Source organism: Moschus berezovskii, chromosome 1 (assembly GCF_049115385.1).
Source record: "Moschus berezovskii isolate FMDL1 chromosome 1, NW_MosBer_1.0, whole genome shotgun sequence".
In the NCBI taxonomy this organism is placed as follows: Eukaryota; Metazoa; Chordata; class Mammalia; order Artiodactyla; family Moschidae; genus Moschus; species Moschus berezovskii.
The window spans coordinates 140,941,266-141,085,444 of NC_142460.1; the positions used below are offsets into that span (position 1 = coordinate 140,941,266).

The 144,179-nt window shown below is 39.5% G+C and overlaps 3 protein-coding genes, 1 non-coding gene and 2 pseudogenes across 6 annotated transcripts; 1 reads left to right on the top strand and 5 right to left on the bottom strand.

Annotated features, from left to right (window-relative positions):
* Positions 1-1,818: 1,818 nt before the first annotated feature.
* SELENOT (selenoprotein T) lies at positions 1,819-31,327 on the bottom strand. Its single transcript, XM_055411835.2, has 6 exons — positions 31,059-31,327; positions 10,695-10,805; positions 9,670-9,796; positions 7,167-7,254; positions 4,911-5,064; positions 1,819-4,364 (listed from the first exon to the last, which is right to left on the bottom strand). Exons 1-5 carry the CDS (start codon positions 31,193-31,195, stop codon positions 4,940-4,942), a joined length of 588 nt encoding a protein of 195 aa, XP_055267810.2. The 5' UTR covers positions 31,196-31,327; the 3' UTR covers positions 1,819-4,364; positions 4,911-4,939.
* Positions 31,328-48,255: 16,928 nt separating this feature from the next.
* EIF2A (eukaryotic translation initiation factor 2A) lies at positions 48,256-89,755 on the bottom strand. Of its 3 annotated transcripts, none has more exons than XM_055411809.2 (14): positions 89,511-89,750; positions 77,302-77,371; positions 74,370-74,444; positions 71,734-71,852; positions 70,365-70,464; positions 70,038-70,120; positions 66,778-66,851; positions 66,490-66,634; positions 66,171-66,287; positions 62,731-63,302; positions 58,731-58,844; positions 54,276-54,404; positions 53,518-53,583; positions 48,256-49,121 (listed from the first exon to the last, which is right to left on the bottom strand). In XM_055411809.2, exons 1-14 carry the CDS (start codon positions 89,536-89,538, stop codon positions 49,056-49,058), a joined length of 1,758 nt encoding a protein of 585 aa, XP_055267784.1. In that variant the 5' UTR covers positions 89,539-89,750; the 3' UTR covers positions 48,256-49,055. The 3 variants fall into 3 exon arrangements, 2 of the variants coding, with proteins under 2 accessions (XP_055267784.1, XP_088695997.1); XR_016038259.1 differs by having other exon boundaries at positions 49,050-49,121; positions 54,175-54,404; positions 89,511-89,755; XM_088839871.1 differs by lacking the exon at positions 71,734-71,852 and having other exon boundaries at positions 89,511-89,751.
* On the bottom strand, positions 81,828-81,959 carry LOC129553759 (small nucleolar RNA SNORA42/SNORA80 family). Its single transcript, XR_008685514.1, has one exon. It is a non-coding gene; the product is annotated as a small nucleolar RNA SNORA42/SNORA80 family (small nucleolar RNA).
* Positions 89,756-89,988: 233 nt separating the features above from the next.
* Positions 89,989-93,825, top strand: SERP1 (stress associated endoplasmic reticulum protein 1). The gene is made up of 3 exons (XM_055420189.2): positions 89,989-90,326; positions 90,590-90,665; positions 91,841-93,825. Exons 1-3 carry the CDS (start codon positions 90,243-90,245, stop codon positions 91,879-91,881), a joined length of 201 nt encoding a protein of 66 aa, XP_055276164.2. The 5' UTR covers positions 89,989-90,242; the 3' UTR covers positions 91,882-93,825.
* A 3,467-nt stretch (positions 93,826-97,292) lies between these two features.
* LOC129546658 (surfeit locus protein 1-like) lies at positions 97,293-98,384 on the bottom strand (annotated as a pseudogene).
* A 17,132-nt stretch (positions 98,385-115,516) lies between these two features.
* Positions 115,517-116,389, bottom strand: LOC129546644 (homeobox protein NANOG pseudogene; annotated as a pseudogene).
* Between the last annotated feature and the right edge of the window lie 27,790 nt (positions 116,390-144,179).

Here is a 144,179-nt window from a genome sequence, read left to right on the forward strand (position 1 = left end):
GAAGGCAATGGCAAGCCACTCCAGCACTCTTGCCTAGAAAATCCCATGGATGGAGGAGCCTGGTAGGCTGCAGTCCGTGGGGTCGCTAAGGGTCGGACACGACTGAGCGACTTCACTTCCACTTTTCACTTTCACACATTGGAGAAGGAAATGGCAACCCACTCCAGTGTTCTTGCCTGGAGAATCCCAGGGACGGGGGAGCCTGGTGGGCTGCCGTCTGTGGGGTCACACACAGTCGGACATGACTGAAGTGACTTAGCAGCAGCAGCAGATTTAACATATCAGAATTATTAGAGTGGACATTAATTGAGAAACAGTATCCAAAGGATGTAACTCAAGTTTCAGCAAAGTGATTTGAGACTTTATCAACATTTTGTATTCCTTTCCCATTCTCCCCAGGCCCCCACAAAATCTCCCCAATTACGGTGGAGGCTCATAGAAAATGAGACCAACTTTACATTGGATTTTGCTATTACATGAAAGTTAATCTTTTCCTTTTGGGGGGCTTAAGTTTAGAGTGGGTTTCCCTAGTGATTTAAGAACTCTACTGTGGTTACTACAATAAAACTGAAAGTATACATTTTGCCTACTCAGAATGGTAAAAATTTAAATACTCTGCCTTGAGAAAATCTGGCAATTCAAATGTGTTATTTTATACTCAAAGATTTAACATTTCCTTTTAAAATATCCACCCCCAGAAGTTTTAATATATTAATCCAAAGGATAATAAATACACTGCATTGATAAAACAGATTAATTGGGACAATTAAACCCTCAATTTATTTTCTTTAAAACAATCTCATCTCATTCTGTTTCTTCTTTGAGGTTCTGTTTTACTGACTGTCTTGTTCTTAGTAAGTCATTCTACAAATGTGAAGTGAATGTAGAAAATCTTCTGTTCCACAAGCTACATTTGTCCTGAGCTCTTTGCATTCTGACCTTTGGTACCTCTGGTACTGTGCTCTTCAGTGTGGAACTCTAACTGACAGCATCAGCATTATCTGGAAGCTGGGCTAAAGTACAAATTACTGGAACCCCTCTCAGACCAAATGAATCAGAATCTCTAGGGATAGGATCCAGGAATTTGCCTTAATTATTCTCTCAAGTTTTAAAACCACTGCTGTTACACGTTTGCCTAGATATCATGTTGTTTCCTTTTATTTTGCTCATGCTTAACAAAGGCAACAAAAGACATTCTACAAGCCTTGACAGAGAATGGGTGATTTAACACTCTTCCCACTGTTCCTGAGACCAATTTCTACTTTTCTTCAGTTCAGATATGTGTCTGCTTCTATTCGTTTTTAAGCCTAGAGGAAAGGAGCCAGGGACTTCGAAGGAAAAGGCTCAGCTGGATTTAAGGAAAAACAACTTTGCTTTCTCTTCTGAGATTGTTAAAACGGTCTGTATCAGTCAAGACAGAAACCCTCATTTTATTTCTCTCCAGATTTGGGGATGTTAGCATGACTTTCACAGAGATTCTGGAAGTTAGGGGTGAAGGACAATAACCTAAACTGCTCCTCTTTGCTCCACCCCAGCACAGAACATACCATAGAGCTGTTGAAAAGTCACACTGAAGTACACACAACTGGACCATAAGGTTCAGGAAGCAGTTTAAGGTCCAAGAGTAGTTAAGACTGGAGTGCCAAACTGGGGGTGGGGGTGTTGGGTGGGGAACGGGGGCATGTTAGCACTGGTTGGGTTAGGAAGGCATTAGAAAACATTATTTGATAACAACTTTTACAACGTAAAATTTCCTAAATACAGTTATCAAATGTTCTAGCACAGATTCAGCTTCAGAAAGGAGGGATTCCTTTCACATCAGCTTAATAAAAGTTTATTTTCACAATGCTATAGAGGTAAGCCCCTGAACTTTACAATTCCTCATGTTTCTCTCAAAAAAGATTTTAAGTCTTAGTATTAAATATCAAATCATGCTTTAAGGTTCTGTAGGCTATTTTTAAAAATCAAAATTAATTAAAATTATGACAATGATAAAATGCCAACCAAAGTCCCAAACTAATAAAATTCAAAATAAGAATCATCATTAGGATCCTGTTATATTTTGATAATCATGTTTGATCAACTGCTATCATTAATCTCAGTGCCATGAGTTAATAATGCACATATATCCTGAAAGCCTATGTTTTTTGTACATTTTGTTGCTGAGGTATAAAGCCAGGTTTTACCAACATTTTTTTTATTTATATAATCTCTTCCACAACAGCAACTACGTAAACACCCCAATAACATTAACCAAACTGGTGTCGCATTCTATGGTCTTCTAATTAACACAGTACATAAACATTTATAAACTATACAGCCATAGCAATTTATAAGCAACTATGTAATAAATTTTGAAATGTTAGGAATATAATAAAGCCACATTCTAAATAACTTTCTCTTTTTTGTAATTTTTTATATTCACACATTCCACTAATTTCTTCACTACTCTATTAAATCTTAAATTTAAATATGGCCAAACATAAAATAATATTGAAATGGGTGTCAACAAAATAGTTGAGTTTTATCAGTGACCAAGTCACTTAAAGCTACGCTTCAAAAGACGAGTCATTCACCCAAGGCAAACATGGAAAAAGTTAGAATTAAATCTTAAATTCTTCATGGCTGGCCTGTCAGACACACAGGACTATCTAAGATTCGAGTTTGGAAGTTCTAAATGTCAAAAGGCTAACCATCACTAGTGGAATGTCTGATGCTGAAGAAAGACCCTACACACACTCAACAGTGTGTTCAACTTGTAAGAGGGAAAAAGTCTGGGGTGGTACAAATCAAGTTAACAGGGCTTTAAACCCTAGTCAAAGACAGCGAAATGTTATTACACCTGAGTAATAACCTCCAAGTAACCTCTAGCTTAAATTATATTGACTCTTGCCACAGTGTGATCTTAGGTTAACAGTTCTGCAGCCTTAATTAAAAGGATAAGGCATTTAATCAATTTTCTGTCATGAATTATTAGGCTAACTTCTGTTCAGCTAGGGACTACAGTGTGTTCTACCTTGAGGCTGTCACAATCATGATAACAACCAGACATGCATTTTAACAAATATTCACTGACAAATGAAGTATAATGCTGTGCAGAGTGTTTGGTGGACTCAATATTGAAACATCTCATAACTTTTCCATAAATCCCTTTTCTTCCACTAACAAAACTGGACCTACCACTTCTATTCCTACATGGAAGCTGAAGTATGTTATGACTGTTGCTATATGACTATTTTTCTACTTTATGGTCTTATTTCTGCTAAATTATAGTCTTTATCAATTTAAATTTAAAAAAAAACTACCTTTTTAGAACTCTGGAAAGACATTAAATTCACCAAATAAAAAACTTCAATTTTGTTCCTCAAATATAATAAAATTCTGATATATGATGTCAAACAAGTTAAATTATTAGAAAAGTGATCACCATGTACCTAACATTAATGTTGTGAAGAGGTTTAACTAAACTTTCTTTAGTGAAGCAAGTTTCAATTATCCTAAAAATGGTGAGTGACCTATTACTTGTGTGTGAATCTAAAGTGTGTCACCTAGGAAATTATTAGCGAGTCAAAGAACAAAAATTTAGGTAAACAACTATTAAATATAATGTTAATAGGTACGCTGGGCAATAAACTTGAACTTTTTATTTAACTTACATCTGTTTAGTTTTTTATTAAGTATAAAGGCCCAGTTAATCAACTCATTAAATTGGTCAAGGCAGAACACTTTAGCTACATAACAGGATTTAAAAAGCGGTTGGTCTTTTAGTAGTTCTCTGGTAATCACACACGCACACACACACACACATACACAATTGGTAGAGTACTCTGGATATAGGATTCCCCCCCCATAATCTTATATAATATGCTGTTCACAATCTGCAGTATTTTGAAAACTATATAAATTGGACACGACCAAATTAGAGATGTCTGATAAACTCTTATAAAGTATTTGGGAACTTCAGCTCTAGTCCCCAAAAGATCAATTTTAAACTATAAAAAAGGAAAATTCATATAAAATCACAACAGATTTAACAGAAATCTTTGAAAAAAAAAATTGTAACTCAATTTTCTACTTTTGAAACTATGACCAAGAAAAAAAAAGTACAAGGAGTATGTCTGCATTTTTTAAAACAATTAACTGAGTGGATCTGGGGAAGAAAAAAGCTATACAGTATTATTGCACTCCACGAATGTGCAGAATTCCAAAATGTGCCAGCACTGAAAAACTGTCTTGCATTGAGGTTCTCCAAGAGGTACAACGAGCCTGCCAAGAAAGCATCTGGTCTGTACTAACAGCTTGCTGTCTTCAGTACAGGCCTTCATAATGTCAGTCACGCTGCTCTTGCAAAAATCCCTTAATGTCTGAAAGATACAAAGAAAAAAAAAGGGCATTTTATTTTAAAAATTCACTCTTATAAAATTAACTTGCTGACCCGAAAAGAACTGAGAACACCTCTGCTAAACAAAATTAACTTTCACCCCTCCATGTTCATGCACATTTGCTTATAAATTTTCTATCATGAGCATGTGAAAAGAAATTGCATTGTTTTAAGAACTAGTTATTTGAAGGTAAAGAGAGGGTTTATATGTACAATAAAGGTATAGTACATGAATTCTAGTCATTAGGAGTTCGTAGTCAAAAAAATGCTATTACAGGCCCAATTATTAAGCCTTAAATATAAAACTAATAGCACAACCTTACTTTACGGTCCAAACTCTCTTGGACACTCATAAATTTTAATGAAAAAGACATTCATTTGTTAAATCTTAAGTTGGAAACTCAACTGACAATAAATGTAATATCTATTATTATATATGTATATCTAGTATACTAATATGTATGTAATATCTTACTGATTCATGAGAATTAACTGATACCCATAGTTACTGCATTTTAAAACTACTTACAAAAGAGTTTTCAGTGCTGATAGTTGGGGCTATGATCGATGGTGTGGGATTGAATCCATATGCACATTGAGCTTCATTTCATTGTCAAGAATTTGAACAAGCTGTTGCATGGATGGAAGGTGACCAGATTCCAACTTAGACCACACAGGTACATCTACAAAAATAAACGGTACCGCCCTCTCCAAATTAAAATGATTCTATAATAGACATTCATTCTACAAATATGTACTGTACTGTATGCACACAGTTGGAGACAGAATTAAGCTTTTTGCTTTTAATGGAGTTTACATTCTAGTAGAGGAAATATAAAAAAAACTATACAAATAGGTACAAAATCACCCTTGTACACTAAAAATTAAAACGAGAAGATGCTATGAGAGGGATATATGAGGCTGGGAAGGAACCTTTGTACTTAATATTATTAAAACAGAGATATTATCAAAATTGAGAGATATTATTATTAAACATAAAAGCTAAAATATAGAAGATTGGTACAAAGGAGGCTGGAGAGGTAAGCAGGGATTAACTCAGGGATCAAAAAACTATAAAGGATCAGAGAGCAAGCATGTTTAGTTCAAGAAGATATATATAGTCTGTCCCAGTTTCGTAAGATTCATTATAGCCCAAAAGCAGTAACAGGCAACAGATAAATGAATGGGCACGGCTGTGTTCCAATAAAACTTTATTTACAAAGCAGGAAGCAGAAGATATGGTACATAGGGCCATGGTTTGTCCATGCCTATGCTACATCATGCAGGGCCTTTTGTCCATGTTAAATGTTCTGGTCTTTATCTTGAGAACAAAATAAAGCCACTTAATAAGTTGAGGCAGTGAAGCAACAAGATGAAAGGTGCATTTAAAAATATCTTCTTTTAAATAACTCAACTGTTTGGAGCAGGTGTCAGCAAATTTTTCTGTATAAAGCCAGACAGTAAATATTTTAGACTTTACAAACCAAGAGGCAAAATCAAGGATATTATATAGGTACTTCTACAAATTTTTCGTTGATGAAACACAAAACTCTAGGTATGAGTACTGAAATTTGAATTTCATATAATTTCTATGTCACAAAATATTATTTTGATTGTTTTCCCATTAAAAAATGTAAAAAGCAATTCTCTAGTGGTACAGTGGTTAGGACTTAGCATTTTCACTGCAAGGGCCTGGGTTCAATCCCTGGTCGGGGAACTAAGACCCTGCAAAACCACATAGCGCAGCCAAAAAAAAACCCAACAAAATGTAAGCACCACCTAGCAACAATGGATGGACCTAGAAATTATCAAACTAAGTGAAGCGCGCCAGACAGAGAAAGACAAATATCACATGATATCACTTACATGTGGAATCTTAAAAAAAAAAAAAAGACACAAATGAGCTTATTCACAAAACAGAAAGACTCACAGACACGGAAAACAAACTCACGGCTACCAAAGAGGAAAGGGATTAGGGAGAAGGATAACTTAGGAGGCTGGGATTAACATATATATGTTGCCTCCCATAAAATAAATAAATAAGGACCTACTGCATAGCACAGGAAAATGTACTCAATATTAATAACCCAGAAGCGAAAAGAATCCAAAAAAGAATATATATATATATATGAATCACTGTGCTGTAAATTTGAAAACTAAATGCCATTGTAAATCAACTATACTTCAATTAAAAAAAACTTTTAACAAAAATAAATAAGTAAATAAATTTTAAAACTGTAAAAGCCATTGTTAGCTCATAGGCCAACCTCTGGTTCAGACACTATGTTAAAGGGTAACAAAATAATTGTGGCTTGGATTAGGGTGGTTAGCAATGAAGATAAACAGAAGCTGATCTTTGAAAATTGTAAAAAGTAGAATCGAGAAAAATTGGTAATCCATTCGATATGGAGAGTAAGTGATGTTATCCTAGGTTTATGACATGAGCAACTGGGTAGAAAGATAATGGTGCCATTAAATAAGAGAGAAACGCCAAGAAAGGAGCAAATGGAGTATAAAAGAACTGTAGGAAGCTGAGGTAATCAACCGATTGGGAGTAGGCAATGTTTAGTAGGATTCCTGGCTACATACAGAACATAGAAGAGAAGTCTAGAACTCTCCAGACTATATATTCAAGGGTCATCACACAGATGTTATTCTAAAGCCATGGGAGTAGCTGAGGACCATACAAGGATATAATTTAGCATATTATGAAAAATAGAAAAGCCTGATGCTTAGTATAAATCATTTAAAATTTATTACAAAATGCAAACTATTCAGAACCTACCATTCAAAGTTATCTCAAATGCACCTGTTGACATACACTGGTTTTCAATCATGTTGCTCAAGAAGAATACCATCATACATGCATAGACCTAAAAGAAAATACAATAAAATACAACAGGTTAAGTCAGTCTCAAATCAAAACAACATGACAAGTAATCTTTTAAATACAGACTCATTTTTATTTGGTAACTGTTCTTTTTAAATCTACCTGAAGATTATATACAAGTACTCCCTTTCCATATATTCAAATTATGTACACAGAAACCTGTAACACTAATTCGCAGCTCTATATATTCTGAAGAATTTATATATGTTATACTTAATACAAAGATAAAATTTCTGGGGACTTCCCTGGTGGTCTAGTTGTTAAGACTCCACACTCCCACTTCAGGGGGCATGCGTTTGATCCCTGGTTAGGGAACTAAGATTCCACATGTGGCCAAAAAATTGAGAAAAAAAAGATAAAACTTCTAAAAATCTCATAATAGCCTTAATAAGTTAAACAAAAGAATACCAGCTTAAGATGGACTCATTCTAGCATTTTTATGATCTAATGTATGAATTCCCAGGAGACTAGTGATGCAATCATCGGCAATTCCATGTATTCAATACAACCTGTCCATGTTCCAAACAAGTCATGTTAAGTTAAACTGGAAAAAAGTAGGTTAGAAAGCACTAGCATATTAAGTTACATTCATTCACTTTCTGAAGGCAAATCCATATCCTCCCAAGAAATTAAAAGCTCCTGCTGGATAGAAAGGTTTTAATTTAACAAAATCACCCAATCAAAAGTAGGATGTAGTAAGGATGTCAATTCACAGCAAGCTGCTTCAGAAAAATAAAATGCCTACAGCAGATGAGAAGGAGCTTTCCCCTAGTCCCACTTAAGCTAGGTGGGCTCTGATTTCATAGAAGTCATCCCGGCATTTAGGGACAAAGTTTGCTTTCATGAGAACAATACACAAGGAAGTGTCATGAAAGCTACAGCTTTCAGGCATCCTCTTCCACAGTAGATCAACAATGTTTTAAGTCTATACAGGTAAACTGCACTAAAGATAATGTGGAATCAACAGAATTAACAAATATAGCACAAAACATTGTCATAAGTACTCTTCAGTTCAGTTCAGTTCAGTCGCTCAGTCGTGTCCGACTCTCCGCGATCCCATGAATCACAGCACGCCAGGCCTCCCTGTCCATCACCAACTCCCGGAGTTCACTCAAACTCATGTCCATACAGTCAGTGATGCCATCCAGCCATCTCAATCTCGGTCGTCCCCTTCTCCTCCCGCCCCCAACCTTTCCCAGCATCAGAGTCTTTTCCAGTGAGTCAACTCGTCGCATGAGGTGGTCAAAGTATTGCAGTTTCAGCTTTAGCATCAGTCCTTCCAATGAACACCCAGGATCGATCTCCCTTAGAATGGACTGGTTGGATCTCCTTGCGGTACAAGGGACTCTCAAGAGTCTTCTCCAACACCACAGTTCAAAAGCATCAATTCTTCGGCTATCAGCTTTCTTCACAGTCCAACTCTCACATCCGTACATGACCACTGGAAAAACCATAGCCTTGACTAGACGGACCTTTGTTGGCAAAGTAATGTCTCTGCTTTTTAATATACTCTTAATCCTATGTAAATCAACATTTTGTTAGTAAGAGTAGATACACATCTCAATTAGAAGTAGCACCTGAGGATGTTTATGTTAAGAAGTCTCGCCTGCTACTGGAAATTAAGTGACTTCGTAAGAAAAAGAACAGCTTTGTTATGAGCTGGCTAAAGGTTGTCTCAGCATAGAACTAATGGATAACACAGAGGACTCAAAAAGACAGTAATTCTTAGAAGGAAATCTAAGCAATATCATTCAAGAAAGAAACAAAAATTAGTCCTATTTCTCATAGAAGAAAGGTAGACCCTGCAGAAAAAATGATTTTCAGTAAAACAGATGAGAGCTCTAGAAAACAGTACGCTGCAACAAGACCCTACAAAGAAAAAAATAGCACAAGATCCTTACGTATATTTACACTGATTTTTTCCAGTTAATTTGCTTTAGATTCCTCACGGACAGAAATGTCAAAGAACAAATAATAAAAACAGACAGTTGGATAAGAGTAAATTGGTGGAAATCTCATTTTTAATGTGAATAAACCTATTAATACTCATTAGTTCATATAAAAGGCCTACATTATGTATACATTGTTTTGCCCAAGTGATTTGGGCAAAGTTATACAATCAAAATCAGCTATGAAATTATTTTGTGCCCAGGTTCTACCAAAGTAACACTTCTCTTTCAAACAATAAAACATAAGACCTAATCGTTCTTAATATATAAATATGGAGACTAAGGCCAAAGGAAGCTAAGTGCTTTGCCAAGGAGGGGGCGGGTGGAAACTGGTTTAAGTTGAAACAGCACATGTAAATGGCAAAAAGTACTTAAAAAAAGAAAAACCCACTAGACTATTTCACTGACAACCTAAAACCTACAGATAGCAAACCTACTGTATTACATACCTTATTTTCTTGGCCCCACTGCCAGATGCTAGGAGCTTGCATGCCGAAGAAAGCAAAAGGATCCTTGCCAACAATTATTAAGCCTATTAATACTAGCTTGAAGACTGACAGGAAAGATGCTATGTGTCTATCAAAAGAAAAGAAATAAATTAATCAGAAGCTGCGATCTCTCATTTATTTCAAAATTTCATAACTCAAGTCTGTGTGTATAGACATTTTATAAACACTAAATCTAAAAATTGCTAAATATACCAGGAAAAAGTTACTAATTTTTTTCTCTTCAGTAAGTCCTCGCTGTTTATCCATTTTAAATATAGCAGTGTGAACCTGTCCATCCCAAACTCCCGTAACTAAATTTTACTGTGCAGCATAAAAGAGTACTGTGCAGTACTCTTGCCTAGAAAATCCCATGGATGGAGGAGCCTGGTAGGCTGCAGTCCGTGGGGTCGCTAAGGGTTGGACACAACTGAGCGACTTCACTTTCACTTTTCACTCTCATGCACTGGAGAAGGAAATGGCAACCCACTCCAGTGTTCTTGCCTGGAGAATCCCAGGGAAGGGGGAGCCTAGTGGGCTTCCGTCTATGGGGTCACACAGAGTCAGACACGACTGAAGTGACTTAGCAGAAGCAGCAGCATAAAAGAAAAATGTTTAAGATCTCGGAATCAATCAAAAATTAACTTATAAAATTACATATAGCACTGATCTCTAAAGGTACTATTATTTTAACAGGACACAACTTTGTACCATTGACTTGATTTATTGCCACAATAAAAGTTAAGAAAACAAATCTTTAGAAGGGTAGCCATCTCTGATATGATTTTCCTATTTTCCTTCTTACAGAAAAATTCTTTGGTATTTGGCTCAAATAAACTTGCTATTTACAAAACTGTTCTCTGTAAAGTATCACCAACTAAGAAATTTTAATAACCAAGGATAGTTAATTCAACCAATTCACAAAAGTTTATTGACAAATGAGAAAAAAATTCATTTAAAAACTCTTTAATAAGCCAACATTTACTTACCTATATATTGGTTGAGGGAGGTAATTCTCTCCTTCTATGCGGATGTCAGGGTACCGCTGGCTAATAACCCGCATGTACTCCTCAAACACCCGCCTGTAACCTCAGGAAACACTGCAGAAAAATAAAAGTGTTTTCATTAAGCGGTTTAGAATATGACTAGATTTATTTTGTAGTTATGGGACTTCCTTGGTGACTTAATAGTAAGAAGAAAAATCTGCCTGCCAGTGCAGGAGACACAGATTCGATCCCTGGGTCAGGAAGATCCCCTGGAGAAGGAAACAGCAATCCACTCCAATATTCTTGCCTGGAAAATCCCATGGACAGAGAAGCCTGGCAGACTACATTCCATGGAATCGCAAGAGTCAGAAATGACTTACTGACTAAACAACAACATTTTGTAGTTATACAAAACCTAAAAATTATTACCAAGATTAAAAATCTTTCTCAAAACAATCATATATTAGTAATGACTGATGTATAAATGGACTTTTCTCACAAATGAGTTATCTTACCTTCAAGTAAATCCTTCTATTAGAATATTAAATTTTATAGATGTGGGTTATTTTTTGAAGAAGCAAATGCCTATTTACAGAAGTCACCATATTCTCAACTTCCAAATACCGTTTTTCTGTTTTTTTTTTAATCAACAACTGTGTAAACAATGAAATGAAAACAACTCATTTATCTGAATTAGAGACATTCAAAATCTGGACATAGGGGACTTTCCTGATGGTCCAATGGTTAAGAATCCGCCTGCCAATACAGGGGACATGGGTCTGATCCTTAGTCCAGGAAGATTCCACGTACTACAGAGCAAATAAGTCCATGCACCGCAACTATGGAGCCCTCGCTCCAGAGCCCATGCCATGCAACAAGAGAAGCTACCACAATGAGGCCCACGAACTGCAATGAAAAGTAGTCCTCCCTTGCCATAACTAGAGAAAGCATGTGCACAGAAATGAAGACCCAGTGAAGCCAATAATAAAGAATTAAAAAAAAAAATCGGGGCACAGGAATCTTAAAAAAATACCAAGGCATTAGACATGACATATTGTTTCTTATTCCAACTCTACCTTTAACTGGGCAAACATGCCTGCTCAATCACAATAAAAGAAACTTTAAAATTTCTTAGATCCTTTCTGACTCTCTACAAATAAAAACAGACTGAGAAGATACTTTTCAGCAATGACAATAATCATGTCATTACTCCAGAAATTAAGTCAACAGCATCCAATCATCTCCATTAAAATCTCTGGATAACGTAACTGTGGATCTACATGTTGCTCCAGGAAGAACAGGAAGATATGCCACCAGAACACATATACAGGGGGAAAAAAGTGCATTGAAAACTTACTAGTAAGACACTGATTAAAGAAACTGAAGACACAAATAAATGAAAACGTTTCATGTCCATGGATCAGAATATTGTTAAAATGTCCATACTTTCCAAAGCAATTTATATATTTAATGCAATGCCTAACAAAACTGCAATGACACAGAAATAGAACAAACAATTCTAGTGTTTGTATAAAACCAGAAAAGACCCCAAGTAGCCAAAGAAATCTTTAGAAAGAAGAATAAAGCTGGAGGCACCTTGCTTCCTTACTTCAAACTACGTTACAAAGCTACAGTATGTATGGCAGGTATATAAAGGCACACAGATCAATGAGACAGAATCCAGAAATAAACCCACACATATATGCTCAAGTAATTTATAACACAGGAGCCAAGAATATACAATGGGAAAAGGATAGTCTCTTTAATAAATGGTGTTGGGAAAAGTGGACATGCAAAAAATGAAATGAGACCACTGTCTTAAATCATACACAAAAATCAACTCAAAACGGAAGCTGAACAGAAGATCTGAAACCATTAAACTCCTAAAAGAAAACACAGGTCTAATAAGCTCCTTGACATTGGTCCTCACAATGAATTTTTTGAACTTGACATCAAAAGCAAAAATAAGTAAGTGGAGCTACAACAAACTAAAAAGCTTCTGCACAGCAAAGAAAACCATCAACAAACAGAATGAAAGGGCATTCTACAGAATGGGACAGAATACTTTCATATATGACTTCCAATAAGGGGTTAATATCTAAAATATATAAGAAATTCATATAATTCAATAGCCAAAAAATCAATGATCTACTTCAAAAATGGGCAACAGGGGAATTCTCTAGTGGTCCAGTGGTTAGAACTCAGTGATTTCATTGTGGGAGACTGGGTTCAACCCCTGGTCCAGGAACTAAGATCCTGCAAGCTGCAGTGTGGCCAAAAAAGAAGAAAACATGGGCAAAGGAACCTGAATAGACATTTTTCCAAAAAAGACATAAATATGGCCCACAAACACTTGAAGAAATGCTCAAAATCATTAATCAACAGGGAAATGCAAATGAAAATCACAATGAGTTATCACTTCATACCTGTTAGGATGTCTATCATCAAAAACACAATATAAAGCAATTAAGGTACCACATGGTAGGAGGAAACAGGATCAGTAATTGACAGTAGGATGAAACCTGAGGTGCCAGCTTTGTCAATCATACAATCATCCAGGAAAAAAAAAATCAACTACCACCATCAGCAGCCCAAACTAACAGCATCAAATTTACATCTGACAGGGAGAATAAATCCAAATATTAGTAGATCTCAATGTAAGAAAACTCACTAAAAAAAAGAAAGAGAGAAAGTCACCACTCTTTCTTTACAAGTAATACTTCTACACTGAGAATGAAAATCTCACAAAAGATAAGTAAGAAGTTTTTGCAAAAGGAGACAAGTCTCTATTAATTAAACAAAAGAACTTAAGAATCTCCAGACACTTTATCCTTACTAATAAACATTTTCTTTATCCAACATTTTATTATTACTGTTGTTAGATTCATCAAGTATTGGTCTTCTTGCCACAACTGCTTTCTATATAAGAGAATCTTAATGTTGCTTTTGTTTTGAAGATAATACAAAAATAATGTAAAGCACTTATGGGCCTTTTTATACTGTGCATGGGGTTCAAACCAGTCAACGTGGGAATCAAACCAGACAATCCTAAAGGAAATCAACCCTGAGTATTCATTGGAAGGACTGACGCGAAAGCTGAAGCTCCAATACTTTGGCCACCTGATGCGAAGAGCCACCTCATTGGAACAGACCATGATGCTGGGAAAGATTGAAGGCAAAAGGCAAAGAGGTCAGCAGAAGATGAGATGGTTAGATAGCATCACCAGCTCAATGGACCTGAATTCAAGCAAACTCCAGGAGACAGTGAAGGACAGAGAAGCCTGATCACAAAGAATCAGACATGACTGAGGGACTGAACAGCAAGAACTTACACACCTAACTACCTTGAAACCAAGAAGTGCCACATGATTTCAATGCCTAAGTTTGCATCAGTATTTACAATGGAGTTGATGATCTAAAATGATAATATGTAAATTTTAATGCAGTATTTGAGAGCGGGAGACTTATTTGATTATTTGAGTTGAAATTTCCTTTTTTATAGACAAAGAGGAAAAAACTGAATCCCAGAGAGATCAAGTGACTTCAGATATGGTCTCCCTTAGTCAGGGCTGAGTCTGGAACACAGACTTTGTGATTTCAGATCCTAGGCCCTTTCCATTAAACCTCAACAAAACAGTTAGATGATGTCAGAGCTAACTTTCCCTTGTCCATAAATCTCTGCTACTTTAAGGCTACAATCATGTACCCATAAAGTAGCAGAGATCTCTTGAGGTTCTTCTGATGAAGACACAGATACTCCCTCTGGGAGAACTAAGCCTGTGGGCCCCAACAATCCTCGTGTTTGCTCTAGGAGTTCCAACCCTTCTTCAAGGGAAGCCCCAAGAAGCCCAGCTAGAGAGGAATGTCTAAGTACAGGTAACACACTGAGATTCCTCCCAGTCACCCAGTTTTCTGGCTACTGTGCTCAGAAACCTAAGTCTATCCTTGATTCTCCTGGTCCCAACTCCTCAGTTAAGTCTCAGATCTTTGTATCGAACTCCACACCATAATCTTGAATCAACCCATAATCTTGACATCTAAAAAGAACTTTAAATCCATAATTTTCTTCAAATTTCCAGTTATAAAATGAGTAAGTCATGGGGATGTATAATGTACAACATGGTGACTATAAACTAATAATACTGTATTTCATATATGAATGTAGCTGAGAGCAGCTCTTGAAATCAAGTTTTCATCAGGAAAAAAAAAACCAACAATGTAACTATGTGTATAATGACAGATGTTAACTGGACTTATTGGGTGATTATTTTGCAAATATCAAGTCACTAACTGTACACCTGAAACTAATTGTTATATCTTAAAACAAAACAAACAACTATACAATTATTTCTGAAAAATGAAGCAATTTACAAGACTGACAACATATTCTTAGACAAGTTTATTCATACATAAGTAAACATTTCTCCTATATTTGCCTTCAGATGTGTGAAGAAAAAACAAGTAACTTTTTTCCTATATAATGATTTCCCCAAAATGTTCAAATTGTTTTGAAATAGCAATCATTATTGCTGACAGATGTTTTCCAAAATAAAACAAGTCTAGTGTTTATCGAGGTATGAAAGATGTTAAATTAAAGGCACACATGGTAAAGAGTCAGTAATCATTTCACATCTACCACCACACCCAGCTCTTTCGACTTTTCCACTCTTTCTGGGTCAGTAAGAAAAACTATATAACTCATAGAATACCTTCAACGAAATAAGTATGTGAACATACTAAAAATATGTTGTAGCTGCTGGCTATTCCTTCTGCCCCTGAACCAAAGTCCTTAAGAAATAAGTTAAACCATGGGAATCTTAATTCATCCGCAGTGCAGGAAGCACAGGAGACATGGGTTCGATTCCTGGGTTGGGAAGATCCCCTGGAGAAGGAAATGACAACCCACTCCAGTATTCTTGCCTGGGAAATCCCATGGACAGAGGAGCCTGGCAGGCTACAATCCATGGGGTCGCAAAAGAGTCAGACACGACTTAGCAACTAAACATATAATCACTTTGCAAATCTCTTCCCTGTAATACAAAAATACCTTACAATAAGAAGCAACTTTTGCAATTGCTAAATTTAAAATATTTCACATAGTACTTTTCAAAGATTAATTTTCTAAAAGAAAGAACCTGCATACAAATTAGATGATCCTTCTGTAATGAATAGAAAGGAAATTTAGGAATGGCCATGCTGTTTCAAATACATTCTGTGCTTTTTTTCAGTCCATCATGTTTCAGTCTAATTTATCCCACTTTTCCTTTTCTATACCAACATCTGCCCGTAACTGTAGTCAAATGCCTGCTTACATCAAACCCCAACCCTCCTATTTCCTTACTAAAGGAAAACAGGGCAAAATCTCAGCTATTTATTGTTATGAAATAAAACCTTGTGAATTCTATTTCTTGCATCTCTTGAACTTACCACCCTCCCCCCTTTTATTTAGAATAATCTCCTCTCCAATCATCCAACTAGCCACACACAGGATCGGCTCCTGTTTATACAATAAAACTCAACTTTCTGCCAGTATCTGATGTTCCAGAAATGCAAACCTGTCACAGGAAGACTTGAGTGCCCTCTCTAAAAATGAAGAACCAGGATTTTAAAAAGTAACTATCAGGACTTCCCTAGTGGCTCAGTGGCTGAGAATCTGTGCTCCCAGGGGGCCTAGGTTTGACCCCTGCTCAGGGAACTAAATGCCAGTAACTAAGAGTTTACATGCAGCAATGAAGACTGAAGACCCGGCACAGCCAAATAAATAAAAAATGTTTTTTTAAAAGGTAACTCTCTCCAGACAGGTGAACATTTAATCAGAGCTGTTGTGGGTAGAGAGGGGTAATCTTTAAAAAGGACTAGGGAGAGGAGATAAATCAATCTTCAAAGAGAAAAAAATAAAATTTTTTACTGAGAAAAGTACAAGTATGAGCCAGGAAAAGAGTGAACAAAGTCCTCTCAGTTCAGTCTTATATTTAGGCCCATCCTGAGGCACAGTTGCATTCCTGCCTTTGGATTCTGTACTATTCTTTTAGTAATTTTAAATGGATTTCCAAATATGTTGTTTAAACCAGTTTAAACTGGGTTTTTCTCTACTTGCATTCTAAGAATTCCAAATAATATTTCCCCTGTGCTGAACCCAGAAAATCAGGAAGGTATTTGGTAAATACCATGTCTTCTAACTATCAACAGCACTGACCAGTCCAACAGTTCACTGATCATTGAAAACTGCATTTTTAGATGCAATCTTTATTTCTCCTTGTTCTGTTTAGTAGACAAACTAGTAATAGACATTTGTCTAGTGCATCCCTGGCTATGCTCTAAGTTCTTTAAGCAATGAAATCTGAACAAGGGGTTCTACAAACCATATAAGAAACAAGATATTTGGGGTGAATAGACAAACCTGACAAATGCTTTTTAAGAAAAACTACAAACAAGAATGCTTACACAGTGTTCACAGCAGCACTATTTATAATAGTAAAGACATGAAAGCAACCTAAATGTCCACTGAGAGATGAATGGATAAAGAAAATGTAGTACCTATATACAATGGAATATTACTCAACCAGGAAAAAGAATAAAACAATGCCATTTGCAGCAATATGAATGGACCTGGTAATTATCATACTAAGTGAAGTCAAGTCAGACAAAGGCAAATATATGATACCACTTATAGGTGGAATCTAAAAAAAGATGCGAATGAATTTATGCCAAAAACAAAAATAAGACTCACAGACATAGAAAACAAACCAATGGTTACCAAAGGCAAAAGGTAGGAGAGAGATAAATTAGGAATTTGAGATTAACAGATAAACACTACTATGTATAAAACATAAAACAACAAAGACTTACTGTATAGTACAGGGAACTATATTCATTATCCTGTAATACCTCTAATGGAAAAGAATCTAAAAAAATAATTGAACCACTATGCTGTACACCCAAAATACTATTAAATCAACTACACTATATTTCAATTAAAAAAAAAAATGAGTGCATATACACTCTGACTGAAGATCAAAATGGAGACAAGAATTTGCTCAGCATTTTTAAAAGCTGCAAAACTTTTAAACAGGTATGAGTTTACCAGGTTTAAGAATGGTATTATATGAAATCAAATGGTATCCCCTTCCAATTGCCTAACTCTCAGAACACTGCAGTGGCCACCATGGTAAAATCACCTAGGATTACAAAATACACCTAACAAAGCTTCTAAGATTCCAGGTTTCTTGAGTTTATTCCAAAGATCTGACAAACCTAAAATTCAATAAATGATCTGTTTTTGTTCTCTTTATTCTTTGTGTCTTATTCTTGAGGTCACTAGTTTCTAGTTTCCCTATACCTTTGGCATAACATTTCAGGTTTGCTGCAGACTATTCCATAAAGAACTAATAAATTGCATAAGTTCCTCAGCTCTTTGTGGGGAAGGGATTTTTATCTCTTTAATCTGGAAAGTATTTCTCATCAACAGATTTATAAGGTATGTAAGCCGCTCAGTAAAAGTGATTTGATGAAAGCATTCAATAAATGAAAACTCACCTGCATTTTGCAAGAATTTTTGTCTCAACTTAAAATATTTCACATAATGTCATGCTTTTATCCTTTTCAATACATTGTTTTAAATTGAGGTATAATTCACATGCCATAAAATTCAACCTCAGTGCATTTTTCTAAGTTGTCAGAATGATTAGAAAAAAACAACAACATTGTATTCTATGCTAATTCACTGGCCAAACTAGAGATGTCTCCAGGCTGCTTTACTGCTTTCCTGTTTCTCTTACGCTTTACCAGCATGTTGTAGACTGATTTCAGATATTAGAATAAACTCAATAAAAAGGCCAGGAATCTTAGAAAACCACAAACAGGAACCTTAGAAAGAAAACCACCAACAGGATAAGTAGTAGGGGTATCTCAGAAATGAGAGCAGCAGGAAGATGACTGACAATAACAACACAATGACTTTGGGAAGGTTAGCCCCACCAGTAAAGATGGCAGCCAGGTAAAAAAGGTTACGAGGATGGAGTACATTCAAAACTGATACTTTACACGTATCACATCCTACGCCTAAAAGCTACCAAACTGAAGTAGAGGTCAACCAGGTAAAAATCCACCTGAAAGGAACAATATTAGAAAGCACTGTTCAACACTTCAGTTAGAAGTGAGGGGGAGAAGACATGACCGAAGTGGACTACCATGGGATTGTATTCATTTTTTCAATAAATACTGCCTGGCGGCAAGTACTATTTTAGGTTCTAGATATTCAGCAGCAAGCAAAATAGACAAAGATCTATGCTGTCGTGATGCTGGCAACACTCTAATGAAGAAAAGTAAGCTGGTAATGGTCTAATGGAGAGGATACAATTCATCAACTGATAATATCTGAAGCTGTTTTTCTTGTCTTGCTTGAGAAACAGGAATGAAAAAAATGAAACACCTGAGGGACTATGCAAAAACTCACAAATTCAGAGTAGAAACAGCAAAAAAAAAAAAAAAATTCAAAATAAAAGCCTACATCCAAAAATATTCTGCAAGAAGAAAAAAAGAATGATAAAAGAGATAAGGAAGGACTGTAAGAAACCGTGAAACCAAAAAGCAGAATTTAAAAAATATATATTTTGAGGCCCTAAAAGAAGAAAATTGATGGATGGAAAACTGAATCAGTAATAGGTGAATAATACACAAAAATTACAGATCTGAGTAGTATCATCAATAGAGGCAGTTTGTTGATAAACCAGATTTTCTTCCTACAGAAAACACCCTAAGAGACCACAGAATATTTACAACAAGTGATCACAATTGGTCACAAAGAAAGCCCAGGAAGTATGTGGATGAAGACTGTCATCAGCTATCTCAGTAAGCAAAGGATGCTGCAACCATTAAGCCATCAGCCACTGCAGACACTCCCAGCTGCGCACCCTGAGGGGATTCGGGATGGAGAAAAATAGGATACTGGACCTAGACAGTTAAAGTACAAATCAAAGAAATTTCAGTAAGCCCAAACTCTTCCAACTTCCCATATATAGAAAAGCGCTAAATTCATTAACTTGAGAGGTTTTTCTTTCATTAACAGTAATCTGACACTCTGATAACCACTTTTTTTTTCCCTGCAAAAACTCCTGGTTCCTCCCCTACCTCTTCGTAATAGTCCCTTGTTGATGAGAGGCTGTCTCCGAGGGCTAAGTCCTCAGCATGTCCGTGGAATAAAATGTAACAGCAAATGTCACGTTCTCTAATTACAGAGCAAAAAACTAGAGAATTCTAAAAAACCCAACCCACTTTAAGATCTTCTAGTAAGAGTATTACCTAGTTTAACTATGTCAAAATTTTAAATGTGATACCCATTAATGTAATCATAATATTTTATTTCTATGGATTTAGTTTATGTAAATAATTGGATAAGTACACTAGATAACTGACAGTCACCTTAACAGAGTAATTTTATGAAAAATTAGGACCAACAAAGGACTTCCCTGGTGGACCAGTGGTTAAGAATCCACTTGCCAATGCAGGGGACACAGGTTCAATTCCTGGTCTAAGAAGATTCCATAAGCCCAGGCACCACAACTACTGAAGCCCACGTGCCCTAGAGCCCATGCTCAGCAACAAGAGAAGCCACTGCAACCAGAAGCCTGTGCACCCAGACTAGAGCAAGCCTGTGCACAGCAAGGAAGACCGAGTGTAGCCAGAAATAAATACACTCTAAAAAAGAACAACTAGGTCAAACACAAATGTTAAACAAAAGACTGAGTAGTTTAAATAAAGAATACCTGGGACTTCCCTATAGCTCAGATTGTAAAGAATCTGCCTGCAATGCAGGAGGTCCAGGTTTCATCCCTGGGTCAGGAAGATCCCGTGGAGAAGGAAATGGCCACCCACTCCAGTATTCTTGCCTGGATAATCCCATGGACAGAGGGACCTGGCCGGCTACAGTCCATTGGGTCACAGAGTCGGACACGACTAAGTGAGTAACACAAAAAGGATACCTATCTTATGGAATACTATGCCTGTTGATACAGAACAGTATTTACTGATATGAACAGATAAGTGATGGAGGGGAAGGCAATTTCATAAAACCATACAACTATGAACTCATTAATATAAAATATAGCATGTATCTATGTGAAGAGTCAGCTGGAAGGAAGATTCTTCAAAATGTTATCAAAGAGCTACAAGAGTTTTTCATTTTCTTCTACATACTTCCTTTTTTTATTATTTTTACAATAAACAAGTTATTTTCTTAGCGAAACCGAGAAGGAACCTGTGGGGCTCCTGGGCACAGAAGCCTTTTTGTCCCTTGTTTCTTGTAGCCAAGACTCTAACCTTCCAGGACACTCCCTGAGTTCCAAAGGGTAGACAGAACAGTTGCTTATAAGGAAAGTTGTAGCCAAGAAACCACCTGAGGTGAGATTTAAGAAACCAGAGAAGTTCAACAAGACCACCTGGGGCCCTGCACACACCCTAATCCTGTCAGCAACTCCATCCTGAACTATTGTATAAAACTCATGAAATCCCCCTGGGTTTGGACACAAAGCAGGAGTCTGCTCTGTCTTCCTTTGCCAGGCAAACCAATAAAACTATTCTTTTCTGCTGCTGATGTGTTCAGTTGCCAAGCTGTGTCTGACTCTTTTTCGACCCCATGGACTCTAGCCCATCAGGCTCCTCTTCCATGGGATTTCCCAGGCAAGAAGAGGGTTGCCATTTCTTCTCCAGGGGGTCTTCCTGACCTAGGGATCGAACCCACATCTCCTATTTGATAGGCAGATCCTTTACTACTTCACCCAAAACTCTGAGATTCAATTCAGCACCGCCGTATAGAGAAGCTAAGCTTTCAGCATCAACAGTCAGTAATCTATCTTAATTTTTTTTAAGGTGAAAGCCAGTAAGTAAAGCTTTCAAAGGTTTATTTACTGAAGTTACCATTATAACATTAAAGACAATAAAAACAATAAATTGCATAATGAGCACTTGACAAAAGGCAGGAGCAGATATACTGTGCTGGGTGTTATTCAACAGATTATCTGATTCCAGCTCTCCTATTTCCTGTCTACTCTGCCTCTATGCTGAGTCAGGCTTCATTTGCATATGTTCTTCCTTTAGCTAGTAAAGTTCATCCTCTGTATCTCCTGATTGAGTTCCCCATACCCTTCAAGATTTCATTTCCTTCTCTGCAAAGCCTTCCAACCTCCTGAATAGGTAATCTTTCTTCCCTCTGGGTTTCTAAGACTTGTTTTAGAACACTCAGAACAGAATGTTTTACTGTAACATTGTTTACATGTCTGTCTCTCCTACAGACAACTGGTTTTAAAATGTTACAGTTAAAAAAAAAATCATATCTTCCTAAAAACTGAACAGAAAGAGAAAACAAGTGGTATGAAAAAAAGGGCATTAAAAACCAAGGGCTTTGTTGAAGTTTGACAGAAAACAACAAAATTCTGTAAAGCAACTATCCTTCAATCAAAAAACAAAACAAAAAAACAAAGGGCTTGATTATCAGTTCTTGCTAAAATCTATGTGGCCACGATTTCTGATCAATTTTAGGCTGCATCTCAATCAAGATAAAGTATTTGAAAACATGATTTTCCTTTTTGGAAAGCAGGGAATATCAATCAGATGAACTGGAGGACTCCAACTACACTCTTAAGTGACAAAGATGTAAATGAGACATACATACATGCTTTCACTTTTTTCCTTTAAGTTTCTTAACAGTACTTAATGGGATATTAGAAGTAACAGTGTAAAGACTCCTTAAAAAACTGGAAATAGAACTGCCATACGACCCAGCAATCCCACTGCTGGGCATACAACCAAGGAAACCATACTTGAAAGAGAAAGAGACACATGTACCCCAATGTTCATCGCAGCACTGTTTATAAAAGCCAGGACATGGAAGCAACCTAGATGTCCATTGGCAGAAGAATGGATAAGGAAGTTGTGGTACATATACACAATGGAATATTACTCAGGTATTAAAAAGAATGCATTTGAATCAGTTCTAATGAGGTGGATGAAACTGGAACCTATTATACAGAGTGAAGTAAGCCAGAAAGAAAAACACCAATACAGTGTATTAATGCATATATATGGAATTTAGAAAGATGGTAACGATGACCCTATATGCGAGACAGCAGAAGAGACACAGGTAAAGAACAGACTTTTAGACTCTGTGGGAGAAGGCGAGGGTGGCATGATTTGAGAGAACAGCATTGAAACATGTGTGAAATAGATCGCCAGTCCAGGTTCGATGCATGAGACAGGATGCTCAGGGCCGGTGCACTGGGATGACCCAGAGGAATGGGATGGGGAGGGAGGTGGGAGGGGGGTTCAGGATGGGGAACACATATACACCCATGGCGGATTCATGTCAATCTATGGCAAAACCATGACAGTATTGTAATTAGCCTCCAATTAAAATAAATTAATTAAAAATAAATAAGAAGTAACTGGAATATAACCAACATCCTTATTGTACAGAAGAAAAGTTAAGAGCTAGAGATATATAATTTCCCCTAAGTCATTCAGAAGATAAAAAGGCAGACCTTTTTAGACCTCCAAACTGCTGGTCCAGTAAATGCTCAGCTTCCCAGTAACTACACCATTCAAAATTTATGAGGTTTCTGAATGATATATTAAATTTGATTTTGGCTACCACTTAATGGAAAACTGCAAGGAAACAATGTCCTAATTTTCTGTAAGAGGAGATAAAATCTTAAAACAATTCATATTTTACTTACGGCCAAATGCTTTGAACTAAAGTACCTCATTCATTATTCAGAAGAAACAACTATTATACGCACGGCACTCAGTTAGCTCCTGCTATTTATTTTCAAAATGGTCAAAACAAAATGATGACTAAATTCTCTATAACTTTAAACATATACCAGAGTGGCAGGTGCAACAGCTACCATTTTATTTATCTCTACAGCACTCTGCCACTACTCTACCATCTGGATCAACTTCCTATTAGTCCTTCATTTCACCGTTTCCAAGTAGTACATTCTTCCCTTTCAGCATCTTTCTAAAAACCAAAATTTATCTCATAACCATTAGTGTGTCACAGTTTAAATGGCCATATTTTTTCCCTTCTGAGTGCTACATAAAATAAAGGTGTATCTTACAATCTATCATATCTTAAGTTTTGAGAAATATAGTACCTGTTATCTTACAATCTATTAAATCTTAGTTTCGGAGAAATATAATCCCTGCTATTTAAGTTTTTAGTTTCAGTTACTGTGACTATTTGGGAGAGATGAAAATTTCTTTGTAGGATTTTGCCCTGGCTACTCTGTTTTTAGTTTTAAAACTGAACAAACAAAACAAACTTATGGTTACCAAAGGGGATGGGGAGGTGGTAAATTAAGAGTTTAGGATTAACATATATGTACTACTAAATTTTGAACTGTGGTGCTGGAGAAGACTCTTGAGAGTCCCTTGGACTGCAAAGAGATCCAACCAGTCCATTCTAAAGGAGATCAGTCCTGGGTGTTCATTGGAAGGACTGATGCTAAAGCTGAAACTGCAATACTTTGGCCACCTCATGCGACAAGTTGACTCACTGGAAAAGACTCTGATGCTGGGAAAGGTTGGGGGCTGGAGGAGAAGGGGGCGACAGAGAATGAGATGGCTGGATGGCATCACCGACTCTATGGACGTGAGTTTGAGTGACCTCTGGGAGTTGGTGATGGACAGGGAGGCCTGGCATGCTGTGATTCACGAGGTCGCAAAGAGTCGGACACGACTGAGCGACTGAACTGAACTGAACTACTAAATATAAAACAGGTAAACAGGGATCTACTGCATAGCACAGGAAATGACACTCAATATCTTATAATAACCTATAATGGGGAAGAATCTGAAAAAGAAAATATATATAATATATATATCACTTTACTGTACACTTTAAACACAACATTGTAACCTACACTTCAGTTAAAAAAAAAAAAATTCAGGATTCCTCCCCTTTCATTCCCCCACTACACACACACAAATCTGCAAAAAACTATTATCTCCTTTAACCATTTATCATTAGACATCGCTCCAGAACAGAGAAGCCACCTTTGACACCTCTCATTTCATGCCACCTCTCCGGCCCAAATATGTGATTACTAGGAACTAACTTAATCTCAGGAAGATCTCTTAAACCTGTCCCTTTGCTTCTACCACCACCTTTCTATTCCAAGCTCCACTGTCTCTTGCCTGGGCAATTTCAAGAGTCCCCCTAAATGCTCCCTGTAGCTATTTTTTGTCCCCTGTAAGGGGCTTCCCTAGTAGCTCAGACGGTAAAGCATCCGCCTGCAATGCAGGAGACCCAGGTTCGATCCCTGGGTGAGGAAGATCCCCTGGAGAAGGAAATGGCAACCTCCTCAAGTATTCTTGCCTGGAGAATCCCTGGACAGAGTAGCCTGGTGGGCTACAGTTTATGGGGTCACACAGAGTTGGACACGACTGAGCGACTAACACACAAAAAATGTCTTTCCCACAGTGATGCTATGCTATGCCATGCTAAGTCACTTCAGTCGTGTCTGACTCTGTGTGACCCCATAGACGGAAGCCCACCAGGCTCCCCTGTCCCTGGGATTCTCCAGGCAAGAACACTGGAGTAGGATGCCATTTCCTTCTCCAATGTGTGAAAGTGAAAGTGAAGTCGCTCAGTCGTGTCCGACCCCTAGCGACCCTACAGACTGCAGCCCACCAGGCTCCTCCATCCATGGGATATTCTAGGCAATAGTACTGGAGTGGCTTGCCATTGCCTTCTCCGTCCCTCAGTGATACCTACTGATTTTTCCTTAACATGGCCCTTTAGACCTTCCAGGGTCTGGGCCACCTTCTATCTGGTGTTTGAGGTCAGGAGCCTTGGCCTGAAGAAATTATGTTCTCTCCTACTATAAGGCCACCAAACGTGTTATTTCCATTGCTCAAACGTGCTCTCTAAATATATTATAACCTTTAAATCTCTATTCAAAGTTCATTTTCTCATGGAAACCTTCCCTGATCCTGTGACTAGGTCTCTCTCATACTATATTACTTTCCTATTGCAATTAACACCACGGTAATTTTATGCATTGTCATGGATTAATGACTGCCTTCTATTCTTGCCTTTAACATCTATGAGAGCACCGAACTGAACTCCCAGCACCAAACAAAGCATCTGCATAAACTTGGGGCTCAACTATTTGTTGAAAGTACAAATATTTGTCTAAAAAACTATAACTCACAATTTCTCAGATTTCTTCCATTCAGCATTTTACTAATCTTGATCAATATTAACATCCAAATCAGTCTTTGGTCTTTATTTTCTTGCCTCCATACTATGAAAGCAAAGGCTAAATTGCCATAAATTTAAATTAAAATGTCTTCTAGTAATTGTTTCATTTACTTCTTAAAACTCCACTTAGAAATTGGTTGTCCTAAAATTAAAGCAGTGGGTTCTTTAACAAAAATTAGAAAATTCTGATGCATTCTGCTTATGTTTTGAAATCTTAACTTTACTAGTCTTAGTAAATCAATTGTCAAATGTTCAGTTCACTAAGTATTAACCATGAAGAGAAGAGGTGCAGATAGTAATCTCTTTAAACTGCAACAACTGATACTATGCTGTAAGAATGATTACATGTTAATTCACATATAAGGGAGGAAAAAAGCATGCATACAAACATGCCAAACAGTACCTGTCAGAATACATTTACACAAAAATCACAGGAAAAAAAAATGTGATAAGGAAATTTTAAGTTCTGATCAGAAAACTTACTTTTTTATGCTTAATGCCTAAACGTCCAAGTAAACAATATAAATTTTCCTCCAAATATGCAACATCCTTCAGTTCAGTTCAGTCGCTCAGTTGTGTCCAACTCTTTGCGACCCCATGAATCGCAGCACACCAGGCCTCCCTGTCCATCACCAACTCCCGGAGTTCACCCAAACTCATGTGCATCAAGTCGGTGATACCATCCAGCCATCTCATCCTCTGTCATCCCCTTCTCCTCCTGCCCCCAATCCCTCCCAGCATCAGGGTCTTTTCCAGTGAGTCAACTCGTCGCATGAGGTGGCCAAAGTGTCAGACTTTATTTTTTTGGGCTCCAAAATCACTGCAGATGCTGATTGCAGCCATGAAATTAAAAGACGCTTACTCCTTGGAAGGAAAGTTATGACCAACCTTGATAGTATATTAAAAAGCAGAGACATTACTTTGCCAACAAAGGTCCATCTAGTCAAGGCTATGGTTTTTCCAGTGGTCATGTATGGATGTGAGAGTTGGACTGTGAAGAAAGCTAATCGCCGAAGAATTGATGCTTTTGAACTGTGGTGTTGGAGAAAACTCTTGAGAGTCCCTTGGACTGCAAGGAGATCCAACCAGTCCATTCTAAAGGAGATCAATCCTGGAAGGACTGATGCTAAAGCTGAAAATGCAAAACTTTGGCAACATCCTTACACGCATCTAAGTCAACTGCTTGATCAACTGATGTAATAAACCAAACATTCAGTTATACTGTGCTTCTCAGTAGGCTTTAAGAGGCGCCACATCTGCCCTGTTCACCAAGTTATCTTTAGCCTTTGGCACAAGTGGGTCTTGAATGAGGATTTACTGAAAAAATACATGAAAACAGAATAGGAAGTTTGTTGAAGTTACTCTGCATGCTTGATCTCTCTCCCTTCAATTCTATTATGCATTATTTTGTTCTATTAGCAATTACAAAAGTGCCACAATTAATAGATGATATATTGAGTTAAAGAAAGAGTACTCATAATAAATATAAAATAATAAAAGGCAAAAGCAATGGAAAGGAAGGGGAAAATAGCTCATGTACACACTGCTATATTTAAAATGGATAACCAACAAGGACCTACTGTATAGCCATGGAACTCTGCTCAATGTTATGTGCCAGCCTGGGGAGTTTGGGGGAGAATGGATACATGTATATGCATGACTGAGTCCCTTTGCTGTTCACCTGAAACTACCACAACATTGTTAATTGGCTACACACCAATACAAAAGTTTAAAGTTTGGGGAAAAAAGAGTTCTCTGTTAACACTGGTAATTAATGATAAGTTGCACTTTACAGCACTTCGATTTTAAATGGAATTCAAAGAATTTTCACAGATTTATCCTCGTCTTGGCTTCCTTCATTTCCCAAACAAACTTGCAAATAAATGCCCAAGAGAGTCTACCAAAATCAGAAACCAAATATTCACTTTACTATATATATACAGATTAGTCTCAAGGGGAAAAAGTTAACAAACAAGCTAAATTTACCTGTATTTGGTAGGGCATAGGGCATATTTTTTTAAATTTATTTAATTGGAGGATAATTACTTGACAATATCATGGTGGTTTTTGCCATACATCGCCATGAATCAGCCACAAGTGCATGTGTCCCCCCCCCGCCCCCCCGTCCTGAACCGCCCGCTCCCCCTCTCTCCCCACCCCACCCCTCTGGGTTGTCCCAGTGCACTGGCTGAGTGCCCTGCTTCAAGCATCGAACTTGCACTGGTCCTCCATTTTACATATGGTAATACACGTTTCAATGCTATTCTCTCAAATCACCCCACCCTCGCCTTCTCCCGCATAGTCCAAAAGTCTGCTCTTTACATCTGTGTCTTTTGCTGTCCTGCATACAGGATCGTCATTACCGTCTTTCTAAATCCCATGTATATGCATTAATATACTATTGGTGCTTCTCTTTCTGACTTACTTCACTCTATATAATGGGCTCCAGTTTCATCCACCTCATTAGAACTGACTCAAATGTGTTCTTTTTTTTTTATAGCTGAGTAATTCCACTTTATCCATTTGTCTGCCGATGGACATCTAGGTTGCTTCCATGTCTTAGCTAATGTAAACAGTGCTGAAATGAACATTGGGGTACATATGTCTCTTTCAATTCTGGCTTCCTCAGTGTCTATGTGGGATTCAGTTCAGTTCAGTCGCTCAGTTGTGTCCGACTCTTTGCGACCCCATGAATCACAGCACGCCAGGCCTCCCTGTCCATCTTTCAATTCTGGCTTCCTCAGTGTGTATGTGGGATTCAGTTCAGTTCAGTCGCTCAGTCGTGTCCGACTCTTTGCGACCCCATGAATCACAGCATGCCAGGCCTCCCTGTCCATCACCAACTCCTGGAGTTCACTCAAACTCATGTGGGATTGCTGGGTCACAAAGGGGCACAGGGCATATTAGCAGTTTTTTTTTGCCATATACAGATTTGTTTTTTTAGAGTGAAGCATTTTTGTATGTAAGATGCTTAGGATGACTGCAAAAGAATGTAGGACACGTCTCTACTTCTCTACTTAAAGAATAAAAGGAAACAAAAACTAAGTAACAAAAGTTCAACTAAGGGCTTTCCTGGTGGCTTAGTGGTAAAGAATCTGCTTCCCAATTCAGGAGACTCTGGTTCCATCCCTGATCCAGGAAGATCCCACAGGCCAAGGAGCAACGAAGCCCGCCACAACTACCGAGCCTGTGCTCTAGAGCCTGGGAGCTGCAACTACTGAGCCCACATGCTGCAACTACTGAAGCCCCCGCGCCCTTCTCTCGTGCTCTGCAACAAGAAAAGCCACCACAATGAGACACCCGTAGGCCCAACCAGACAGTAGCCACTACTCATCACAACTAAAGAAAAGCCCGTGCGGCAATAAGAACCAGCACAGCCAAATACAATTAAATAAATAATTTTTAAAAAGAAGTTCAACTGAAGAACTTACGACTTTTTTGAAGCTTAATTTTAAGAACTGAACGCCTTTCCCTATATTTATTTTTACATTTTCAAAACTTTGCTGTGTACCTAAGGGGAAGGTACATTTGTTAAATTATTGTCACAAGTAAACCGATATAAGTAACTGTAAAAGAATATTTTTGAAAAGCACAAATGAAACCCAGAGATAAGAAATAGAAAAATTACATAACTTGGAAAATGCAGTCTTTCAACTACTTAAATCCAAAAGTATCACACTGAATCCTTAATAATATTTGTAAGTAAGAAGACTGCCACTTGCAAATGAAGGAAAAAAAAAGGACAGGGAGGGGGGAGTCAGAATGGTCAAGCCAAAATTCCCATTTACAGTATCACATACGAAAGATGATATACAATGATATACGCCAGGCACAAAGTAAACACTACAGGAAGCTTTTTTCCAATCAAAAAGAAGCAAGGTTTTAATTTTCACTTCAAAAATCTTATTTTCTGACTTTCTTTAAATGTCACTTAAACTGATTCAATTTTAAAGATTTGCTTAGTCTTTAAGATTGAGCAAAAAGCTAATTGGATAAACAGAAAATCTAAATTTTAGTACACTTTAATATTAATACATGAAGCTTGAAAAAAACTGATTTTAAATGTGTTAAGGCCAATACCAATATTCAAAAATAACAGGATTCTTCAGATTCACTAATCTGACCACCTTCTTCTGAGGGAAGAAAAAAAAAAATCTTACAGGATTTATCCTCAAAAATAGATACAGGATTCTAATTTCTACAATTTTACAATTTTGGTTTCTGTTTTTCATCGGAGCCTTTCAAACGTTCCCCAACACCACTTACCTTATCGCATGAATTGCTATTCTGCTTCTAATACTTAACTAGGTAACAACAAACTTACAGAAATTGGTCAAAAACTGCCGGGTTTGGATGAGGGATTGTTTTTGCTATTTCTCTTAAGGCTCAAGAGATCTGAAAGGTGGAGAGAGATGCCAGGGCAAGGAACTCCCGGGAGTAAGGGGATTGGAGAAGAAGATGCAGTTGTCTGGGAGTGAACGTTTGTCAGAAGAGCAACGTGCTCCTTTTCAAAAACACTTGGAAATTGCAAACGGAGAATAGGCTTCCCCTCCAAGCCCATCAGCTATCAGAATCCCTACTCCCTCATCCAACAGTCACTTTGGCGGATCCTGGAGAAAAAGACGTTGACCCAAGCTAACCTTCGTCTAGCCGGGCAGCGAGGCCGCCAGGCGTCACCCGCGAAAGGCGAGAGGAAAAGTGAACCCAGTGACAAACGCTGGAGCTCCCGCGCTGACGCTGCGCCGACTCATACAAAACCCACCTCCGCAAGGCAGCCGGATGGCCGTGGCGTGACGCCGCCGACCGGTTCTCCGTACTGACAAGTGTCCCCAAGCCTTCGCCTTTCAGTATTTACCATTCCCCTGCCCTCCATCCCCATCCCATTCATTCGCGGAACCAAAAAACGAAAGTGAGCGGTTGTGCTTGGAGGCAAGGAGGGCGGCCAGGCCGTCCCCGCGAAGAGACCCGGAGGAGGCAGGCGGCGGAAGGCTGCGGGCGCCGTTCTTCCGGGCCGGGGAAGGTTCAGCCCTCTAGGCCGCGGATCCGGGGCCTCGCGTAGTCAAATGGGCCGATCAGAGGCGCGGCCGGGAGCCGGCGTACCTACTCACCAAATCTGGAACTTGAGCAGAGGCCCCGTGGCGTACTGCATCTTTAACCTCTTGCCAGGCACGCCGCCCAAGTTGGCCGAGGCATCGCTCCGGACCACCGCCGACGCCGCCACCAGCAGAAGCAGCAGAAGCCTCATCTTAAACGAGCCAGCCACTTCGGCCGCCCTCACACTGAGACCTCAGCCAGCCCAAAGCCGAGCCGGCGCTAGGAACTGATCCCCACCGCGCAAACGCGATCCGCCAAGGTCGACCCGGGAAGCAGGAGTGCGCATGCGCCGCCCGGCGCCGGCGCAGGCTGTGCGAGGGAGAGCCGACCCGTTTTCTTGTTCTGACCCACCATGTTGGGTGTGCGGGGGAGGCTCTGGAATGCAGAGAGACTGTAGGGAGGGACCTATTGCCGGTGGGACGTCAGCGGAGCCTGGTAATGAAAGCTCATGACACAGCTGGATTCTGCACACAATTTAATCCAGACATTTATCTCCGCGAGACGTTTTAAGAACACGTGATTAACAGTCTAAATTCAGGTGTGGGAGCTAAAAGAGAAAGCCCCTGCCTTCCGAACGGAGAAGGAAATGGCAACCCATTCCAGTATTCTTGCCTGGAGAATCCTGTGGACGGAGGAGCCTGGTTCCCACTATGGGGTTGCACAGAGTCAGACAGGACTAACATACTGGGTTGTCAAGTAGGTTCTGAGCCATTTGTCCCAACCGACTTGAAGACAGAGTTTGGGGTAAATGCGCAGTACATTAACATAGTTTAAGACCAACATTTCCGTAAGAAAAATGCATTGGTTAACTCAAGGTTTGAGACTAGTTAACTTCGGGTGAAACCAGGTGTCATTATGGCAACACAGTGTCTTAAGAGAAACTTCCTTTTAAATTTGTATCCGGTATCGCTAGTTTATTTCCTCCTGGCGCTTAAGGGATATAAAAATGTCTGACACTTGTAGGCTATTTCCTCCCTTTGGAGACTCCTGGCCTTCATGCCTGTTACCCTCTCACTACTGACATGGGCCTATAGTGAAGGAAAACGCAGCATTTACTATCAATGCGCCAATACAAGGGGGAAGAGTGCTTTGTGCCTAAAATCCTGAAATCTTCGATGGTTGGGAGGGGATAGTTTTATAGGCAGAATTTGGGGTGAGGCCTCAGGGTGGGTGGCTTTCTTTTGATTGGTTGGTGGTGAGTTAACAGCGTGGTGTACCAGGAATCTTGGGCTCAGCCTTAAATTACCATCCTCCACCTGAGTAGGGGCCTTGTAATGTCTGCCTATTTCCCAAGACCACACTGTTGTGGCTGCAAGATTCTTTTTTTTTTTTTCTTGGCTGCTTCAGGTCTTAGTGTTGGCACTTGGGATGTTCCCTCCGTCGTGTAGGACCTTTCAGTGCAGCTTAAGGACTCTCCAGTTGTCACACAACGGCTCAGCAGTTGTGGCGTTCCAGTATACTTGCCCTAAGACATGTGGGATCATAGTTCTCTGCATTGCTAGGTGGATTCTTAACCACTGGACCACCACCCTGCACCATTTCTTGAAAGCACTTCTCTGGTCTCTGCATTCTCTAACTTCCCTGATAGCAACCTTTTGAATCTTCTCTTTAGAACTCAGGGAATGTCAAAGAGGCTAAATGAAGCCTACTTTCTGCAACCAAGAAACTGGGGACACAAAAAGGACTAAAATCAAAACCAAAGTAAAAAGTAATCCATTGCCATTGGTTGATAGCTGTTTTAGGTCCCGTCAGAGAAAACCTTAAGATCAAGATTACACCAGGAAGTTTTAAAGTTTCGTTTATTATTCAATGCAGCACACACTACAGGAAATCAAGGAGAGTCTGAGTAAGAGGGTTTTAGAAAAATTATTATAGTATCTGGGTTTCAGATGATTTCAAGAAGAGTACTGGGAATGCCAATGGAAAATTTGGCCATATTTTTTAAAAATAAAGCCTCAATTAATAAATTTTATTCATTTTGAATCATTGAGTCCAGATATCATAATTAATGAAATGCATCAGGTATGAGTTCTATTTTCAATAAATGTGTATGCCCATGAGTCAGATGTCCAAGCTGGATTTAGAAAAGGCAGAGGAACCAGAGATCAAATTGGCAACATCTGTTGGGTTGTAGAAAAAGCAAAGGAATTCCAAAAAAAATCTGCTTCATTACCTATGTTAAAGCATTTGACTGCATGGATCACAATAGACTATGGAAAATTCTTAGAGAGATGGGAATACCAGACCACCTTACCTGTCTCCTGAGAAGCCAGTGTGCAGGAAAAGAAGCAACAGTTAGAACCAGACATGCAACAATGCACCAATTCAATATCAAGAAAGGAGTATGTCAAGGCTATATATTGTCACCTTGCTTATTTGACTTCTGTGCAGAGTGCGTAATCAAAATGCCGCTCTGGATGACTCAGAAGCTGGAATCAAGATTCCCAATCAACAATCTCAGATATGCAAATTATACCACTTGAATATCAGAAAGCAAAGAGGAACCTAAAGAACCTCTTTATAAGGGTGAGAGTGAAAAAGCTGGCTTAAAACTCAACATTCAAAAAACAAAGATCATGGCATCTGATCCCACCACTTTATGGCAAATAGATGGGGAAAAAGTGGAAACAATGATTTTCTTTTCTTGGGCTCCAAAATCACCATGGATGGTGACTGCAGTCATGAAATTAAGACTCCTGTTCCTGGGAAGGAAAGCTATGACAAACTTAGACAACGTATTTAAAAGCAGAGACATCACTTTGCCTAAAAAAGTCCATATAGTCCAAGCTATTGTTTTTCCTAATAGTCATGTATGGATGTTTCTGGGTTCCAAAATCACTGCAGATGATGACTGCAGCCATGAAATTAAAAGACCCCTACTCCTTGGCAGGAAAATTATAACCTACCTAGGCAGCATATTGAAAAGCAGAGACATTACTTTGCCAACAAAGGTGCATCTACTCAAGGCTATGGTTTGTCCAGTGGTCACGTATGGATGTGAGAGTTGGACTATAAAGCAAGCTGAGCACAGAAGGATTGATGCTTTTGAACTGTGGTGTTGGAAAAGACTCTTGAGAGTCCCTTGGACTGCAAGGAGATCCAACCAGTCCATCCTAAAGGAGATCAGTCCTGAGTGTTCACTGGAGGGACTGATGTTGAAGCTGAAACTCCAACACTTTGGCCACCTGATGCAGAGAGCTGACTCATTTGAAAAGACCCTGATGCTGGGAAATATTGAGAGCAAGAGGAGAAGGAGGTGACTGAGGATGAGATGGTTGGATGGCATCACTGACTCAATGGACATGAGTTTGAACAAACTCTGGGAGATAGTGAAGGACAAGGAAGCCTGGTGTGCCTCAGTTCAGGGGTTGCAAACAGTCAGAAACGACTTAGTGACTGAGCAACAACAAGTTTCTCATATCCAACAGTTTGAATGAAACACATGATCAAAAATTTTCTAATTTAAGAATGTAGTGAAAGTCTGAAAACATTACTGAATAGTTATTTCAGTTCACTCTGACTAAAACAAGTCATATATCTTAGTGAGACAGGAAGAGAGCAGGGCACAATCTTTCATCAACAATTTTAAAATGTAATTAAAAAAAAAAAAAACTTCCCTGGTGGCTCAGTGGTAAGGATCCACCTGCCAATGCAGGAGATGTGAGTTCAATCCTGGGTCAAGAAGACCTCTTGGAGAAGGAAATAGCAACACACTCCAGTACTCTTCCCTGGGAAATCACATAGACAGGGGATACTGGTAGGCTACAATCCATGGTAGGTCACAAAAGGGTCACAACTTAGCGACGAAACAGCAACAAAAATTTTAAAAATGTATCTTTTACAAATACTTCCTAGAAAAAATCTAAAATGAAATATGCAAAACTTTTACAAAAAATAAAAAACTTTCTATTTACTCTTCAAGGCCAATTCACTGTTCAGTGAAGTTTACCCTTAACCCTTCCTGCACTATACCCCTAAGGCACTCAGCTCTGACCTCCTACCTAGTCATTATCCATCATTGTAATCAGTTATTATTATGTCAGACTCTTCTGTTTTTAGCTGAGATTGGCAAGGGCAAGAACTGTCATTAGTCCTTGTAGTCCAGGTAACTATGGACTTCTTGAAATAATAACAGTGAGAATAAAATGAAAACAAATAATATTAACTACTATCTATTGGGTGCCTTGGGCTTTACTTTTATTATTTTTTATTTATTAATTCATTACTGACACAGCAAATAATGTTTGAATGTGTGTATGTTATGGATGGTAAAGATTTTAAATAGTGAAGAAGAAAAGAGAATGTAAATAAAAGCCAGGAGAGGGGTGGTTGCATGACTGCCATGCTGGAGAGGGCTTCATTAGGGGATGAATGGGAAACCAGAATGGAAATGTAGAGGGGGCAGACTGTGGAAGTTCTTGAATGCCAGGCTGCTGCTGCTGCTGCTGCTGCTGCTAAGTCGTTTCAGTCGTGTCCGACTCTGTGCAACCCCATAGATGGCAGCCCACCAGACTCCCCCATCCCTGGGATTCTCCAGGCAAGAATACTGGAGTGGGGTGCCATTGCCTTCTCCTGAATGCCAGGCTAAGCAGTTTAAATTTTTTTCCTATAAAAAAATGGGGGCTACTGAAGATTGGCAGCATTATCAAAGCACAGAGACATTACTTTGCCAACCAAGGTCCGTCTAATCAAGGCTACGGTTTTTCCAGTGGTCATGTATGGATGTGAGAGTTGGACTGTGAAGAAAGCTGAGCGCCGAAGAATTGATGCTTTTGAACTGTGGTGCTGGAGAAGACTCTGCAAGTCCCTTTGACTGCAGGGAGATCCAACCAGTCCATTCTAAAGGAGATCAATCCTGGGTGTCCATTGGAAGGACTAATGCTAAAGCTGAAACTCCAATACTTTGGCCACCTCATGCGACGAGTTGACTCACTGGAAAAGACTCTGATGCTGGGAAGGATTGGGGGTGGGAGGAGAAGGGGACGACAAAGAATGAGATGGCTGGATGGCATCACCGACTCGATGGACATGAGTTTGAGTGAATTCCGGGAGTTGGTGATGGACAGGGAGGCCTGGCATGCTTTGATTCATGGGGTCGCAAAGAGTCGGACACGACTGAGCGACTGAACTGAACTGAAGGAAGACTGATGTAGTAACCGTGAGCATGACTGAAGAAAGAAGTGTCTAAAGGTAGGAGGTCACATACAACATGAAGATGCGGGCAATCATTATAAACCACTTTGACATAGCACAGAAACAGGGCACAAGGGGGACTTTCCTGGTGGTTCAATGGTTGAGAATACCCCTTGCAATGTTGTTCAGTTGTTAAGTCATGTCCAACTCTTTGCGACCCCATGGACTGCAGCATGCCAGGCTTTCCTGTCACTCACTATCTCCCGGAGTTTGCCCAAGTTCATGTCCATTGAATCACTGATGCTATCCAACCACCTCATCTTCATCCTTGCAATGTAGGGGACACAAACTCGATTCCTGGTCAGAGAACTAGGATCCCACATGCCACAGGGCAACGAAGTCCAAGCGCTGCACCAAAAGATCTCACATGTAGCAACTAAGACCCAATGCAGGCAAATAGATAAATATCTTTAAAAAGAACAGGGCACAAGGAATAACTAGACTTGTGGGTTCTTGAGGAAATACTTCTTAAAAGAGGATCGCTATAGGATAAGAAAATATTTCAAGTGGAAACAATAAGATGTGCAAAAGTAGGCTAATGGAAAATCTCATTTTTCAGACATGTGGGATGTGGTTGGCAAGTGAACACATGTGGATTGTAGGTGGGGGTGGGGGGGGACATGGAGTGAAACCTGGGAAATAAAGCATTTCAAGAGAATGAACCAGGGCTTCCCTGGTGGCTCAGTGGAAGAATCTGCCTGCCAATGCAGAAGACACAGGTTTGATCCCTGATCCAGAAAGAGCCCACATGCTGTGAAGCAACTAAGCCCATGTGCCACAACTACTGAGCCTGTGGTCTAGAGCCCATGCTCCACAACAAGAGGCGGTACTGCAATGAGAAGCCGTAGCACTGTAGAAAGTAGCTCCCGCTCTCTGCAGCTAGAGAAAAACTAGTGCAGGAAGGAAGACCCAGCACAGTCAAAAATAAATAAATTAAAAATTAAAAAAAGAGAGAACAAGCCAAACGACATAGAGCCCAGGCAGCAACAGAGCATAGGTCTCTGGGGGAAAGATGATTCCAACTCCAGCATAAGAACTGTCACTCAGATTGCATCCCAAGCCAGCCTAACTGGATTCAAAAATAATAGGTCTAAAAGTCTAAGAATACAGCATGACATTGGAACCCCAGAAGCACTGGTGGCTCAGACAGTTTTTAACAACTCTCTCCCAAAAGACTATAATGCAAAAAGGAGAGAGATTCTCCATCTCACCCAGGGTTACTACGTATGGTATGATGAAGCTCTAGCATCTCAGGATTGTGATATGCTAAATATGCATAAATGTTGAAAGCAACCTCAGGGCCTGGTGGAGCAGCCTCAGGTGCCAGCAGGAGTTGGGGTCTTCAGCAAAGGTAGCTGAAGACTCAGAAGACTTATGGGGCAAGTGGAGGCAGTGGCAACACTTGATAAGAGTGAATTCATTTGCTGACCATACATCAGACATCCCCTGAAGCTTCCTAGACATACCTGGAAGTGGGGCGGGGGTGGCAGGCATAAGGAAAAGGAAAAAACCTTAAATGCATTATTACTAAGTGCAAGAAGCCAATCTGAAAAGGCAGCATACAGTATGATTCCAACTATATGACATTCTGGAAAGGGCAAAACTATGCAGACGGTAAGATCAGTGGCTGCCAGGGAGAGTGGGGAGATGAATAGGTGAACAGAGGATTTTCCAATCAGAGAAACTCTTCTGTACGATTCTATAATGGTGGATACATGTCATTGCACCTGTGACCAAACCCATAGAATGTTCAACACCAAGAGTGAAACTTAATGTAAATTTGGGACTTTGAGTGATTATGTGTCAAGGCATTCACCAATTGTAACAAATGTACTACTGTGGTGGGGGATCACCTCAATTTTGCTGTGAACCCAAAACTCATCTAAAAAAAAATCTTCCCTTCCTCTGCAGCAGTCTTGTTAGAATCAGCCACCACCTCTTTCTCCTCCAGATAACAGGGGGATGTCCGAAAACAAAGTAAAGACACTTATTTTAGGTCAGAGGGAATGCAGTTTCTTACAGCTTCTATGCAGGGTTGGCATCATAGCTGGACAACCTGTGCAGGTGTACAGGGTCCAGCATGTAAAGACCCAGTGCACTTGGTTTAACGCTTTGCTATCACCACTTCGAAATTCTTATGTTTTGAACAAGAACTCCCTATTTTCATTTTGCACTCCCCCCACCAACACACATACACACACTTCTATGTCTAAGGCTGATTCTCTGCTCGGGTCAATATTATCAAACACGAAATTCTCAAGTCTTTCACTGCCAGTGTTTAAACGCAAATGCATGCTTGAATTTTGTTGTCCAAAGGTATTTTTTTCAACCCACAAGTATGCTTGAATTGTCTCCATTATATGACTGCGGGTTTGGAAGAGGAGGGACAAGCCCGGGATTCTAAACTCCTTCAGAGGGTACCATTCACCCCTGCTGTGAAGAGGGGACCGGACACAAAAGCAAAGCAGACTGAGCACAATAAAAGTGTCTCTCTGGTGATATCACAATTTTAGGATTTGACCTGTTCAGTTTCAACTGAAAATAAAAAAATAAACAAAACTGCCCAGAAGTAATCTTGCCTGAGAATGTGAATGCAAACAGCTCTGCTTTGCCAGGTCTTTTAAGATTTCAGAAATGCAGCTGAGTTTTCTTCTAAAGGGAACTTAATTCCTAAGAGAATTGTGGAGGCATTCCCAAGTCACATAGTGCCTAATTTGCAACTATTTCTGGGTTACACACTGATTTCCTTATCCAAGGGTGCCATCCCTCCCCAGCTCAAATAAAAAAACCCCGAGATGGCACTCTGGTTGTGATGGCTCTGACCCAATTCCAGGGTCTCTTTGCTTCACTCCCCCTTCTCTCTCTGTCCATCTCATGTACATCTTTTTCTCTGAAATGGTCTTTTTCTCATTCCCTCCTGCATCCAGTTTTTGCTTAGTGATCTTAGGAAAAATCTCCTTTCTTTCCTTCTCTTTGTTTCATTGATAAACACTCAGTGACCTCAACTGGTAGAAATTGAAAATAGTGATACTTTAATTGAGGAAGAGAAGATAACTTTATGTGTATGGAGCACAGAACCAGTATCCAAAGTGCAGAAAATAACCAAAAGCTTTAGGAATCTCCTTAAAATTATTTTCTTCTTTTTCCATCATTTAAGTCTGTTTTTTTAAAAAAAGTTAGCATTCAAACTTTCAAAAAGAATTCTCATTGTTTTCTTATATTGGCATTAATTTTAAAAAATTAACTTGTAAATAGTATTTTTATTTTAATTAATATATACCCAGTTCTTCCATGTAAGGTTTTCGTGGGATAATCTCAGCACCAATAACCACTTATTACCTCTGTGGGAAAACATTCAAAATTTCATTTGTAAACATTTGACCTACAAACAAACTCTTGAGACACGATTCATTTGCAGCCAATAGTTCTTGACAGAACTCAGGGGTAAGGTAGGAATAAGTCTGATGGCAAGGAGCTAACAAGGGTTAATTCAAGGAGTTTGGCAATATAAAAACAAAGAACAGCAATACAGGCGATTATATTTGCAACTAGTTGCAGGGTGTAGGCTTCTTTACCCTGAGGCATGTGGTATCTCAGTCCCACAACAAGGAATCGAACCCATGTCTCCTGCATTGGAAGGCAGATTCTTAACCACTGGACTACCGGGGAAGTCCCTACATTTGCAACTTTTAAGTGAGTGAACATATTTTCCAGGTACGTTCTACAATTTCTAATGCCTTCAGTTCAGTTCAGTAAGTTCAGTCGCTCAGTCGTGTCCGACTCTCCGCGACCCCATGAATCACAGCACGCCAGGCCTCCCTGTCCATCACCTACTCCCGGAGCTCACTCAGACTCAAGTCCACAGAGTCGGTGATGCCATCCAGCCATCTCATCCTCGGTCGTCCCCTTCTCCTCCCGCCCCCAACCCTTCCCAGCATCAGAGTCTTTTCCAGTGAGTCAACTCGTCGCATGAGGTGGCCAAAGTATTGCAGTCTCAGCTTTAGCATCAGTCCTTCCAATGAACACCCAGGATCGATCTCCCTTAGAATGGACTGGTTGGATCTCCTTGCGGTACAAGGAACTCTCAATTTCCCAATATTCTTATCTTGAAACCCTCTAGTGGCCATAACAGGAATTGCGTTTTGGGGGAAACCTGCATCAACATATGTTCCTTGTTTTATGACTTTTACCCCCTATGTGCTAAAGTGAGAAATAGATTCAAGGGATTAGATCTGATAGACAGAATGCCTGAAGAACTATGGATGGAGGTTCGTGACATTGTACAGGAGGCAGAGGTCAAAACCATCTCCAAGAAAAAGAACTGCAAAAAGGCAAAATGGTTGTCTGAGGAGGCCTTACAAACAGCTCTGAAAAGAAGAGAAGCTAAAGGCAAAGGAGAAAAGGAAAGATATTCCCATTTGAGTGCAGAGTTCCAAAGAATAGCAAGAAGAGATAAGAAAGCCTTCTTCAGTGATCAGTGCAAAGAAATAGAGGAAAACAATAGAATGGGAAAGACTAGAGATCTCTTCAAGAAAATTAGAGATACCAAGGGAACATTCATGCAAAGATGGGCTCAATAAAGGACAGAAACGGTGTGGACCTAACAGAAGCAGAAGATATTAAGAAGAGGTGGCAAGAATACACAGAAGAACTGTACAAAAAAGATCTCCTTGACCCAGATAATCACGATGGTGTGATCACTCACCTAGAGGCAGACATCCTGGAATGTGAAGTCAAGTGGGTCTTAGGAAGCGTCACTACAAAATTAGTGGAGGTGATGAAATTCCCATTTGAGCTATTTCAAATGCAAAAAGATGATGCTGTGAAAGTGCTGCACTCATTATGCCAGCAAATTTGGAAAACTCAGCAGTGGCCGCAGGACCGGAAAAGGTAAGTTTTCATTCCAATCTCAAAGAAAGGCAATGCCAAAGAATGCTCAAACTACTGCACAATTGCATTCATCTCACACGCTAGTAAAGTAATGCTCAAAATTCTCCAAGCCTGGCTTCAACAGTATGTGAACCGTGAACTTCCAGATGTTCAGGATGGATTTAGAAAAGGCAGAGGAACCAGAGATCAAATTGCCAATATCCGTCGGATCATCAAAAAAGCAAGAGAATTTCAGAAAAACATCTATTTCTGCTTTATTGACTATGTCAAAGCCTTTGACTGTGTGGATCACGATAAACTGTGGAAAATTCTGAAAGAGATGGGAATACTAGACCGCCTGACCTGCCTCTTGAGAAATCTGTATGCAGGTCAAGAAGCAACAGTTAGAACTGGACATGGAACAACAGACTGGTTCCAAATAGGAAAAGGAGTACGTCAAGGCTGTAATTTGTCATCCTGCTTATTTAACTTATATGCAGACTACATCATGAGGAACGCTGGGCTGGAGGAAGCACAAGCTGGAATCAAGATTGCTGGGAGAAATATCAATAACCTCAGATATGCGGATGGTACCACCCTTATGGCAGAAAGTGAAGAAGAACTAAAGAGCCTCTTGATTAAAGTGAAAGAGAAGAGTGAAAAAGTTGGCTTAAAGCTCAACATTCAAAAAATGAAGATCATGGCATCCGGTCCCATCACTTCATGGCAAATAGATGGGGAAACAGAGGAAACAGTGGCTGACTATTTTGGGGTGCTCAAAAATCACTGCAGATAGTGACAGCAGCCATGAAATTAAAAGATGCTTACTCCTTGTCAGGAAAGTTATGGCCAACCTAGATGGCATATTAAAAAGCAGAGACATTGCCGACAAACGTCCACTTAGTCAAAGCTATGGTTTATCCAGTAGTCACGTATAGATGTGAGAGTTGGACTATAAAGAAAACTGAGCGCCGAAGGATTGATGCTTTTGAACTGTGGTGTTGGAGAAGACACTTGAGAGTCCCTTGGACTGCAAGGAGATCCAACCAGTCCATCCTAAAGGAAATCAGTCCTGAATATTCATTAGAAGGACTAATACTGAAGCTGAAAACTCCAATACTTAAGTCACCTGATGCGAAAAATTAACTCATTTGAAAAGGTCCTGATGCTGGGAAAGACTGAAGGCAGAAGAAGCGGATGATAGAGGATGAGATGGTTGGATGGCATCATCTACTCAATGGACATGAGTTGGAGTAAACTCCAGGAGTTGGTGATGGACAAGGAGGCCTGGTGTGCTGCAGTCCTGGGGTCACAAAGAGTCAGACACGAATGAGCAACTGAACTGATATAGACTGAATGTTTTGTCCCTTCAAAATTCATACATTGAACTTGGTTCCCAGCATCATGGTGTTTGGAAATGAGGACTCTGGGCAGAGCCATCATAAAGAGGTCTAGCACCCTTATAAAAGCAGCCCCTAGAACTCCCTCACACCTTCCACCATGTGAGGACACAGTAAGAAGACAAAACCAGGAAGCAGACTCTCACCCACTTCCGGATTTGTCAGAAAGAAATTTCTCTTATTTATAAGCAACCCAGCCTATGATGTTTTCTCACAGTAGCCCTGATGGATTAAGACACCTGACCACATCTTTTGGCAGGAATCTTCAAGTATCTTTTACTTCAATTCAGTGTCAATCTTAAAACTTCTAAATACACTGTATTTCCTTTGTAATTTGCACTTTACACTGCAAACAACTGATCTAAGTAGCTTAAGAAAAACCATGAAAGTTATTCCTTCTGATTTGATTCTATTACCTTTGGAGCCAAAGATGACCCAGAGAGGTAGGCACTTAGTGTTTGCTTATTCTATTATTCCTCCTGCCTTTCAGAAATTTAAAACAAAAAACAAAAAAACACTTTAACTTTGGCAAGATTGGAACAGCAAGGCAGTTACAGTAATTTGTCATTTTACTACTTATAAATTCATATTTTCCCCTGCTCTGGACATTAATGTATTAATATTTAAAAAGTGGATAAGTGGATGAACCCAAGAACTGCTTTGATACCTCACTTTAAAAAAATTTTTAATATTCCTAGTTATCTTTTCTCGTATTTCACTAACTCAAAGAAACACACTGCAGAACTGATCACCAGTTAAACTGAGTATCCAAAGACCTAATTTAATTTTTTGAGACACTCAACTTGGGGCTTCTCTGGTGGTCCAGTGGTTAAGAACTTGCCTTGCAATGAAGGGTACGCTTGTTCGATTCCTGGTCTGGGAAGATCCCACATGCCAAGGGGCAACCAAGCCCATGTGCCACAACTACTGAGCCTAAGCTCTGGAATCCATGTGCCACACTACTGAAGCCCGCATGCCTAGAGCCCATGCTCTACAACAAGAGAAGCCATTGCAACAAGCCTGAGCACTGCCAGTGGAGTAGCCCCTGCTCGTAACAACTAGAGAAAGCCTGTGCACAGTGATGAAGACCCAGTGCAGCAAACTTAAAGAAAAAAAAAGACACCCAACTTAATCCCAGAAGAAACATCTATACTTTAAAGCATGTGTATATGTGTATTTAACTGACATTTTATAATCTAAATGTACATTGGTGTGAGCTGGTTAAACTGTCTTACCTCCAAAGAATGTGGTCATTATAAAGGTATATGTATAAATTTTAAAAGGGCAATGTCCTGATATGAAATGTCTTCCAAAATATGTGAAGAGAAAAAATACAGAACTTTGTGTGTATAATATATATATATATTTAGAAGGAAGAGTATGTACACTTGAATATAAATATGCAATGTATCTTTAGAAAGATACCTAAGGAACTGGTAATCACTGCATCTAGAACATAAGTACCTTTCATTGTATGGCCTTTGTCCTGCTTGAATTAAAAAAAAATAATGTGCATGCTCTTCCCATTTAAAAATTTTTAAGAGTATTTTATGTGTTAGTGTATAGGATATGCTTATGAATCAGTAAGATGAAAGCTAAATACTCAAATAGGGAAATGGGCCAATGAAAAGGAAAAGCAATTCACTAAAAAATAAACCACCATCAAATGTGGAAAAATACATAACCCATTACTAATAAAAAGAAGTAACAAAACCAAAACGTATCATTTCCCCTCTCTTGATTTGGTAAAAATTCAAAAGCCTTTAGATCTGATAAGAATATGGGAAACTTTCATTGGTAGAAGTTAAACTTTTAAAGAAGGCAATTTGGCAGTATCCATAAAAATTGAAATGTGCACAGTCCAGCAGTCATGCTTACACAATCTACAATTACACTAAATCAAGTGCATATGGATATATTACCTCAGGATACAAAAGCAATATTATCATAGTGACCAAGAGCACAAGGACTGTCCTCAGACCGCCTGGGTTTAAATCCCACATCCTAGCTTGGTGATTGGCAAATTTCTTAATTCTATAGGCTTAGGGTCATATACATTACAGAAAGATCATGTATGTACCCATTAATAATAAAAGTAATTATATGTGAATGTGAGGCAGGAGTAAAATTCATTTATTATATATTAGATAACAGATCAGGATAAAGATGGAATCCCAACTTAATAGGCGTTTATAAGAGAATACAGCAGATTTTCCATATTTACTTCCCAAAATTTCCTAGAAAAGAAAAAAATGAGAAGCATTTTTGCAAACATTTACCTTACTCTCATGCTGCTTCAGTTATTAGGTGACATATTCCAAAGAGCAAATGAATTGCACATAATACCCATAACATTGAGTCCTTACCTTAGATATTACTCGTGTACAGAAGTCATAAAATTTGAACTGGAAGACAATTTCCTAGTTTGAAGCCTAGTCTCAGTTGGTTACGATTTTAAAATTGTACAAAATTATATTTTCCTTTATGTATAAAAAATTAAACATTACAGATAAAGTTCCTTTTGACCACCCTCCACTCCAGTAGTCAATGTCATCAATTTAGTGCATACCCTTCAGTTCAGTTCAGTTCAGTTCTGTCGCTTAGTCGTGTCCGACTCCTTGCGACCCCATGAACCACAGCACGCCAGGCCTCCCTGTCCATCACCAACTCCCAGAGTTCACTCAAACTCATGTCCATCGAGTCGGTGATGCCATCCAGCCATCTCATTCTCTGTCGTCCCCGTCTCCTCCCGCCCCCAATCCCTCCCAGCATCAGAGTCTTTTCCAGTGAGTCAACTCATCGCATGAAGTGGCCCAAGTATTGGAGATTCAGCTTCGGCATAAGTCCTTCCGATGAACACCCAGGATTGATCTCCTTTAGAATGGACTGGTTGGATTTCCTTGCAGTCCAAGGGACTCTCAAGAGTCTTCTCCAACACCACAGTTCAAAACCATCAATTCTTCGGCGATCAGCTTTCTTCACAGTCCAACTCTCACATCCATACATGACCACAGGAAAAACCATAGCCTTGACTAAACGGACTCTGGTTGGCAAAGTAATGTCTCTGCTTTTTAATATGCTATCTAGGTTGGTCATAACTTTCCTTCCAAGGAGTAAGCGTCTTTTAATTTCATGGCTGCAATCAGCATCCGCAGTGATTTTAGAGCCCAAAAAAATAAAGTCTGACACTGTTTCCACTGTTTCCCCATCTATTTCCCATGAAGTGATGGGACCAGATGCCATGATCTTTGTTTTCTGAATGTTGAGCTTCAAGCCAAACTTTTCACTCTCCTCTTTCACTTTCATCAATAGGCCTTTGAGTTCCTCTTCACTTTCTGCCATAAGGGTGGTGTCATCTGCATAACTGAGGTTATTGATATTTCTCCCAGCAATCTTGATTCCAGCTCGTGCTTCTTCCAGCCCAGCGTTCCTCATGATGTACTCTGCATAGAAGTTAAATAAGCAGGGTGACAATATACAACCTTGACGTACTCCTTTTCCTATTTGGAACCAGTCTGTTGTTCCATGTCCAGTTCTAACTGTTGCTTCCTGACCTGCATACAGGTTTCTCAAGAGGCAGGTCAGGTGGTCTGGTATTCCCATCTCTTTCAGAATGTTCCACAGTTTATTGTGATCCACACAGTCAAAGGCTTTGGCATAGTCAATGAAGCAGAAATAGATGTTTTTCTGGAACTCTCTTGCTTTCTCCATGATCCAGCGGATGTTGGCAATTTGATCTCTGGTGCCTCTGCCTTTTCTAAAACCTGCTGAACATCTGGGAGTTCACGGTTCACATATTGCTGAAGCCTAGCTTAGCAAACCTTTTTCTATAAGTTTACATACTTAAATGTAACCATCAAAAAATGTATTGTTTTGAAAAATTTTTTATTATTTGACAACATACATAAGTATGTCTTGACATTATACCTCTATTTCTTTTCTAAGAGAATTCCTTTTTTTGGCTATGAAAGTTGAGTTTTGCTCCTTTTCTCCTCCCTCTCTGGAAAGCTTGTGTAACTAATCAAAGAGCCTTTGTGCTACTGAAGGACCTCCCCTCAAGCTTATAATGTTCTTCACAGATGCTTATGGTAAATACCAAATACATTTCTTTCTTTCTTTTTCCCAGCCATGCTGTGCAGCATGTGGGATCTTAGTTACCCTACAAGAGAACGAACCCATGTCCCCTGCATTGGAAGTGCAGTTTTAACTACTAGGTTGCCAGGAAAGTCCTCCAAATACATTTCTGAGAGGATTAATGAAAAGAGATTTTTATGAGAATCCAAGAATTACATTTTTTCCTTTATAATGAATACACAACAGCATATTTAAAACTTCAAGCACACTTTCATCATTCTACACACTTTTCTATAGCCTTTCTCATACTGCCAGAAGATAATATATTTAAAATAAAAATAAAATACATAGTCCAAGAACATCTCAGTGATTTTTACATTGATATGTGCTCAGAAATAAACATGATGCTAGTGGTAAAAGAACCCGCCTGCCAATGCAGGAGACATAAGAGATGCAGGTTTGATCCCTGGGTTGGGAAGATCCCCAGGAACATGGCAAGGCAATTACTCCAGTATACTGCCTGGAGAATCACATGGATAGAGGAGCCTAATGAGCTACTGTCCATAGGGTCACAAAGAGTAGGACACGACTGAAGCAACTTAGCACACAGAAATAAAACATTTCTTTGGAAAAAATTAGATTGATTACAGAAATAAAGACAATCTAAAAACTGAGTCCAAGTAATCTAATTTTAATAGGAACAGTCACCTTGAAGCAATTAAAAAGCATATGACTAAAATAAAAGCTTCAATAATAGTACTTTTAAGATAAACATTTCATTGAAAAAAATTTTGGGGGGGCCACATGGCATGCAGGATCTTAGTTCCCTGACCAGAGATTGAATACATGCCCCCTACAGTGGAAGTGTGGAGTCCTAACCACTGAATCACCAGGAAATTCACATTGATTGATAAGATTTATTGATTACTGATTTATTCACTGTCATGCCACACAGTGTGTGGGATCTTAGTTCGCCAACCAGGGATTGAACTCAGGCCTTCGGCAGTGAGAACACCAAGTCCTAATCACTGGAACACCAGGGAATTCCCTTAAGATGAACATTTTAAAAATGATTAATATATTTCCTGTAAACTGTGCAAATTGGTAATTAAAAAATTTAAAATTAAGAAAACTGTTAAGCTGCTTGGCCAAAAAACATTACACTGGCTTAAGGTGAATTACTTAACATTTTATTAGAAAAATACATTGTTTTTACAATATATTACTTTTAAAAAGCTTATATTTCTATTATCAAATATGAATTAATGCTGAAAAAAATCACATGTACACGAGTGTGTATGTGTCCACATCACTCTACACACAAAACATTTAAAATACCACTCAGTCATGGACTTTGACAGCAGTCCAGTGGTTAAGACTCTGTGCTTCCACTGCAAAAAAAAAAACAAAAAACACTTCAACTTTAATTCATTAGATCTGTACCAAATCTTATTTGTAGCTTTAGGACATCAGGAAGCTCAGTTACCTGTGTATCTCTCTCAAAGTATTCCTATATTCTTTTCTTTTACTTAGCTTAAATATTAGCTCTGGATAATTAAAACCTGTATCAATGTAAGTGTAATAAAAATAACTTCAAATGTAAATCAGATAAAAAAAAAAAAGCAGCTGTAACAGACTCCAAAACCAAATATAAATCAGTTTTGATAGCTGAATGTCTTGGGTTACCAGTACATCTTTTATTCATCATATAAGTGAACAACCAAAACAATCAAGACAACTACAGCAAAATAATCATAGTTCACATTTAGAAAATATTACTTTGTCATTAAATGGTCAGATTTATTATCTGAAATATCAAAATGTTTTATTATTTTCTATTTTTATAGTTCATACTTTATTTTTATTTTTATTGGAGGCTAATTATTTTACAATATTATATTGGCTGGTTTATACTTTAAAACTAGTCAGAAAAATTTTACTTCAAATACTGTCAATAATATAAACAATTCAATATATCTAGTACAACCTGATTTTAAGGCTTTTCTTTAATGTTCGACCATATAATCTTTTAGGATCAAGACAGTCGTGTTATATATTCAAAGGAAAAATTTCCCAAACTTGTCTTTGTAAATTAATAAAGAACTTGTGAGTTGAAGAATTTATAACAGAGTCAACAATGACTAAAATTAAAGTCTTTTCATTCATTGATATGGTAAATACTGTCTCCTGCTAAAAAACAATGACATTAGTCTTTCATTCTGTCAAACTTAGCTAAACAGAAAATCATATGTCTCTTTTCTATATCATATGTTGACATGATACAGGATGCAGGATGTAAAAATCAATTTAACAGACATATTAAGTAATTTATAGATATGTAGAATCTTAGATAAATGGTCAAAAGTATAAGTGAACGTTAAATGTGGGCACACGGATATTTCTATGTACACTGATGGGTTTAACAGAAATATGTTTGCAGTGATTTCTGGTAACCAGCTTGCATTCTGTGAATCTTTAAATACCCAGTTCCAAATCTTCCAGCTCTTGGAGAAGGGCTTTCTCTTTCTGAATTTTCTCCAACTAGAAAAGTTTAAAACAATAAAGTTATTAAACAGGAAATGAAATAATTATTAGATCAATAGCCACAAAGCAAAAGAGAAAACATTTAGAGAAAGAATATACCTGAGACTTTACAAGATTTTTTGGCAACCACAGATTTAAAAAACACAGATTAGAAACAAGGTCTAATTTGTTGTTTGATATGAATCAAGTACTTGGGGGCAAATCTCAAAAATGACAGAATGATCTCTGTTCATTTCCAAGGCAAACCATTCAATATCACAGTAACCCAAGTCTATGTTCCAACCACTAATGCCAAAGAAGCTGGAACGGTTTCTGTGACGACCTAGAAAACGTTCTAGAACTAACACCAAAAAAAGATGTCTCTTTCATCATAGGGGACTGGAATGCGAAAGTAGGAAGCCAAGAGATACCTAGAGTAACAGGCAAATTTGGCCTTGGAGTACAGAATGAAGCAGGGCAAAGAATAATAGAGTTTGGGCAAGAGAATGCACTGGTCATAGCAAACACCCTCTTCCAACACAAGAGAAGACTCTACACATGGACATCACCAGATGATCAGTTCCAAAACCAGACCGATTCTGTTCTTTGCAGCTGAAGATGGAGAAGCTCTCTACAGTCAGCAAAAACAAAACTGGGAGCTGACAGTGGCTCAGATCATGAACTCCTTATTATCAAATTCAGACTTAAATTGAAGAAAAGTAGGGAAAGCCACTAGACCATTCGGGTATGACCTAAATCAAATCCCTTACGATTATACAGTGGAAGTGACAGATTCAAGGGATCAGATCTGATAGAGTGCCTGAAGAACTATGGACAGAGGTTTGTGACATTGTAAAGGAGGCGGTGATCAAGGCCATCCCCAAGAAAAAGAAATGTAAACAGGCAAAATGGTTGTCTAAGGAGGTCTTACAAATAGCTGAGAAAAGAAGAGAAACTAAAGGCAAAGGAGAAAAGGAAAGATACATCCATCTTAATGCAGACTTCCAAAGAACAGCAAGGAGACAACAAAGTCCTCCTCAGTGATCAATGAAAAGAAATAGAGAACAACAGAATGGGAAAGACTAGAGATCTCTTCAAGAAAATTAGAGATACCAAGGAACATTTCTTGCAAAGATGGGCACAATAAAGGACAGAAACGGTATGGACCTAAAAGCAAAAGATATTAAGAAGAGGTGGCAAGAATACACAGAAGAACTATGCAAAAAAGATCTTCATGATAATCACAATGGTGTGATCACTCACCTAGAGGCAGACATTTTGGAATGCGAAGTCAAGTGAGCCTTAGGAAGCATCACTATGAAAAAAGCTTGTGAAGGTGATGGAATTCCAGTTGAGCTATTTCAAATCCTAAAAGATGATGCTGTGAATGTACTACACTCGATATGCCAGCAAATTTGGAAAACTCAGCAGTGGCCACAGGACTGGAAAAGGTCAGTTTTCACTCCAATCTCAAAGAAAGGCAATGCCAGAGAATGCTCAAACTACCTCACAATTGCACTCATCTCACATGCTAGTAAAATAATGCTCAAAATTCTCCAGGCCAGGCTTCAACAGTATGTGAACCCTGAACTTCCAGATGTTCAGGCTGGATTTAGAAAAGGCAGAGGAACCAGAGATCAAACTTCCAGCATCCACTGGATCATAGAAAAAGCAAGAGAATTTCAGAAAAAAATCTACTGCTGCTTCATTAACTATACTAAAGCTTTTGACTGTATGGATCATAACAAACTGTGGAAAATTCTGAAAGACATGGGAATACCAGACCACCTGACCTGCCTCCTGAGAAATCTGTATGCAGATCAAGAAGCAACAGTTAGAACCCAACATGGTACAATGGACTGGTTCCAAATTTGGAAAGGAATACATCAAGGCTGTATATTGTCACTCTGCTTATTTAACTTCTATGCAGAGTACATAATGCAAAATGCCAGAATGGATGAAGCGCAAGCTGGAATCAGGAGTGCCAGGAGACATATCAGTAACCTCAGTTCAGTCGCTCAGTCGTGTCTGACTCTCCGTGACCCCATGAATCACAGCACGCCAGGCCTCCCTGTCCATCACCAACTCCCGGAGTTCACTCAAACTCATGTCCACAGAGTCAGTGATGCCATCCAGCCATCTCATTCTCGGTCGTCCCCTTCTCCTCCCGCCCCCAACCTTTCCCAGCATCAGAGTCTTTTCCAGTGAGTCAACTTGTCGCATGAGGTGGCCAAAGTATTGCAGTTTCAGCTTTAGCATCAGTCCTTCCAATGAACACCCAGGATCGATCTCCCTCAGAATGGACTGGTTGGATCTCCTTGCAGTCCAAGGGACTCTCAAGAGTCTTCTCCAACACCACAGTTCAAAACCATCAATTCTTCGGCGCTCAGCTTTCTTCACAGTCCAACTCTCACATCCATACATGACCACTGGAAAAACCATAGCCTTGACTAGATGGACCTTTGTTGGCAAAGTAATGTCTCTGCTTTTTAATATATTATCAAGGTTGGTCATAACTTTCCTTCCAAGGAGTAAGCGTCTTTTAATTTCATGGCTGCAATCAGCATCTGCAGTGATTTTGGAGCCCCCCAAAATAAAGTCTGACACTGTTTCCACTGTTTTCCCATCTATTTCCCATGAAGTGATGGGACCAGATGCCATGATCTTTGTTTTCTGAATGTTGAGCTTCAAGCCAACCTTTTCACTCTCCTCTTTCACTTTCATCAAGAGGCTTTTGAGTTCCTCTTCACTTTCTGCCATAAGGGTAGTGTCATCAGCATATCTGATATTATTGATATTTCTCCCTGCAATCTTGATTCCAGCTTGTGCTTCTTCCAGCCCAGTGTTCCTCATGATGTACTCTGCATATAAGTTAAATAAGCAAGGTGACAATATACAGCCTTGACGCACTCCTTTTCCTATTTGGAATCAGTCTGTTGTTCCATGTACAGTTCTGACTGTTGCTTCCTGACCTGCAGGTTTCTCAAGAGGCAGGTCAGGTGGTCTGGTATTCCCATCTCTTTCAGAATGTTCCACAGTTTATTGTGATCCACACAGTCAAAGGCTTTGGCATAGTCAATGAAGCAGAAATAGATGTTTTTCTGGAACTCTCTTGCTTTCTCCATGATCCAGCGGATGTTGGCAATTTGATCTCTGGTGCCTCTGCCTTTTCTAAAGCCTGCTTGAACATCTGGGAGTTCATGGTTCACATATTGCTGAAGCCTGGCTTGGAGAATTTTGATCATCACTTCACTAGCGTGTGAGATGAGCGCAGTAACCTCAGATATGCAGAGAACACCACCGTTATGGCAGAAAGTGAAGAAAAGCTAAAGAGCCTGTTGATGAAAGTGAGAGAGGAGAGTGAAAAAGCTGGCTTAAAACTCAACATTCAAAAAACGAAGATCATGGCATACGGTCCCATCACTTCATGGCAAATGGATAAGGAAATAATGGAAACAGTGACAGACTTTATTTTTGGGGGCTCCAAAATCACTGCAGATGGTGACTGAAGCCATGAAATTAAAAGATGCTTACTCCTTGGAAGAAAAGCTATGACCAACTTAGTATATGAAAAAGCAGACACTGCCAACAAAGGTCCTTGTCAAAGCTATGGTTTTTCCAGTAGTCACGTATGGACGTGAGAGCTGGACCATCAAGAAAGCTGAGCGCCAAAGAATTGATGCTTTCTAACTGTGGTGTTGGAGAAGACTCTTGAGAGTCCCTTGGACTGCAAGGAGATCAAACCAGTCAATCCTAAACGAAATCAGTCCTGAATATTGAGTGGAAGGACTGATGCTGAACTTGAAGCTCCAATACTTTGGCCATCTGATGTGAAGAACTGACTCATTTGAAAGACCCTGATGCTGGGAAAGACTGAAGGCAGGAGAAGGGGACAAGAGATGATGAGATGGTTGGATAGCATTACTGACTCAATGGACGTGAGTCTGAGCAAGCTCGAGGAGTTGGTGATGGACAGGGAAGCCTGGTGTGCTGCAGTCCATGGGGTCACGAAGAGTTGGACATGACTGGGCGACTGAATTGATGAATAAGGAGACAAAAAACAGAGCCGTCTCACTGCATTCTCTAAGTCTAATAAATCTTCCACTCTACACTTGGGCTTCAAACTGTGGAAAACAGGAGGCAGGAAAAGGGGAAACAGGACAGTGTGACGTGAGATACACAAAAGAAGAGAATCTTCTGTTTGTCTAACATAATAAGCCAGCAGCTACAGCATTAGTATGTCTCACAGGAAATAGGGACTCCCTCATTCACCATGATCCACATTTTCGCCTAATCTTGCGTATTTCAAAAGAAGTTTTAAAATCTATATACTCTTTAATCTGAATAGTTGCTTGTAATAAAAAGGAGAAGGGTGGTAGTAACTATGAGTACGAATGAAAAATGCAGAAAAGACCTGATTTTTTTCTAGCTGTTTTCCAGCTGCTGCTTGTTCTTTCAGCTGTTCAATTGCTTTCAGTTTCTGTAAACACCAAACAGGAGTAAAAAGGAAGAAAGAATAAGAAACTTCAGAATGCACAAACTACTTTCAAAATTAAACATAAAATTGTGTACATTAAGAACATGAAATCTGGTATTTTTCAAAATTTTAATATTACTATATATGTACATCTATGTATATATATGTACATGTATATGTATGTAAATATATGTCTAATTTCACCATTTATTTCAGTACCTCATGGTACCTGGACCACGTCTTTAGCTTTAAGAGAAACTCCGTAATGTAGCCTGGGAAGCGCTCTAGAAACCTGATTTTACCTCCAAGGCCACCATCACACAGTGGGTACAATTTGACAAGTTAATAAACTTCCTTTTGTTCCTCTCTCTTCATCTTTAAAAATGGGACGAATACCTGTCCTACCTGTCTCACAAGGGCCTAATGAAGTAATGAGTATAAAAATGTTCACATGTACATTATTTCTTATTACTCTAAAAATCAATAGTAAAGGACTAATATCCCTTAGATATTTGTGAATAAAACTAAAATCAGTACCATTCCTAAGTTACAGTATTTCATGGTGAGAAAGCAACAACAAGGATTGCTACAAACCTCTCAGATGCCTGTCTTTAGGCATCTAAACACTATTTCCTTTATATAATTCTCACGTGTTCTTTCAATAAACACACGTGCTTTTCACTGAAGCCTCCCACCTTCTTTAGGTTCTTGATTTTTTTGTCTGTCTCAGGGTCCCCAGAAGTTGACTGAGAAATAGTATTTCGTGGTGTGCTTTGTGGGGCAGGAGCAGGTGCCATATCTGGACTCTTGTCATTTCTTGCTTCCTGCAGGAAATATTTTCAAGAATTCAGTTTTCAAAAATGAAATCATTGAAGTATTTCAACACACACAGCCTTTTAGAAAACAAAATATGATTTTATCTTTTACACATTTTATATAAAGAAAGCAAATGGCCCTCAAGTATATCTTCCCATAATAGTTATAATGAAGCTTAAAAAAATATTTCAGTACAATGAGATATCCAAAAGGCTAGATCTGTAATTTAAAGTAACATAATAATAAAATAAAAAACAATAGCATAGTGGGGAATTCCCTGGTGGCCTAGTGGTTTTAGGACCCTGTGCTTCTACTGCAGGGCACACAGGCTCAATCCCTGGTCCACTAACTAAAGATCCCTCAAGCCACATGATGCAGCCAAAAAAAAAAGGATATTAATATTAGCAAAATGTAATAAAAATATTAGTAATGTGAAATATATTAGTAATATAGTAACAAACAGAAAGAAATGAAATGACCTTAGTAAATGAGGAGATTACTGTTTCAGCCAATAAGTAATCTAGATTTTTGGTTATTTTGGGATGTGCCATTATATGGATGATTTGGAAAATGTGAGAGGGCTTATCTAACTAAGGTGTGTGAAGTTTCACTCTTGGGATATCCTCCAAAACTATGAGTATGCAAACTCAAGCACATATAACAGCTGATGCTACAGGGTAAGTCCCATAGAGATTTATTTACAGTCAGATCAATTCAGCTCAGCAACACTGTACCATGGAAAACTTTTTAAGCAGGGCTTCTACTTCTTCCTTACAGGGTTCCCAGTGGAATACACAGACTCTGCAAGACTCTAGAACCTCTTAAGAGTTCTGGGTGGAATACTTCAAATTCCCAAAGCATCCCAAGGGAACATGGGAAAGGGTATCACTTCAGATCTCCAAATCTAAAAATGTCTGCCGGAGAGTTTTTAGACAGTGCAGAATTGGAGCATTTTTTTCTTTTTTAGAGTCCTGTTGCTTGTAATTCATACACTACAATCCACAAATGTTAATTCCTAACCTTCTATGTGAAAACATTCCTGAGCATTTAAGAGTATTCAGAAAGAAATTATTTAGTTTTGACTCTTAAGGAGCCTGTAAGTTCTGATTATAGGTGTAGTTTGGTATTTTTCATAATAAAAAATTAAAGGAGAAGAGTGGATAAAAGGAAAAGAGACATACTTTGCCTACCGAAATTCACTTTTGAAAACTGATAAAAAAAACTTTTAAAAATTACTTATTTCTAATTATTTTTGGGCCATACTGGGTCAAATAGTACTGGGTCAAATGGTACTACGTCTGATCTTCACCACAGCATGCAAAATCCTTTAGTTGTGGCATGTGGGATCTAGTCCCCTGACCAGTAATTGAACTCAGGTCCTTTGCACTGGAAACACAGTCTTAGCCACTGGATCACCAGGGAAGTCCCCCCAATTTTTGCAATTTAGTTGTTTGTGGGAATATCCTGGCAGTCCACTTTCACAGCTGAGGGCCTGGATTCCATCCTTGGTGGGAGAACTAAGAGCCTGCAAGCTGGGTGACATGTCCAAAAAAATAAAAATATAGTTGTTTGTAATCAGCTGAGAATACTAATTTTCTAGGAAGATTAATATCATATAAAAAACTATTAAAGTTAAGTGAAATATGACACAATTTCTCCATATTTTAAAAAAACAAAGAGTAAGTCAAAATGTCTATGTTACTGTATTTAAATTCTAGTCATTCTCTGGAAAGGTTATGCATATGATAAGATTAAACTCTTTGTTTCAATTATTTTTGATAAAGATGAAAATTTCATAGAATCACCATCGATTTATAAAAGTACTTGGTTAGATTATATACATCTGACTCCTTCTCTTCGGTTCCTTAATTCAGTCAGGCATAAGAAGGAAGGTCTGGTTCAGGTAAGGTCCTATCATAGATTGTTTACCTTCATTCTACCGCACAATCCTAACTTTTACTAACTTCAACCAGTTGTCTCAAAAAAATAATAATTTTTTGCATACTGATAGAATTATCTTGAAAGTAGAAAACATTTTGCTCTCACTGAGAAAACATGCAAAGAGCAACTCCACAATGATGGGTTAGTAGTATCATCTTTAGTAAATAACATGTGTTGGTGATTATATGGTTGTATGAAGTGGGGTATGGGAGAGTGTTTCTGTAATTACTACGTTTTACAGTAAAAGCACTCTTGTTTTTCAAAAGAGCAGCAGGGCTATCATTAAGAAAGTCACTATTTTAGTATTAGTTTTTCTAAATTAGAAAACTGAGTCTATGACCCTCGTCCCAAAATTTTATGTACTCAAGTATCAGAAAAACACACAAAATAAACAACTAATATTTTATTACAAAGGGATTTTACTTAGTACCAGCAATGGTCATATTTAAAATATCTTCTGATAAAGAGGAAGAAATATCACTTATAAAAATAGGATTCTATGTTGAAAGGACTTCTGAAGATCTTTAAATCTCAGTTAGAAGGAATCTTATAAAGTCATTGTAAAAAACAGGATGGCAGTTCCTCAAGAAATTAAACACAGAGCTGCCATATGATCCAGCAATCTCTCTTCTGGGTAAATATCCAAAGGAAACAAAATCATTATCCCAAAGAGGTATCTGTACTCCCAGGTTTGTCGCAATATTATTTATAATAGCCAGGGGATGGAAACAAACTAAGTGCCCATCAACAAAAGAATGAATATAGAAAATGTAATATATAAACATTAAACATATATAGAGTAGAACAGTATCCAGCCATAAAAAATAAATAAAAAAAAAGGAAATCCTACCATTTGCAACAACATGTATGAACCTGGAGGGCATTATGCTAAGTGCAAAAAGCCAGAAAGATAAAAAGATAAATACTGCATGGCATCACTTATTAAGTGGAAACTAAAAAAAAGAGAAGTCAAAATCACATAAATGGAGAGTAGAAAATGGTGGCTGTCAGGAGCTAGAGGGAATGGGGGATGGGAGAAATGGGAAGGGGCTAGTAAAAGGATATAAACTTTCAGGTATAGGATGAATAAAGTTTGAGGATATCATGTATAATATGGTGACTATAGTTGATAATATTGTATTACACTGAACACAGTGATTGAAATTTGCTAAGAAAGCAGAATTTAAATGCTCCATCCCTCAGAAGTAAACACATAAGGTGACACATGTGTTAATTAACTTGATTGCAGGAATCCTATTACAATGTATACCTATATTGTATCATCATGTTGGACACTTTAAGATTTTTATTTGTCAATTACACCTATAATCATTAGCTGGAAAACCACAAACAACAAAAAAGCAATCTTAGCTACTAGTCTGTAACATTCGGGACCAGCAGAGGTCCCTACCCCTCTGATGAGAGGCTAAGTCCTGCTTTTACCCAAGTCTAATACGCGGACTAGATCATTTTACTTGGAATCACCAAAGCCTGGGTTATTTAAAGATATTTCTGGAGATAAAAATGTATCAACTGCAAAAGAACACACTAATATTTTAAGCCCAGATTTTAGCAGAATATGATTACACAGTGAAATTCTACTGGAGAAGGAAATGGCAACCCACTCCAGTATTTTTGCCTGGAGAATCCCAAGGACAGAGGAGCCTGGCAGGCTCCTGGGGTCACAGAGTCGGACACGACTGAGTGACTGAAGACGAAAGAAATTCTGTACCTTAAAACAGTAACTGCCTACCAAAACACCCCAGTAACCTAGAACTGTCAAAATCTAAGCATTAATAGGCAAGACCAAATTGTCTGAGCCTCAAAAATGTGATTACCATGACTTTACTAATCACGTTTCTAGCCCAGCTGGTCTCACTACCACCATAAGCCACAAGCCATCAATTGTTATGCTGGTGTGGTTTTTCAACTATGAAGTATATAAAAAATTATTTTAGAACAATTCCACTGTTTGGATACTTCTGGTATTTAGATTTCTAGTTGAACAATTTCCTGTAGCAATCTACTGAGTGACAAAATGGCTTTATAATCATGTAATTTCTGGTCTCTCCTAAATACATGGCAAACTATACCACTTCACACAGGCTCCTCCAAAACAGTCTGTTGCAAGTAACACACTACATAATCCCACTAGGGTTTCGGGTCTTAAGGTCAGTTCCAGTTTCCTCAGTCCCATGTTACACATATAGGATGACTGAGAAATTCATAGGTAAACACAAAAAAGACATTTTGGCTACTTATGTCTAACTCCAACTACATTTTATAACCTAACAATCAAGTTTTTAGGACTACAATTCTTTAAACTTTAAGGCATAGAGCTAATTTAACTGGTCTGGTCTGTTTTGCTTTGAGAAGATAAGTGTCCCAAGCACCTGCTTTGCAGCCTTCTTAGCCTCATGCTTCCTTTGATTTTTAAGGGCTGTTTTTGATAATGGCTTCTCATTTCCTGGTTGTGGTTTCATATTCTGAGGTGGTTCTTCTTCATGCTATGGAAGATACAAATAAATGATTTTGAAATGGAGTCCATGTTTTTAGAAACATATACAACAAATTATACAATTTTGCTAGTACACGACAAATTTTCAAAACTACTGTAGCAGGTTTACTTCGATGGTCAGGATGGATTTAATAAGGATCTTCCTATTAGTTGATATACGATACCTTTCAATTATACAAGAGCCAGTAAAATTCACTTTATTTTTGTTTAAACAATGGCATTTTTCTTAGTACTACCACTGACACATGATTTTTATAAAATTAGATACTAACAATAGCTTCTTCTGTGGTCCTTTTGGATCTGACTACTGCCAAAAGAAATCCAATTGCCTCAATTATTTTCTTTGCACAAATAGTTGATAGATCTTTACTTGCAAAATCAGAGATTAGAAGATAAATGGAAAAAAAAAAACCAACAGCAAGAAAACAAATCACATAGGAAGGGGTAAATAAATTACATAATTATAAATCCAGCTAACATAATGAAGAAGTCTTTAAAAAACTAAGCAACTTGTCAGACTATACAATGAAAACAAGCAATCATTTTCATCATCAGGTATTTCTATAATTATTAACTACATTCAAAAAGAGGGTGAGTTACATGTAGGATCAAGAAGGATTTAATGTAAAACATGACTATACTTGATAACATTGTATTACATAACTGTACAGCTAAAATTCCTTGAGAGTAGAATTCAAATGTTCTGAAAAAATAAATAAATAAGGTGATGGATGTGTTAATCCCCAGATGAGAGGAAACCTTTTCAATGTATATCAAATCACCATGATGTACCCTTTAAATATCTTACAATTTTATAGGTCAATTATGTTCCAAAGAAGCTGGGGAAAAAAAAAAAAGTAACACCAGAGCAGTTTCAGGCAACATGTAGTATAAATAACAGTACTCAGCTTCTTATCAGGTTCATCTACTTATTGATTTCTCTCAACTTCGCTATAATCTGAATGCTGTCTCTTAAACTATCCATACTCAGCACATCAAAGAACCAGATCTCCATGAAGTTTTTTGAGTACTAGATCTCAGAGCTGTATTTACAAGTGCCATAATCAAATGGGCAGGGATCAAACATTTAAGATATAGAGTAATAGCAAAAAACCATAAGGTGATTTTTATTTTAGCAGCTGGACTAACCATAGAAAGCATCAAAGTTCTATGTGTGAGCATACCCTACTTGAAGCAACTGAATATATAAGAATCCATATTTGTAGAAGAGACAAATTTGCACAGCAGTCTTTCACTTTTTTTATATCCACTCCTTATAATGATAGTTAAGATATACTAATATTTACTGAACATTTGTGTTATACATCAAAATTCTTTCAATTGTGAGCTCTTCTATATAGTATCTTGCTTTAGTTGAAAAGTTTCCACTCATGAGAACTTCAAAAAACGACAAAGCAATTAAGAAAGAAGCAATAAGAAAGGATGATGTCTCTTCCACTCTATGAGCATCATGTAGCCATTGACAGACTTTCATTTTAGATGAAAAAAAATCCACACAATTATTATGGATCACAAGCTTTTCTGGTTTTAGTATGTATCTACTCAACGTTGCTATAATCTGAATGCTGTCTTTAAACTATCCATATCAGCAATTTCATTCTTACTAATAAACCTTGTTTCTTCAGTAACATTAACTCTACATCGTTTTGATGAACACGTTATAAAAGTGAAGCTTTTCTGAAAGCCAAGAAATACTTCTTCAATTAATATAGAAACTTTTTACTTCTTTTTTCTTCAGGGGGAAGAATCCAAACACATTTTTTCCTCCTTCTTCTATGTAACCCTCTTTCTTTGTGAAATTATCAACTAGGCTATCTTTGTTTCTAGTAATTTCTTGACAATATTTTCTTTGCCATTTAGCTCTTTTTTGGAATACATATAAAAATTTCTCATTCATAGGCATGTAGCTCCTTCAACTAAAATGATGTAATAGGGTCACATAATTCCCAGGTTATACACAAAAGCAAAAATTTAGTAGAAATCTTAACTGTCAAAAAAGTTTGGTTTTAAGAAGATCTTACATAGTTTTTTCCCACTATTTTCAAAGTATATTCTATTTTAATTTTTCTCCCTCCACTGGCCAAAAGAAATTAGTTTTATGAGTCAGAGAACAAAAATATATACTATTAATAATTCAGAATTTCTTTTTCTTGTGCTAACTTGCACAGATTTAGAAAGCAGGATGGATTGAGGTCACTTCTTTTTTTAATCTTGTGTAAGAAAAATTTCAATTGAGAGAGAACAAATTTTAAGACTAATATATCCTTTTTAAAAAATCTAAAGACAAAAATAGTAAATAGGGCTTACTTTGTTATATGTTTTTATATATTTTTACTAAATAACGACGCAACAAAAATGTTTAAACAGAATATTTCAATGAAGTAAAAATGCTACATTTTGTGGAGGAGGAAGAATTGTTCTTTCTGTTTTTGAGAAGGTTATATGTGACACAGAGGAGCTTGGTGGACTTCAGTCCATAGGGTTGCAGAGTCAGACACAACTGAGCAACTAAGCACAGCACAGCACATAAGTGGCATAAGGGAAGCATAGAAATATTTACACTTTGAAAAAATATCTACTTCCCTGAGTGCCTAATCATTTAGTGACTATATATTTCCATTTACTTGGAACAGTCCTAATATACACCTAATATATGGTCTTGTGCTTGTGCTCAGTCGCTAAGTCGTGTCCAACTCTTAACTGTAACCTGCCAGGCTCCTCTGTCCATGGGATTTCCCAGGCAAGAATACTGCTGTAGGTTGCCATTTCTTCCTCCAGGGGATCTTCCCGACTCAGAGACCAAACCTGTGTCTCCTGCATTGGCAGGCAGATTCTTTACCACTGAGCCATCTGGGAAGTATCTTTCTATTAATACCAGTAATTTTGTCGTTCAATCTAAGAGTAACTTTATTCCTCAACATCATCACAGAAACTCATGTCGTTAATAAATACTCTCTCCTGAGCTCTGAAACGTTTTATAGTAGATCAGAATCTGACCAATACTCGAACCACAATTTTGCATCAGAGGTAAGGATCTAATGATTCAAGGACAAGTGTGTTATGTTTGATCAGCGGTGTCTTAAAAAAATTGAGGCATTTCATACTAGCATCCAGACTGGTTTTGTCTTGAAAAATCAAACATTTTGGCAAAGTGGGCCTAAAAATCTCCTGTGGAAACAAATGACTACTGTTGTGCAGTTGCTATGGCCTTTAAAGAGGGAATGTTCTCTCTCTTTCACCCCTCCCCACCACTCACCACTGCCTCACACTACCATCCTAGCTTGACAGGCATTTGAATTTGAGCCCACATTCTACAGCCAGTTAAGTCACACCCACTCATCTTTCCCAAGATTTTACATTAATTACTTTGCCAAGTTAACAACCTTTTACCCTCTTCAGCAGCAGGTCCTCCACAATTTCTACCGTAGAGTTTGTATCTTCTAATCAGATACCAAGTAACACAAGAACATGCATGAGAAAAAGATCTAGGGCATAAAGAATGGACGTATGGATACCAGGCAGGGGAAGAAGGGGAGGGATGAATTGGGAGATTGGGTTTGACATATATACACTACTGATACTATGTATTAAATAGATAACAAATGAGAACCTACTGTATAGCACAGGGAACTCTACTCAGTGCTCTGTGGTGACCTAAACGGGAAGGAAGCCTAAAAAAGAGGGAATATATGTATACATATAGCTGATTCACTTTGCTGAACAGCAAAAACTAACACAACATTGTAAAGCAATTATACTCTGATAAAATTTAATAAATAAATTTTAAAAAAGAAAAGATCTAGGGAACTCTACATTGAAAAACCTTTTCCTACCAAAGTAGTAAAACTACTTACCAGTTTGGAATTGGTGACTGGTTTATTTCTTAAAGCTGGGGGTCTATAAGCTGTTGCAACTTTAGGTTCTTCACTAGGTACATCACTTGGAACTACTTGGTAAGTTATTGCTTTTTCTGGAAATATTCCATCTAAGAATGGCTGCCAAGAAACCTGCCATAATTCTGCATTTGATGGTACATCATACTTGTGCAAGACAGAGCCCGTATAATGCCAAATCTTGTACCCATTATTAACACGTAACCGTGGAGCACACGTGGCTGTTAAAATATGCTCACCATCTGGGCACCAAGCAAAATATGTAGAATCAGAGGCCACTGGTTTAGAGATAAGTTTGTACTTTTTAACATCCCACACTTCCATTTGTCCCCTCAGATTCCCAAATCCAGCTAGTACTAATATATGTCCATGAGGGCTGTAGTAGGCCGCATTACGAGGGCCAGTTCCAAAGTCAAACACAGGATCACACTTCAGGTTGAAAACTGTCGCTTTGGCAGGCATGAAACCGTACACGGCACAAAACTCAGTAGAACTAGAATTCCAAACCACATCATAAATGGGGCCGTTTTTCGCTAGAAAAAGAAGATAAAATCTGTTAGTGATAAAGAATTATATATAAGAATATAATATTTAGTAGTATAAGTTATAATCATACAATACTCGTAATCAAGTCATATAAGAAATATCCAAAACTTTCACAGTATGATAAAATAAGATTTTTTAAATGACATACTGTGGAAATTAATGTATAACTATAAATTTATTTAAGAACCCCTAATAAATCTCAATTTCTTTTAAACATTTTGGCAATGTGGACTCACAGAAGCATCAGTTATTATTATTATTAAACTACTGATAGTTTTCCTTGAGAGAGGCAATATACGTATATAGCAATAAAAACACAAACTATATAAAAAGACATGCCACAAAAATAAGCCCCTATGGTGGTTCAGTGGTAAAGAACACACCTGCCAAATCAGGAGATATGGGTTCCACCCCTGGGTCAGGAAGAGCCCCTGGAGAAGGAAATGGCAACCCACTCCAGTATACTTGCCTAGAAAATCCCACTGACAAAGGAGCCTAGCATGCTACAGTCCGTAGGGTCGCAACAGAGTCAGACACGACTTAGAGACTAAACAACAATGACACAAAGACAACCAGTCCTCTATCATGTTTCTTGCATATTATTTCAGAATATTTTTGCTGAAATTAAGCGTCTCTCTCTTAATTACATAAATGCACACACATAAAAAAAGTTTTAAACCTTTCTTGTTTCATTTAAAACTCCTATCTTGCAAATTTTTCCATAAAAGGAAATTTTTCCATAAAAATCTTAAAAAAATTTTTCCACACTGCACTTTGCCTCCTTCAGTTGCACCGTGTTCCATTACAAACCCTGCTATTTACTTTCCATTTGGGTACACAAATGTACACAAGTAACACCTGCAGGAGAGAAACTGCCTGGTCAAAGGACACATAAATTTACTTGATAATGTACACTGAAATGCCCTTTAAAGAAGTTGTACCAATTTATACTACCAATAATTTTTGATAGCAAAGACTTTCCCCTCACTCTCACTCACTGTTTCATATTTTTATCTTTGCCAACCTACTAAGTGAAAAACTGTGTCTGGTTTTCCTTTATTATAAGTTAAGCACCTTTTAACACACTTATACATAATCTTATTTCTTTTTTTAGTGTCCTATAATAGTCCTGTGGACTATTTTTTACTGTCCTATACCTATTTTTCTTTCCTATTATTATTATTGGTCTTTATTATATTCAATGTACTATCAAAATTCATCTTTTCCCATACTGATCCCTTTTCTAAAAATATTTTTCCCTAATTTATTGTTTTGTTTAATTTATGGACTCTTTTCTTCCCCCAACATAGAAATTTATAATTTCATATACTCAAACTTATCACTTTCCCCATGTGACTTCTGTCGTGTTTAGGAAGTCTTATTCTACTTTAAGATTAGAAGAAAATTCTCCCACATTTTCTTCTAGTTCTGTAGTTTTAGACATAATTTTTTGGCTCAGCCAGAGCTTATTTTGGTAAACAAGTAGTAGCAAAACCTTTTTGTTACAAATAGCCAACTGTCCCCAAACCATATATTAAAAGAGCAGTATTTTCCCCCATGATTCAAATGCTGACTTTATTATAAGTCAATGGCTACAGAAGGATGGATCTATTTCTGAATCCTGTTGTTTTCCACTGATTTATCTGCCTATCCATAACACAGAACCAAATTGTCTTCATTACAATTGCTTTACATCTTAATAGTATCAGAATCCCTCTTTCCTCTTTTTTTTTTTTTTACAAAGTTTTCAAACCACTCTTGCATGTTTACTTTTTGATATCAACTTTGAAACGAGCTTATCTAGTTGTAAAAAAAGAAAATCTACTGGCATTCTAATTTAATTTTTAGATCAGTTTGGAGAGAAATGACATCTTTGTAAAATTCTTACAAAAGGTTAGTTTGCCCTTCATTAGTTTTAGTTTTCTTCCCATCAGTCCTATATAGTTCTTGTTTTTTTGTTGCCATACATGGAATCTTTCCTTCCATTACGTTTTATAAGAGGATGCTGTTTATACTGTGACAATCTGAGCTGAGGTGATTTGCTCTTCACCTTTCAAAACTGTGTACTTATTCTTTTGATCCGGAACACTGACTAGGTCTTTCAGAATGTTCAATAATACTAGAAAGTGTGTCGGGGGAGTCATCCTTGTTTGGTTCCTGACTTCAATGGGAATATACACTTTTTTAAAAGAAAATTTACTTTACCCTTACCTATTCAATTCAAAATAAAAAAGGTTACCGAGTTGCAGGTATTTTAAAACTATTAAGTTACCTTAACTCCTTGAAACAAGGTACTAAGTGGTTAACACTCTTCAGTTCTGAAGATGATGCTAAACCCACTAGATCAATTTGCTGTCATAGTTAGTTAAATAAACTCCCAAAGAGTTAATACAGTGGAATTACCTCACTCAGCAAGTTCCCTACTCAACTTGCAGCAAAACTAAATTAACTAATTGGATTCTGTCAAAATAGAGTATGTTTGGGGATGAGTTAAATTCCTTAATGAAGATAAATTTTACCTTAAAGGTTGTTAAAATATGTGAGTTCTATCACTTGATCAAGAACTTAGATGTAGACTTCCCTGGTGGTCCAGTGGTTAAGAAAGAATCTGCCTTGCAATGCAGGGAAAGTGGGTTCAATCCCTGGTCAAGGAACTAAGATCACACATGCTGTGGAGCAACTAAGCCCATGTGCCCAACTACTGAGCCTGCGAGCCACAATTAGAGAGTCTGGGTGCCGCAGCTAAGACCTGACACAACTGAAAAAAAAAAAAGAACTTAGATGATAATATTTTCATGGCACAGTATTTTTGACTATCATTGATTCTACCAAAGGAAGACTACTGGAACACTCACGTAATTGCACCACAGCACTTTCTCCATTTGTTGCAATGTAGTGCAGCGTCTGTTCCCCATAGTAGGAAGCTCCTGTCTTGTCAACATCTGTACTAGCTATTACCAACACAGCAGTAGCTAAAAGGATAAAAACTTTAATTAGGTTTAAAACATAAATTAACCTAATATTGATAAGAAAAGCATCAAAAAGTATACCAGACCATATGTATATTTTCAATAAATAAGCACTGATAATTTTTCCTTTTTCTACACACATAGGAATATAAGTCTAAATTAATGCTTGATAAACAAAATGGGAGATAAATGATATTTACCATACCTTTTTTATTCCATAGCATTGTGACCTTATCAGCCTTAAAGAAACTTTTATTGGCTAAAGCTGCATGAGGTTCATCAAAGTTGGGGTACTGATATAATCTAACAAATGAAGGTGCACCCTTACTTCCTGGAACATAGACAGCCACCTAAGATACACAGACATAAATAAATACTTAATTTTTTGAAACATATAAACTAAGATGGACATGTCTTTAAAGTCACCAAAAACTAGGAAAAAGGTTTAATCTCATACCATTCCACTTGAACAAACAAAAACATTAGCAATTACCTTGTACGGTTGGGGTCCAGGTGATAACACAAAATCATTAATTTTTTTCAAATGCAATTTATTTGCAATTGTGTCTAAAAAAAAGTAAATGGTGTTAGGTTAATGAGCGAAAGCTAACAGATGTGTGTCAAATTCTGAACACATTATAAAAGGTTAATGTAACTATACACAAAATGTAGTCTCATGTAGGCAAGGCAGAGCTACACCGTAGAAAAAGCATGGGGTGAGAGCGAGATAGACCTATGCTTGAATTCCTACTCAGTCACTACTAACTGCATGACCTTCGCCAAGTAAGAGAATCACACACTTAATTCCTAGTACACAGTGCTAGGCACAAAGTAGGTATTAAATAGGTATCAGTTCTCTTCCCTTAAACCTCTGAACTAATGTTGTTTTAGAGCCCATCTGATGGGAAAGATGACTCTAGCTTGCTACTGTAGAATGTGGATATGACAATTCTGTAACTAACATGATATACAGGTCCATAACAATGATAATCACAACAATAGTAACAATAACAATGGCTGGATATTTGTTGAATGATTACTCTGTGCCAGGCAGTAAGAAACCATGTTATCAACACTACTGCTCTCATAGTCAATGGGATCAAGAGCTATTACTCTTCCTTTGTTCAAATATAGATATCAATAGCTGTTCAAAAGTAGCATATCCAGCTGTTAAACTGGCAGCCCCAGTTGCATGCTCATGAAGTGGCAAGTAAGATAAAAAAGCAAGCTAACCCCAAATCAGTCGGAGCAGATTAAGTCTGAAAAGCAGGAAATTGAAGGGTACAGCTAAATGATTGTGTGGATGTTATCAAAATCAGCCTGCACACCATCTCTGGTACATGTAAACAGTTTCTAATTCCCATTCTACTTTCTCAACTTTCAACATGGTTATGTCCTGATAAACCCATTTTAAGTTGAAAATATCGTAAGCTGAAAATGCATTTAATACACCTGATGCATCACTTATGTTGTTGCTGCTGCTGCTGCTGCTAAGTCACTTCAGTCGTGTCTGACTCTGTGTGACCCCATAGACGGAAGCCCACCAGGCTCCCCCGTCCCTGGGATTCTCCAGGCAAGAACACTGGAGTGGGTTGCCATTTCCTTCTCCAATGTGTGAAAGTGGAAAGTGAAAAGTGAAAGTGAAGTCGCTCAGTCGTGTCCGACCCTTAGCGACCCCACGGACTGCAGCCTACCAGGCTCCTCCATCCAACAGACTACCCTAAAAGTGCTCAGAACACTTAATGTTAGTCTATAGTTGAGCAAAATCATTAAACACAATGCTAATTTTATAATAAAATGTTGGATATCTCATGTAATCCATTGAATACTGAACTAAAAATGAAAAACATAATGGCTGTAAGTCCAGAATAGCTCTAAGTGTGTCAGTTGTTGGCCCTTGTGATCACGTGGCTGACTGGGAGCTGTGGCTCACCGCTGCTGCCCAACATCATGTATCATACCACGTATCTCTAGCCCAGGGAGAGATCAACACTTGAAGTACAATTTCTACTGAATATATATCACTTTCATTTTATTGTAAAGTCAAACAAGGTAAGTCAAACTATTACAAGTCGGGGACTGCCTGTACTGAAAAGTGTTCAGTCACCAACAGAATGCTCTAAGGACAAAAGGAGCTGCAAAATTTCTTCTTTAAAGTATTTTTCAGTAATCATGTTACTGGTGTTATATTGCTGGTACTACTATTCTAAGAATACTATGTGGTCGAGTAGAACAAAGAAATGAATAATTATATGGATGTGCTACTCTCAAAGTATCACCCGTGCTAGCCCAGAGAATCAGATTCTCAGTGTTAGCAAAAAACAATACAGATGAAAGAAAAGAAAGAAGAAAAAAAGGAGTAGAAACAATGATCAATCAACACAGTGGCAAAGAGAATCCTCCACACCCAGACTGTAGTCTCTAAATATCATTTTCCACCAAAAGAGAACAGAGTGTAATAGAGAATTGGCTGATTATAGGTATATAGCAAGAAATAAGATAACCCTAGAATGACTTGTTCCACCATACAGCAAAGAAGTCATTAAAGACCAATGACAGGACAATTTAAGCATTAATAAGAATAATTTTTTAAATGGATTAATCATATATGTTCATTAGGTTGGGGGGAGGCTATCTTGTCCAAGGGATTTAGTTGCTAGTGAAAGAATTCATTTCTTTAAAAGTGATAAAGGAAAAGAATATTTATCTTGCCTTTCCGATATAAAAAGTGCCACTAGATAACCAAATAGTAGAAAGGGGAATTCTCTTTATAGTGGTAGTATAAACTGACAAAGGAGATGAGAAGGAGGGAAACTTTAATATCAGCAATTTCTAACCACTCATGAAATAATGGATCAAGGCACTGAATATTAATGCCAATTAACTATACAAAATTTAAGACAATGAGACATTAGGTGCTTCTTGATAAAAAAAAATACTGCCTTATGATGATGTAGTCTTGCCCTCATCTCTCCCAAAAAGAACTTGAAACTGACCAACTCTAGATTCAAATAGTTATTTATAAGAAATAGATGAATATAGTAAATTACAGAATAGGATACAAGAGTAAAACTTAAACTATGGGAAGATACATAATACAAATAACCTTGTTTCTAAAATAATAAACTGCAAGGGGAAAAAAAAAGAATAAAGAGGAAATCTATATTTAAAGAAACACATATATATCAACTGTAATAAGAAAGACCTTATCTAGATCTTGAGTTTAAAAAACTTAGATTTGCAATTATCAGAAATTTGAAACTGACCAGATATTTTATAATCTATGATAACAGTATTATGACTACCTTACTGAAATATTTACAGGTAAAGTTATATGATGTTTACGATTTGCTTAAGCAGAGTAAAAGAGATGGTAGGTGAATAGATCCCTGGATGAAGGATTGGCAACAGGCTGATGATTACTGGGACCAGGTGTCTACTATTGTGTTTGAAATTCTACACAATATTTTAAAAATTCGTATCACAGAATTTCAATAGCAACTAAACTCAGTAAGAGCTATTCAAATATATTAATTTAGTAGTAATTAGATAGTAAAAATTTATTATAAAATAGTATCTTTGTGTTATAACATTTTACTAGCATTTGACTTGAGTTACTCAAATGAATTCCTATAACACAACTGTTAATATAAAAACAGTATTTAGGAGAACCATAAATGAGGCCATATAAGGCAATAAAAACTGTACACATTTATAGTAAATAACAAAATTATTTCATAAATCTTTCCATACTAAAATTGTTGTTTTCAAAAAAGTGAACTTCATTGTTAACATTTCGGGCACAAAGCGTTTCATCTTCTGACCAGGAAGGACACCTACAATGAAGAGCAAGAATATAACTATAGCATGTTAAAGTTTATGATATTGTTTACCATTTAAGGAAGAATACTTATAAACAAAGAAAGATCAAGATCTTACTCTATTACATTTTCACATACAAAATCCTTAAAGATCTAGATTTTGATCTGACAAGTTATATTCTAAATTATATCAGAGAAACAAACAATAAAGATATTTAAAATATTTAAAAATAACTAATATTTTAAAGTACTTATTTACCAATTTTGCATTTTTTTCTGAATGAAGGACTTCAAACATGTTCCAGTTTTCACATCATAAAGTTGCAGGTTGGGTATCCCAGCTGTATCATCTTTAGAAGCTGCCATAAAAATGAAAATCTTTTGCAATAACTGTCTCCTAACACCAGTAAAAAGATTTCATTCTTAGAAAATATTTCAACAAGATTATAAAGACCAGGTAAGAGATGCTTTAAATCAACTTTCCCCTCTAACTTAAATTACAGATTTAATCACCCATTCGTAAAGCCATGACGATATGACAGCTATTTGAGAAGTTCAGTATTTCTGAAATGAGTCAATTACCACAGTTTTTAAAAATACTTAGGAGATTTCTTGTTTGTTAAGTCTGATGTGGTTTGCTGCTAAACAGATTAAACTGTCTTATTATGAAAGCTGTGTCTATAAGTCACACACATGAAAAACAGTTACATAAAACCACTCATAGTTCTCAACTGATTCTCCAATTCTCTTTTACTTAGTTGAAAAACTAAGATTCATTACAGTCCATGCCTCTCCGAAGAACAAACTCAGAAGGTTTATAACCCAATAATGAACTACTGCTGCTGCTGCTGCTAAGTCACTTCAATCGTGTCCGACTCTGTGTGACCCCATAGACGGCAGCCCACCAGCCTCCCCCGTCCCTGGGATTCTCCAGGCAAGAACACTGGAGTGGGTTGCCATTTCCTTCTCCAATGTGTGAAAGTGAAGTCGCTCAGTCATGTCTGACTCGTAGCGACCCCATGGACTGCAGCCTACCAGGCTTCTCCGTCCAAGGGATTTTCTAGGCAAGAGTAACATATATTTATTCAACAATATCCACATTATTACAAAATGCTTTTTAAAATAAGCTCTATACCAGTGCCCAATATTTTATTACTCATCTACAAAGCAGTTACATAAAGTGCTCACATGAAGTATCTTAGATCTTTAACTGTGCCAGAAAATGGCACACCATTTCCTACTCTGTCATACCATCCACATTTCTTAGATGATGTGTCTACTGTACTTCCTCTTTCACTTATGCTTATATAAAACATTTTTTTATTTTAAAGTTCATTATTATTCTTAATTTTTGAGATCTTCTTTATCCAGTGATTATTTACTTTATAAATTTTCCCTTGAGCTTTTTCTTTTCCTCTATTTTTTGGACAAATCTTCTAACTTGAAATCATTTAAAGAACACTGTATTTGGGGAATGCAAGATTCATTGTTGATTAAAAACATTCTTAAATACTGCTTAGTATTATAAAGATTAACTACTTTCCTATAAGGTTATAAACCTTCCCTTTTTTCCCCCACTGAATTGCATTGGTCCTATCAGAATATTTTTACAATTGGAATATACTTACTAGTGTAAGGCTGCCATGTTGCCAGGACAGTGTTTTTTGGTGAGAACTCAAGGCAAACTGCCTTTGGAAGGTCGAAAGAGTGCAGCAGTCCCTTGTTAGTGACACTGATAACATTTATTCTGGTTTCAAAAGAAATTACTTCAGCAGTGAAATACTGTTTCACAATAGTCAGCACTATCCAAAACATTCATACTTCTTTTTAAATACAGATCACTCTGAAGTGTTCATTTTTCATAAAGATCAATTTTCAGTTAGTTCTAAAATATCCAATAAATACTCTAACATAAAAAAGTGTATGTTTTACCAAAAAGCCCCTATTTAAGGCTGGTGCTGGGAATTAAAATAGAATTTTCAGGAAGACACAATAGATGATACCACCTTTAGCCAAAAAGGAAATAACAGGCCTTTGAGTGAACACAGTGCAAACCCACAGACAAGCAAAGGAATATCAAATTCAAGAGAAAACAAAAAGTACATTTTTTATTTGAGTAAATGGAAACTGTAGCAGCTGGGGAAATCATCAAGGAGAGTTTTGATGTCTATTAAAATCTCAGACACATTCTCCAAAAGACACTACTATAAGAATTATTATGATACAATAAAGACAAAAATGACAATAACTGTACATTAAAAAAGCAGTTTCCATATTTTGGAACATTTTCAAAGTACTATGTTCTGTTTTAACCACTTTATGCACATTTTCTCATTTAATCCTCACAACAATCTCATAAAATACATATTAACACCTCCATTTTACAAAAGGGTAAAACTTAAGGCTAGAGAAAAAAAAAGTGATATGATTTGATGATTTGCCCAAGATCATACTACTAATAAATGCCAGAGCAAGGCTTTGAAACCTGTTTGGCCTGACTTGCTCTTGTGTAGTCCTTGGGATTAAAAAAAAAAATGATATTCCTTCTCACTGCAGAAATTCCTTAAAGTTATTTTGTTCAATTCAAGTTTGAGAACACTGGGTTAGGATAAGCAAAAGCTGCTTAAACACACAGACACACATGCTTACAACTGTAGATTCTTTACAATTTACTGTAAATTACATATTTTAGAATTACATGAAGTTTTCTGTTATTGTTGTTAATAAACTTTGAAGTTAGTTTAATGAAGAGTGTATATTTTAAATATGCGTATATTTAAGGAAAAATCAGCTATGGCTTCTGACTTAATTAACCATGGATTCAGCAAAGACTATAATCAATACACTTCATCTGTTTCTCTTGCCCCAGGAACAATATGTATTGTTGTGGCTGCAGCACCTTAAGGAAATAAATACTAGAGCAAGGTATAAAAAAATCTATTAAAATGATGAATGGACACAACATGTGGGGACACTGTAAAAGGACTGAGTTGAATTCAACAAAAAGCAAAGTGGAGATAAGACACATAAAATAATTAATAATAATTGCCAAAGTGAAAATAAACTTAATAAACTCTAAGTTATCAAAATAAAGGGTACATCAAAAAGATAATAGGCAATGAAAAGATATATGGTATATCCTATCAAATAGTAAATTTCTATCAACTTATTACCCAAATAGTACAAACTAAAATATGAATAAAAAAAAATACAACCCAACAGGTTACACCTAAAGAAACAAGTTGAAAGTGCATCCTGTTGAGACTAAGACTATTAACATTGTGGATAAGACCCAATATAATTACATTCTTAATAATTTGAGTAGTAGTTTGTTGATTGTACTTAGTAACTTAAAAAAAAACTAATGAACATTTTTAATTATAAAAGTGCATCCTGCCAGCTACTTATAGTTGTAGAAGTGAATCAACTAACTCAACACAATCTTTCTAGCACTTTTAAAAATCATGTGTTTAATCCAACTTGACCTGATAGTTGAAAGACCCAAGAATATAATACTATCGTGTAAGAAACATTTAAAATGCACTTTTCAAACTCATGTAATCGTTTTTCCCCCTTTAAAAATCTAAGCTATTGTATCTGGCTAAACACAACAACACTAAAATAACTTTAAATCAAGCAACAAATATTTGGGCATTTTTCCTGGTTCTGTGAATTAAAATACAATGACTATGGAAAATGGAAAAGGATTAGTTTTTTGAGTGAAATTATGACACTGAAATCTAAATACTTATTTTTCTCTAAGACCAATTTTATAATCTGATTATTTTATGTAATATAGATTATACCAAACATACTTCTGAATAACATACTTAATGACACGCTGTTATCTACAACAAAATTAATAGCAATAAATACAGCTATTAAGTAATTTAACAGCAAAAATATAAGTATCTAAGTTAAAGGAGGAAAGAGAATTATTCTCTAAGTATTAATGCAGTACTCAAGAAACCCTAACCAGTAACTCAGAGCACTACTTAAACTCTTGGCATTAAATTAATAGCCCCTTTTCATATGTTCCTTTTTAATTCTAAGAAACTAGAGAACTCAAACAAGTGACACATAAATAGAAACTAACAACTTTGGAGATGTTCTGCGGATGTTATACTGGAGATAATACCTAACTGCACCAAGACTATAAAGATGGATTTTATAAATGACATCCAAATACACGTTATTCAAATAAAACAATTATGTTTTATATCCATGACATATACAAAAAAAAGTTATATAAATAAACACTAACTTTTCTCCATTGCTCCAGGCAAACAAGGTTCCATCCTTACTAAAGGTATAGGCTTTGCAATTTTTCCCAGATTCTCTGAAAAATGATAACAAAAAAAAGCTTAAATTAATAAACATTAATACTTTAAAAAAACTAATCAAAAATCCACAATCTTACAAATTTAGTGACTAAGAACTTACATAAATTTTAGAAAATAATTCCAACATGCTTTAGTTTGTCCAAAATACTTTCTCTCTTAAAATGTAGCATTGACTACCACTGTAAAGTAAGCTGGAAATCAATTTTTATACCAACAGATCAATATTAAGTAAGAAACAGAGTCCTCTGGAGTGAATAACTAGTTTGTCTGAAAACCCAAAAAAGTAAGTGTATGTGGAAACTAGGAGTTCCCAGGTGGTTCAGTGGTTAAGAATCCGTCTGCAATGCAGGAGACCTGGGTCAGGAAGATCCCCTGGAGAAGGAAATGGCAACCCACTCCAGTATCCTTGCCTAGGAAATCCCATGGACAGAGGAGCCTGGTGGGGCTATTCCATGGAGTCACAAAAGAGTCGGACAGGATTTAGCAACTAAAAACAAACAACAATGTGGAAGTTACCAGCTGTCAGTCCTTATCCTGAGACAGCTGAAGGATTTCAACACAGCTTTGTAAAGAATTTCTCAAACTACCAGCCTAACAAAACAATGGTGGATACAATATCTTCAAGCAGCCAACAAGTGCCCCTGGATTTGAAAGACAAAGATCTTCCATCAACTTCTCCTGTGCAGAGACAGAAAGTATTAACAACCAGAAGAGGATATTCATATTAAATAAATATGGATGCAGGATTCTGTACAAAAACTAACCTGTAGAACTTGGACTCTTGGCAACAGTCTATCAAATGATCAAAACTTTAAGCACTGTATCTCTCAAATGGAGATGGCCACTGTGAGTACACCTCCCAGAGATAAAGAAGACCCATAAAGAAATGTGTGTGTTCAGTAATGTCCATACATGTAGTCACAACATCAGATCAGAATTTTGTAGCTAATAAGTATTTCAACTGTCAAATAACAACACACTGAGAACTCACCAGTACACCCCTTCTAAACAGGGCACTATCTTTGCATTAATTCATCTGAAGATGACATCTGTGTTTCTGCAATCACACAATAATGTCCAGATCTAAAAGCCTGACTAGAAGCAGGTTTTTAAAAATCTTCATAGAAGGTAAATATACACTGTTGCTACTGCAACTCACCAAGAGACACGCAATGTCTCCTTGTTCTACTCTTAGTGATGCCGAGATTGTACTGGACTCAAGGGCCTCCTCAGACCCAACGAATCCTTCCTGCTCCCAGGCGCCAGCCATTCAAGGAAGAGATGTGGCCACCTCACCTCCTTAACACCACTGGTTGTCTCAGACTCTTCAGGAACGAGGGCCACACTTCAGCATGGCTTCCATTACACCGATTGCAGTAGCAGGAAGAGGAGCACTGGCCCTCAGATTCAGCCCAAACAGATCAAAAGCGACTCTGGCTGCAATCAATTCTGTGCCCATCCTCTTTAACAACAGGTTGTTCTAAGGCACAGTGCTTTTATACAACCTCACTGGAGAGACTGTGCATGACCAAGCAACCCGGCTGGATTTTGTGAACTGGTGGTCAGCTCAATGCATCCTATTCTATGCTTCCTTTCACTGCCTTTTCTCATTTCCCTTTCTCCCTCAATCCTGCTGCCTTGGGATTGCACACCCCAATGAAGTGCAGCACAAAAGCTTTAATACAGTCTCATTTTCTAAAGTGGCACTTTTCAAATATTAATCACTGAGGACCTGGTTAAACTACAGATTTTGATTCAGTAAACTGAGTAGGCCTGAGATGTTATATTTCTGCACTGACTCAAGGTGTTGCTAATACAGTTGACGTTGGGCCCATATTTTCTGTAACAAGGTTCTAGAGAACTGGATCTAATAAAAAAATCATCAATAGAGTCAGACGATGGCAGTCTGATTATAAAGTTCCCTATCAACAGTTCATCTAACAGTTTCAGCATCTTTCGATGATCATTTGCCTAGATCAGTTGTTCTCAAAGTGTGGTCTCTAGACTTGAAGCATCAGCATTAACTGGGAACTTAAAAATTCTTATTCTTGGGGTCCTGCCTCAGATCTACTGAATCAGAAAACCTAAAGAGGCAACAGTATCCGGTGTGTGTTTTTTTTAACAAGCTCTTCAGATGATTCTGAGGCATGCAAAATCTTGAGACCCACTGATACATGACTTCTTTAGGATAACGAAATGGTGATTATCTAAGCCCAACTTTCCTTCTGGGTTTATTACTGCTCTATAGAGAAGTTTTCTTCATCAACAGTTTGGTTTCTCTGAAAAAGTTTGTACAGGAAAGGTAATATAAATGCTTGATTTTTTTTATCAGTTTTCAAAGTAATGAACAGGATCCCATCAATGTATAACACTGACCAATAATAATTGGAAGGAGGAGAAAGATTTGGAGGGAATATTTATATGCTTGACATGACTTAATTTTTGGTCATTATTCTCCTTAATCCTCAAATTGTTTTCCAGGTTGGCATGAACTCTTTCAGGTTGACGCCTATCACAGTTTAGCAAAACCCCTTAGGCTGTAATTTAATGGAGATGATAGGCAGTGGTCTGGCTATCACATTCACAAGTTTTTCCTCATTCCTCTAAGCCTCTGGCATGAACTAAATTACACTGTCGTACTAAATTACACTGTCGTACTAAATTACACTGTCGTCTAGACCTTTTAAATGTACTCAAGCTATTGTTTTCAAATCTAAAGGTCATTTCTTTTGATAGAGAATATGCATTCTTCCCATCTTCTGTTAACATTATATGATATGTCCCAAGAAACTAGCTTATCTGTTCTTTCTTTTTTTGTTCTCTATAACATTACTCAACAAAATAAAACCATACCTGGGGAACACTGTGCTTTCTGTAAAATGTGGTGGTCCATTTACCATGTACAGCCCTTCTGATCCTCGGACTAAAGGAAAAAAAGGGAAAGAATCACCATTACTTCGTTAATAAATACTCAGTCATCACAAATGTTTAAAAAAGCGAAAAGTTTCCAATCAAAATCCTAATAAAATCACTTAACATTTCATAGAACTATTGAATATCAGCATTAAATGGGTACATTTTTCTTCCTCTTCTGCATAAGATCATGTAACTGCTGGGAAATAAATAGGTCATGCAATGAGTTGAATGTTTGTGTCTCCACAAAAGGCTCATGTTGAAACCCTAACTCCAACGTGACTGTACTTGATGGTGGAGCCTTTCAGAGTGTTATTAGATCACAAAAGTGGATTCCTCATGAATGGGATTAGTACCCTTATAAGAAAAACACAGAGGATATGTGAGGCTACAATACACTGGCAGACAACAAACAAGAAGAGGGTTTTACCAGAACCTGACCATGCTGGCACCCTGGCCTCAGACTTAACAGCCTCTAGAACTCTATCTTCTGTTGTTTACAAGTTACCTAGTATGCGGCACTTTGTTATAACAGCCTAAACTGACTAAGGGGCTTCTAGTTGGAGCCAGTGGTAAAGAATTTGCCTGCCAGTGCAGGAGACATAAGACATGCAGGTTCGTTCCCTGGATCAGAAAGATCCCCTGGAGGAGGGCATGGCAACCCACTCTAGTATTCTTGCCTGGAGAATCCCATGGACAGAGGAGTCTGGCAGGCTGCAGTCCATTGTGTTGCACAGAGTTGGACACGAATGAATCAATTTAGTGGGCACACATGCAAACTGACTAAGTCAGTCAATATTATTATTAATTTTTTTATGCAGAGCATACTCGTTTAGACTCTAAGCAGATTACTTCAATAAACCCACTTTTATCTATCTTACAAGATATCTATGCATGTGCATTGAAATATAAAAATCATACTTATATCCTTTCATTCAAATAGAAAAAAAGTGATCTTAATATTATGTTTTCACATTATTTTGCAATCTTATTTTCAAAATGTATGGCTGTTGGAAACAGAATTAGAAGCTGAGTCTAAGTTAAATCTTTGTATCAGCTTACTGTTTCAAGTAAATTTTATAAATAAAAGCTCAAAATTATAACTGTCACCAGTGAAAAGTAGTTGTACTGTGTAACAGAGAGGACCTGAACTCAAAGGCAGACCTCAGTTCCTATCTGGCTGTGGAACCTTAGATACATTACTACCTCTAAGTCTGTGTCCTAATCAACAAAATGAAAACTTTAGAACACTGTGTGCTTTATGTAAAATAATAACATGAAAATACAGTATAAATTCATGTAAAGTTCTTTAAAAGAAAAACAAGGCACTGTTAATATAGTCACAATTTCTTAAACTAAGAGAATAAGTACGATGAGACACTGACACCCCCAACGATACTAATGTCCTAAAAAATTAGGTGTGAACCAAGTTCAAGATTAAATAAGCAAAAACACCTACAGGACTAAATTCTACTTTGTTTTAAATGGCTGAATTAGAAGCTTATAAAGATGAACCAAACAAAATGATCCATTCATTCAACAAATGTTTATAGGGGGAAAAAAAAACTACCTCTCATGTTGAGTACTACAGATACAAAAGGGAGGAAAATCACTCTTGTCCCTGACCTCACTGATCAAATGATTAGTCAAATAGATGGAAATCTATAACTGCATTTGGTGCTACAAAGGAAAGACAGAAGAGGCTACTAGAGTAAATAATTGGGACTTGCAATCTAAAAATCGAAGGATAGGAAAAGCATCCTTGACTAGTGATTTGTGTGCTGATATGAAAGATAAAACAGCAGTTAACAAGCAAGGAGTAACAGTAACAAATACAGAAACTCCATGGCAGGAGAGATGACAGCATTGCAGGAATGGAGAGAAGGCCTGTGTGGCCGGAAGGAGATGGATCTAGAGAAGAAAGCAGGGCTCACACCAAACAGGACCCTGGGGCCTGAGTTAGACAACACTGAACTGGAGCCGAAGAACCATGAGAAAATTCAAAGAAGTTTTAGGCAGATTTTTAACACCAGATTTGCAATTTGAAAAAGTCAACCTGACACAGTGTAGAGAGAACCAGAAGGCAATGAGAGGGTGTGAAGAGACTGCTCAAGATGGTCTGCAGGAGTCCCACAGGAGAGATAACAGAAACCTGGGCAACTGCCTGGTGGTCCAGTGGTTAAGGACTCTCGTGTTTCTACTGCTAGGGGCCCAGGTTTGATCCCTGGTCAAGGAACTATGATCCTGCAAGCTGTGCAGCATGGCAAAAACAAGACAAAACCTTGGACTAGGGCCAGGCAGTGGAAATGCAAAGTGGAGAATCCGCGTTCAATATTCAAGAGAGAAAACTGACAGAACTTGTGATGAGTTACTATTTTATCAGCCAGAATTCTTGCTAGCAGCAACAGTACAGACCTGAAGAAAAGGTTTTACTGAAGTGCACCTGCTTCCTTTTCTACCAGCTATTTCCAAATCTCCCACTCTTCAGCAGCAAAGCTGGTACCCAAGGGCCACTGGGGGCTCCAACTCTGATCCCTCTTTCCTTTCCCTTCCCAAGGGACAGTTCTCATAACATTGATTTCTACCTATAGATTAACTAGCTCAATTTTCAGATATTGAAAATTGCTATGTACTTTTCAAAGTAAATAGTTCAAAGTTAGAATGAAAGTACAAGAACCAGCGACAAACGGAGCTTTCATTCTAGTGGAAAGATGAGAAATAATTTTGAGTAAACATGTAACTGAATAATAAGTTTCTTGTCTACATTCACAAGTATACAACTGGATACCATGTTCCTCATATACTAAACTGAATTGCCAAACTGTTGTGGATAACAGTCAGAACTGTACATGGAACAACAGACTGGTTCCAAATAGGAAAAGGAGTACGTCAAGGCTGTATATTGTCACCTTGCTTATTTAACTTCTATGCAGAGTACATCGTGAGGAACACTGGGCTGGAAGAAGCACAAGCTGGAATCAAGATTGAGGGGAGAAATATCAATAACCTCAGATATGCAGATGACACCACCCTTATGGCAGAAAGTGAAGAGGAACTCAAAAGCCTCTTGATGAAAGTGAAAGAGGAGAGTGAAAAGGTTGGCTTGAAGCTCAACATTCAGAAAACAAAGATCATGGAATCTGGTCCCATCACTTCATGGGAAATAGATGGAAAAACAGTGGAAACAGTGTCAGACTTTATTTTGGGGGGCTCCAAAATCACTGCAGATGCTGATTGCAGCCATGAAATTAAGAGACACTTACTCCTTGGAAGGAAAGTTATGACCAACCTAGATAGTATATTAAAAAGCAGAGACATTACTTTGCCAACCAAGGTCCGTCTAGTCAAGGCTATGGTTTTTCCCGTGGTCATGTATGGATGTGAGAGTTGGACTGTGAAGAAAGCTGAGCGCCGAAGAATTGATGCTTTTGAATTGTGGTGCTGGAGAAGACTCTTGAGAGTCCCTTGGACTGCAAGGAGATCCAACCAGTCCATTCTAAAGGAGATCAATCCTGGGTGTTCATTGGAAGGACTGATGCTAAAGCTGAAACTGCAATACTTTGGCCACCTCATGCGACGAGTTGACTCACTGGAAAAGACTCTGATGCTGGGAAAGGTTGGGGGCAGGAGGAGAAGGGGACGACAGAGGACGAGATGGCTGGATGGCATCACCGACTCTATGGACATGAGTTTGAGCGAACTCCAGGAGTTGGTGATGGACAGGGAGGCCTGGCGTGCTGTGATTCATGCGATCCCAGACAGTCAGACACGACTGAGCGACTGAACTGAACTGAACTGTGGATAATTTGCCCTTGAACAGAATGGAATCTAGCAAAGTGTTCTACATTATCAGTTCAGTTCAGTTCAGTCCATCAACAACTCCTAGAGTCCACCCAAACCCACGTCCATCGAGTCGGTGATGCCATCCAACCATCTCATCCTCTGTTGTCCCCTTCTCCTCCTGCCCTCAATCTTTCCCAGCATCAGGGTCTTTTCCAATGAGTCAGCTCTTCGCATCAGGTGACCAAAGTATTGGAGTTTCAGCTTCAACATCAGTCCTTCCAAGGAACACCCAGGACTGATCTCCTTTAGGAAGGACTGGTTGGATCTCCTTGCAGTCCAAGGGACTCTCAAGAGTCTTCTCCAACTTTTGATGTTCAAAAGCATCAATTCTGCGCTCAGCTCTCTATATAGTCCAACTCTCACATCCACACATGACCACTGGAAAAACCATAGCCTTGACTAAGCAGACCTTTGTTGGCAAAGTAATGTCTCTGCTTTTTAATATGCTGTCTAGGCTGGTCATAATTTTCCTTCCACGGAGTAAGCTTCTTTTAATTTCATGGCTGCAATCATCATTTGCAGTTCTACATATATCAAAACCTAAACTCTTCATAGGACTGCCTACAAGGTTCTCTATCTGGCCCCTTCACAGCTTCATGTGCTAGGGATTAGGGATTTTTTTTCACTGTACAACCCACTTCAGTGCCTGCAGCCTACGGGCAGAGGCTGGGCAATGGTTCGGGGCCAGTTTTCTCTGGCATGGGACACTATGAGAGGCCCAGGGGGACGGGCCTGCCATAAATCCAAACCCATGCATTGTACTGCTGCTGCTAAGTCGCTTCAGTCACGTCCGACTCTGTGCGACCCCATAGACGAAAGCCCACCAGGCTCCCCCGTCCCTGGGATTCTCCAGGCAAGAACACTGGAGTGGGTTGCCATTTCCTTCTCCAATGTGTGAAAGTGAAAGTGAAGTCGCTCAGCTAGGGATCTTAAAAAATGAGTCCATCACCTCACTCAAGATAATGGTTTCAAATGAGCTCAGTTCATTGCTACACTTTGAATGAAACACTGATGAATACCTATTCTAAAAATCTCTAATATTTAATAAACATTTTCCGCCAAAAAATGTTATCTTAGATGACTTGAAAACTATGAAGTTTAATTCTTAACATCAGAAATTCTCAACTGTTTCTTGTTTTTTCCCTAAGATTTTTGGACGTGGACCATTTTTAAAATATTTATTGAACTTGTTACAATATTGCTTCTGTTTTATGTCTTGGTTTTTTGGCCATGAGGCATGTGGGATCTGAGCTCCCCAACAAAGGATGGATAAAATCTGCACCCTGCTGCACTGGAAGGCAAAGTCTTAACCACTGGACAGCCAGAGAAGTCCCATTCTTGGCCTTTGACTAAAAGCAAGTATTCCATCAAAATTCTCTTACTACACAGGCAAAGCTGTGCTCTTTCCTGTCACCAAGTCAATCACCTGCTGCAATACAATGTATGATACACTGATTTAAAAGAAAAGTCACCATTCTTAATACTGCAATTACGGTTTTAATAAATATTTGAAGGATTAATAAAAAATGAATTTCTCTAACTAGGACATATACAGTTATCAGATTACATGTTATCACTAGGTTACATAATATTCTGTCAGCCTAATGAAGTCCCTCTTACAAACTGCAGTGACAGTTTAACTTACTAAGCACTCTCTTTCAGAATTCTCACACTCATCTAGGAAAACAAAATGGTACATTGTCAGCACAGACCCAATGAAGCCACAAATACTTTTTAAAATGTGCCATATGATGAATGCAATCAAACTACATTCTACCTAAAATGACTGGCAGAAAAGAAAAAGCCATCCCTGGCTTGTCTCAACTTCTTATGCTCTCATGGTATTTGTACCGAGTGACCTCGGTCCTCTGTACCTGTTGATTCTGCTGTTATTACCAACCCAATGTTGACTTGATGAAAATTCAAAGGTTTTGTATGTTATACTAAAGTGACAGCTGTACCTCAGAAACCAAGAAGGTAGCCTTCTGCCACAGCAGTGGGAACTTTCAGGGTATTCAGGGCAATCAGTACCAGGTACATGATTTTCCTCTTACAAAATTCTTATGTCATACTTATATTCCAAACTAAGATAAGTAGAAGATCCCAAAAGAGTTGCTGTAGACTGACTGAATGTCTATGTACCCCGACCCCAAATTCATACGCTGAAACTTAATCCTTAATGGTATTCGGAGTGCCTTTGGGGAGGTAATTAGGTCAAGAAGGCAGAGCCTTTATGAATGGGATTAGTGCCCTCATGAAAGAAGCCAGAGCTCCCCTGTCTCTTTCGCCATGTGAGGACATGGTGTAGGATGGCTGTCTATAAACCAGAAAGCTGGTGCTCACCAGACACCGATTCTGCTGGTGCCTTGATCTTGGACTTGCCAGCCTCCAGAACTGTAAGAAATAAATTTCTGTTGGCTACCTACCACCCAGTCTTGGGAGTAGGAAATGGCAACCACTCCAGTATTCTTGCCTGGATAATTCCATGGACAGAAGAGCCTGGCAGCTGCAGTCGATGGGATCACAAGGAGCTGGACACGACTGAGAACTGAGCATGCAAGTACCCCACAATCTATGATATTTGTGTTATAGGACCCAGAATGACAGGGAGCAAAACTCCCATTTAACCCACACTCTTTCATGCAGATTCAGTTCAGTTCAGTCGCTCAGTCGTGTCCGACTCTCCGCGACCCCATGAGCACGCCAGGCCTCCCTGTCCATCACCAACTCCCGGAGTACACTCAAACTCATGCCCACAGAGTCGGTGATGCCATCCAGCCATCTCATTCTCGGTCTTCCCCCTCTCCTCCCGCCCCCAACCTTTCCCAGCATCAGAGTCTTTTCCAGTGAGTCAACTTGTCGCATGAGGTGGCCAAAGTATTGCAGTTTCAGCTTTAGCATCAGTCCCTCCAATGAACATCCAGGATTGATCTCCTTTAGAATGCACTGGTTGGATCTCCTTGCAGTATAAGGGACTCTCAAGAGTCTTCTCCAACACCACAGTTCAAAAGCATCGATTCTTCGGCGATCAGCCTTCTTCACAGTCCAACTCTCACATCCATACATGACCACGGGAAAAACCATAACCCAAAATCTCAGAAAGCAACACTGATAGAAAAGTCAGTGTGAAAAGTGCCATGTCTTTCTTGCTCAAGGAGCATTCACTCTTGTGGTTTTCAATTACTGGTTTTAATATGATTCTGGAGAAGCAAAATTTGAGTCAAATTAATCAACTCCTTTTCAACATGCATATGTTCTCATTCTAAATAAAGAACACTTTAAAAACAAAAACCCAAAGTGGTCTATGATCCCATGTATACAACACTCTTGAAATGACAAAGTATCATGATAGAGGACAGATCAGTGGTTGCCCAGGGTTACAGGTGGATGGAGGCTCCAACTAGAAAAGGGTGACAGAGTAGTCCTTTGTGGTGATGGAGCAGTTCTATATTCTGATAGTGGTGGTGACATGAATCTGCACATGTGGTAAAATACATGCACGCACGAATGAGTAAAATCCAAGTAGGACAGCAGTTTAGTAAATACTACCGTACCAGTGTCAATTTCCTGGTTATGACAATATACTATAGTTATACAAGATATTATCATTGAGGAAAGTTAGGTAAGGGATACACGGGAACTCTCTTGACTCTTTTTGCAACTTCCTGTAAGTCTTAATTTACTTCAAAATAAAAAGGCTTTTTAAAAGCCCATCATTTTTCGGTAATACTTTGTTCACAATATTCCAAGAAATGAAACCAATCAAAAGTCTGCCAACATTTCGCAAGAATGGATTTGCTTGGGAATACTGAACAAAAGTGTTAAATTAAAAATCACATTGACCAAGAATTTCTGTACTAAAATAAAAACATATTCTGCAAGATAAAAGTATGTATTAAAGCTACTTTATGCACTGATGATACAGTTAGTTCCCATTAAATTAGACAACTTCTTTACACATGATGCTTTACAGTACATATGTCTATTATAGGGGAACTAAATACCAATTACAGTCATCATAAAAATCATAATAAGTCATTATAGCTTTGTTCATACATGTAAACCACTATTTAAAACAAATATTTTATTTGATATTTCCCTACACAGAAATACAACTATAAGAAAGTGCTGTAAGAAATTTTGGAACCACTAAGATATGCTACTGATAATATACTGTATTATCAGTTTGAGCAACTTCTTCCACAAATTTGAATACACAGATATACAAAGTTTATCGGATGAAACACAAAATCAAGTTCATAACAGAACATAAACTGCATTATAAATTAATAAAAGCAAAAATAAATATGGACCCAAAACAAACTCTTTTCAATAACTGAAACAATTTTTTTCTACGTGACTTTCTAATGAGGAATTCATTTTAATTGGAAGTGGCTAAATGTAAAACAATGAGTAAAGTGTGGGGATGGCTTAATGTAGTGTATTGACATGACATGATTCCTTATTTTTAATGATTTTCCCCTTTAATCAAAAAAGGATCAACATGTTCTATAAAAAAAGGAAAATCAAGAATACAAATGGTTCTTTTCATTAAAGCAACAAATAAAGTTCCACAAAGAATTACTGTTTAAAAACAATAATTACCTTAAATACTGTGCCTATATAGTATATTTTTAAAACTTACTAGCCTTTCTAGATACATACCATCCATTGCTGTAGGCCTGAGTTAATATAAGAAAACTATGAGGCTTCAACAAACAATGGCCCTAGGTCTGGGATACAGTGATTATATCATACTATTTCCAATCCTTGCACCCACTGAAGGATACATCAATTTAGGAAAATGACTCAATCTTGATTATCTCAATGGCCTCAAGTAGGCAAGCTGATTAAACAACATGAGCTTCATGTAAGGGTTACTATTCTTTTATGGCCAAGCATCCTGGACCCCCTTTACAGAAGACCTTAGCTTTCCTTTGGGAAATATCCAGGGGTGAGAATAATTTGGTTCTGGTGATCTGATTAAAAACTGACTAATTTAGGACTTCCCTGGTGGCACAGTGAATAAGAATCCACCTGCCAGCAGCAATGGAGACAGAGAAGAGATGTGTGGTCACGGGCGCCAGAGGGGTGGGACCAATGGCAAGAGTAGCGTGGAAACATATACACTACCATATGTAAAATAGACAGCCAGTGGGACTTTGCTGTATGACTCAGGAAACTCAAACCAGGGCTCTGTGACAAACTAGAGGGGTGGGATGGGGTGGGAGATGGGAGGGAGGTTCAGGAGGGAGGGCACCTATGTATACCTATGGCTGATTCACGCTGATATATGGCAGAAACTAACACAATATTATAAAGCAGTCATCCTTCAATTAAAAATTAATTAAAAAACCAAACAGAAAAGTAAATCCTGAGAGTTCGCATCACAAGAAAAAAGTTTTCATTTCCTTAAATTGTATATGAGAAACTTACTATGATAATCATTTTGTGATATAAGTCAAATCATTATGCTATACACCTTCACCTTATATGTGCTGTATGTAAATTATATCTCAATAAAACTGGGAGAACAACAAAAAGAATCCACCTACCAATGCATGGGACATGGGTTCAATCCCTGGTTCAGGAAGATTCCACATGTCCTGGGCAACTAAGCCTGTGTGCCACAACTACGAAGCCTGGGCACCTAGAGCCTGTGCCCTGCAACAAGAGAAGCCACCACAACCAGAGAAAGCCTGTGAAAAGCCACGACCCAGCCCATCCAAAAATAAATACATGGGGGAAGAAATAGACTCTTAAAAAATAAAATTAGCCTGAGAATAAACTTAATCTGAATGAAAGCAAGAGCTTAGGGATGAAGAAAAACAGATTTTTGGAGTCATGAGAACACCTGAATGTAACAATAAAAGCTTTAAGGTACATGAGATTTTTTTTTTTTAATCCTTTCATTTGTTTTAGCTTTCTGTCATTTCCAGTGAAAAATAATAACTAATATAAGTTACTATTTACTGCTGCTGCTAAGTCACTTCAGTAGTGTCCGACTCTGTGTGACCCCATAGATGGAAGCCCACCAGGCTCCCCTGTCCTTGGGATTCTCCAGGCAAGAACACTGGAGTGGGTTGCCATTTCCTTTTCCAATGTGTGAAAGTGAAGTGAAAGTGAAGTCGCTCAGTCATGTCCGACCCTTAGCGACCCCACGGACTGCAGCCTACCAGGCTCCTCCATCCATGGGATTTTCTAGGCAAGAGTACTGGAGTGGCTTGCCATTGCCTTCTCCGTACTATTTACTAGGTAATCTAAAAATCATTAACAACTCCAAAATCCCATAAATTTAAAAAAAGATTTTTGAAGTAAAAGGATCGATTGTTGACTGAAATACCTATACTCAGAATGTTTAAAAGATTAATTAGAGTGTTCCAGTGAAAGAAAAATGAAACGTGGGGTTGAATGACTGAATATAACCCTGACTTCGCCAATTTGTGATGTGAATCTCACCACTTAATTTCTCTGAGCTGCTATAAATGTGAGAACATAATGAGAAGACTGACTGGATAACTCTTAAGCTCTTGATTTTAACTTAAGTCCTTGATTTTAAGCATTGTAAGAAAACTGTCACTCTTGGTTAGTCTGACTACAGATAAAGGGGTTATCTTCCATTAATTTATTCTTCCATTAAATATTTAGTGTCTCTTGTATACCAGGCATTGTACTTGGTATTGAGAAGAGAGGGATGAATAGGACTCTGTCCCTGCCATTAAGGAGTTCACAGTCTACCAGCGGAAAAAAGCATCTAAACAAGTAGATAATAATCCTATGTGATAAGTGAGAAGAAAAAAAAAGTATATACGAGGTACAAAAACAGCCTGAGGAAAGACTGACTATCTGGGAAGATCAAGGAAAGCCTTCATAAAGTAATGACGTCTAAAATAAAACTAAAAAGATAAAAAGAAGTCAGCCAAATCAAGAGAAAGAGGACAGTGTTAGACTAAGGAAATACGGGGCTCAAGGGTTTTAAAGAAGTTCAGTATTGATGAAGAACAAAATAGGATGAGGTTGCAAGGCGTAAAATGAGTGACAAGAGCTATCAAAAAGATTATAAAGGGTTCCACATGCTGTGCTAAACAGCAAAGAATTTACCCCGTAAGCAGTTACTGTAAAGATTTTAAAAGGCAAAAGATAAATGTAATCATTCAAAAATGTATTAATGTTTAAAGGTCAAAAAAGCATTCAGTATCCCTCAATTTACATCAGTTCAGTTCAGTCGCTCAGTCGTGTCCAACTCTTTGCGACCCCATGAATCACAGCACGCCAGGCCTCAAGCTACCTTTGTGAAGTTAGAGAAATACATTCATTTAATTAGGTAATTATTCTTTCAGGCAAGGTATCTGACAAATCAGTCAGTATTTGACAAATGTCTGATGAAAGAACTGTAGTAGCCATACTGAATATGAATGAGCCTGGTGCTTAACACTGACAACAAATATCTTCAAATGCAGAAGGTGCAAAAGCTTTTTAAGGTTCCTTTCAAGTCTCAAGGGGACTTTCCTCAATGGCTTCTTTTTCCTTCTACATGTTATTAAGTTATTGATAACTTAATTTAAGCCTTCTTTTCTCTCCCAACTTCCCTCTCCTTACTTGAAGCTCATATATGAGACTCCAGCCACTACTCTAATCCAGAGTCATCGCCGATATTATCTAAAAGTAAGTTTATTATCTTCTCCAACATTATAAACTCTGCCTCGGCTTCAAAACCTCAGGAATCCCACAGTGTTCTAACGTTGCTACTTTATAATGCTCATTGCTACTGCCCTAGACCACACTCTCATCTACTTAAAACTTACACTAGTACAGGTCCACTCAGTCCCACAAACTGCATTAAAGCAAAGAGAATAGGATTTGTCATCAGTTAAATTTTGGTGTATTTAATGTGCGTGGTTACTCTAGTATTAATATACTTTCCTTTTACAGAGCTAAATGACTTCACACTGTCAACAGGGCCTGTGACCTGGTATGCGTTACAGTACCACCGGTATTGCAGACCCAGGTTAACAAATTCCACTAGCACTCTGTTCTTACGCCCCTTTCGCTATTCCCGTAGAACTTGAAGTGTTAGGAAAGAATGATGAATGGGCAAAAGCGGGGGGCGGGAGGCTGAAGCCCCGATGCTAGGGCCTAACTTCCGATTGCCACGCTACATCAAGAAATCCAAAAGGCCCTCCGGCTCTACCGCAATCCATAAAAAAAGGCGGATCTGACTCCAAGGCTTCTCGCGTGGTGCCCAAGGTCAAAGACAGAAAAAACTCTGCTCTAAAGAAATAGTCCCTTGCTCGTTCAGAACTCACCTGTCAGGAGTGGCGTGGACGGCGCCATCTTGTCCCGGAAAGAGAAACTCAGAAACTTGGGTCGGAGTTCACGAGGGCCGAACCCGGCCCCAACACGTCTCCTCCGGCGTGGAGACGGGGAACTTGTGTTTCCTGGGTCATGAGCCTCGGGGCCAATTCACTTCCGGTCGGAGCGAGACGCGGAAAAGACCTGGAACGCGCGCACGCGCAGCTTTGGGGCTGCGCTTGACGGAGCGTGGAGGGGCGGGGCTAGGGTCGGCGCGCCGGACTTCCCCCTCCCTCTCCGTCTTCCTCAGCAGGCGGAGCCTGTACTTCCGCGGGGCGGGGTCGGTCCAGTGCTGACGTTGGCAGCGGATCCCGAAGCAGTTTGAGGCGACGGGCTGCTGCACTGTCTCGTTGTTGCGTTGTGTTCGTTCCCTTCCTCTTACACTCCACGCTCCCGGCGGCGGCCAGAGCGGCAGCGCGAGACTATCCTGACGGCCTGCTCTCCACCTCCAGCGCGCCCGCCTCGCTCGGCCGGACAGTCCGGCGTCGGCAGTCGGCCCGCGCCCCGCTAGGGTTCAGACCCGGAGCCCGCCTCGCCCAGGCCCAGCGGCCGGAGCTAGCACCCCGCCTGAGAGCCTCCGCTCTGGCGGCGCGGCCACCGGGAGCGGAGCGTCGGTCGCAGCGGCCCGAGAAGAAGCGAGCGAGCGAGACCGAGGGGTGGCCGGGGCAGGTGGTGGCGCCGCGAAGATGGTCGCCAAGCAGCGGATCCGTATGGCCAACGAGAAGCACAGCAAGAACATCACCCAGCGCGGCAACGTCGCCAAGACCTCGGTAAGGGAAGAGCGGGCGCCTCTCTCCGTTCCGCAGCCGGTTCTGAGGCCCGGGCTCCAGGGCCGCGTCGAGCTCTTTCCCCAGACTCGGGCCCGAGGCCGCGAGCCGGACCTAAGATGGGTGCGGGATCTGGTCGACTCGGGACCGCGGGAGAGACCTGTGACGTGCGGGGACCCGGCCACCTGGCCCGGGGTGCGGGCGGTGTGAGCCCGGGCTCAGGGCGGGTTTTTTACATTGCAAACCGCGGATTTTCCATTTTGCAGAGAAATGCTCCTGAAGAGAAGGCGTCTGTAGGACCTTGGTTATTGGCTCTCTTCATTTTTGTTGTTTGTGGTTCTGGTAAGTGTTTTGGGGTCTACCGTCGGGTTGGGTGTTGGATGACGGGTTTGGGGATGACGTGGTGACCCATGAGTGGTGAGTCCTATCCGCGTAGTTCTCAACCCACCTGCCGGGAAATCCGTATAATTTTCTTTCGTCCGAACCAAATTACTTGTCCCACATATGTTCAGAGGGTGGTGCTCTAGAAACTTCTCCCCGTTTGATTTGCGCTCACAGGAGAACAGAAAAGGAGGTCAGGTCCTCAGTAATTATCGAGTTGAAAAACATTAGGCCAAAACACACACCTCCCAGAATGAGAATTTAGAATGTTTAGCAACCTGTGCGAAAGAGAAGCTTATGAATTTCACGTTCATGGAATTGTTCGAACTTATCTAACGTGTTCCAAAATCTAATGTCTTTAAGTCAAAATTGGTTATGTTTTATAAAGTAAAGCTAGTGCAGGTAATTAATCCACTGTAGAGGAATTTGTACCTGATTGTCAATTTAATGTGTGAGACAAATGTTTTTAGTTTGATGAAATATTTGACATATGGTAGGAAGAATTAGTTGTCAGGGCAGACTGCTGTTCGAGTGGTAGACTCTTGTCTCTGCGAATGGATTACAGAATGTCTTTCCTCTTTTCATTTATTATCTTAATATGCAGGATGTTAATATGGAAATAACATGTTTCTGCTTTCCTTGTCCTGACATTTTAAAGTCACTGGAAGTTTCTTTTAACTGTTTCCCTTTGTCTGTCTCCTGAATGTTGGAGAAGCTTTCCTGATAAATGGCCAAGAGCCAAGCAGTTTATGTAACCTAAAGATAATTAAATTTCAGCTTCCTGAGAATGAGGAAATATGCATATATTACAGGCCAAGTACACCTGATATTTAGGGTTAAACCAAAATACTTATATGCTAGAAAAACCTGTTCACTTTGGTACTTTAATTTCTTTCTTAAAAATCACTCCTTATTTGATAACTCTTAGATATTTAGGCATAAAATTCAGGAAAGCTAAGGCATAGAAAAGTAATTGTATTATCACAGTAGGCCTGTCTTCATATTACTTGAAGTTACATAGTATTTGCAAGTAATTGTCAGGGTGTTCTTGGATTCTTGAACTACTTTAATGCTTATCAGTTGCCAGGCCTGTTTTATTCAAAGCATGTTTTAATTTTTGCTCTTTCTTTTTACAGCAATTTTCCAGATTATTCAAAGTATCAGGATGGGCATGTGAAGTGACTGACCTTAAGATGTTTCCATTCTCCTGTGAATTTTAACTTGAACTCATTCCTGATGTTTGGTATCCTGGTTAAAAACAATTCAGTAAAGCATCCTGCCTCAGAATGACTGTTCATATCATCCTTCATGTGTCATTCCAAGGTTTCTTCACAAGTCATTCCAAGTTTTCTAGTCCATACCACAGTGCCTTGCAAAAGCACCACATGAATAAAGCAATAAAATTTGATTGTTAAGCTACAGTAGTGGACCCTACTTATTCAGTCAGTAAAGAGTAAGTTTGTTTTTTTAATGTGGTGGTTAGAACAAGATATAGAATAGAAAATTAGATTAAATCTATGTAGACAGGGTCTAGATTTTGTTAGCCCAAATGTGTAAATGCAGTTAGCTTAATTTAAAATTTGGAATCCTACAATTTTTATATAGCTAGGCACTTTATTACTATTTCTTGAATTGAAAGCACACTCCCACAGAGGGTCGTGTAACTGTCCTGTAATAAGGTCCTTATAAATGAAACAACTACACGACTAGCCTAGTTTTCCCACAATCGTGTAGCACCTAAAAATTTTTAAAAAGCTTCTAAATGACCGATATAAAGGGAGATGCTCACATCCACAATGTCTGTTTTAACATTATTATTTCTATTACACTACCTTGGATTGTGCATGAGTGAATATACTAACCAAGGATGCCATAAGAAAACAACTTGGTTGAGCATTTTATGACTTAGTCACTTCAGTTTCACTAAAAGTAGCCATAGTAGAGTAAAGTCAGGGAAGGTTTTTTAATATCACCATTGATTTCACCAGAATTACTTTAATATATCAAAGGGGTCTATTATGGTGAACATTTTAGGGGAAAATACTACTAAAAATGGATGCCTCACCAGGACATACTGTTGAGTCCAGTGTGCCATAAGACATCTTAGCATGTTGATAGCACTTTGAATACCAAAAAGGCACATCAACTGAAAAGTTAGTTTGAAAATGCTTTTCTTGATTTATGGTTAAAATTCTGTTAGGATACTAGATATATCAGACTAAAGTGTCATTGGGAATTAAATGGATTTACTGATAAGAATCAGTCCTTAGTCTTCCCTTTGTTGTATGATTTTACAGGTTATGATTGATCAGACTTTCTTTTTACTAATGGTAAGGGTGAGTGAGAAGGCAGGTTTGAGGTTTACTGGTACTGTTGAAAATTTGAAGTATTGGCTATTTAAATACTTAGCCATAAGGTTGATGAAAAAAACCTGAGAGGTGTCTGCCTGTTAATGAATTGGAGAGAAAGCTGCTTGTTTGCTTTGTTGATTGCCTCAGGATATCTCTTTAAAATAAGCTGTTTTAAGAGGAGCAGAAGGGAAATCTACTACCTAGTCTACACAGTATGAACCTCAAAGCTTCTGATAGCCCTAAGTATGGGGGAGAGTGAGAGAGAAGAGTGGTTAGGATGGTTCTTGACTACTCTGGAATAGGAAAGGAACCTGCCGACCTTGGTCCAGCACGTTTTTATCTGCATTGTTAACCTGCCTTTCTCACCCAGGAAATCAACCCCTGTGTTTGTTTCCCTCTTGGTTAACTAATTCTATTTTATTGTACCTTTAAAAATGAAATTTATTGTTCTAAATTCATAGCAGGTGCCTTAGTCTTTGCTTTTGAGTCAGACTATTCCATATCTCCATATCAGAATGTCCCTTGGTTTACTATAGATAGTTAGCTTTAAAACATTGAGTGGTTTTTTTTTAACAATGTCTATTAATTTGATTGTTAAATTGCCATAGTGAGCAGTTGTTTTACATATGTAAAGTTGCATTCCCTTTGTATTTCATATGTAATTCCCAATTGGGTGCATTTTATATTAAGGATGGATTATGCATGTTTGGGTCAATGAAAGCTATGTCTTATTTGATTTACCCTTTAAAAATAAAGATCCCTGAAGAGTCGATGTTTTCTAAAAGGAAATGATTTTGTAGAGTTCTTAATCTGAGTATACTTTTTATAGTTAATAGAAGATGATTTTAAGGAACACCTGGTATGTAGTACTTGAGTTAGAAGAAATAGTACCCAGAGGCACAAATTTTAAGGTTTATAACTGGGAATAGGTACTAAGAAAAATATATAAAAGCACAATGAGTTAAATTCTTTCCCACGTGGAATTTACCCTCATCTCATTATTTGAGTCTGGTACAAGGAAAAAGCACAGTTTTTTTGAACTCCCTTTCCCAGTTGAATTTTATATGTCATCTAATGTTGAGTACAATGTAGAGAATAAATACTTTATTGGGGTGGTCTACATTATCCAATTACTCTTTTGTAATTTAGCTATAACATTTCAAGGAGTTGTCAATGACTTCATTTTATCTGTTGGGTTGTATATAATGTTGCTCAAAGTAATTAAGCGGGTTTGCAAAATAAGTGAAGATTTTCATTGTAACAGGATGCATTGTAATAGACTTTTATTTACATTAAAGAAGTGTATGTATTCAACTGCAAGGCCATGGCTCTTCTCACTGAGGTTCCTGGAGTTTTGGCACATGGGAGATTCCACAACAAAATTTTATTATACTTTAAAATCTCTAAAATTTAGGACATTATCAAATTTTCCACTTAGAAATTGTCCTGAAGTTTGATTTAACTTTACCTACCTTTTTTGTTTTTTGCTTGTCATTTTAGATGCAAACCACAACTTTAAGAGGTAGGAGTTCAGTAGCAAATTTTACGACACTCCCTCAGAGAATCCTTGTCTGAACAGTCCCACTCTGCTTGTATTACTATATCTTCAAGTTGAGTTAGAACAAAAATGTCTGAATTTGGAAGGAGTTCTAATGAGCAATAAAAGGCTAGAAATTAACTTAAAGGGAAAAAATTCAACTGTCTGAACTTAATTCAAAGTAAATTCATATATATCACAGAATCTTAAAGATAGAAATGACATAGGAAATTTAGCACAACTGCCTCAATTTACAGATAAGAAAATTCATTTATTCAAAGGTAACTTAGATGCCAGCTCTGGAAATATAGCTGTGAATACAAAAGTCCCAGCACTCAGATGTCTTCCAGTCAAGTGTGTTAGTCACTCAGTCATGTCTGACTCTGTGACCCCATAAACTGTAGCTGTCCATTGGGTTTTCCAGGCAAAAATATTGGAGTGGGTTGCCATTTCCTTCTCCAGGGGATCTTCCTGACTCAGGGATTGAACCTGGGTTGCTCACGTTGCAGGTAGATTATTTACTATCTCAGCCACCAGGGAAGCCAGTAGTGAGGGAAAAAACAATGCAATGAAAACAACCATAATTGTGATAGGTATTTCAAAAGAAAAGTAAAACCAGATACCTGGAGTCTTTGCCCTCATGGGGCCAGTTGAGGTAGAATAGAAACTAGAGCCAAGGTTTCCTGGCTCACTAAACCATCTAGAAACCGTAGGACTGATTGCAATACATCCCCACAGGATACTTCTGTTTTCATGAACTTTTTGCTTCTGCTTTTAGAAAAGCTCAATTTTGGCGGGGTTGGGGGTGGGCTGTGCTGGGTCTATGCATGCTTTTTTCTAGTTGTGGGAAGCAGGGGCTACTCTCCAGTTGCTGTGCTTGGACTTCTCGTTGCCATGGCTTCTCTGTGGAGCACAGGCTATAGGGCACCCAGACTTGAGTAGTTGCAGCTCCTGGCCTCAGAGCAGGCTATAGGCTACACAACTACAGGCTCAGTAGTTGTGATGCATGGGCTTAGTTGCTCCATGGCATGTAGGATCTTCCCAGAACAGGGATTGAACCTGTGTCTCCTGCAGTGGGCAGGCAGATTCTTTACCACTGAGTCATCTGGGAAGCCCCTACATTTTTTTTTCCTCTTGCCAATTGAAAGAAAAAGAGAACTTGTCCTTTTATGGATACAACTTCTTTTGAAAATGAATTTGTGACAAATTTACTATTGGTGTTTCCTGTACAGCATGAAATTAACAAAGATTAAATCAGTAATGTTATTCACTATAACATATTTAAGGGTACATTTTTTAAAAGTAGTTTTGCTAACACTTCATTTAAATTTTTTAATCTGTGATGTTGAAAAATATTAGCCCAGCAGTCAAAAAAGACAGATATGTGCTCCCCACAGATACAAGGTTCAGTGAATAATGCATGTGTGACTGACTTTCCTGTGTACAAATTTCTACTTTGGGATGAAGATAGAACTTAATCTGTACATTTTAATAATTAAAGCTATGATTTCAGTATCCTCAAATGGGTTAGTAACAGGTTTTTCTTTTTTTTTTTACTTAGGGAGAAAGTCAAACAGGAGAATGAGAATAATTTATTTTGGAGCTAAAAGGAACGCTTCAAATGATCTTGATTATCCCCCTTTATTTACATTTGAGGAAATTAAGGCCTAGAGAAGTTATCTTTCCCATCATCAAAAAACCAGTAGCAGAGCAAGGATTAGAAAACTGGACTTGGGGTGACCAAACTGGCTCTTTATTATGCTGAATGCCAAGGAATTATAATTCTTTAGGAATCTCTCCTTTTACCTTAGAAGATTATATATTAATTTCATGAAACCCCTTGAGTGTTTGATAAAGGTAAGATCTGAGGATTAACTAAACTTCAATGGCTTCCTACTGCCATTGGAATGAACTAACTCTTTAACTATGATTTTTAGGCCAGTTCATAACATGGCCCAACCTTCCTTTTTAGCCTTGTGACGCATATCTTCCTTTCAGAGACCTGTTCTTGCCCTAAGAGTCTACTTTCATTTTCCAGATACCTTGTGCTATTTTTTTTTAAATGCTTCCTTCCTTTATTTCTATAATTCATTAAGATTCTTGTACCACAGTTCTTCAGATTCGGAATTCCAGACACGGCAATGAATTATTTTCCTTTATGTGGAAAAAGAACAAACAGAATTGATCTTAAATACAGATATAAAATGGCCATTTGCCGACACACTCTGACCTGAAGGAGGTTACAAAAGCAAAAACAAAAAGTATTTTTTAACTCCTGGTTTTTGGCTCAAAATTTTTATCATTTTGAGTACTGTCTTCTCCCTGGAGTCCTGTTAAGATTGTAGGTACATGTAAGGCTCATTATATTATCCAAGTTCAATGTACATGTGTTCTATTGTATGACTTTTATTTTGACTGGGGGAATTGGATTAAAATCTTTTTTCTTCTAAAGAAGGGTGAACTCTTGAGAGAAAACTAATCCCTATATACAGGCATACCTCAGAGATACTGTGGTACGCTTCCTGACCACCACAATAAAGTGGATATTGCAATAAAGCGAGTCACAGGAACTTTTTTATTTCCCAGTCCATAGAAAAGTTATGTTTATACTACACCATAATCTATTGTGTAAAGTAGTATTATGTCTGAAAAACAATGAATATACCTTAATTTTAAAAATATTGCTGAAAAATGCTATCATCTGACAATGCAGGGTTGTCACAAACCCTCAATTAGTTTTATTTATTATTATTTTTTTTTGTGGTGTAGAGATTTATTTATACCGAGAGTTCGTGATCAGCATAAAACCAAATCTCTTGAAGTGGCTTCAGTTGTTCAGGGACAGGCTGACTTAGGCTAACCTCACACACCAGGAGTCCGACTTAGGAACTTCTTGTACCACAGCTATGATGTGGCCGCACAGAGTCCGTACCAGGTGATGGTGCACTGCAGGTGCTCCTTCCGCAGGGTGGCTCTGGTCTGCCCTCCGATGGGCCCTCCAGGGACTGTGGTCTTGAAGTCGGCGTCGATGAAGATGGACTCTGCGCCGGTGAGCCTGGCCATGGCCTCCAGGTCCCGGTAATGCCACTGCTTCCGCTCTGGATTATTCTCGGGGACAAAAGGCTTCCTGGCCTCTGTGAGCCTCACCATCCCCACCAGGTCCACTTCTCTCTCAACCTGGCCTTTATAACGTGTGTCCGGATTCACTTTCTTCCTGGGCACAAACCCTCTGTTTACCAGAATGGTGATTCCCAGCTCAGTGCAGTGGAAGGGAGTGACCACGTAGGCACCGCTCTCAGCCGCCGATGAGAGCCGGCCGGCCTCCCGGGCAGGGTCCACCATCGTCCGCGGCATCATGTACAGCTCCTTGGAGTGGTCAAAGTGCCCCCTGCCCTTCACAGGCCTGTACTCCAGGTTCTTCAGTTCCACTGGGTCTGCGGGCAGCGGCATGGGCTCAGCCATAACTCTCGACTGGAGCTCTGCGATCAGCTGTAGCTTCCACTTCCGACGCTGGACCTGTGGGCACAGGGCGTTAAGCCCAAGTGGGCGGCAGCATGGTCAAGGGCTCAGGGCCAGGAGAGCCACGTCAGCCTTTACCTGCCACGTCCCCACGCCAAAGGCAGTCACGGGAATGAGAAGCAGAAACTCATCTTCGGTTTTTGTGGCAGGTGCTTCGGCTGAAGAGCTGCCACACCTGAGGGGCCTCCAGGCCAACCCTGCGCGCGGGGCGATCCCCAGGACGCTGGCCGGGGCCGGCCCCGCGCCCGCCGCACGCAGCAGCGGCCGCAGCCCCCCCAATTAGTTTTAAAAACAGCACTATCTGCCTAGACATTTTTTATACTCTATTGCCCTTGATCCAGATACTGCATTTCTAAATAAAGGTTGAAGCAACCCGTGTTGACTGTAAGCACCATTTTCCAACAGCATTTGCTTACTTTACTAAATAATTTTTCTTCCAGTCGTATTAAAATATAATTGGCATAAAGCATTGTGTAAGTTTGGTTTAAGATCGCCTTCATGGATCACAGCCTTGTTATGGTGAAGAGGCTTGCGTAAACAATGGAATGATCTTGGTTCATTTCCAAGACAAACCATTCAGCATCACAGTAATCCAAGTCTATGCCTCAACCAGTAATGCTGAAGAAGCTGAAGATTACTGGTTCTATGAAGACCTATAAGACCTTCTAGAACTAACACCAAATATGTCCTTTTCATCATAGGGATTGGAATGTAAAAGTAGGAAGTCAAGAGATAACTGAAGTAACAGGCAATTTTGGCTTTGAAGTACAAAATGAAGCAGGGCAAAGGCTAACAGTTTTGTCAAGAGAACACACTGGTCATAGCAAACACCCTTTTCCGACAACACAAGTGACACCTAAAAATGGACATCACCAGATGGTCAATACGGAAATCGGATTGATTTTATTCTTTGCAGCCAAAATGGAGAAGCTATATACTGTCAGCAAAAACAAGAACGGGAGCTCACTATGGCTTGGATTGTGAGCTTCTTATTGCAAATTTCAGGCTTATATTGAATTTTTAATTTCCTAGTGGAAAATTTACCTAGTGGGAAAACCACTAGGCCATTTAGGTATGACCTAAATCAAATCCCTTATGATTATACAGTGGAGGTGATGAATAGATTTGAGGGATTAGATCTGGTAGACAGAGTGCCTGAAGAACTATGGACGAAACTTTGTACAGAAGGGAGTAACCAAAACTATCCCAAAAAAAGAAGTGCAGGAAAGCAAAGTGGTTGCCTGAGGATGCTTTACAATTAGCTGAGAAAAGAAGAGAAGCAAAAGCAAGGGAGAAAGGGAAATATACCCAACTGAATGCAGAATTCCAGAGAATAGCAAGGAGAGATAAGAAAGCCTTCTTAAGTGAACAATACAAAAAAGTAGAGGAAAACAATTGAATGGGAAACACTAGCGCTCTCTCAAGAAAATTGGAGATATCGAGAGAACATTTCATGCAAGGATGGGCACAATAAAGGACAGAAATTATAAGAACCTGACAGAATGAGATGGCTGGATGGCATCACCAACTCGATGGAGGTGGGTTTGAGTGAACTCTGGGAGTTGGTGATGGAGAGGGAGACCTGGCGTGCTGTGATTCATGGGGTCACAAAGAGTTGGACACAACTGAGCGACTGAACTGAACAGAAACAGAAAAGATTAAAAAGAGGTGGCAAGAATACATGCAAGAACTACACACAAAACTCTTAATGACCCAGATAACCATGATGGTGTAATCACTTACCTAGAGCCAGAACTCTTGGAGTGTAATGTCAAGTGGGCCTTAGGAAGCATTACTACAAACAAAGCTATTGGAGGTGATGGGATTCCATGTGAGCTATTTAAAATCCTAAAGATGGTGCTATTAAAGTGCTGCATTCAATGTTTCAGCAAATTTGGAAAACTCAGCAGTGACCACAGGACTGGAAAAGGTCAGTTTTCATTCCAGTGCCTGAACTCCGGGAGTTGGTGATGGACAGGGAGGCCTGGCATGCTGTGATTCATGGGGTCGCAAAGAGTCGGACATGACTGAGCGACTGAACTGAACTGAAGGAAGGCAATGCCACTACCATAAAATTGCACTCATTTCACATGCTCGCAAGGTAATGCTCAAAATTCTTCAGGCTAGGCTTCAGCAGTACATGAACCCAGAACTTCCAGAAGTACAAGCTGGATTTAGAAAAGGCAGAGGAACCAGAGATCAAATGGCCAACATTCACTGGATCATAGAGAAAGCAAGAGAATTCCAGCAAAACATCTATTCTGCTTCATTGACTATGCTAAAGCCTTAGACTGTGTGTATCACAAAAATCCTTGGAAAATTCTTAAAGAGATGGGAATATCAAACCACCTTATCTGTATCCTGAGATACCTGTATGCAGGTCAAGAAGCAACAGTTAGAACCAGACTTGGAACAACGAACTGGTTCCAAATTGGGAAAGGAGTGTGTCAAGGCTATATATTGTCACCTTGCTTATTTAACTTATATGCAGATTACATCATGTGAAATGCTGGGCTGGATGAATCATAAGTTAGAATCAAGATTGCTAGGAGAAATGTGAACGACCTTAGATATGCAGATGATACCACTGTAATGGCAGAAAGGGAAGAGGAACTAAAGAGCTTTCTTGATGAAGGTGAAAGAGGAAAGAGAAAAAGCTGACTTAAAACTCAACATTCAAAAAAGTAAGAACATGGTGTCTAGTCCCATCACTTCATGCAAATAGAAGGGAAGTGGAAACAGTGACAGATTTTATTTTCTTGGGCTCCAAAATCGCTGCCGATGGTGACTGCAGCCATGAAATTAAAAGATGCTTGCTCCTTGGAAGGAAAGCTATGACAAACCTAGATAGCGTATTAAAAAGCAGAGACATCACTTTGCAAACAAAGGTCCATATAGTCAAAGCTATGGTTTTCCAGTAGTCATATATGGATGTGAGAATTTGACCATAAAGAAGGCTGAGCATCAAAGAATCGATGCATTTGAACTTTGGTGCTTGAAGAAGACTCTCTAACAGGAAGGAGATCAAACCAGCCCATCCTTAAGGAAATCAATCCTGAATATTCATTGGAAGGGAGGCTGCCAAAGCTCCATTACTTTGGCCAACTGATGTGAAGAGCTGACTCATTGGAAAAGACCCTGGTGCTGGGAGAGATTGAGGGCAGAGGAGAAGGGGGTGACAGAGGATGAGATGGTTGGATAGCATCATAGACTCAATGGAAATGGGTCTGAGCAAACTCTGTTAGACAGTGAAGGACAGAGAAGTCCGGTGGGCTGCAGTCCATGAGATTGCAAAGAGGTGGACACAACTGAGAGCTAAACAAGTTTCAGATCTAGAGCCTAGGTAGTTCCCTGGCAGTCCAGTGTTTGGGGCTCTGTGCTTTCACTGCTGAGGGCCCAGATTTGATCCCTGGTTGGAGAACTGAGATCCTATAAGCTGCATGGCACAGCCAAAAAAGATGTAGAGCATAATGATTTGACCTACATACATCATGAAATGATTACCACAGTAAGTTTATTGAACATCCATCATCTCATACAGTACAAAATTAAACAAAAAAAGTTTTTTTTCCTTGGGATGATGACTCAGGATTTACACTAACAACTTTCATATATAATATGCAGCAGTGTTAATTATATTCATCATGTTGCACATGTCATCCCTCGTATTTATCTTATAACTGGAAGTTGTACCTTTTGATTGCCTTCATCCAATTCCCCCTTCCCCTAACTCCACCACTGCCTCAAATCTGATCTCTTTTTTCCTATGACTTAGTTGATTTGTTTTTTGAAACGTGTTTGACCTTCATCACTGTATTAGTTCCTGGTACCCAATATGGTGATTCAATATGTCTATACATTTCAAGGGGCTTCCCTTGTGGCTCAGCTGATAAAAGAATCCACTTGCAATGCGGGAGACCTGGGTTTGATCCCTGGGTTGGGAAGATCCCCTGGAGAAGGTTAAGGCTACCCACTCCAGTATTCTGGCCTGGAGAATTCCAGGGACTATACAGTCCATGGGGTCGCAAAGAGTCGGACACGACTGAGTGACTTTCACTGTCTATCTATCTGTACATTTCAAAATGATCATCCTGGTAAGTCTAGTTATGATCTGTCCCCATACAAAGACATTACCTAACTATAGACTGTATTCCCTACAGTGTACATCTTGTCTCTGTGACTCATTAATTTTGCAACTGAAGTTTTGTACCTCCTAATCTCCCTCACCTATTTCTCTCGTCTCCCCCTGCCACTCCTCCCCTCTGGCAACCACCTGTTTGTTCTCTAGATAACCTGTACTATTTTTCTTCATTTTCCTATGTTATCATACTACATAGCCTTCAAAATCTAGCTTAAATTTCACCTCCTCTGAGAAGTTTCCCCTTCCTATTGGAATCAGAAATACTCTCTTTGGAACTGATGACCCTGGGCCAGTCAGCATTTATTATGTTTATTATGTTACCTTGATTCATAGTTTTGTTTCTTAATTTCTCAGCTAGTATATGAAAATATTTAAGAACATATCTTTCTTTTTTACTATTTATTTCTCATATCTTTCGTTTTCAATCTTTTTTCATTTACTGTCACCACCACAAAGGCTGGTGTGAAACTTTGCACTCATAGGGGGAGCTTGACATTTCAGTTGCATGATAAAGTGAAAGAGCAATGAGAGCTCTATTATATCAGAATCGCATTTAAAGTAAGACTGTGTCTTGTAAGATCATCTACCCCCCGGGATAACACATGTCCCAACTACTTCCAATCCTGGCCACCTCTGCTTAATGGCTGGACTCAGCGTTAGAATTCAGACTAGCTGTTAGACATAGCTTCTCCCAAGATAGGCTTGATATTTGAAAATATATCAACAGCTGTATTTGCCCTTCAGTCACATTTGAGAACTGTTCATAATAATTGTAATTGAGAAGACCAAAACCTGCTTCACAAAGAAAGCTGACACCTCACTATACCAGTCTGTCCAGTTATAAGGGAAGAGTCAAACCAGCACACTTGCTGTTTAGAACAGGTGCCTACGGGCTGTCAGCTGCCCTCTCAGCCCCAACCTAGGGCACAGGAAGAGGCAAGGATGCCACACTGGGGTGTTCTTCTGCACCCCAGACTGGGAACCCAGAATGACTCTGTTTCTGCCCACCCCCAACCCCCAAACCAGGTCCAGTCCCTGGGAGAATAGCTGCTTCTCCTCACAGAGGAATTCCCTAGAGCAAGGCCATACCACGTTTTTAGCATTTATTAATAGGATGTGGCTTCTACTGCTACTGCTAAGTCACTTCAGTCGTGTCCGACTCTGTGTGACCCCACAGATGGAAGGCCACCAGGCTTCCCTGTCCCTGGGATTCTCCAGGCAAGAACACTGGAGTGGGTTGCCATTTCCTTCTCCAATGTGTGAAAGTGAAAAGGGAAAATGAAGTCGCTCAGTCGTGTCGACCCTTAGCGACCCCACGGACTGCAGCCTACCAGGCTCCTCCATCCATGGGATTTTCTAGGCAAGAGTACTGGAGTGGCTTGCCATTGCCTTCTCCAAATAGGATGTGGTGTGGTTACCAAACCAGATCTCATACCTGAAGCAGAGGAGGCTGCCAGAATCCCTCTGTGTAAATGCCAGTCGTGCTGCAGGGCTCCTGAAGAGCACTTAGCTCCTGTCACCCAGGGGTGCTGGGGAGCCAGGTGAACCACAAAGGCGCTGCAAGTTTGTTTTATTTGATGCACTGCTGATAAACAACTGTAGATTGTAAGGTGCAAATGCAACCAGGATTGCTACAGACTTAATTTTTGACAAAGCCCAAACCATAAACACTGGAAGTACCCAAGCATATTTCCTCCTGACTCCAGTCTTAGTTATCCATGCACGGCCCATCTATTAATTACATATACAAAGAAGGAAGGTGGCCACAGAGGATGAAAACACAAAATCACATCTGCTTGCTTAACTCATATATGCTTGCTTAAGAACAACATCGGGATTTTTTTCAAAGTGATAGCCCTTTCTTTCCCTGTTATCGTTTGCAGTGCCAAGTACACACAGGGAAGGCAGACCAGTGAAGTTTAATACCTAGCCCGAGTCAAAGATTTAACCTCCCACTACTCAGAGTGTGGCCTAGGGATCAACAGTAACCAGGAAACCTGTTAGCAATGCAGCATCTCAGGCCTCGCCAAAGGCCCAATGAATCACAATTTGCATTCTCAATGGATCTCAGGTGATTTGAACAGAAATTTTGAGACTTTCCGAAGGGGGCTCTGAGTTCTAGAAGTAGATGTTCTAAAGGAAATCAGTCCTGAATATTCATTGGAAGGACTGATTCTGAAGCTGAAACTCCAATACTCTGGCCACCTGGTGCAAAGAACTGACTCATTGGAGAAGACCCTGATCCTGGGAAAGATTGAAGGCAGGAGGAGAAGGGGACGACAGAGGGTGAGATGGTTGGACGGCATCACCGACTCGATGGACATGAGTTTGAGCAAGCTCCGTGAGTTGGTGGTGGACAGGGAAGCTGGTGTGCTGCAGTCCATGGGGTCGTGAAGAGTTGGACACGACTGAGCAACTGAACTGAACTGAATTCCAGATCTTTGACCTTACGCCCCTTAAGCTTCTTAGCCTAAGGAAAAGGAAACACTCTCCTGTCACAGGCAACTGTTATGAAACCTAGCGAGGTAAAAGCACTTCGAAAAGTTAAAAATACTCTATGCAAATAACATTCCTCTACTTCGTGAACCAGAAAAACAAAAAGAGCTCTGATAGGGTGAGAGGCCTTCCTCATTGAAAACAAAAAAGGAAAGCAGGCTCCATATTTAACTTGGCAGGAAGTCACCAGTCTTCTTTTTCTCAAAGCTTGTGGGGCTGTAAAACATGTGGATATTTATACATTGCTTTCTTGTACAGATATAATATTGTAGAATTCCCCTAGTCTAGAAGTGGAACTTGTGAGTGTGAGGTGTGTGCCTCTTCAAATGTATTAAGAGTGGTGAAATCATTATCCAAAAAAGGCTCTAAAAATTAAACAATGTGTAAGAGTTCTTATATCCTCAAGTGCTCACTAAAATGTCATTTTATTCAGCGTTAACTTTTGCAGTTCTAATAAGAAAATAAAGTATCTCAATGTTATTTTACCAATAATATGCATTTCTCTGATTCTTAACCAGGTTGACTAAGTTTTCAGATGCTGGCCCTGAAGCCTGGGTTTGTATCTTTTTTTTTGTCACTTTGTTTCTGTGTAACCTTGGGCAATCTATTTAAGTCTCAGTTTTGTTAATTGTAAAATGAAATGAACTGATGCATGTCCTATGTTCCGGCCACTCAAGATGGCTGTCTCTTGCCCTCTCTACATCCCCTACCCAACTGGTGCCTTTTTCATGCACACCCTGCTCACAAGACTGATCTTCCTAAGTGCTTGCCCCAGGCCCCAGCTAGTGATAGCTTATCAGAGTTTTAACCCCTGAACCACCAGGGAATTCTGAGTGATAGCTTATCAAAGATGTGATAAGTGAGAGCTTATCAAAGAGAGGCATGTCCCTTTACTGGTTTCCCTGGTAAGCCCACCTGAGGTCGATTCCCCTATAACTGGTATTGCCCCACTGCTACGCCCCAGGAGGGGAGACTGCCACCAGGTCCTGCCTGCAGACCTGCCCACTGCACACGGTGGGGTGTCACTCCAGTACCTTGTTTCAGGTGCACTGCTACTGCTGCTGCTAAGTCGCTTCAGTCGTGTCCAACTCTGTGCAACCCCATAGACGGCAGCTGACCAGGCTCCGCCGTCCCTGGGATTCTCCAGGCAATAGCTGCCCCCTATCCATTAAACCAGTGATGTCCCTGTTGCTGACTGTGGACTTTTTCTTCAGTCTTAAAGCTGGGCAAGCACAGGCCTTATGTTGGGTGCAGCCCAACACATGTAAAGCACACAGAAAAGAGACTGGCATAACAAGTTACCCCAGAGTCACCTGAGATATTTGCTGCCCAAATATGGATTTGGCAATTTTCTCAAAGAGACCCTGGTTCTTTGTATGAGTATATGGTATTTAGAAATCACAACCTGAAGTCTATGGGTGTTCATTGCCCCCTATGTTCTCGTTGCTGCTAAGACTTTTGGTAAACAAAGATAGAAAATATGTACTTTAAAGATAAATGAATTTACACGATTTTATATTGATAATTCCAGTTCAGATGTAAGATTATAGGCTTTCACATATTTCTTGAATTTTATGTTTATATCCTTTTTCTTAAATTGAAAACCTTGGCTCCCAAGAACATTAATGTAATTATTCAGTTATTTTATCCTACTAAATATACAGTAGCTTCAAAATACAGTAACAATTTTTTAACATTTATGACTACTGAAAACAGTATTTTAAAATTTTTCTTTGCAAGAAAATAAGAAGAAAAAATGTTTAAAAGAAAAACAAATTGCTTTGCTGTTCTTTTTGTCCTTCCCTTGGCAATATTTCATGAGGGAGATAGAGTCAATATGTTTCATTTATATACTTATATATTTAGTCAGTGGAGTTTTCAACAAGGATGCCAAGACAATTCAATAGGAAAACAATAGTCTTTTCAACAAATGATGCCGGGACGACAATAGCCACAAACAAAGGAATAAAATTGGACCCTTGCTTTATATCATATACAAAAATAAACTCAAAATTGATAAAGACCTAAATGTAAGAGCCAAAGAAAAGAAAAGTCAAGAAGAAAACATGAGCATAAACTTAACGACCTTGGATTTGGCAATGAATTCTTAGTACGACACTAAAAGCACAAACAACAAAAAGAGTAGATTAATTGGACTTCCATCAAAATTTAAAACTTGTGCTTCAAAAGACACTTTCAAGAAAGTTGAAAGACGGCCCATAAACTGGAAGAAAATATATCCAATGAAGAACTTCTGTTTAGAATTATATCAAGATCTCTTACAAATCAATAGTAAGAAATAAATAACTTTTTATTGGGCAAAAGAGATCTCATATAAGCGTTCTTTCTTTGACTGATGGTTATCAGAGTCGGGGTCGGGGTGGGTAAGTGAACAGGAGTCAAAAGGTATAAACTTCCACTTATAAATTAGTCATGGTATGTAATGAACAGCATGATGACTATAGTTAATAATACTGTACTGAGTATTTGAAAGTTGCTAAGAGTACATCGTTTTGCTTTTTTTTAATGGTTTTTTTGATGTGGACCATTTTTAAAGTCTTATATTGAGTTTGTTACAATATTACTTCTGTTTCATGTTTTGGTTTTTTGGCCACAATCAGTTCGGTTTAGTTCAATCGCTCAGTCGTGTCCCACTCTTTGCGACTCCATGAATCACAGCACACCAGGCCTCCCTGTCCATCACCAACTCCCGGAGTTCACTCAAACTCATGTCCATCGAGATGGTGATACCATTCAGCCATCTCATTCTCTGTCGTCCCCTTATCCTCCTGCCCCCAATCCCTCCCAGCATCAGAGTCTTTTCCAGGGAGCCAACTCTTTGCATGAGGTGGCCAAAGGATTAGAATTTCAGCTTTAGCATCAGTCCTTCCAGTGAACACCCAGGATTGATCTCCCTTAGAATGGTCCATGTCAACATGTGGGATGTTAACTCCCAGAGCAGGGATCAAACCTGCACCCCCCTGCATTAGAAGGTGAAGTCTTAACCACTGGACTGTTAGGGAAGTCTCGATTATTGTGGTGGTCATCTTGAAACATATTGATGTATACAAATATTGAATCATTATGTTGCACACCTGAAACTAATATAATGTTTTTATGTCAATTATACCTCAATTTTAAAATGTTCTTACTAAAATCAAATATAAATAAGCACAGGGTCTGCATAAGTATCTCACCAAAGAAGATATACAGCCAGGCAATAAGCACATGAATATCATTTGCCATAAGGGAAGTGCAAATTAAAACCACAATGAGATACTACACTCCCAATAGGATGGCTGGAATAAAAAAGACAATCATAAACATTGACAAGAATGTAGAGAAACAGGAACCCTCATATACTGGTGGGGATGTGAAATGGTGCAGCTGCTTCAGAGAACAATCTGGCACTTCTCAAAAAAGTTAAGGACTTAAGCAGTTCTACTGCTAGAGAAATGGAAACGTGTTCACACAAAAACTTGTGCACAAATGTTTATAGCTGTATCATTCACAATAGTCAAAGGTGAAAAACAACCCAAATCTCCATCAGTTAATGAGTGGATTCACAAAATATGTTATATGTATTTAATAGAATATTATTCAGCCATAAAAAGGAATGAAGTGTTTATACACGTTACAGCATGAATGAAGCCAGTCACAAAATACCACGTATCAAATGATTCCATTTGCATGAAATGTCCATAATAGGCAAATATATAGAAGAGAAAGTAAATTAGTGACTGTTTTAGGCTATGAAGTGTGGGTGAATAATTGAGTGGTAATTGCTAAAGGGAACTGGGTTTCTTTTTGAGGTGCTAGAAATGTGACTGTGATGATAGTTGTACAACTCTGAATATCCTAAAATCCACTTAATTTTTCACTTTAGTAAAATTGGTGATTTGTATGGTATGTGAATTATATATTAGTAAAACAGTTAGAACTGGACATGGAACAACAGACTGGTTCCAAATAGGAAAAGGAGTACGTCAAGGTTGTATATTGTCACCCTACTTATTTAACTTCTATGCAGAGTACATCATGAGGAATGCTGGGCTGGAAGAAGCACAAGCTGGAATCAAGATTCCCGGGAGAAATATCAATAACCTCAGATATGCAGATGACACCACCCTTATGGCAGAAAGTGAAGAGGAACTCAAAGGCCTCTTGATGAAAGTGAAAGAGGAGAGTGAAAAGATTGGCTTGAAGCTCAACATTCAGAAAACGAAGATCATGGCATCTGGTCCCATCACTTCTTGGGAAATAGATGGAAAAACAGTGGAAACAGTGTCAGACTTTATTTTTTTGGGCTCCAAAATCACTGCAGATGCTGATTGCAGCCAGGAAATTAAAAGACGCTTACTCCTTGGAAGGAAAGTTATGACCAGTCTAGATAGCAAATTAAAAAGCAGAGACATTACTTTGCCAACCAAGGTCCATCTAGTCAAGGCTATGGTTTTTCCCGTGGTCATGTATGGATGTGAGAGTTGGACTGTGAAGAAAGCTGAGCGCCGAAGAATTGATGCTTTTGAACTGTGGTGCTGGAGAAGACTCTTGAGAGTCCCTTGGACTGCAAGGAGATCCAACCAGTCCATTCTAGAGGAGATCAATCCTGGGTGTTCATTGGAAGGACTTATGCTAAAGCTGAAACTGCAATACTTTGGCCACCTCATGCAACGAGTTGACTCACTGGAAAAGACTCTGATGCTGGGAGCGATTGGGGGTAAGAGGAGACGGGGACGACAGAGAATGAGGTGGCTGGATGGCATCACCGACTCAATGGACATGAGTTTGAGTGAACTCCGGAGTTGGTGATGGACAGGGAGGCCTGGCGTGCTGTGATTCATGGGGTCGCGGAGAGTCGGACACGACTGAGCGACTGAACTGAACTGAACTGAACTGAAAACTGTTAGGAATAAAGAAAGAAAAGCCTGAAAATAAAAATAAAATGGAACAAATGAATCTAACAGTGTAACAAATTAATGGCAATACCACAGAGAGGAATTTCAGGAATTTATTTATTTATTTGGCTGTACCACAGGCTTGTATAGTCTTGGTTTCCTGACCAGGGATTGAAACTGTGCCCCCTGCATTGGAAGGTGGAGTCTTAGCCACTGGACGGCTGGGAATTCCTGCTTTTCAATTTGATTTTATTTATACATGTTTCTAAAGTCAAATCTATTAAACAATGTAAATATATTCAGGGAAACCCAGTTTCTTTTCCTATCTTTTCTGTTTCTTCTTCCTATTGATAATGTTAAAGCATTTAAAATATTTAGATATAACTAACATACCATAACACTCACCCTTTAAAATGTATAATTCATCGTTTTTAGTATACTTACAAAGTTGACAACTATCATCACTATCTAATTTTGAGAAGAATATTTTATCTTCTCAAAAAAAAAGTCACTCCCTATTCCCCATTCACCTTCCCCCTAACCCTGGCAAATACTAATTTACTTTCTTTCTCTCTGGGTTTGCCTACTCAGGACTTTTCTTATCGGTGGCATAATTTAATCTATGGCCTTTTGTGACAGCCTTCTTTCACTTAGCCCAATGTATTCAAAATTCATTTATTTTGTTGTATGAATCGATATGTTATTCTTTTTTATGACTGAATGATATTCTGTTGTTTGGATATAAAAATTTGCTTACTCATTCATCAGTTGATGGACCCTTGGGTTGTTTCCATTTTTTGACTGTTATGAATAGTGCTACTGTGAATATTCATGTTGAAGTTTCTGTATGAACATATGTGTTTTATTTTCTTTGGGGTATGTCTAAGAGGAATTGCTGGGTTACATAATAGATAACCTTTTTAAAAAAGTTTTTGTTCTTCCAAGACAGAGTAGAGATATGAATATTAATATTATGCAGATATCATCATTTTCTTAGCCAAATGGTAACACTGCACATATATTTTTTCTTCCCTTTGCTTTTTTCCCTTAAAATGTACTCTGCAAAACAAAATAAAAATTTTGTATGCTGGGCATCAGTCCATATCAGTATGCAGATATTCCTCACTTCTTTTTATAGTTGCATAATCAGGATGTACCATGTTTATTCAGTTCAGTTCAGTCACTCAGTTGTATTCGACTCTTTGCAACCCCATGGACTGCAGCACGCCAGGCTATCCTGTCCATCACAAACTCCCAGAGCTTGCTCAAACTCATGTCCAATCAATTTGTGATGCCATCCAACCATCTCGTCCTCTGTCGTCCATTTCTCCTCGTGCCTTCAGTCTTTCCCAGCATCAGGGTCTTTTCAGATGAGTCAGTTCTTCGCATCAGGTGGGGAAAGTAATGGAGCTTCAGGTTTATCATCAGCCCTTCCAATGAATATTCAGGACCAATTTCCTTTAGGATTGACTGGTTTGATCTCCTTGCAGTCCAAGGGACTCTCAAGAGTCTTCTCCAACACCACAGTTCAAAAGCATCAATTCTTCTGTGCTCAGTTTTCTTTATATTCCAACTCTCACATCCATACATGACTACTGGAAAAACCATAGCTTGGACTAGACAGACCTTTGTCAGCAAAGTAATGTCTCTGCTTTTTAATAAACTGACTAGGATGGTCACTGTTTTTCTTCCAAGGAGCAAGCGTCTTAATTTCATTGCTGCAGTCACTATCTGCAGTGATTTTGGAGCCCAAGAAAATGAAAGTTGTTAACGGTTTCCATTGTTTCCCCACCTTTTGCCATAAAGTCATGGGACCAGATGCCATGATCTTCATTTTTTGAGTGTTGAGTTTTAAGCTAGCTTTTTCACTTCCATCAAGAGGCTTTTTAGTTCCTCTTCAATTTCTGCCATAAGGGTGGTGTCATCTGCATATCTGAGGTTATTGATATTTCTCCTGGAAATCTCGATTCCACCTTGTACTTTCATCCAGTCTGGCATTTTGTATGATGTACTCTGCAAAGAAGTTAAATAAGCAAGGTTACAATATATAGCCTTGATGTACTCCTTTACAAATTTGGAACCAGTCCGTTGTTCTATGTCAGGTTCTAACCGTTCCTTCCTTCTTGAGCTGTATACAGATTTCTCAGGAGGAAGGTAAGGTAGTCTGGTATTCCCTTCTCTTGAAGAATTTCCCACAGTTTGTTGTGATCCACACAGTCAAAAGCTTTAGCAAAGTCAGTGAAGCAGAAGTAGATGTTTTTCTGGAATTCTCTTGCTTCTTCTATGATCCAATGGATGCTAGCAGTTTGATCTATGGTTCCTCTACCTTTTCTAAATCCAGCTTGAACATCTGGAAGTTCTCAGTTCATGTACTGTTGAAGTCTGGCTTGGAGAATTTTGAGCATGACTTTACTAGCGTGTGAAATGATTGCAGTTGTGCGGTAGTTTGAGCATTCTTTGGCATTGCCTTTCTTTGGGATTGGAATGAAAACTGACCATTTGCAGTCCTGTGGCCACTGCTGAGTTTTCCAAATTTGCTGGCATACTGAGTGCAGCACGTTCACAGCATCACTTTAGGATTTGAAATAACTCAAATGGAATTCCATAACCTCCACTAGCTTTATTCGTAGTGATGCTTCCTAAGACTCCCCTTGACTTCAGACTCCAAAATGTCTGGCTCTAGGTGAGTGATCACACCGTTGTGGTTATCTGAGTCAGGAAGATCTTTTTTGTATAGTTATTCTGTGTATCCTTGCCACCTCTTTTTAATATGTTCTGCTTCCTGTTAGGTTCATAATGTTTCTGTTCTTAATTGTGCCCATCTTTGCATGAAATGTTCCCTTGGTATCTCTAATTTTCTTGAAGAGATCTCTAGTCTTTCCCATTCTATTGTTTTCCTCTATTTCTTTACATTGATCACTGAGGAAGGCCTTCCTATCTCTCCGTGCTGTTCTTTGGAACTCTGCATTCACATGGATATATCTTTCCTTTTCTTTGCCTTTAGCTTCTCTTCTTTTCTCAGCTATTTGTAAGGCTGCCTCAGAAAACCACTTTTCTTTTTTGCATTTCTTCTTGGGGATGGTTTTGATCACTGCCTTCTGTACAAAAGTTCCAAACCTCCAATCATAGTTCTTCAGGCACTTTATCTATCAGATCTAATCCCTTGATTTGTCACTTCCATTGTATGATCATAAGGGATTTGATTCAGGTCATACCTGAGTTGTCTAGTGGTTTTCCCTACTTTCTTCAATTTAAGTCTGCATTTTGCAGTAAGGAGTTCATGATCTGAGTCACATGTTTATTCAACCAGTAACCTATTCATGGATGTGTGGGTCATTTTTCAGTCTCTCACTGTTATTGAACTGGAATAAATTGCCTGTGTATATATCTTTTCACATTTAGAAAAACGTTCTTTCACTGCACCATGGGGCTTGCAGAATCTTACTTCCCCCTGCCAGGGAATTCCTTATCTTTTCATACCTTCACACATGTATTTTTGAGATTAAACTCTCAGAACTGAAATTTCTGGGTCAAAGGATAAAGGCAATCTTCTCAAATTCCTTTCCCTTGAGGTTTCTCTACTTTATATTCCCAGGCAGTATCCCTATGTGGTTATTTTTACATAATTTGTATTATCTAGTTTGTGGTGCCAGTTCTGCATTTGTAACTTTGATCAGATTGTTAATTATGTTGTTTAAATCTAGATTCTTATTAATTTGTAAACTTCTCGATAGAAATTTATGGGTTTATAAGTTTTTTCTAATATTTCTCCATGTTTTTGCTTTAAATATTTTGAGACTATGTTCAGTTCAGTTCAGTTGCTCAGTCGTGTCCGACTTTTTGCGACCCCATGAATCACAGCACGCCAGGCCTCCCTGTCCATCGCCAACTCCCCGAGTTCACTCAAACTCATGTCCATCGAGTCGATGATGCCATCCAGCCATCTCATTCTCTGTCATACCCTTCTCCTCCAGCCCCCAATCCCTCCCAGCATCTATGTTAGGTGTATTCAAATTATACATAAAAAAAAAAACAAACGTTTTGGCCACACTGTGTGGCCCGTGGGATCTTACTTCCTTAACCAAGGGTCAAATCCGCAGACCCTGCTGTGGAGATCCAGTCTTAACAGCTGGACTACCAGGGACGTGCCCAAATTACACCTTTTTGATAACAATTTTTTCACCATGTAATATATTTTCTAATCTCTAATCATGCTTTCTGACTTAATTTACTGTATTTCATGTGAAATATATATATGTTTATATTTATATATATGCATATATGTACATATATATGTATTTAATGGTACTTCCCAGGTGGCGCTCATGCTAAAGAACACATCTGCTAATGCAAGTAGGCATAAGAGACACTGGTTCGATTGCTGGGTGGTGAAGATGCCCTGGAGGAAGGGCACAGCAACCCACTCCAGTATTCTTGCCTGGGGAATCCCATGGACAGAGGAGCCTGGCAGGCTGCAGCCCAAAATGTCGCACAGAGTCAGACACGAGTGTAGTGACTTGGTATGCCTGCATGTACATATATATTTAATACATATATTCATTCCTTTCTTTCATTAACAGACAGCTAGTGACTATATCGGAGAAGGCAATAGCAAGCCACTCCAGTACTCTTGCCTAGAAAATCCCATGGATGGAGGAGCCTGGTAGGCTGCAGTCCATGGGGTCGCTAAGGGTCGGACACGACTGAGCGACTTCACTTTCACATTTCACTTTCACACATTGGAGAAGGAAATGGCAACCCACTCCAGTGTCCTTGCCTGGAGAATCCCAGGGACGGGGGACCCTGGTGGGCTTCTGTCTATGGGGTCACACAGAGTCGGACACGACTGAAGTGACGCAGCAGCAGCATATATGTATTCACTTTCATTTTGGGTGCTGTTTATGCGGTGTATATTTCTCTTTTTCAATCTTTCTATGTTATTCTGTTTAAAGTATGTATTTTAAATAGCATATACCTGAAATTTGAATATGTTTTTATGTAGTTCTTTAAAAAACCTGTTTTATTTACACTTATTATTATTAGTGACATTTTAAGATTTATTTCTACTATCATATTTATTGTTTTCTCTTTACCATGTATTTTAACTTTAATCATTTAAAAATTACTTTATTTTACTTATATTTAACTTCTATTCCTGCCTTCTAATGGGTTGTTGGAATTTGGAATTTCTGGGCTTTTTTATGAATAAAATTAATCTCAGCAGCATGACATTTTCTTTGCTACAATTTTTACCTATGTCATTTTTTTCTTCAGAAATTGGAGGCCATCTTTCCATTAAGTTTTGTTTGTTTGTTTTTTAAATGGCTATTTTTTATTTATTTGTACTTAAACAACAAACCAGCCAAACTGGTACTACTATGATGTGGCAAAATACAAAACATCGTTCTCCAAAAATAGAGTGATAAACAAATTAGGGGTTGTAGTAAAATAGCTAAAAGGGGTGGAGGAAATCAGTAAAGCACTCTTTATCTTACGGACTGAGATTCTTAATAAGTAAAGCCTCCCTATCCCAGAAAATGTGAATAATCCTCATCATATGTCTTTGTACTTTTGCTCCCTGTGCTTAAAGTTAGATTGTAGATCCTAAAAGTATCCAAAATATTATATATTATATCCAAAATACTATAATCGAGTTATCTATATCCAGACACCTTTTGTCATGTTGTACAATTCTTCTGAAACCTCTTATTGGACTTATTACCCTTCCCCCTCAAATTGACACAGAAGGTATAGTGAAAAGCAGCTTAGTAAGGGGAAGTGGTACAGAATTCTAAAACGAGAAAAATTCTAGAGAATACACAGTCTCTGCTCACGTTAAGATTGCATACAATAGCTGTCACAAATAGCCGTTACAAATCTTCAGGCTGTATGTTGAGAGGGTAGTTTGGGAATAAATCTGTGATTTGCTGCTGGGGACTGAAATACTTGACAGTTTGCTGTATTACATTATAATTTTCCCCAGCAGGTCCCAGGGTGGCCTCCAGATCACAGATGGGAGAATTCTGCTGGAGCTGGATCCCAGGCTGCAGGAATTCTTCCATGTAGTTGTTGAACTGATTGTTCCAAGGCTGGTTATTCCAGGCTTGGGGGCACCCGGCCTGACTGTTCCAGGGGTGGTTGCTCCACGTGGGGTTATTCCAGGTCTGGTTACCCAACATGGGCAGGTTTCCAGGAGAGTTCACCAAACACCCCTGGTGGTGGGAATAGAAGCCCGGGTATTCTGCCGTTGCTGGGCCCTGAGGCATGCCATTGCTATTCCTTGGCCAGTTGGTTTTCTGCCATTTCTTACATTTCATTCTCTGGTTCTGGAACCAGGTCTTCACCTGCTAGTGGCTGAGGTTCAAGACGTTAGAAAGTTCTTGCATTTGCTGGAGACTGAGGTATTTCTGCCTCTGAAATCTGTCACCTAGCACACACAGCTGAGTCTGTGAGAACACAGCTCTGACCTTCTGTTTCTTGACCGGGACCTTCTCTTCCTTCTCTGTGCTCTCCTCTGCAGACGGGGGCAGTGGTTTCACTCTGGGGCTTGTGGAAGAATCAGGACTGTCCTGAATAAGCAGATCCATGGAGGAAGGAAGAGGAGAGACAGTGTCCGTGTCGAGGGTGTCAGCAGATGACATTTGCAAGGACGCGTAACTTTCTTCAGGCATGGGTGAAGATTCCCTAGAGTTGGATGCTTCGGAGCCAAGCAGGCTTTGGGGACAAGCTGGGTCCGCACTCATGTTGTTGAGTTTAAGGAGAAGGAAAAAGCCTAAGAGCTAGATGCTAGGAAAAGTCCAGGCTGAAGAATCTAAGTAGAAGAACTTAGAGAAAGGTCTACATTAAGTTTAGTTTCTTCATTTTCTCCCAGCTTAGGGATATACTGGAAAAGGGCTTTTTGTAGAAGTTAGTATAAATTCCTTTTATTTCTAAACTATAAGTACACATAAAGCACACAAAACCTACAATGTGTGAAGCTTTGGGGAAATTTTTTTATCTTAAACTTTTGTACTATAAAATTTTTTCTAAATACCATCAAAAGAGAGACTCTTTTGAATATCCCTATTATCAGGAAATACACACTAAAATATTCAAGGGTAAAGACTCCTTATGTATGTAACTTTTCTGCAAATAGTTTAGGAATATAATTATACTTAGATAGAAAAAATTATTAGGGCTTCCCAGGAGGCTTAGCGGTAAAGAATCCTCCTGCAATGCACAGACATGGGTTCGATCCCTGGGTTGGGAAGATCCCCTGGAGAAGGAAATGACAACTCACTCCAGTATTTGTGCCTGGAGAATTCCATGGACAGAGAAGCCTGGTGGGCTACAGCCATGGTATCGCAAGACTTAGTGACTAAACAATAGGAACAACAACAAGAAAAAATTATTGGAACGAGAGAGAGAGAATAATACAAGTGAATGATGTAAAATGTTCACACTAGGGAAATCAGTGTAAAGACTATATGACTGTTTCGGTACTATTTTTATATTTGAAAAATTTTATAACTTTTAAATTATTTCCAAAGGAAAAAATGATGAAACTTTATGTTCAGCAAAATATTGAACAGAAAATTTCCTTGTGTGTGAAAATTTCCACACATTAAATTTAAAAAAGTGACTATATTTTTGATGATGATTGGGTGCCATCCAGTGTTCGATTTCTGCAACTGCTAATCTTACAAATTAAACCCAACTGTTCATAACTGTATTTGGAAATGGCTTTTTGTTGATTTCTGTTTGCTGGTACCATAACACTATAAAAATAATGTACCTGATCAAAATTAGTAAAACAAATCTATTAAATATAAAAAAAATTGCCATGCATTGTGAGATAAAATGCAGGTTTCTGCCTCTCTGGAATTTTATCAAAATCTTGAGAGGGAATCAAAGTAGCTGGAGCATACAAAAAGCTAACGATTAGTGCACAGACTAATCAAAACTAGAGATTTACATATAATCTGTGATGATGACAGGGCATAACATTTATTTTAAAATAATTTTATTTTTAAATGTTTATTTATTTATTTATGGCTATGCTGGGTCTTGGTTGCCGTGCGTGGGCTTTCTCTAGTTGCAGTGTGAGGGCTTCTCCTTGCAGTGGCTTCTCTTGTTGGGAAGCACAGGGCTCTAGGGTGCGAGGACTTCAGTAGTGGCAGCTTGAAGGCTCAGTAGTTTCGGACTTTCAGACAGGATTAGTAGTTGTGGCGCACAGGCTCAGTTGCCCCGCAGCCTGTGGGATCTTAGTTCCCTGACTAGGGATCAAATCCATGTCCCCTGCATTGGAAGACAGATTCTTAACCACTGGACCACCAGAGAAGTCCCTAGTTTATCTTTTTAATTACAGCCGGTTCTGGTACTTGTATTCACAGAATCACTTATGGTGGAATATTTCCTTATGCTTTAACAAAGTTTTTAGATTTAACTCATCTTTAGTGGGGGCTTCCCTAATAGCTTGAAAGTGAAAGTCACTCAGTTGTGTCTGACTCTTTGTGACCCCATGGACTCCATGGAATTCTCTAGGCCAGGATACTGGAATGGGTAGCTATTTCCTTCTCCAGGGGATCTTCCCACCCAGGGATCGAACCTAAGTCTCCTAAATTGCAGGCGGATTCTTTACCAGCTGAGTCAGATAGCTTAGCTGGTGAAGAGTCTGCCTGCGATGCAGGAGACCCCAGTTCAATTCCTGGGTCAGGAAGATCCACTGGAGAAGTGATAGGCTATAGCCTACCCACTGCAGTATTCTTGGGCTTCCCTTGTGGCTTAGCTGGTAAAGAATCCACCTGCAATTGGGAGACCTGGGTTCAATCCCTGGTTTGGGAAGATCCCCTGGAGAAGGAAACAGCTACCCACTCCAGCGTTCTGGCCTAGAGAATTCCATGGAGTACACTGGGTCACAAAGAGTCAGACATGACTGAGTGACTTTCACATCTTTAGTGGGAGTTGTGTTTTCTGTGAAAATAGTGGCCTGTGGTGTAAAAATTATTCCAGAGAAGAGAATTGGATGTTTCACAGAGCTGGGAGATATCATTAATCTCACAGTATTTTATATTAATTTTTCAGCTGGGGGTGGCAGTGGGCACTGAGTTCTTGAATCATGAAATTCTTACATCAAAACTGAATGAGGTATTAAGCCCAGGGTTTTAAAATTTTCTATACAAACAAACAAAAATAAATAAAAATCCAAACTTTAAAAAAAATCTTTTCTCTTTTTTTGATTGTGCTGCGCGGTATGCAGGATCTTAGTTCCCTGACCAGGGATCAAACCCACGCCCCTTGCAGTGAAAGCTCTGAGTCTTAACCACTGGACCACCAGGGAATTTCCCACATGTGTTTTTAACCAGAGTCTAGAGCAGGGACAGACACGCCTCCTTGACATCTTGCTGACTTGGTGGACACATTTCATTCTGATCCACTCTGTCACTGAGGGCATAGACCTTAAAAGGGCTCCATTTATTTACTACGTTCCTCCCTCAATCCTCGAGAAACAAAGGTTTGTCTCTAGTCCCTTTGTCACTTTTAGAATAGCCACAGAATTATCTCCTGTGTTTACTACCTTGGTTTTTCCTTCTTTATACTGGCACTTAGGAATTCTCCGTTATAATCTGTGAGTTTAGCCACTTGCTTAGGGAGAGTATTGTTATATTTTATTTAGCAGTTCTTTGATGGAAGGCTAGATTTTTCTAGTACTCTTATTGGAATTCGGAAGTTTGACATTGTTAAAGTACAATTTTCAAAAAAGTCTAAAATCTTATTTAGATAGAATATAAATATGTGTTTAAGATTTATTTAATCTGTTATTAATGAAGAGGCATGTAAGATGCTAACCAATTCAAATAGGAAGTCAAGAAACACAAACTTAAATGGAATAAAAGAATGTTGAAATGAATATACAAATGAATAGGGGAATGGCTTTTTCCATGGGGAGGAGAAAAATCAGTTAAACATCCATCAGACAGAATATATTTATGTCCCTAGACAAGACTTTCCTTGCATTTCTATCATTTACCCATAATTTACAGAGTTATAAAATAGGTAAAAAAGCAATGAGTGGCTAGAATCAGGGAACCTGAAAAGGTAAGCTCTAAATATGGCAGTTTTTCATTGGAGACTCCCAATACTCTTCTTAATTTTATTTTTGGCTGCACTGGGTCTTCACTGTTGTACACAGGCTTTCTCTAGTTGCAGCAAGTGGGGGCTACTCTTGAGGTGCGCCAGCTTTTCATTGCAGAAGCTTTTCTTGTTGCAGGCACAGGTTCTAGGGAGCGTGGGCTCAGTAGCTGTAGTGAGTGGGTTTAGTTGCCCCATAGCACGTGGAATTTTCCTAGACTGCAGACTGAACTCATGTCCTTTGCACTGGCAGGTGGATTCTTAACCACTGGACCATCATGGAACTTCCCCAATAATCTTTCTTGCTATTTCCAAACATACTTCAACTGATTGAGTCTTTCTTTCACCAAAATTTAATGAGGCCCCTCTGAACTCTCTTGTGGACTAGATGTTTGTGTCTCCTCCAAATTCCTGTGTTGGGATTCTTATCCCAAACGTGACGGTGTTAGGAGGTGTAGGTCTTTGGGAGGTCATTAGGACATGAGAATGGAACTCTTGGAAATGGGATTAGTGCCCTTTAAAAGAGGCCCCAGAGAGCTCCCTCACCTTTCACCACCATGAGGACACAGTGAGAAGACAGTCTTCTATGAATGAAGAAGAGGGACCTCAGTTTGGTTCAGTTCAGTCGCTCAGTCATGTCTTATGATTTGCAACCCCATGGACTACAGCATGCCAGACTTCTCTGTCCATCACCAACTCCCGGAGCTTACTCAAACTCAAGGCCATCAAGTCGGTGATGCCATCCAACCATCTCATCCTCTGTCATCACCTTCTCCTTCCACCTTCAATCTTTCCCAGCATCAGGGTCTTTTCAAATGAGTCAGTTCTTCTCATGAGGTAGCCAAAGTATTGAGGTTTCAGCTTTAGCTTCAGTCCTTCCAGTGAATATTCAGGACTGATCTCCTTTAGGATGGACTGGTTGGATCTCCTTGCAGTCCAAGGGACTCTCAAGAGTCTTCTCCAACACCACATTTCAAAAGCATCAACTCTTAAGTGCTCAGCTTTCTTTATAGTCCAACTCTCACATCCATACATGACCACTGGAAAAACCACAGCCTTAACTAGATGGACCTTTGCTGACAAAATAATGTCTCTGCTTTTTAATATGCTGTCTAGGTTGGTCATAACTTTTCTTCCAAGGGGAAAATGTCTTTTAATCTCATGGTTGCAGTCACTATCTGCAGGGATTTTGGATTGCTGAAAAATAAAATCTGCCACTGTTTCCATTGTTTCCCCATCTATTTGCCATTAAGTGATAGGACCAGATGCCATGATCTTCATTTTCTGAACGTTGAGTTTTAAGTCAACTTTTTCACTCTTCTCATTCACTTTCATCAAGACTCTCTTAAGCTCTTCTTTGCTTTCTGCCATAAGTGTGGTGTTACATGCATATCTGAGGTTATTGATATTTCTCCTGGCAATCGTGATTCCAGCTGTGCTTCAACCAGTCCAGTGTGTCTCATGATGTATTTTGCATATAAGTTAAATAAGCAGGGTGACAATATACAGCCTTGACGTACTCCTTTTCCAATTTGGAACCAGTCTGTTGTTCCATGTCCACTTCTAACTGTTGCTTCTTGACCTGCATACAGACTTCTCAGGAGGCAGGTAAGGTGGTCTGGTCTGCCCATATCTTGAAGAATTTTCCACAGTTTGTTGTGAACCACACAGTCAAAGGCTTTGGCATAGTCAATAAAGCAGAAGTAGATGTTTTTCTGGAACTCACTCGCCTTTTTGATGATCCAACTGCTGCTACTGCTGCTAAGTCACTTCAGTCGTGTCCGACTCTGTGTGACCCCACAGACGGAAGCCCACCAGGCTCCCCCGTCCCTGGGATTCTCCAGGCAAGAACACTGGAGTGGGTTGCCATTTCCTTCTCCAATGTGTGAAAAGTGAAAGTGAAGTCGCTCAGTCGAGTCCGACCCTTAGCGACCCCACGGACTGCAGCCTACCAGGCTCCTCCATCCATGGGATTTTCTTGCTGGCAATTTGATCTCTGGTTCCTCTGCCTTTTCTAAATCCAGCTTAAACTTCTGGAAGTTCACGGTTCATATACTGTTGAAGCCTGGCTTGGAGAATTTTGAGCATTACTTTGCTAGAGTGTGAGATGAGTGCATTTGTGCGGTAGTTTGAGCATTCTTTGGCATTGCCTTTCTTTGGGATTGGAATGAAAAATGACCTTTTGCAGTCCGGTGGCCACTGCTGAGTTTTCCAAATTTGCTGGCATATTGAGTGCAGCACTTTCACAGCATCATCTTTTAGGATTTGAAATAGCTCAACTGGAATTCCATCACCTCCACTAGCTTTGTTCGTAGTGATGCTTCCTAAGGCCCCCTTGACTTCACATTCCAGGATGTCTGGCTTTAGGTGAGTGATCACACCATCATGGTTATCTGGGCCATGAAGATCTTTTTTTGTATAGTTCTGTGTATTCTTGCCACCTCTTCTTAATATCTTCTGCTTCTGTTAGGTCCACGTTATTTCTGTCCTTTATTGTACCCATCTTTGCATGAAATGTTCCCTTGGTATCTCTAATTTTCTTGAAGAGATCTCTAATCTTTCACATTCTATTGTTTTCCTCTATTTCTTTGCACTGATTACTGAGAAAGGCTTTCTTATCTCTCTTTGCTGTTCTTTGGAACTCTGCATTCAAGTGGGTATATCTTTCCTTTCCTCCTTTGCCTTTCACTTCTCTTCTTTTCACAGCTATTTTTAAGGCCTCCTCAGACAACCATTTTGCCTTTCTCCATTTCATTTTCTTGGGGATGGTCTTGATCACTGCCTCCTGTCCAGTGTCACACCTCTGTCCGTAGTTCTTCAGGCACTCTGTCTATCAAATCTAATCCCTTGAATCTATTTGTCACTTTCACTGTATAATCGTAAGAGATTTGATTTAGGTCATATTTGAATGGCCTAGTGGTTTTCCCTACTTTCTTCAATTTAAGTCTGAATTTGGCAATAAGGAGTTCATGATCTGAGCCACAGCCAGCTCCCGGTTTTGTTTTTGCTGACTGGATAGAGCTTTTCCAAATTTGGCAGCAAAGAATATAATCAATCTGATTTCGGTGTTGACCATCTGGTGATGTCCATGTGTAGAGTCTTCTCTTGTGTTGTTGGAAGAGGGTGTTTGCTATGACCAGTGCATTCTCTTGGCAAAACTCTATTAGTCTTTGCCCTGCTTCATTCCATACTCCAGGGCCAAATTTGCCTGTTACTCCAGGTGTTTCTTGACTTCCTACTTTTGCATTCCAATCCCCTATAATGAAAAGGACATCTTTTTGGGTGTTAGTTCTAGAAGGTCTTGTAGGTCTTCATAGAACTGTTTAACATCAGCTTCTTCAGCGTTACTGGTCGTGGCATAGACTTGGATTACTGTAATATTGAATGGTTTGCCTTGGAAACGAACAGAGGTCATTCTGTTGTTTTTGAGACTGCATCCAAGTACTGCATTTCGGACTCTTTTGTTGCCCATGATGGCTACTCCATTTCTTCTAAGGGATTCCTGCCCACAGTAGTAGATATAATGGTCATCTGAGTTAAATTCACCCATTCCAGTCCATTTTAGTTCACTGATTCCTAGAATGTCTATGTTCACTCTTGCCATCTCCTGTTTGACCACTTCCAATTTACCTTGATTCATGGACCTAACATTCCAGGTTCCTATGCAGTATTGCTGTTTACAGCATCAAACCTTGCTTCTATCGCCAGTCACATCCACAACTGGGTGTTGTTTTTGGTTTGGCTCTGTCTTTTCATTCTTTCTGGAGTTATTTCTCCACTGATCTCTAGTAGCATATTGGGCACCTACAGACCTGGGGAGTTCATCTTTCAGTGTCCTATCTTTTTGCCTTTTCATACTGTTCATGGGGTTCTCAAGGCAACAATACTGAAGTGGTTTGCCATTCCCTTTTCCAGTGGACCACATTTTGTCAGAACTCTCCATCACGACCCATCCGTCTTGGGTGGTCCTAAATGGCATGGTTCATAGTTTCATTGAGTTAGACAAGGCTGTGGTCCATGTGATCAGATTGGTTAGTTTTCTGTGATTGTGGTTTTCAGTCTGTCTGTCCTCTGGTGGAGAAGGATAAGAGGCTTATGCAAGCTTCCTGATGGGAGAGACTGATGTGAGGGGAAAACCGAGTACTGTTCTGACTGGGGAGGGACATGCTCAGTAAATCTTTAATCCAATTTTCTGTTGATGGGTGGGACTGTGTTCCCTCCCAGTTATTTGACCTGAGGCCAAACTATGGTGAAGGTAATGAAAATAATGGTGACCTCCTTCCAAAGGCCCCATGCATGCACTGCTGCACTCTGCCCCCGACCCTGCAGCAGGCTGCTGCCAACCCACGCCTCTGCCGGAGACTCCTGGACACTCACAGGCAAGTCGGGGTCAGTCTTTTGTGCGGTCACTGTTCCTTTCTCCTGGGTCCTGGTGCACACATGGTTTTGTGTGTGCCCTCCAAAAGTCTGTTTCCTCAGTCTTGTGTAAGTTCTGGTTGCTCTATGGTGAGGTTAATGGCGACCTCCTCCAAGAGGGCTTATGCCATACCCAGGTCTACTGCACCCAGAACCCCTGCCCCTGCAGCAGTCCATTGCTGACCTGTACCTCCGCAGGAGACACTCAAGCACAGTTCTGTCTCAGTCTCTGTGGGGTCTCTGGATACTGGTGCACACGAGGTTTGTTTGAGCCTCTGAATGTCTCTGACGGCCATGGGGTTTGATTCTAAATGTGATTTCGCCCCTCCTACCATCTTGCTGGGGCTTCTTCTTTGCCCTTGGACGTGGGTTATCTTCTCAAAGTCGCTCCATCACCACACAGCTGCTGCTCCAGCACCTACCATCTTGCTGGAACTTCTCACAAGTGGCCCTTCAGTTCAGTTCAGTCGCTCAGTCGTGTCCGACTCTCCGCGACCCCATGAATCACAGCATGCCAGGCCTCCCTGTCCATCACCAACTCCCGGAGTACACTCAAACTCATGTCCACAGAGTCGGTGATGCCATCCAGCCATCTCATTCTCCGTCGTCCCCTTCTCCTCCCGCCCCCAACCTTTCCCAGCATCAGAGTCTTTTCCAGTGAGTCAACTCATCGCATGAGGTGGCCAAAGTATTGCAGTTTCAGCTTTAGCATCAGTCCCTCCAATGAACATCCAGGATTGATCTCCTTTAGAATGGACTGGTTGGATCTCCTTGCAGTATAAGGGACTCTCAAGAGTCTTCTCCAACACCACAGTTCAAAAGCATCGATTCTTCGGCAATCAGCTTTCTTCACAGTCCAACTCTCACATCCATACATGACCACGGGAAAAACCATTGCCTTGACTAGACGGACCTTGGTTGGCAAAGTAATGTCTCTGCTTTTTACCAGATGTCAAATCTGTCAGCACCTTGATCTTGGAGTTGTTAGGTTTTAGAACCTTGGGAAATAAAGGTCTTGTTTAAGGTACCTAGTCTATATTGTTGTAGCAGCTCAAACTTATCAACTGTACTGACTTTGGGGCATCTGTGTTTGCCTTTTCATTGTTGGATTTCAGCAGGAATCCTGCCAAGTTACTTTAGCCATATTCCTTCATCCTCAATATCTGATCAGGTTCCTTTTCCTCCACCATTCTCCAGATGATATCTGATCACCCTGACTTGCCTTCCACATGAATCCTGCCCATGCAGTTTAACCAGAGTCCCCCTTACTGCTGATGTTCCCTCTTAGTTATTTTCTATTCACTGATCCCCACCCTGTTCCTTGACTTCAAATTCCCACTTTTCCTTATTGCATTTGAAGTTGAACCCTATCTCTCTGTCCTGCTGCAAAACCCCATAGCAGAGTTCCGTGCACACGTAGACATAGCTTTGAAGTCTGCCTTACCATTCTTTCACTACCGTCATGAATAAAAAAATTTAAAAACACAACCTTGGATTTTTTAGTATTTTTTCAGAGAAGACTACTCTCATCAGTCAGTTCAGTTCAGTCGCTCAGTCATGTCCAACGCTTTGCAACCCCATGGACTGCAGCATGCCAGCCTTCCCTGACCATCACCAACTCCTGGAGCCTACTCAAACTTGACCATCAAGTCGGTGATGCCATCTCATCCTCTGTCCTCCCCTTCTCCTTCCACCTTCAGTCTTTCCCAGCCTCAGGGTCTTTTCCAATGAGTCAGCTCTTTGCGTCAGTTGGCCAAAGTACTGGAGCTTTAGCTTCAGCATCTTTCCTTCCAATGAATATTCAGGACTGATTTCCTTAAGGATGGACTGGTTGGATCTCCTTGCAGTCCAAGAGACTCTCAAGAGTCTTCTCCAACACCACAGTTCAAAAGCATCAATTCTTCAGTGCTCAGCTTTATTTATAGTCCAACTCTCACATCCATACATGGCCACCGGAAAAACCATAGCTTTGACTAGATAGATCTTTGTTGGCAAAGTAATGTCTCTGCTTTTTAATATGCTGTCTAGGTTGGTCATAACTTTTCTTCCAAGGAACAAGCATCTTTTAATTTCATGGCTGCAGTCACCATCTGCAGTGATTTTGGAACCCAAAAACTAAAGTCTGTCACTGTTTCCATTGTTTCCCCATCTACTTGCCATGGAATGATAGGACCAGATGCCATGATCTTATTTCTCTGAATGTTGAGTTTTAAGCCAACGTTTTCACTCTCCTCATTCACTTTCATCAAAAGGCTCTTTAGTTCTTCTTCACTTTCTGCCATAACGGTGGTGTCATCTGCATATCTAAGGTTATTGATGTTTCTCCTGGCAATCTTGATTCTAGCTTGTGCTTCATCCAGCCTGGCATTTCACATGATGTATTCTGCATATAAGTTAAATAAACAGGGTCACAATATACAGCCTTGATGTACTCCTTTCCTGATTTGGAGCCAGTCTGTTTTTCCATGTCCAGTTCTAACTGTTGCTTCTTGACCTGCATAGAGATTTCTCAAGAGGCAGGTCAGGTGGTCTGGTATTCCCATCTCTTGAAGAATTTTCCATAGTTTGTTGTGATTCACACAGTCAAAGGCCTTGGCATAGTCAATAAAGCAGAAGTAAATGTTTTCTTGGAATTTTCTTGCTTTTTTGATGGTCCAACGGATGTTGGCAATTTGATCTACTAATTTCTTTATCTTCACAATGGACAAAACTTATCGTTTTCTCCTCTATCTTTTGCTCAGTTCATGGAGTCTAATTTGAGGGTGTGAGCAGATAAAGAAAGAAAAGGAATCTTTAGTATCATTTCTCCCATTTCTTCCTTAAATTTTGAGAAAATATAAGGGACCATAAATGCATATTTGGTCCAAGTCATGCACAGGATCTTAGTCTATCAGATGATTTGTTTGATCTGATGGAAGAGTAGATGATTGGTTAGTGGGGGAGAGGGCATTGATTTCTGAAAGATGCACAGGGCATAAATGCTTTCAATTCCTGGGACAGAAAATCCATTCTCCATCTGTCTACTATACCAAACCACTCCCTTTGAAGCATATTTTTAAAACCACTACGGGAGTTTGAAATGTGAAGATCATTCAGGATTTTCCTTTACATTTCAGTGTTGTACCTTATTACTTTTGTTTCTGGAAAAGAAGATTAGCAGATTTTGCCCAGGTATTATCAGAGGACTAAAGGCACTTTGGGGACAGCCCTGCATGCCCATCCCTGGGAACTCTAAGGGAGTTATAGAGACAAAAGCCTGCTTATGTTGGGATAAAAGGCAGGTAAGATAATCTCTTCCTCCAGCAATGGGGGAACAGCTGGCTCTGTTGTCACTGATTTTATGTCTTTGTGAGGCAACAACTGTGTCCTTCAGGCACTTGACTGAGGCAGTTTCTATTTCATGTAGGAGAGATTCAAGGGATGGAGTAAAACGTGTAAGCATTCTATGATTTTAAATGTGGTGAGGAATGAAAAAAATTGACAAGGAGAAAACCCGTTAAGTTTGCTCTGGTAATTTGTGTTAAGTAAAATTTTGAGGAGTGGAATTATTCAGTTCAATTCAGTTCAGTCACTCAGTCTTGTCTGACTCTTTGCGACCCCACAAATCGCAGCACACCAGACCCCCCTGTCCATCAACAACTCCCGGAGTTTACCCAAACTCATGTCCATCAAGTTGGTGATGCCATCCAGCCATCTCATCCTCTGTTGTCCCCTTCTCCTCCTGCCCCCAATCCCTCCCAGCATCAGGGTCTTTTCCAATGAGTCAGCTTTTCGCATGAGGTGTCCAAAGTATTGGAGTTTCAGCTTTAGCATCAGTCCTTCCAAAGAACACCCAGGATTGATCTCCTTTAGAATAGACTGGTTGGATCTCCTTGCAGTCCAGGGGACTCTCAAGAATCTTCTCCAATGGTTCTATGAAGACTTACAAGAACTTTTAGAACTAAGACCCAAAGAAGATGTCTATTTCATTATAGGGGACTGGAATGCAAAAGTAGGAAGTCAAGAAACACCTGGAGTAACAGGCAAATTTGGCCCTGGAGTACAGAATGATGCAGGGCAAAGGCTAATAGAGTTTTGCCAAGAGAATGCACTGGTCATAGCAAACACCCTCTTCCAACAACACAAGAGAAGACTACACGTGGACATCACCAGATGGCCAACACCGAAATCAGATTGATTATATTCTTTGCAGCCAAAGATGGAGAAGCTCTATACAGTCAGCAAAACAAGATCAGGAGCTGACTGTGGCTCAGATCATGAACTCCTTATTGCCAAATTCAGACTTAAATCGAAGAACATGGGAAAACCACTAGGTCATTCAGGTACGACCTAAAATCAAATCCCTTATGATTATACAGTGGAAGTGACAAATAGATTTAAGGGACTAGATCTGATAGCGTGCCTGATGAACTATTGACAGAGGTTCATGACTTTGTACAGGAAACAGGGATCAAGACCATCCCCAAGAAAAAGAAATGCAAAAAAGCAAAATGGCTGTCTGAGGAGGCCCTTACAAATAGCTGTGAAAAGAAGATAAGTGAAAAGCAAAGGAGAAAAGGAAAAATATACCCATTTGAATGCAGAGTTTGAATGCTATTCTCAAGAATAGAAAGGAGAGATAAGAAAGTCTTCCTCAGTGATCAGTGCAAAGAAATAGAGGAAAACAATAGAATGGGAAAGACTAGAGATCTCTGCAAGAAAATTAGAGATACCAAGGGAACATTTCATGAATAGATGGGCTCAATAAAGGACAGAAATTGTATGGACCTAACAGAAGCAGAAGATATTAAGAAGAGGTAGCAAGAATACACAGAAGAACTGTACAAAAAACATCGTCATGACCCAGATAATCATAATGGTGTGATCACTCACCTAGAGCCAGACATTCTGGAATGTGAAGTCAAGTGGGCCTTAGGAAGTGTTACTACGAACAAAGCTAGTGGAGATGATGAAATTCCAGTTGAGCTATTTCAAATCCTAAAAGGTGATGCTGTGAAAGTGCTATACTCAGTTCAGTTCAGTTCAGTCGCTCACTTTCTTTGCGACCCCATGAATTGCAGCACGCCAGGTTTCCCTGTCCATCAAGAACTCCCAGAGTTTACACAAACTCATGTCCATCGAGTCGGTGATGCCATCCAGCCATCTCATCCTCTATCGTCCCCTTCTCCTCCTGCCCCCAATCCCTCCCAGCATCAAGGTCTTTTCCAGTGAGTCAACTTTCGCATGGGGTGGCCAAAGTATTGGAGTTTCAGCCTCAGCATCAGTCCTTCCAATGAACACCCAGGACTGATCTCCTTTAGGATGGACTGGTTGGATCTCCTTGCAGTCCAAGGGATTCTCAAGAGTCTTCTTCAATACCACAGTTCAAAAACATCAATTCTTCAGTGCTCAGCTTTCTTTATAGTCTAACTCTCACATCCATACACGACCACTGGAAAAACCATAGCCTTGACTAGACAGACCTTGGTTGGCAAAGTAATGTCTCTGCTTTTTAATATCCTATGTGGGTTGGTATTAACTTTCCTTCCAAGGAGTAAGTGTCTTTTAATTTCATGGCTGCAATCACCATCTACAGTGATTTTGGAGCCCCCCAAAATAAACTATGACACTGTTTCCACTGTTTCCCCATCTATTTCCCATGAAGTGGTGGGACCAGATGCCATGATCTTAGTTTTCTGAATGTTGAGCTTTAAGTCAACTTTTTCACTCTCCTCATTCACTTTCATCAAGAGGCTCTTTAGTTCTTCTTCACTTTCTGCCATAAGGGTGGTGTCACCTGCATATCTGAGGTTATTGATATTTCTCCCAGCAATCTTGATTCCAGCTTGTACTTCATCCAGCCCAGCATTTCTCTTGATTTACTCTGCATATAAGTTAAATAAGCAGGGTGACAATATACAGCCTAGACATACTCCTTTCCCGATTTGGAACCAGTCTGTTGTTCCATGTCCACTTCTAACTGTTGCTTTCTGACCTGCATATAGGTTTCTCAAGAGGCAGGTCAGGTGGCCTGGTATTCCCATCTCTTGAAGAATTTTCCAGTTTATTGTGACCCACACTGTCAAAGGTTTTGGCATAGTCAATAAAGCAGAAGTAGATGTTTTTCTGGAACTCTCTTGCTTTTTCGATGATCCAGCGGATGTTGGCAATTTGATCTCTGGTTCCTCTGCCTTTTCTAAATCCAGCTTGAACATCTGGAAGTTCAGGGTTCACGTACTGTTGAAGCCTGGCTTGCAGAATTGTGAGTATTACTTTACTAGAGTGTGAGATGAGTGCATTTGTGCGGTAGTTTGAGCGTTCTTTGGCATTGCCTTTCTTTGGTATTGGAAAGAAAACTTTTTCCAGTCCTGTGGCCACTGCTGAGTTCTCCAAATTTGTTGGCATATTGAGTGCAGCTCTTTCACAGCATCATCTTTCAGGATTTGAAATAGCTCAACTGGAATTCCATCACCTCCACTAGCTTTGTTCGTAGTGATGCTTCCTAAAGCCCACTTGACTTCACATTCCAGGATGTCTGGCTCTAGGTGAGTGATCACACCATCATGATTATCTGGGTCATGAAGATGTTTTTTGTACAGTTCTTCTGTGTATTCTTGCCACCTCTTCTTTCAGTAACCTCAGATATGCAGATGACACCACCCTTATGGCAGAAAGTGAAGGGGAACTAAAGAGTCTCTTGGTGAAAGTGAATGAGGAGAGTGAAAAAGTTGGCTTAAAGCTCAACAGTCAGAAAACTAAGATCATGGCATCTGGTCCCATCACTCCATGGGAAATAGATGGGGAAACAGTGGAAACAGTGTCATAGTTTATTTTGGGGGGCTCCAAAATCACTGTAGATGGTGATTGCAGCCATGAAATTAAAAGACACTTACTCCTTGGAAGGAAAGTTAATACCAATCCACATAGGATATTAAAAAGCAGAGACATTACTTTGCCAACCAAGGTCTGTCTAGTCCAGGCTATGGTTTTTCCAGTGGTCGTGTATGGATGTGAGAGTTAGACTATAAAGAAAGCTGAGCACTGAAGTATTGATACTTTTGAACTGTGGTGATGGAGAAGACTCTTGAGAGTCTTGCAGTCTTGAGAGTGCAAGGAGATCCAACCAGTCCACCCTAAGGGTGACCATTCCTGAGTGTTCATTGGAAGGACTGATGTTGAAGCTGAACCTCCAGTACTTTGGCCACCTGATGCGAAGAGCTGACTCATTGGAAAAGACCCTGATGCTGGGAAAGATTGGGGGCAGGAGGAGAAGGGAAGGGCAGAGGATGAGATGGTTGGATGGCATCACCGACTCAATGGACGTAAGTTTGGGTAAACTCTGGGAGTTGTTGATGGACAGGGAGGCCTGGCGTGCTGTGGTCCATGGGGTCGCAAAGAGTCATACATGACTGAGTGCCTGAACTGAACTGAACTGAATATTCCATTGCATATATATATTACATTTTGTTTTTCCATTCATCCACTTCTATCTTTTAACCTTTTGTAGTATTTTTGTTGTGTGTGTGTTAATCGCTCAGTCATGTCTGATTCTTTGTGATCCCATGAACTGTAGTCCACCAGGCTCTTCTCTCCATGGGATTTCCCAGGCAAGAGTCCTGGAGTGGGTAGCCCGGAGTGGTAGTCCTGGAGTGGTCTCTTCCTGACCCAGAGATCATACCTGGGTTCCTGCCTTGCAGGCAAATTCTTTACCACCTGAGCCAGCAGGGAATATTAAATATATTTGTGACTTGAAGACAATATATATTTTGGAGGACAAGTAAACAGAAAGGGATAACGGGCCATTTGGGGTATTTTTGTATTTATTCTAAGTGACTATACAGTTTTAGAAGGAAGTCTTTGGTACATTGTGTTAGATTTTCTGACCCTCTAATCACTTGCATTACCCTACTTGTATGGTCCCCAGTTCTTTGGTGCCTAATGTCTAACACAATATGAATCACTTGGCTAGTGTGGAATGATTCAGCTGAGAACAGAGTAAAGGGTTACAGGGTAGCATCAAATATAGCCACTTATCAGAGATAAAATTTCTTTCAAGTTGAGACTTTATGAAAGACTACATGTTTGCAAAATACTGTGTGATCAGTTTAATCAGATAGGCATTTTAATAGTCTTCTATGAATTATGTTTTAATCCGTGAAATCTTCAGATCTAACAGGAGATAAGGAAAGAGGGTTATTCCTGCGTTGGGGCAGTGAGAGGGGAAGACAGCAAAGGCTGAGAGAAACTTTTCAGTTCCTTCTAGTGAAACTGACATGCTACAAAGCAAAATTTTCTCTAAGACTACAAAAAATGAAAAAGCAGTATTTGGACATGTGACTTTGAGTTTCTAATCTACTCCTTCTTGTTTTCAGTTGCTAAATCGTATGTGACACTTCTGTGACCCCATGGACTGCAGCCCTCCAGGCTCCTCTGTCCATGTGATTTCCCAGGCAAGAATACTGGAGTGGGTTGCCATTTTCTTCTCCAGGGGATCTTCCCCACCCAGAAATCGAAACTGCATCTCCTGCACTGGCAAGTCTACTCCTCAATTATGTCTAAAGTTCAGTAAGAGAAGCAAATAAAAATCAGATGCTTCAAAAGAATAGCAGCAGCCAAGGCCTAAGGGATCCCTGGCCAAATAGCCAAGAAAAGTAGGTCCAAATATCCAGGAGGGGAATTTGTCAGGTAACAAACATAGCAGACTTAGTAGTTAGCCACTGCTGCTGCTGCTGCTAAGTCGCTTCAGTTGTGTCCGACTCTGGGTGACCCCATAGATGGCAGGCGACCAGGCTCCGCCATCCCTGGGATTCTCCAGGCAAGAACACTGGAGTGGGTTGCCATTTCCTTCTCCAATGTGTGAAAGTGAAAAGCAAAAGTAAAGTCACTCAGTCGTGTCCGACTAGTAGCGACTCCATGGACTGCAGCCCACCAGGCTCCTCTGTCCATGCGATTTTCTAGGCAAGAGTACTGGAGTGGCGTGCCATTGCCTTCTCCGGCAGTTAGCCACAGACCTTGTCAATATCTTGACGGTCAATAACATAGAGTTTTTAAATTCCTTAATTGATTTACTTTCTTTCTGGCCATGCTGGGTCTCTGTTGCTGTGCATGGGCTTTCTCCAGTTGCGGAGAGGTGTGTCCACTCTTTGTTGAGGTGTGTGGGCTTCACACTGTGGCAGCCTCTCCTGTCCAGGAGCACGGGGCTCTAGAGCGCAGGCTCAGTAGTTGTGGCTCACAGGCTTAGATGCCCCTCGGTATGTGGAATCTTCCCGGACCAGGGAGGGAACCTGCGTTCCCTGCATTGGCAGGCAGATGCTCAACCACTGGACCACCAGGGAAGTCTCAGTAATCCAGGTTTTTATAGGCACCTGTCCCCGAGGAACAACTAAACAGAATTCACAGTGGCTCCCAGGGTCTCATTGTATCCAAATGAAGTGCAGTATTTTGTACCTTGGCCACCCTGCCATCTCTGGCTGTTTCATATTTGCCTTATTTTGCCTTCTTGTTCCTGATTGTTCACTGCAGCAGATGTCCTGTATCCAAGCTGTTCCTCTAGCTGTGCTTTGAGTATCTTGTCTGGGACTTTGCTTTCCTGTTCATTTGGCTTCTCTTCTTTGTGTAGTCTGATCCCTACCACGACCTGCTCTTCAATCAATGGCTTGCTTCAATTTAAGTACAGTGTTACAAGCCTTCAGAGTGGGTCTGCACAAGATTATACATTAACTTGGTGCTTCCACTGGCTATTTTCATAATTGCTAAAGAGTCAGGAACCCAAACTTTAGATCACCATATCCAAAGGGCTGCTGCTGCTGCTGCTGCTGCTGCTAAGTCATGTCAGTCATGTCCAACTCTGTGCGACCCCATAGACGGCAGCCCAACAGGCTCCCTCGTCCCTGGGATTCTCCAGGCAAGAATACTGGAGTGGATTGCCATTTCCTTCTCCAATTCATGAAAGTGAAAAGTGAAAGTGAAGTCGCTCAGTTGTGTCTGACTCTTAGCAACCCCATAGACTGTAGCCTACCAGGCTCCTCCGTCCATGGGATTTTCCAGGCAAGAGTAATGGAGTGGGTTGCCATTGCCTTCTCCATTTCCAAAGGGCAGGTGTCTGCAAACTGTAGACTGTGTCAGATCACCTGGAGGGCATGTTGAAACAAACTATCGCGGGCATGACTCCCAGTCATACGGCTGATTGAGTAGGTCTGAGTGGGGCTCAGAATTTGCATTTCTAACAGATTCTCAGCTGATGCCACTGCTTCTGGTCTAGGGACTACACTTTAGAATTAAAGCTCAATGATGATAATATTAATATCAGAACCACATCTCACAGTTATTGGCCATGTATTATACCCAACAAGACACTATTCTCAGCGCTTTACTTATTTTGTGTTTAAAGCAACTTTTGTTTTTCTTGTTTTCAAATGAGGAGTCACTGAGAAATTAACTACTTTTCCCCAAGTCACACTGTGAGTGCTGGTGCTGGGCTATGAACCTTGATAGTTTCAGAGCCCAAGGGTTTAAATTAACCTCTATAATATCAAGCAACGTATTTAACAGTTTGCGATGAGCATATTGGCACACGTTTTGCATTTACTTATGGGTGAACCTCTAAAAACTCAGAGATGCTTAAGAAAAACAATTGGTGTTGTTAATATTGAGCCAGTTGTTGCATTTCTTCCCAGGTCCATTCATTTTTACTTACTGTCCCCACTGTGGACCAGAATGATGAAGAATGAGGGATATAAAAATGTTTAATTTATCTCTCAAAATGAAGATTTCTCTTGCATATTATTTCTCTTTTAGCTTGCTTCCTTTTGAACCAATTTGCAGCCATTGTAGTATTTTTTTTTTTCCTGCACTTCAATCACCTGTGGAGATGTGGGTTATTACTTTTCTTCTTCCCAGAGAAGGGCACTTTGTCTCTGCTCCACTGATGCTTTAATCTGGGCATTCCCAAGAGCTGAAACTGAAAAGCATTATTGATTTGAGAGCTTACTGCTTGAATGACTATAAATTGTGACAAATTCCCTCCTCTTGGGTCTCCACATCCATAGTAATTTAGAGCAAAAGAAAGGTCTTGAACCAATATGACTGTTATTTCAAGTCCAACTGCACCTAATTGTGGAAAGAACTATTATGTTATGTACCATTAAGAACAAAAAAGAATTCTGCCAGTTGAACTATGACACAGTATCTCAGCTGAAGTTCTTAGGTGATAGTTGGTCACACTCAACTCTCATGTTTTTTATCTCTTCTGAAGGATTCGGCAAGGGCTCCAGATTCATTCAGGTGCATTTCTTGGCTTTCGCTATATCAGGCAGAGCTTTTCAAACTTGACCTGTCATATGAATCACCTGGGAGTCTTGTTAAAATGTAGATTCTGATTCAGTGGGTCTGGGATGGGCTGCTGCTGCTGCTGCTAAGTCACTTCAGTCGTGTCCGACTCTGTGTGACCCCATAGACGGAAGCCCACCTGGCTCCCCCATCCCTGGGATTCTCCAGGCAAGAATACTGGAGTGGGTTGCCATTTCCTTCTCCAATGTGTGAAAGTGAAAAGTGAAAGTGTAGTCACTCAGTCGTGTCCGACCCTTAGCAACCCCACGGACTACAGCCTACCAGGCTCCTCCATCCATGGGATTTTCTAGGCAATAGTACTGGAGTGGCTTGCCATTGCCTTCTAGAGAGAAGGAACTGGAACTAATTCAGAGAAACTGGGATGGGCTAACAGTCTGCATTTCTTTCTTTTTTAAACAGTATATATATCCAATTTATTTTTTAAAAATTGTTTTTAATTGGAGGATTAATCATTTAAAATGTTATGATGGTTTCTGCCATACAAGAAAGTGAATCAGCCATAAGTATACATATGCCCATTCCTTTTTGAACCTTCCTCCTACTCCCCACCCCTTCCCACCCCTCTAGGTTGTCGCAGAGCACCAGGCTGGGCTTCCTGTGTTATAGGGCAACTTCTCACTTGCTATCTATTTTACATATGGTAATACATATTTTTTCAATGCTACTCTCTCAATTCCTCCTATCCTCTCCTTCCCCAACTGTGTCCACAAGTCTGTTCTCTGTGTTAACGGTCTACATTTCTAATAAAATTCCAGATACTGCTGACACTACTGATGTCACACTACTTCTTGAGTAGTAACATGATAGGCAATCTTTTACATATATCTCCTTAACAAAATGTAATTCTTCTTCATCTACTCTTGGCTATCTTGCTTCTTAGGTCTCATAAAGCATTTATTTGCTGCTTTGCAGAAAAAACAAAAACCCATGGAGTTCCTTCAACAACATATATTTACTTTGCAAATATCAAACCTAAGTACCACACCTGTGGTCTGAGGGCTTTCTTCGTATGCAATGACTTTCTGTTTCAATATTGAATCATAGAGTAAACATTTTGAAGACATTGTAAAGGGCAGTAAAGCTGGACATATCCGATAGGACAATGCACACAACTCAACAGAGGAGAGGCTCACATGCATAGCCATGACCAAGTACACAAATGCACAGGCGATGACAACCACGTCACAGCTGCCTCCTGGGTGACAGTGAACATGGGACACCATTGGGGTGCATGACTTATTTGGATTTCTCTTCAATATTAAATATGAAGAAAGAATATACGGAAAGTATAATTATGGCATATTAAAAACAAACAAAACAGGGCTTCCTTGGTGGCTCAATGGTAAAGAATCCACCTTCCAATGCAGGAGATGTGGGTTCAATCCCGGGGTCAGGAAGATCCTCTGGAGGAGGAAATGGCCACCCACTCAAGTATTCTTGCCTGGAAAATCCCATGGACAGAGGAGTCTGGTGGGCTACAGTCCATGAGGTCGCAAAAGTCAGACATGACTGAGTGATTAAAAAACGATAGAAAACCAAGAGCAATAAGTAGGCAAATAAAGATATTGGAAATTAAACTGCATAAAGTGCTTTTCACTTATTGGTTTGGTCCTGATCTATTTTTTTATTTACTATAGGTACAGTACTGTACCCAGAGGAAACAGCAGTGAGCAAGCAGAACCACAGTTTCTGCCTTCATGAAGCTTACAATTCAGCAGGGAGGCTGACGTTAAAGAAACACAGTCAGAGGTCATTGTTTGTGGATTCTGTGTTTGCAGGGAGGAATTAAAAGGAGTCCTTTTTTTTTTTTTGCTTTCAGTTCCATGAAGGGCTTGTGTTTTACTTTCCAACCACCAGGTGGAGACCACACAAAACTAATTAAGGCAATCCCGAAGTCAGCTCGCAGAAGGCGATGGCACCCCACTGCAGTGCTCTTGCCTGGAGAATCCCATAGGCGGAGGAGCCTGGTAGGCTGCAGTCCATGGGGTCACTAAGAGTCAGACACGACTGAGCGACTTCACTTTCACTTTTCACTTTCATGCATTGGAGAAGGAACTGGCAACCCACTCCAGTGTTCTTGCCTGGAGAATCCCAGGGACAGGGGAGCCTGGTGGGCTGCCATCTATGAGGTCGTACAGAGTCAGACACGACTGAAGCGACAGCAGCAGCAGCAGCTAAGTCTGCTTTATCTTGAATTTGCTCAATTTCTTAACCTCAATCAAGGGCACAGAGAATTGTTTTATCTTGAGAGTGACCACTGACCTCCTAGAGAATAAAACTATAAATCAAATCATGCAAATTCAAAACAAACACAATTTTTTTTTTTTTCCGAGAGAACCTATTGGATTCAAATCAATGATTTTTAATGTATTTATTTTTGGTTGCACTGGGTCTTCATGGCTGCATGAGGGCTTTCTCTAGTTGTGGCGATCTTGGACTCCTTTTCGTTGTGGTGCACAGGCTTCTCACTGCAGTCACTTCTCCTGTTGCTGGGCACGGGTGCCAGGCACGCGGACTTCGGTAGTTTCGGCACGTGGGCTCAGGAGCTGCAGCTCTTGGACTCTGCAGTTGCTGTGCGCAGGCTTAGATGCTCCCTGGCATGTGGGATCTTCCTGGACCAGGGATCGAACCTCTGTCCCCTGCATTGACAGGAGGATTCCCATCAACTGCACCACCAGGGAAGTCCATCAAACCAATGACTCAAAATAAAAATTGGGAAACCTGTATATTTTATTTTTGGCTACACTGTGGGGCATGAGAGATCTTAGAGCCCTGACCAGGGATCGAAACTGCTCATCCTGCAGGGCAAGCCTGGAGTCCTAACTGCTGGACCACCAGGGAAGTCCTGAAACCTGTATATTTTAAATAAGTTTAACAAAAGTGAATGTATTTTCCTGTTACCTTATGTCCAGTTAGAGGGTGAGTGAGATGAGCTAGTGAAAAACAGCAGCCCCTCACTCACCAAAAAAGAGGAAGAAAGAAAAAGCAGGCACAGACAGGCCTACACAGAGTGAAACACCCGTGGTTGAATGTTGGCCTCGAGGGTGAGCAAGAAGAGGGAGCCAAGTCTGGTTGTCTTGGGGCCAGCATTGTTTTGATTCTCCTTCGTGTCCCTGTGCACCACGGCCATCTGGGCCAGCAGTCCCTTTCCAAGGCTGATTAACCTCCAAGTATCCCCCTTTCTGAACTAGGGTTTCTCTGTTTTTCTTTGCAAACTTCCAAGCTGAATGTTAAAATGAAGATTTCTGGGCTTCCTTGGTGGCTCAGTGGTAAGGCATTCACCTCCCAATGCAGGTGATATGGGTTTGACCCCTGATCTGGGAAGATCCTACCTGCAGTGGAGCAACTAAGCCCACACACCACAGCTACTGAGCCTGTGCTCTAGAGTCTGGGAGCTGCAACTTCTGAAGCCAGGCCACTCTAGAGCCCATACTTGGCCACAAGAGAAGCCACCATGATGAGAAGCCTGTGCACCTCAACTAGGGAGGAGCCTGCCCCCCACCCCCCAGCCCCTGCTTGCTGCCACTAGAGAAAAGTCCACGTAGCAACGAAGACCCAGCCCAGCTCAAAAATAAGTAACTACCTAACTAAATAAATCAGAGAAGGCAATGGCAAGCCACTCCAGTACTCTTGCCTAGAAAATCCCATGGATGGAGGAGCCTGGTAGGCTGCCGTCCGTGGGGTCGCTAAGAGTCGGACACGACTGAGTGACTTCACTTTCACACATTGGAGAAGGAAATGGCAACCCACTCCAGTGTTCTTGCCTGGAGAATCCCAGGGTCGGGGGAGTCTGGTGGGCTTCCGTCTATGGGGTCACACAGAGTCGGACACGACTGAAGTGACTTAGCAGCAGCAGCAGCAGCAACTAAATAAATTAAAATTACAAAAAGTATGCGCAGTTCATGGGGTCGCAAAGAGTCAGACACGACTGAGTGACTGAACTGAACTGATAAAAAGTATGGGTCATTAAAAAAAAAATGAAGATTTCTTTCTCTATCCAACTTAAAAAAACTTCCCCAACCCATGTAAAGCTATCACTTGTGTCTTAAAGTTCCCTCTTTGTAATTTTATAAGTGCTGTCTTTGGGGGTGAGATATTTACTATTCAGAAGCAGTCAAGTAGCCTTATGTCTGGCTTTTCTTTCTCTTTTTTTAGGTTGGGGCCTCTCATGCCATAATATTTGGAAGTTATAATCATTCTAGTGGCCATATCACTGTTCTGACCCTTGTTGCAGTCAAACCTCTTGTGTATGCGTCTGTGAGAGCTGTAGCGAGTCACAGGCACACTGCCTGATTATGCCTTGAGAGGATGTTCTGTGGTAGGAACAGAGATAAAATTGCCCTCTGGGGACCAACAGACCCTGTTTCCTGCCTCTTCAGGGATCCAACAATTTCAGTCACTACAGCTTACCGCAAAGAGGGGGAAATAGCCCTGTGTCTGCAGCTCACTTCTCCTTATTTACCAAGAACTAGACGCAGTGGAATTAGCAGCAGAACTTCTCCCTGAGGGTCTTGTGCAGATGGTCTGGCAGAGTTGTCACCGTGACTAGAAAGTCGTGGGGGCATTGAAACCAGTTGCATTGTTCAAAAAAAGCCCATCTCATAGATACTGTAAATGACCACATTTTGAGGCTTCTGTAACATTACATCATAGGAAAGTTGGCAGCCTTTTGATGAAAATGTGACAGTGCTCATATTTCTTCCTGTACCACTTGAGGATTTAAAACGTGGGGCGGGGGATTTCTCTGGCAGCCCAACATTTTATAATATCTAGAAGACATGGATATAGAATCTCCCATAAAATAGTGGTAAAGGGAATTCTCTGGAAGTCCAGTGGATAGGACTCTGTTCACTGACAAGGGTCCAGGTTCAACTCCCGCTCTGGTAAGTAAGAGCGTGTAAGCTGTGGTATGGCAAAAAAAAAAATAGTTGGCAAAGAGAAAGCTAATGCTGTCCTGTTATTTAATGAGTATCTACTTACTTTTTAAGAACTTTAAAACAAACTCCCCAAAATTGCCTTACTGGAAGCCAGCTGTGTGACCTTGGGCTACTCATTGAACCTCTCTGGGCATCTGAGTCTCGAAGGTGGAGGATGCCCTCCTGGAGCCTGGGTGAAGATGATCCACTAGGGAGCTGTGAAGTAATGTTACAAGTTTTATTTACATTTTTTTCTCTATTTTAAATGTAAGAAAAAATAATGAAGTTTTACTAATAAGTGATACATGGACCAAGAGAGTATAAGTATATAATTTATAAATATACGAAAGTTGGGACTGTATGCTCTGGATGGCATATGATCAAAAAAGTGTGGAGATGACTGATCTACACATTTTCAAGATTAGGCTACATTCAGGGCTTTTTCAAATTGCTGGTTGCCACCTGTTGTTGGATTGTGCAGTCCATTTAGGGAACTTTTAAAGAAAAGGGCTTCCCAGGTGGCGCTAGTGGTAAAAGAACCTGCCTGCCAATGTAGGAGATGTAAGAGACATGGATTCGATCCTTGGGTTGGAAAGAACCCCTGGAGGAGAGCATGGCAACCCACTCCCATTTTCTTGCCTGGAGAATCCCATGGATTCCTCCTGCCAGAGGAGCCTGGCAGGCTATGGTCCATAGTGTCGCAAAGAGTTGGACATGCCTGAAGCGATTTAGCACACACGCAAAGAAGTAAAATTAAGTATAAAATGTCAGAGTGCATTGCTTGTAGTAAGAATTAAGTATTGTTTTGTGGAACTCCTCAGATGAACACATGTATGAATGCTAGGTTCTGACGTAAAATGTGTCTCCTACTGTGTGGCTTGTACTTAAAGAAAATTGAAAGCAACTGGACTACAGCGCTAATGTTACCCTTGAACCAGCAGCTGCATCATAGGAGAACTTACTAGAAAGGCAGACTCTTCAATCTCACTCCAGATTTACTGGATCAGAAAGTGGGGGTGGAGCCCGGCAATCATGTGTTCTACAGAATGCTGGAGTTTAGGGCCCCTGGCTTAGACCATTTCTAGGCCTCATCTGGTTAGAAAACCTTAAGACTCTGTTAGATATTCATCTAAGGCAGTGCTTTTTGAACTTTCCGGTCATAAGATTCACCTGGTAATTTAAAAGTACCTCAGAGAACCTAAGTAAGCAGCTCGGGGTTGGAGCCTTGGAATCTGACTTTTAACAAACATCTCTGGTGGTTCTTGTGATCAGACAAGTTTGGGAGCTACTTTACCAAGAGATAGGGAGATTAGACAGAGTCTGGAGAATGTAACTACTTTAGTGAACAAAAAAGTAGAGAAACAAAGTCCAAGGTGGGAAAATAAGCCATTCAAACCGAAACCAAAAAGCTAAAATTATTTAAAGATTCCTAAACTGAATGACTGATGTTGGGAGGGATTGGGGGTGGGAGGAGACGGGGACGATAGAGAATGAGATGGCTGGATGGCATCACTGACTGTGGACATGAGTTTGAGTGAACTCCGGGAGTTGGTGATGGACAGGGAGGCCTGGCGTGCTGTGATTCATGGGGTCGCAAAGAGTCGGACACGACTGAGAGACTGAACTGAACTGAAACTGAATGAAATGACCCACCTTTCATTTTGAGTCAGCTGAGACTGTGATTCTCCTCTGAAAAGCTTGTTCTGCATTTCAACTCTAGCACACACTAGCTGTTCAAGAAGAGCTAACTGAGAGGCTTGCCTCATGGTCCAGTGGCTAAGACTCTGAGCTTCCAATGCAGGGGTCTCAGGTTCGAGCCCTGGTCAGGGAACTAGATCCCACATGCTGCAACTAAAGATTGTGCATGCTGCAACTAACTCCCAGTGCAACCAGATAAATAATAATTTTAAAAAGACCCATAAATATTAAAAAAAGAGGTGCTAATTGTATAAACGTTTTAGGCCTACAACATTTAGTCCTGGGGTGGGGCAAGAGGGTAGCTGTGGATTCAGGGAGTTTGGGGCAAATGTTGGGGGGCGGGTGTCCTAAAATTCCTTCGTGGTTGAACCAGACAAGTTTCAATTGCTTTGATGTGATAGGGACCCCACTTTCAAAAAGTAACTATCAAATTCGACTTAGTTTTGTTGCTGCTAAAACTCAATTCCCAGTTGATTGTAATTGAAAATAAAATCTTTATAGGGTATAAACATAATGTCTGTATATTATAAATATATTCAATAAAAATGTGTATTAAAATGTGAAAATCCTCTGACACCCACCTCCTATTCTCAGCACCAGACCCCCAGATCACCATTGCTAACAATCTGGAGGATATTTTCTGACTTGTTGACATACATGAATGTTTTTTTGACATACATACCTATAACCATTAAACATCAGAATCATTATTGATGTAGTTTTTCAGCAGACAATAGACCATGGATATTTTTCTGTGTCATTCCATATCTAGCCCTATTCTTTTGAACACCAGCAGATTTTAAATGTCTAATTTGTTTTTTCAAGACTTAAACTTTATTTTGTATTGGAGTGTAGCTGATTAACAATGTTGTGTTAGTTTCAGGTGAACAGTGAAGGGACTCAGCCATACATACACGTGAATCCATTCTCCCCCAAAGTCCCCTCCCATCCAGGCTGGCATATAACTTAAATGTTTAATTTTGGGGAAACTTATTTGATCTCAGTTCAGTTCAGTCACTCAGTCATGACTGACTCTTTGCGACCCCGTGAATCACAGCACGCCAGGCCTCCCTGTCCATCACCAACTCCTGGAGTTCACTCAAACTCATGTCCATCGAGTCGGTGATGGCATCCAGCCATCTCATTCTCTGTCGTCCCTTTCTCCTCCTGCCCCAATCCCTCCCAGCATCAGAGTCTTTTCCAGTGAGTCAACTCGTCGCATCAGGTGGCCAAAGTATTGCAGTTTCAGCTTTAGCATCAGACCTTCCAATGAACACCCAGGATCGATCTCCTTTAGAATGGTCTGGTTGGATCTCCTTGCAGTCCAAGGGACTCTCAGAATACTTAAAATTAGAATGCAATTTGATCGAATATCCCCAAGTGCTCAAGGCAGACAATGCATGCTTGGATGAAAGGAGATAGCAAAACAATGTCTCCTAAACAGTGTATACTGCAAGAAATGTTACAAATTTAATTTATCGCATTTTAAAATCTCTACAACAGGAAGAATAATGAGTGAAAAATTAAATTATCATATTTTACAAAGAACAGATTATACTGAAATTAAGTAAAATGTTTTTCCTTTGTTATAAAACATGACATAAAAACAAACTAAAGGTAAAGACAGCATTTTGGGGTTATTTCATCCCAAATTAGTAGCTGCAACACTGTTGTGGGGGTAAAATTCATATATGTGGTAAGATATCAGATCAGTTGCAATATGTTATTTTATAGCACAATGTTTAAAAAAATCTCATTTTTAATATAAGAACACTGTAACAAAAGAAAGTACACAAGCCATACAAACATTTTATGGTCTCCAAGTATTCTTGATTTAAATCTTCTAAAAACCCTTAATTATGTCCTGTTTAATAGCTCTCTGCTGACTTTTCTAGAAATGACTTTACTAGAATGATGAGTACAATCGTTCATTTTCATGTTGACTTGTTCAACAATTCTGTTCTTTTAATCTGCACAAAGCTTTTGAACTACAAGGTTGTGTTTCATTGCAAACCTTTTTTATTTCAGCCTTTAGTCTATGAGGAGAAAGTTTGTGTATTATGTG

What these genes read in the sequence shown, in the direction of transcription:
- EIF2A (XM_055411809.2), bottom strand. Translation starts at nt 89,538, where the DNA reads ATGGCGCCGTCCACGCCACTCCTGACAG. An exon ending in GTCCACGCCACTCCTGACAG is followed by an intron (nt 77,372 to 89,510) that starts GTGAGTTCTGAA and finishes TTTTTCCTTTAG; the next exon opens with TCCGAGGATCAGAAGGGCTG. An exon ending in TTTTGAAAACAACAATTTTA is followed by an intron (nt 66,852 to 70,037) that starts GTATGGAAAGAT and finishes ACTTTTTTTTAG; the next exon opens with ACACAATTGCAAATAAATTG.
- SERP1 (XM_055420189.2), top strand. Translation starts at nt 90,243, where the DNA reads ATGGTCGCCAAGCAGCGGATCCGTATGGCCAACGAGAAGCACAGCAAG. An exon ending in GCAACGTCGCCAAGACCTCG is followed by an intron (nt 90,327 to 90,589) that starts GTAAGGGAAGAG and finishes TCCATTTTGCAG; the next exon opens with AGAAATGCTCCTGAAGAGAA. An exon ending in TTTTGTTGTTTGTGGTTCTG is followed by an intron (nt 90,666 to 91,840) that starts GTAAGTGTTTTG and finishes TTCTTTTTACAG; the next exon opens with CAATTTTCCAGATTATTCAA.